General features: G+C 31.9%; 8 protein-coding genes and 2 long non-coding RNA genes across 15 annotated transcripts; 5 read left to right on the top strand and 5 right to left on the bottom strand.

The window, feature by feature from the left end:
• Positions 1-20,777: 20,777 nt before the first annotated feature.
• On the top strand, positions 20,778-22,960 carry LOC143190982 (deoxynucleotidyltransferase terminal-interacting protein 1). The gene is made up of 4 exons (XM_076395610.1): positions 20,778-21,096; positions 21,179-21,385; positions 21,439-21,657; positions 21,718-22,960. The coding sequence occupies exons 1-4, from the start codon at positions 21,040-21,042 to the stop codon at positions 22,498-22,500; spliced, it is 1,266 nt and encodes a 421-aa protein (XP_076251725.1). The 5' UTR covers positions 20,778-21,039; the 3' UTR covers positions 22,501-22,960.
• A 1,182-nt stretch (positions 22,961-24,142) lies between these two features.
• Idh (isocitrate dehydrogenase [NADP] cytoplasmic) lies at positions 24,143-27,848 on the bottom strand. Of its 2 annotated transcripts, XM_076395613.1 has the most exons (8): positions 27,709-27,848; positions 27,411-27,598; positions 26,960-27,104; positions 26,677-26,901; positions 25,879-26,021; positions 25,679-25,825; positions 24,597-24,780; positions 24,143-24,542 (listed from the first exon to the last, which is right to left on the bottom strand). In XM_076395613.1, exons 2-8 carry the CDS (start codon positions 27,570-27,572, stop codon positions 24,307-24,309), a joined length of 1,242 nt encoding a protein of 413 aa, XP_076251728.1. In that variant the 5' UTR covers positions 27,573-27,598; positions 27,709-27,848; the 3' UTR covers positions 24,143-24,306. The 2 variants fall into 2 exon arrangements, with proteins under 2 accessions (XP_076251728.1, XP_076251727.1); XM_076395612.1 differs by lacking the exon at positions 27,709-27,848 and having other exon boundaries at positions 27,411-27,701.
• Positions 27,849-36,788: 8,940 nt separating this feature from the next.
• LOC143190987 (neuferricin) lies at positions 36,789-37,940 on the bottom strand. The gene is made up of 3 exons (XM_076395615.1): positions 37,481-37,940; positions 37,094-37,421; positions 36,789-37,040 (listed from the first exon to the last, which is right to left on the bottom strand). The coding sequence occupies exons 1-3, from the start codon at positions 37,737-37,739 to the stop codon at positions 36,866-36,868; spliced, it is 762 nt and encodes a 253-aa protein (XP_076251730.1). The 5' UTR covers positions 37,740-37,940; the 3' UTR covers positions 36,789-36,865.
• On the top strand, positions 37,935-41,345 carry LOC143190986 (syntenin-1). Its single transcript, XM_076395614.1, has 6 exons — positions 37,935-38,288; positions 38,359-38,547; positions 39,682-39,807; positions 39,868-39,997; positions 40,049-40,388; positions 40,444-41,345. Exons 1-6 carry the CDS (start codon positions 38,226-38,228, stop codon positions 40,496-40,498), a joined length of 903 nt encoding a protein of 300 aa, XP_076251729.1. The 5' UTR covers positions 37,935-38,225; the 3' UTR covers positions 40,499-41,345.
• Positions 41,346-42,538: 1,193 nt separating this feature from the next.
• On the bottom strand, positions 42,539-60,702 carry obe (activating signal cointegrator 1 complex subunit obelus). Of its 3 annotated transcripts, none has more exons than XM_076395602.1 (31): positions 60,640-60,702; positions 60,228-60,361; positions 59,920-60,175; positions 59,415-59,865; positions 59,194-59,356; positions 59,021-59,142; positions 58,443-58,626; positions 58,232-58,391; positions 57,982-58,174; positions 57,098-57,332; positions 56,926-57,043; positions 56,655-56,841; positions 56,479-56,603; positions 55,229-55,453; positions 54,803-55,174; positions 54,435-54,608; positions 54,205-54,374; positions 53,980-54,153; positions 53,678-53,919; positions 53,325-53,614; positions 53,021-53,270; positions 48,439-48,584; positions 48,043-48,385; positions 47,496-47,621; positions 47,290-47,440; positions 47,095-47,238; positions 46,034-46,163; positions 45,788-45,981; positions 45,568-45,733; positions 42,965-43,586; positions 42,539-42,911 (listed from the first exon to the last, which is right to left on the bottom strand). In XM_076395602.1, exons 2-31 carry the CDS (start codon positions 60,311-60,313, stop codon positions 42,826-42,828), a joined length of 6,285 nt encoding a protein of 2,094 aa, XP_076251717.1. In that variant the 5' UTR covers positions 60,314-60,361; positions 60,640-60,702; the 3' UTR covers positions 42,539-42,825. The 3 variants fall into 3 exon arrangements, with proteins under 3 accessions (XP_076251717.1, XP_076251715.1, XP_076251716.1); XM_076395600.1 differs by lacking the exon at positions 60,640-60,702 and adding an exon at positions 60,440-60,637; XM_076395601.1 differs by lacking the exon at positions 60,640-60,702 and having other exon boundaries at positions 60,228-60,408.
• BI-1 (Bax Inhibitor-1) lies at positions 60,664-62,275 on the top strand. 2 transcript variants are annotated; one of them, XM_076395617.1, is made up of 3 exons: positions 60,664-60,967; positions 61,246-61,873; positions 61,979-62,275. In XM_076395617.1, exons 1-3 carry the CDS (start codon positions 60,918-60,920, stop codon positions 62,009-62,011), a joined length of 711 nt encoding a protein of 236 aa, XP_076251732.1. In that variant the 5' UTR covers positions 60,664-60,917; the 3' UTR covers positions 62,012-62,275. The 2 variants fall into 2 exon arrangements, with proteins under 2 accessions (XP_076251732.1, XP_076251731.1); XM_076395616.1 differs by having other exon boundaries at positions 60,683-60,967; positions 61,246-61,887.
• Positions 62,276-63,337: 1,062 nt separating this feature from the next.
• Positions 63,338-69,046, bottom strand: LOC143190983 (uncharacterized). Its single transcript, XM_076395611.1, has 11 exons — positions 68,911-69,046; positions 68,410-68,580; positions 67,996-68,130; positions 67,878-67,944; positions 66,592-66,620; positions 64,899-65,008; positions 64,528-64,686; positions 64,320-64,473; positions 64,097-64,264; positions 63,830-64,040; positions 63,338-63,551 (listed from the first exon to the last, which is right to left on the bottom strand). The coding sequence occupies exons 1-11, from the start codon at positions 68,918-68,920 to the stop codon at positions 63,503-63,505; spliced, it is 1,263 nt and encodes a 420-aa protein (XP_076251726.1). The 5' UTR covers positions 68,921-69,046; the 3' UTR covers positions 63,338-63,502.
• Positions 69,047-69,095: 49 nt separating this feature from the next.
• On the top strand, positions 69,096-72,600 carry LOC143190981 (pre-rRNA 2'-O-ribose RNA methyltransferase FTSJ3). The gene is made up of 10 exons (XM_076395609.1): positions 69,096-69,558; positions 69,611-70,570; positions 70,621-70,776; positions 70,831-70,981; positions 71,031-71,152; positions 71,221-71,481; positions 71,537-71,737; positions 71,793-71,998; positions 72,056-72,243; positions 72,302-72,600. Exons 1-10 carry the CDS (start codon positions 69,492-69,494, stop codon positions 72,537-72,539), a joined length of 2,550 nt encoding a protein of 849 aa, XP_076251724.1. The 5' UTR covers positions 69,096-69,491; the 3' UTR covers positions 72,540-72,600.
• A 22,552-nt stretch (positions 72,601-95,152) lies between these two features.
• LOC143190989 (uncharacterized) lies at positions 95,153-95,824 on the bottom strand. Its single transcript, XR_013004370.1, has 3 exons — positions 95,683-95,824; positions 95,346-95,469; positions 95,153-95,286 (listed from the first exon to the last, which is right to left on the bottom strand). It is a non-coding gene; the product is annotated as an uncharacterized LOC143190989 (long non-coding RNA).
• A 16,123-nt stretch (positions 95,825-111,947) lies between these two features.
• Positions 111,948-119,382, top strand: LOC143191233 (uncharacterized). 2 transcript variants are annotated; one of them, XR_013004448.1, is made up of 3 exons: positions 111,948-112,177; positions 118,779-119,063; positions 119,119-119,382. It is a non-coding gene; the product is annotated as an uncharacterized LOC143191233 (long non-coding RNA). The 2 variants fall into 2 exon arrangements; XR_013004449.1 differs by lacking the exons at positions 118,779-119,063; positions 119,119-119,382 and adding an exon at positions 117,802-118,591.
• The last annotated feature ends 2,514 nt before the right edge of the window (positions 119,383-121,896 follow it).

Below are 121,896 nucleotides of genomic sequence, written 5' to 3'. Positions count from 1 at the left end.
GTTTGTGCTCATCGGCACCTGTAGAAGGATTGCTTTCTTTAGAAGGATTTATACATTCCCCAACAAGACTCTGTGTGCCTGATAGTACATTTAAAAATATAGTGTTCATTAAAGGAATTGCTTCTTCGACTGATCAATAAACTGGGCTGTATTAGTTCTATTCTTTTGATATAATCTAACATTTGTCTGTATTTTCTAATTTGTAATTTAAACAAAAATAGTTAAAATACAGTATTTTGTATTTTGTATTTTATATTTCAAATACACGGCATAAAAATATTTTGTCGCATTTTAAAATACATGCGAAATAGCATTTTGTAATTTGTATTTTAATTAAAATAAAGCATGTATTTTTTGCCCAGCTCTCTTTATAAAATTTGGAACTAATACCCACACAAAATTTATCTTACGCATTTTGGGATGAATGTCACCTTCAATCGGCGATCACCTTATCATTCGACGAAAATTTTTTCCCAATGAGTATTCTTTTGGGACCTGAGAACAGGAAATAGTCGCTGGGGGCCAGATCGGGAGAATACGGTGGATGAGGAAGCAATTCGAAGCCCAATTCATGGATTTTTGGAATAGTTTTCACTGACTTGTGACACAGTGCATTGTCTTGGTAAAGCAGCACTTTCATTTTCTTCAAGTGCGGCCGTCTTTCGTCGATTTTGTCCTTCACACTGTCCAATAATACTACGAAATAGTTGCTGCCGATGGTCCTTCCTTTTTCAAGGTAGTTAATGAAAATTGTTCCATACGCCTACCAAAATACAGACACCAAAATCTTGCCAACCGACTGAAGCGTTTTCCCACCATTTGGAACAGGTTCATCGTGTGCGTCCAGTCGGATGACTGTCAGTTGGGCTTCGGAGTGAAATGATTGAGCCATGTTTCATCCATTGTCACATAACAACGCAAAAACTCGTGTTTATTACGCTTGATCATCTTCAAACATTGCTCCGAATCATCAACTCGTCGTTGCTTTTGGTCAGAGTTCGCGCGACTCCCACTTTGCACAGAGCTTTCTCATACACAAATATTCGTAAATGATATGATGTACACGTTCAGTTGATATCTTCAGAGTGTCTGCTATTTCATTCAATTTCAATTTACGGTCATTCAAAATCATTTTATGGATTTTTTAAATTGTTTTCGTCGGTGACAACCTCTTCCACTGCGTTCACCGTCTTCGGTGTTCATTTCACCACGTCTAAAACTTAGCATACCAATCCTTGATAGTTAATTTTCCTGGGGCAGTGTCCGGAAATTCGGCATCAAGCCAAGTTTTTGCTTCACCTGTATTTTTTTCCTTCAAAAATCAATATTTTATCAACACGCGAAATTCCGTTCTATCCATTTTTTTTCACAATAGCTTCTTCACTCAAAATGCTATAATTTACATACTAATGATCCAACAGCTGTCAAATTTCTACAGGCATCTTTTGAGCCCCCTCTTTCCAATAAAATTCGTTTGAAGTAAACATTTTTACTGTTAAAAATTAATTTGCTGCCATTTTTATTGAAAATATTTTTAGCGTATTTGCAGCTGCACTGTATATTAGTAGAGAAACTGAAAAATATGATCTTGAATTCTCCGAAAAAAAAATCGTCCGTATACGAATCGGGTGACAAATCAAGATCAGCTTGATGTTAGCTCTATCAGAGATTAAATATATGAAATTATTATTAAAAAATTAGTATATAAAAACAGTGAGTAGTTTTTCTGAATAGTATCGAAGAGGTCAAATGGAACTTCCGGATATTACTTTTAAAAGAATAAAAGCATATAATAAAATGAAGGAAAACTTATTATTTCAATTAATGTGTTTAGATGAGACATGGATATTTCAGAATGGGACCAATATATTCAACGATCACTCATGGCAAGATGATAACAAAAATAGTGTTATGACAACAAAAGTTGATAGAAAAAGGTAAATGTTGGAATAACAGTTAATTAGTTAATTAGTTCTATTAGTAATAATATTTATTAATAATTCATTTCAGATATATTGTACTTCAAGCTTCAAACAGGAAGGATTAATAACACCTTCGGTTTAGCTGAAGTCGATAAGGCACGTTGAAAATAAAATTGACAAATGATGGAATTGTGAACAAATGTTAGAAATGTATTGGATATATTGGAAATTAACAGATTACTTATTCGCTTAAGTGAGACTTTCTGAATATGATATGATTCAATGCTGCCAATTTCCAAGACTGGGTGATGAGGATGGAAACAAGTCAAGGTTAATATATAACTAATATAACATAAGCGTAGAAAATCTTATTGTAGAGTGTAAAAGATTTGGCATTTGGCAAGACATGAGCATTTGGTTAAAATGCGCCAGGAGAAAAAGAATAGGAACTGTTTTGCTGACACGGCAAATGCATTAAGGAGAATGCAATGATTAAATATAGTTTTATCAAGAAATATTAATACAGGTATTAACAGAATAAATGAAAGAGAAATACAGTGATATCAAAATAAAATGTTTAGTAAACATTGTACCAAAGGATACAAGAACTAAACGTAAAAGGTAAATATGCTCTCTAATGAAAGTAAAATATATTACTTGGATATACAATTGTTAATTTGGTGGATTAGGCCTCCAGGGGATACAACTACAAACGCACCTAGAACTCTAACACATAGGTGGTATGGAAAGCCAAACTAAACTAAAACTCAAGGTTAATACGGTAACATTGTGACATTTTGACGACACAAATTTAGATGACGTATGTACAAAATAACTTTGGGTAGACTATAGATTTGAATATTTCGCTTCGATATCGATGAGGATAGCTCTTCCGGACTAACCCTTAACTTCTTGCGCTTGAGATTATGGTAATAGATCCATTGTTTATCGCCAATCACAATATGCCACAGAAAACTCTTGTTCCTCGTCTGGAGAGCATTTTCAGCCAACTCGTTTGGTAACCATTATCTCGCTTTATGGATCTCTCCAATCACATGTAAACGTCTGAATACGATTGAGTAAATTGATCATTAACTTCTAAACTATCTGAGTATTCTTTTGGAGTTTAAGCTGGATATTCTCCAATAGCTCTTTCAATTGTCTTCGAACTGTTTTGGTCCCCTAGGTCGTTCTTTGTTACTGACACTAAAATCATCACTTTTGAATCATTCTATTATTAACGTCTGGTACACTGAAGAACTTAATAACATTAACTAGAAATAATAGGTCAGTTTATTTAATAGTTGATTATACTGCATCTAATAAAAGAATAAAACGACGAGACCAGTAATAATCCCTTATCAAAAGAGCTATTCTTATTTATTATTTTAAAACGATATTGAACAATCTATTATATAATTTTAAAACATGTTTCCATAGTAGATATATTTGCAGAAAACTATACTGTTCAAATAAATTGGGTACACCGAGTACCTTCACTTAGTTCACTAACCTGCGGTTAATGAATATAAATGACCATTCTAAAAAATATAATTCTCACAATAGATTCTTAAATATAACAATTCAAAATTAATTGAGCGTAAAACATATATATTTATTCAAAAAATACAATTCCGATCGTTTGCGTAACAAAAAAAACTCATATCGAAACCCGCTATATAATAATACGGCACTGCTATCAATTATGGGAACAACTAAGACCGCAGGTGTTATTTGCTTTGTCGTTTTAGATTTTTGATTGATCAGATATACTATATAAATAAGGAAACCTTATTAAGCCTTAAGTATTATTATCTACAATTTTATATATTCAAAAATAGTAAGTCTTTTACAAACTAGTTATTTATTTTTGCAAAATTAATCGTTCCCTTTGCTTCAATGCCCCTTGAATACGTTGATATTTATGCCATCGTTCTGCCTAGCCTCCCCGACAAAATGGTGATCTTGAAGTGATTTTTTGAGTTTAAGAAATCTCAGTCCCACAGAACTAAATCAGGCAAATGGGACGGTGGTAGAATGACATGAGCTAATTTTTTGCTGGCTTGGTTAACGCAGTGGTCATGGTGACAGGAGGGTCTTCCTACTGCGTTGCGCTAGTCGCGGGTTTAATTCCTGCTGGGGCATGGTCGTAAATGTATGTTTATGATTGTTTACAACTGTGATTGTCCAAAAGGCAAGAGTGTAAATTTCGATAAAGAAACTGATCCTACTTATGCCAGAAAACAAGTTAAACCGGATGTCTTCTGGGATAATCTCCAAGTTAGTCGTCAGTCGATAGACTTAATGCCGGGGATCGTGGTTCAGAGCCCACGTTAAGCATTCGATCTAGTCTAAATAAATCATAGTTCATAAAAAGAAGACTCTAACATATAAAAAGTCAAATTCTTAAGTATAGAAATCGTGAAAAATCTGTACTGTTTAAAAATACGTATAATCGTAATAAAAAAAAAACAAGTTAAATTCAGATCATATTTCTTGTTGACAGTTTTACAAGTACAAGTTTTACGTTTTTTAATCACAGTAGTATTATCAGCCATATTATATTGAGCGGCTAATACAGCACTGGATATTTTAAAGAATCGGTAAGGTATTTGGTAACGTAATCTGCATTGAGTAATAGAGAAACAACTCAATAGGGGACTCTAAAGAAAAGTTTTGCTTTGTCCAACATCCAGATGGGGTTAAATCGCCCATTCAAGTAATTTGATTGGTCAATTTAAGTCTCTATTATAGGCACCTGTCAGGAAAACATTTTGCTGTGAAGACATTTGAATGGCTCTTTGTGACTGCTCTGACGTCACGTTTAATTAACCAATAAAATTTAAGTAAAAAACAATTTAATGTCTGAAATAACTTTATTAAATAAAATTCAATTCATGAAATAAATATAATGTGTAAAACTGTAAATTATGTGTAAAATATAAATGTAGTACAAAAACAAATATATCTATAAAATATAAATATTATCATAAACAAAGAACTTTGGAACAAATGAAAATTATCTCTTCTGTTTTTTCCCTTTTTCATATTTGTTTAGGGCCATCAATTTAATAAGATCTATTAGAGTTCTGGCTTTTTGTTTTCTTATACTGAAAGCAAACTTTGAGTCTTTCTCTGTTAAAATTCTGATTACCAGTTTTATCCAAAAGTATATGGTACATATTATATTAACATTCTATCATTAAATAGTGTAAAATTACAAGGTTTTAAATTCATATTTTTTTAAACATCTTTGACAAAATATATGTTATATTGTGGATATGGCAATATCGTGAGATAAAATAAAAAAGATAGCTCAAGGAACTACTGACAGTATAATAAAACAATTTTCTGGGACATGTGATATTGCCTTGCTTCATTCCTTCATATAAGAACATCTGTAATTGAAGGTATAAAGTGAAGTTATATATTTATTCGGATAATTACACTTTTTTTATTTAATGAAATAAACCCCCTCAAGGTGATTATTACATTTTTAATCCACTTTAACAAATTTGGTCTTATTTGAGCAATAACATTTAAGCACTATTTAATTCCTAAATCGCTTTATACCCAAATTCTTAGTGTATTGAACTTTGGAACTATGAAACCAGATGATGTAAGTGGTATTTGACCGGTTTTGATAACTTTCAGTTGCAGACAATTATTTGTGAGGATCAATTGTACCTTCGTCCGGCAGTTTGCTTTTGATGATCTGAATTGCATTATTTTTACACAAATTCTCTTGGTTATCTTTATCGAATTGACGTTTTGATGCCCTCAAATTCTAAATTCTACGAGCGAGCACTTGAAGTGCAAATTTCATGTTAGATCCAATCCAAGTTGGGTGGAATTACAAACTGAACTGTAGTACTTTTGCCAGGAATATATGGACTGGAGGTGTTTGTTAAAACATAATTGAAAAAGAACAGCCTTGTGATCTCCTCGGAATCCTACTAACTGCTGAAGGGGAATTGTTTCGTGACGTTCAACATGTAGATGTCACTACTTTTAACATATTACTCATTTTAACCGCTATGAGCCGCGACGGGGTCCGATTGGTTCACTTCGTCTCTACAGCAGACGACAGTAAAAGACCTCACCATCCATGACTATACAAGTTTCTATTGGCTAGTTTTCACAGCTCGCGTCCTTTTCTACCACAGTCTCAGTTGTGTTTAGATGTCATTTTTAGGTTAATTTTGTATTTACATTTTGTTGAGGTAATATAATTATTTTATAGGCAAAAGTAGCAGCAGATAATGCGAAAACAAATGTATAAGGTATAAATTATTAATACAATATTATCATTTTATAACGCTAATTTTGTAAATTGTTATGGAATAAAGGATAAATTTTTATGTTAAATAATATGGAAACAGAACTTATTTGAAGATTGTAGTAAAGGTAAGAATGAAATATGGTCATTTTAGTATACGTTTTCTGTCTATTTGTTATTATACTTATATCTTTCTGATTTTACAGATATTTCAAAAGAAGAAAAAAGATATAACGACGCTAAAAGCTAACGAAGTATCATGAATTTTCAGCATAGTGTAAATATAAGGTGTATTTAATAGAAAGTTGTTGGAAAAAATTGATATTCATATGTTGATAGTATTTGAAGCTTTGTGATTTATTATTTATTTCGGCTTAATTACTCCTCGGAGCAGATAAATAATGACGAAATATTACAAAAAGAGAATATATATTAAAGGAACCATAACAAAAAAGACAACAGGTTATTCGTTTGAATACTTCTTTATTATATTTAGATTGAACTTTTCGGCACACCACCTATGAGGTAGAATTCCAGGCGCGTTTTTTTTTTATTTTGTGGTGATGTCCCCTGTAGGCCTAATCCTCCTTTCCTAAGTATTCATTAATATTCTTGACTGATATTTACTGCTAAAAGTAAAAAAAATTACTTTTTTGTTGAAATCTCAGAAGCATAACCTCTATGTTCCTAAGTATTTGGCTGTGTGATTGTTGATCGATTGATTTCAAAGTGTTAATTATACTGAAAACTCTTCTAGTTTCTTCTTTGTCCTGCTATTTAATCACTGATTGCTCTCCTAGAGCACTTACTACATAATCTGCAAAATAATTAGTGCCTATTTTCTCCTCATACATACGTACCAAATGCACATGCTTGCAGAGGGTATACTTTATCGTATGCTCTGGACAGCTACAGACATACTTATGCATTTCAATTTTTCTTCCATTATTCCATTCATAAAACACACAGTAAAATCTTCTTTTTTTAGAATACTATGCATTTCACTTATAACAAAAGCTATACTCACATAAAGCACAATTATAAGACAAACGTATATTAATATTACCTTCTCGTTTATAAAAGAATGTAAAAATTTTCCTATTCGCATTCCATTCTTTTATTTTTAAATCAACAGCGATCATTTCATTCGGACTTTTAACTGAATTGATGTTGTGTTTTTTTATTGAATAGGATAGATCATCTTTATTAATGATATTTATCCTTTACATTTGTGGGGTATCTATTTGTCTTACGCCTGACAAAATTCTATCTGTTGTTACACCATATTTTAATTTTTCAATAATATTTTTCTCAGATTTCAGAAGATACCTAATATACAATAATCTTCAAATAAGTTATATTTCCATATTATTTAACATATCCTTTGTTCCAAAATTATAATATTTTTATTATTAATTAAATTTTTTATTATTGATTAAAACAAGTAATAAGTTAAAAGTAGTGTCATCTACATGTTGGACGTCGCGAAATATTTCCCCTTCACGTTTTATAATAGGAGCAGTTGGTAGAATTCCGAGGAGATCACAAGGCTATTATTTTTTAATTATGTTTTGACATCTCTAGTCCGTGTATTCCTGGCAAAAACACTGCAGTTCGGTTTATAATGCCACCCAACTTGGATTAGATCTAATATGGTCGAAATTTCAGGAATTTATGAAATTTGGACAGAAGTTTGCACTTCAAGTGCTCAGTGTATCATTTCTGCCTTCGTCCGCCAGTTTGCTTTTGATGATCTGAATTGCACTATTGCACTTGTTCGTTTTTTAAGAAGAAAGTGAATAACTAAGCTGTTAATCTCCTATGAAACATTTGTTCACAATTTCTCAATTTGTCAATTTCTCCTTCGATGTATCTGATCGAGTTCATCCAAATCGAAGCTGTTATTCACCATTCCTGTTTCCAGCATGAAGTTCAATATATCTACAATGAGTTATTAATAAATATTATTACTAATAAAACCTAATCAATTGTTATTTCAATTTTACCTATTTCCGTCAACTTTTGTTGTCATAACACTATTTTTATTATCATCTTGCCATGAGTGACCATTAGTCATCTAAATTAGTCATCTAAATACATTAATTGAAATAATATGGAATAAAGTCTTCTTTCGGTTTATTATATGCTTTTAAAAACTGTATTATTTTAAAGGCAATATCCGGAAGGTCCATTAGACCCCTTCGATACTTTTCAGACTAACGGTTTCCTTTGAAATAATTGTATTAAATTATGTTTGTATTAAAAAACTACTCACTGTTTTTATACATTCCATATACACATATATATTAGATATTTAATCTCTGATAGAGCTAACATCAAGATGATCTTGATCCGTCATCCGCTTCGTATGAGCACGATTTTTTTCACTGAATTCAAGATTATATTTTTTATTTTTTGAGATATTTCAGTGACCGAGTCTATATTCAATGCTGCTACAACGAGCTAAAAAATGTTTTCAATACAAATCGCAGTAAATTAATATTTAAAAGTAAAAATGCTTATTTCTCCAATGAATTTTACTGGCAAGAAAGGGCCTCCATTATCTCGTTCCTGTTCAAAGTAACTAATTAGAGACGCAATCTCTTCTGTCAAACAAATCAAAACAAACAAAGCATTAAAATAACCTTTGCCGGTTTAAAACCCCTTATCACTATTGTTTTGATGAATTTTACATACGTTTGACAACCGGGCGACTTTGGCAGGCTAGTTCGGTTACACGTTCGAGCTTATCAGACATCATTGTGTCTCTTTTTAACCACAATAAAATGAGAACGAAAATATTGTTTGATTCTAAATCGAATTTAAAAATTGCGGCAAGCAATACGTTAAACATCTCGATGACGTATGTACAAAACTTCTTTGGATAGACTATATGTTACAATTTTTAATATGCTAACATTAAGTATTAAATAAACCGAGTATTTATTTAGTTAAACAAGTGTGATGAACTATGTAAGTGATATAGGTCATAATTTAAATAACATATTTGAATAGTCTTTGAATAGATATATTAATTATTGAATAGTCTCAGTTATCTATAATTGATGGAACTAGATGATTCCTAATATATCAAATCCGAGATATTTAACTTCAATTACACAAATTTAGAAATCTGGATCAACTTTTGGTCCTGAGCGGATAAGAACGATTCTTAACGTTATTTGATGTCAAGAACTGAGGTCTTTAATAGCTGTATCAAGATTTGTGCTATTTTTCGAGTTCACACATGATGGCAGCACTGCGCTCTTAACGCTTTATTTTTGTGGTGTGATTGTACTTTGGAAATTGTGAAAATTCAAAGACAACGTTGCAATGTCGATTCAAAGTGTATTAGTTACGTTTGTGATATTAAATGTTCGATAAACGTGCAAAAATCATAACAAATGTACTCAAAGATTTGTAGTACTTTGATTTTGCTATAGTAAAAACTGACAGACCATGAGTACGTGCTATGCAAGTGGTCTCAGTGTCGAAGCCAGTTCCACGTATGGACAGTGATCCATTGCTAATTATATATACTCCTATTATTTTACTTTATGAAATAATGTATTTCCAAATGATGTCAAGCAGAAAATATTCTAATCACCAAGTAAATGCGTACCAAAAATGTTATTACTTCAACTCTAACTATTAGTGCCAGTGTTTACCAAACCACCTCATTCCACAATGCACCTACATATTGCATTTATACAGTACGCTGTAAAGGAGGAATGAAAATAATAATAGTGTTAAAAAAATCGATTCGGAAAATATAGTCGGCCCACAATGTTAGTTTCAACATTATTTAATTAGTAACTATGTAATAACGTATCAGACGACATTTTTAAAAGTTTATTGTAGAAAATAATTACATTATATATTTAATTAATTTCCCTGCGGTATAAAGTGATGCGTAGAATAATATTTAATTAACAAAAATAAATTCATAAAGGTAGAAGTTTTAAAAATCTTTTTAAAACCAAGCAAAAACAATTTTAATGTTTAACATTTTTTTAATATTTAATTCAATATATTTTGCTTCTGAACAAATATCCAGATTAGTCTACCAAATTTACAAAAACTTTTAAATGATAAAAAATATTGCTCCGCTGTATTTCGCGACATATCTCAAGCTTTCGACAAGGTGTGGCACACTGGACTCTAGGTTAAATTGAAAAAGTTTTTGCCCCACACGCACTTTCAACTACTGAAATCATACCTCACAGACAGGCATTTTATTGTGAAACAGGACGACGAATACACTGATCTACATCCAACATATTCAGGTGTTCAACTTCATCTAAACAAAGTCGAATTATGGTTGAAAACAAGTTCGAATGATCGGTCCAACCACTTCAAGCGAAATTCAAGAATAGCGGAAATAGCTTGAAGACTACCCTATATAAGATGCTAGTTAGCTAGTTGCTTGACCAACTTCAGGTCTTTCATTCTAAAAAAAAGTTCATGCTTCGAATGCAAAGAAGAGCTTCACAAACATGCCCGGTTTGAGGTTCTCCCTTGGTACCCCACGTCATTCCAATCCGTTGATTAGATCTCTGCTCACTAATTACGCCTGGGTAGTCCAATTACGACAGCCCCAGTCGTAGACCAGGGTCCCTGTCACCCAAAAAACATCTAGCTCCTAACCCAAAACAACATCAGCCAAAGACCATTAGCCTCTAGATAACCATCCTAGACTATGAATAAAAAAATGTCTAACCATTAGTATAGATAATCACTATTGTATCTATAACTAATCTCAAACAATACATATTACAATGTATGTCATTTCAACTATTACTTTTCTACTTATAGTGATTTTAGAGAAACAATTTTGGTTATTTTGGAAAAAACTAATAAAAAATAAGTTCACATATTAATTCAACGTTGTCTGTGTGTTAGGATAATACAACGCTACCATTTAAATTGATTATAACTTTGCTCAAAGAAAAGGTAAGTAAGTTTGGTTTTCATAAAAAGTTTATTTGGACTTTACATTTTTTTTTTCATTATGATTGAAAAATCATATCGGCTAAATAGTAACCGCAATTCGCTATGCAACTTTCGACTCCTTTTAAGACATTTTTCATGACATCCTGCAACATCTGAGGCTGAATTTCTTCAATTTCGTAACGAATATTGTCTTTAAAATGTTGAATCGTTTGGGGCTTATTCACATAAACTTTTGATTTTAAAAAGACCCATAAGAAAAAGTCTGGTGCTTTTAAATCCGGAGATCTGGCTGGCCATGCTAAATCGCCACTTCGCGAAATTAGTCTTCAATAATTGAATTGTTGAATGAGGTGTGTGTGCTGTGATCCCATCTTGCTGAAACTACATGTCCTCTAGTCCTTGCTCTTCCATTTCAGGAACAAGAAAATTTCGAATTCACATTTTGGTCATTTTTAAAAAAATAGAGACCAATGATGTTTCCAGCATGAATACCACACCTTACACTTGATTTAGTGGATGCAATGATGTTCCATGAATTAATTGAGGATTCTGTGTTCACCAAAACCGACTGTTCTGTTTACTGATGTGGCCACTGAAAATAAAATGGGCTTCATCTCTCATTATCAATTTAGACGAAAAATCTTGAATTTCACCAGACAGTCTTAGGATTGCATTACTGTACTCAACTCGTTGATCAGGATCTCTTGGTAGCAAATTTTGAACTAATTGAATTTTGTGCGGGAAAATTTTCAAATCAGTTTTCATAATTCGCCTTAAACTGCGTGCGAAATGTGTAACTGGGAACCGCGTCTCCCTCACGAATTGATGTTTCTGGAGACTCTGCAACACTATCGCGCAACCACATTTTCAGCGTTACGATACGTCCGTTGTCTTCCAGAACGACGCCTGTCTACTGTCGCATCGTACTGTCGAAAATTCGCATGCAAACAATAAATTGGGATTTTGTGAGGCACTGGACGATCAGGATATTTTTGACGCAATTTCCGCTATATTTATCCATAATAAAATTTAACACAACACACATTTAACATATAAAACACAACACAATGGTTAAAGCGAAACTGAGCTAAATGTCATATAACCAAGATGACATGCAATCAAAATAGTAGCGGGACTTTTGCCCCACATGTTATAAAATACTGTTAAAACCAAATGTTGACTTTATAGTAACGCATTTCCAGATTAACCAGAAGATTTAAACAAATGCAAGTGTCATGCCTTCAAAGTGGGTGTGTAACAATTAAGAGCACTACTCGAGCCTGATCAAATATACTAACCTAATTTACATATTGTCACTATATATTTAAGACTATCTTAAAAACAAAATTCAAGATGAGTAATAAAAGTTAAACAGTAAAATGCAGTTCCTAACCGCTGCTAAATGTAAAATTATATTGCAATAATTTGCTTTGGTATTCTGATAAAATATGAACTTATGAAAAGTTCTAGTCACTGAAACACTCCCTCCAAATACTCGATCAGTTATTATTCTATAACCTTTACGTTTCCATTTCCAGTAACCTACAATAACAGAAGCAGGTGTACTGCAACGAATGTTTGGAAGAGATGTTTCTCGAAAATAAAAATAAATAAAATACAAAATGTTTATAACAAAATCATACAAGGTACTGTAAATGTACTCATATACTATAACAACGATTGTTACACGCAGGGTTGGGCAGTATACTTGTTATACCTGACGCTGAGATATTTAGTATTGAATATTTTAAATAATCATGGTCATTCAAAATACATTTACAAATTGCTTATCAATTTCATTCTTAAATGTTTACTTTCACAAATCTTCTATGTATTAATTAAGTTTATCAGTATGAATGTCACGATGGATGATCAAATTCTAATGGTAACTAAAAGAGAGAAATAAAATGTACAAAAATAAAATGTAGTAAATGTACAGAAAAATAAATGGAGACACATTGGCATCCTGCTTCCACCCTAGTTACAAAATGCGTTTATTGTCAGAAAGCATCACAACAGATGAGAGGCAAAGAATAAAAATCTTCAATCTTCAGTACATGCGTAGAAGCAAATTAAAAAAATTAAATAATTAAATAATCTCTGGCACTAACAGAAATAGTAGTACTAGTAAAGAAGGTGATGGTTTTATTGTTTTTGTGAAAAGGGACAGTGATCAACCACATACAGTAAAAATGGAGTTAAAGTCCCAAAACGATAAAAGCAGAAAGCTAATCATCCTTGAACGCTATCCAAATATAAAAAATGTGTTAATACAATACAATATAAGTTTGTATTCATCAGGACCTATAGAAAGATTGTTTTCTTTAACATATTTTATTCACGCCTCAACAAGAGATTGTTTTTCCGATAGTACATTTGAAAATTTAAGTTTATGAAAGGAAATTCTTCTTTTACTGATTAATCGGCTGGTCTGGATAAAACATGTATTTTGCCTAGCTCTGCTTATACCGAGAGCTTCAGGTAACGACCAGATTACATTCGAACAGAACTCAAAAGAATCAAATTATTTTATCTTGTCCAAAGTATATTTAACAGGAAAAGCAATATTTATTAATATACGAATATTACTAATTTAATGACTAACAGGACAATTGAAAATTCCCCGACCTGACACATAGATGGCGCTACTAGAATTAAATCCATATGTATTTTAGTTAGCCCTAACCCTCAAAAGATGCGCGTATAAATTTGATTTGGATCATTAGTTTGCAAAGTATAGCATTTTGAGTGAAGCAACTTTTGTTATTGTGAAAAAAATGTATAAAAAGGAATTTCGCGTGTTGAAAAAATATTGATTTTTGAAGCGAAAAAATACAGTTGAAGCAACAACTTGGCTTGATGCCATATTTCCGGACACTGTCCCATGAAAATCAACCATCAAGGATTGATATACTAAGTTTAGACGTGGTGAAATGAGCACCGAAGACGGTAAACGCAGTGGACGCCCAAAAGAGGCTGTTAGCGACGAAAACATTAAAAAAATCCACAAAATGATTTTGAACGATCGTACATTGAAATTGAATGAAAGAGCAGACACTCTAAAGATATCAACTGAACTGAAGCCAAGTTATTGCTTCAACTGTATTTTTTCACTTCAAAATGCATAATTCACAAACTAATGATCCGACAGCTGTCAAATTTATACACGCATCTTTTGAGGATTAGGGCTATCTAAAAAACATATGAATTCAATCCTAGTAGCGCCATCTATGTGTCAGGCGGGGACTTTTCAAATGACATGTCAAACGCCACCGAAAGTGATTTCTGCTGACTCTTGGTATCAACGTATCTAATATTTGCATTTAACTTTTTCCTTTGAGCCATTACACATTGATCACTGATTGATCACACAGATCTACTGAATCACGAGTGTCATCTTCCCTTAATCTAATTGCACGTCCATTATTTTAGGTGTCAGGGTAGAAGCTGGTACGTCACGTGTTACCGTCCCTACTTACCATGTGCACATGTCATACTTTATCCTAGCGTAGTTTATTATTGCTATCAGTTATCGTTATTGTCCGTTTTATGTTATTTGTTGTCTATTATGATTGTGCGTCATTGTCATTGCCTGTTATTGTTATTATCAATACCATCCATCATCAGTATCCTTACTTGTCGATCCAATTATCGTACACTTATCAGTTCATATTATATATATTTCATTACGTTAGAAGTATCTGTCAAGATAATCACCCATCTCTGTTATATTTCGTGTTTATTTTTAATTTGACCCTTGTAATTATTGAAAATTGGTTGTTCAGATACATTTTCATTTGTTTTCATTCGTTTTTTCAACTGTCGTCAGACCACCTCGACATTAAAATCCCGCACACTTAGCATTTGCTTCATTTATTTTGCCATTTATTGTGTAAGTAGTTGTTATATATTTTAACTTAATCTCTTTTTTATTTGTTTCATATGTTAAATTATTTTATATTGTTTTATTTAAACATACTTTTTTATTTTACGCCGTGGATTTTAAATTAGCCCTACAGTATTAATTAACAAAAACCTAAACTAAATTTTAAAATTATTGCCGCAACTAGTTTAAGTTTATTAATTGTTTCAACTGCAATATATGCTTTATTACTAAATTAGAATGTCCAAATAACGAATAAGTATTACGTTGACAATATATTCAACGATATATTAAATGCTACGAAATATGAACAATACCAAAAAAAGGTAACCGCAAATATAGTTCATTACAAGAACAAGTTGTTATTATGGTGGTTTACCACTGCAAACGTAAATGTCACCGGTAGAACCCAGAACCGGAAAGCTTTTGTTATCTAAAGACGAAACGCTGCAATGCAGGTAGCCGAGAAGAACGTTGCCGATGCGTAACACTGGTCCACATCCTGCTTAAGCACTATTTCCGCGTTGCCTTGTTTTCAATGCGTAATTGATAAGATGTTGCCGATGTTCATAAAAAGAATTTCTATTTAAAAACTTCAATTTTGTTGCAATTATTTATCATATCAAGTTTTTTATAATTTATTTGCTGCATTGTTACTAGTTGTTGCCGACTAACCTACAAGTTGTTTGAACATTAACATAAATTTAGGTGTATATCTAGGAAGACCCATCCGTTCTATCTTAGTCTCTGGTGTAATAATGTTTATTTAATAACACTACTGTGTTTCTATTAAACGCACCTCACTGTACTACACAACATAAGATCAAACGGTTTGATTCTTTTGAATCTGTGTTCTGTTCCCTTGTTATCCAAGACTTGTATTACCTCGATATTGACATGAGAATGGAGTATGTCCTCATGTCTCCTTCTAATTCTCTTGATTTCCTGGCTGACAGCGGGTATTTGAAGGACTCGATGAAAGTAATCAGTCCTGTAGTATCTTGGTGCACCTACAATACTTCTCACGACTTTGCTCCGTATCAGGACTTGTATTGTATTTATATTTATTTTTGCGGAACATTCCCATATATTGGTTTCAATATTTGCTTACATAATAGCGATTTATTATGTATTAATAATTGTGCATTTCATCCACATAACCAATACATTTTCCAATATTTTAACTCCAGCTCTTTCCTTTTATTTTTTACATGTTCCTTAGCGTTGTTGCTATATGGAATGATATCATCTAATTATACGTGAACTGCACATCCAGAGTCGTTAATGTTTATTTTCGAAGTCCAGGTCCAATTATTTATATTGACACTTGCCTATTATAATTTTCGTGTTTCTTCGCTATTATCTCCGACAGCAAAAATGGCAGTGTCATCAGCAAATGTAGACATCGTGATATTTTCCATTTGTGGTATATCACATTTGTAGAGTAGGTAAATAATTGGCCCGAATACACTTCTTATGGTACACCTGTTTTAGATTATTTTACTGTAGAGTAGGGTCCTTGTGTTTAACTCTAAACATTGATTGTAATGTAAGATTTGAATAACTCCGTATATTGTTTCGCAAACATTTTCTGTAGCTTATGAACAAGGCCGTCATGGCATACCTTATCGAAAGTTTGTGCCACATCTAAGAATATAGGTGAACATACCATTTTACATTCATGTGCATCATATCAAATGAAAGCATAATTATTTTTTGAATAAATATCCAAATATGGATGGAAAATGGAATCTATTTTGAATTTTATCTTATTATCTTTATATTTGTTGTTACTTATCATTCTAAAAGCATCTAATATGTTTAGGTATGTATTCTAGGCATGCTTTCTCTTTAAAAAGACATGGTGAAAAATTACTACAATATATATTAATTAAAATATTTTCCAACATTCTTTGCAACTTCTTTCCATTTTCGTACTTTTCAGCATTTCGAAACCCACAAGCAAGCCATGCTTCATTGATCTGATGAGAAATGCTATGGGATCAAGTGCTAATCAGAAGACGCTATGGCTCGTGATACACTGCGTCAGTGACGACTGGTGCATAAGCGCTGCAGTGCTGAAGCTTCCAAAAAATAATTATGTAATCACACTAAAATATTTTCGATTACTTACCAAAAAGCAAATCGCACTTAGGATCCTCGAAATCTTGTTGTAATAAATGATAAAAAAAAACAGCCATGGTGCGAGTTTATAAGTGCGAGCCACGGACGCAATGTGGACCAATGGAATAACCCATCGTCGGTAAGCTACCGACTCAAGCTATCGCCATCGATATTATTTATCTGGGCCACACGATCGTGCTCTGCGAGCTCCTTCAAACACCAGCGTGGCACTCCACTACTCCCGTGTCCATCCAAACGGTTTAAAACAAGGCCGATATTTAAGTGAAGATTTCGCTGCATTTAGTCTGTCATTTAGTCATTTAGTTATCTGTATCGAAATTTTACGCGATTCTCGGCCAGTTAATAATACCAATATTAATAACTGTGATTATGAAGTGGTCTTTAATTTAATTAATGTGAAGAATTTTTTACAATATTCTTACAAAGAAAGACCATTACCAGATATTATTATTTAGAAATCTGGTGTATAATAAGTAGAGGGAAAAGTTACACCCGTAAATTTAATAGAGACATTTATTTAAAAAATGAATGGATATTCACTTTTCTTTTCGGAAACTCACTTCCGTATGTTCCTTTTATCGCATATTTGATAAAGAACGATTACGAACTGAACTGTCTGTTATTTCTCCAAGAAATGATTGCAGGACGTTAAATGGTGTAGTACCTCTTCTAAAATTCTTAATAGCAAACAATCTAGGAGACACGTTGAAGCAGACTAGATAATTATTAGAAATCATGGTAGCAACTCCCATGACAATATCAGAAGCCGAAAAGTATTTCTCAACGCTAAAGCGCATCAAAACGTCGGAAAATCAGCGGCCAAAAATCATTTAACAGCTTATTCTATGCTATCTATTGAAAAACAATTTACCTCCGGAATAAACAATTTTAATGACGAAGTAATTACCAAATTTGCAAACAGAAGAAAACGTAGGATGGACAAAAATTGCAGAACACTTTCATATTTTTATCTTCCCATTTAAGGTACAACAGTATATCCTTTACAACTCTTGCAAATGGATGATACTGCCTCTGTTGCTATTGCTGGCGTTTTTTGTAACAAAAAATAGTTCGATTTGTTTCATTGAGCTGGTGATACATTACAACTTGTTAACCCCAGCATATATGTTACACAGCAAAACTTTATGACTTTGAATAGTTTGCTTCGGTGGCATTTTAACAGTTCAATTGAAAAGTCCCCGGCCTGACACATAGATGGCGCTAGTAGAATAAAATCCATATGTTTTTATTGGCCCTAACCCTCAAAAGATGCGTGTATAAATTTGACAGCTGTAGACTCATTAGTTTGTGAATTATAGCATTTTGAGTGAAGCAAATTTTGTTATTGTGAAAAAAACGGATAAAAAGGAATTTCGCGTGTTGATAAAGTATTGCTTTTTGAAAGGACAAAATACAGTTGAAGCAAAAACTTGGTTTGATGTTGAGTTTCCGGATACTGCCCCACGAAAATCAACCACTAAGGATTGGTATGCTAAGTTTGGACGTGGTAAAATAAGCATCGGTGCAGACGATGAATACAGTGGATGCCCAAAAGTTGTTACCGGCCGAAAACATTAAAAAAGTCCACAAAATGATTTTGAATGACCATAAATTGAAATTGAATGAAATAGCAGACACTCTAAAGATATCAACTGAACGTGTACATCATATCATTCACGAATATTTGGGTATGAGAAAGTTCTGTGCAAAGTGGGTGCCGCGCAAGCTCATTTTTGACCAAAAACAACGACGAGTTGATGATTCGGAGCAGTGTTTGAAGATGATAACAAGCGTAATAAACCCGAGTTTTTGCGTCGATATGTAACAGTGGATGAAAAATGGCTCCATCATTTCAGTCCAAAGTCCAATCGACAGTCATCCAATTAGACTGCACATGAAGAACCCGCTCCAAAGCATGAGAAAACGCAACAGTTGGCTGGCAAGATTACGACGTCTGTATTTTGGGATGCGCATGGAATAATTTTCATTGATTACCTTGAAAAGGGAAGGACCATCAACAGCAACCATTACATAGCGTTATTGGGCCGTTTGAAGGACGAAATCGCCGAAAAACGGCCGCATTTGAAGAAAAAGAAAGTGCTGCTTCACCAAGAAAATGCACCGTGTCAAAAATCTATGAATTGGGCTTCTCGGATCTCAAAAGAATGCTCGCTGGGAAGAAATTTTTGTCGAATGAAGATGTGATTGGCGAAGCTGAGGCCAATTTTGAACCAAAGGACAAATAGTACTACAAAAATGGTATCGAAAAATTGGAGGGTCGCTATAATCAATATATCACCCTTGAAGCAAATTATGTTGAATAAAAAAAACTAATTTTGCCAAAAAATATGTTTTACTATGGTAGGCCAGGGACTTTTCAATTGACCTATTAAATGGATCTCCTAGACTAACCAATGACTTTTTGCGCTTCGCATTGTAGAATATATTGTATGCACTTTTCATAGCCAAACACAATATAACACAGGAAACCTTTTGTTCGTGATCAGGAATGAAACTGCACTGCTGAAACGGTTCGAAATGGTAATTGATTTGTGTGGTAGCCCTTTTTCCTGCTATTGGATATTTCTTACGGTATGTAGATGTCTAGAATCAGTGGATTCGTCAACTGCTAACCTATCCGAAATTTCTCGTGTCTCGAGTTTGAGCTGGAGCTTCATCATCTAATTCTTGCTTTGTTGCTTTGTCATTGTTGACGACAAAGTCTCCAGTTTTAAATCACAGAAAACCAAAGCAATCAATTGGTATATGATGGAGTGGCATCACTATACATTTCTATAGGTTAGAATCTCTTAGAATCTGACATTGAAAGAATCTTAAAACCAAAATGTGAAGTCCTAACTGAGATCATGAGCAAGATAAGAGTACAAGTGATTGCCTCTCAAAAGACTCACGTAAGGATGAGACGATATTGCATGCTTGTCTACAAGGATGTTTGGAAATCATATTGACGCTAGATACAGTAATTCGAACGTTAGTAAACGTATATGAACAGTCATACGGTAATTAGTATTTAGTATGGCAATTATTTTATATATAAATAGCATGTGGATAATTACTTAATACTTAATGCATTAATTAATATTATTAATTGATTAATTATTACTTAATAATAATATTCTAAATGTTACTCTAAAGTCGATATCAATGATAAGATTATGATATGATAGCAATGTCTACAAGGTCTCTAACTGTCACCAAACAAATGTTAGACACTAAATATTTCATTTGTTTAATGTGACCAAATCGTTCGTTATCATCCATATGTTCTCAACCTTAAACAATTTATGGTAATCAAAATACTTATTCGTATAGAAAATCACAACTAAAAAACCTTTTTAGCAATAGGCATTTTTAAAATAGAAAGTTAAATGCATCTTTGGTGATTGTTTTTCATGTTAAAAATCGAAAAGCTTGATTTTGTTCAAAAATATTAATAATTACTATAATTATTATTAAGGTTTCTTAAATAATACATAACATTTATAGGGATGTAATATAAAAATAAATTTTTATCTAAAATTCTATCGGATTTCTAGGTACAATTTTAAAAATTAGGAATACGTAAAATTACCAGTAGAGGCCACTGCTGTGTATTGATTTATTTTAGAACACATTGTTTTGACATATCTTAAGAACATTTTACCTTTTTTTCTAATAAATTTCAATCAAGTTTATTTAACAATTATAACTCATTATAATTTATGTTATATTTAATTTATGTGATCTTGTGATATATCAACTAGGCCAACGGTTTTTATTTCTTGTGAGGTTTTTGGTTATGTGTAAAACTGTATCAAACAGTTTTTGAGATTTTTTTAAAAAAGGATCTTAACAAAATGATCCCTCCACTGGCCCCTGGTCAGTCAGAAGACAAGCAAAATATGGTTAGTTGGGTAAGTTTAATTTTACTATTTACCTTAGTATGTTAGTTTTTTTAAAGAATGGTTCAAAATTATAAGAGGTAATATTTTGCAGAAAAACACTTTTAATATGCGACAAGTAACATTATTCAATATAGCAGCAAGTTCTTTAGGGGTGAAAAATGGAACTAAAATTGCAAACCATAGCCACAGAAGGCAGTACAGCATTACTAGTCCTGGAAAGTCACTGGATTTAGTTCGTAGAAATATACAAGCTGCTGTAAACAAGGATATTGATACTATCATAAAGAAATATATTGATGTAAGCTATGATACTTAAAATATTATATTTATTATTAGCTATCACACTTTCAGAAATTTTTCCAACCTGCAATTGCTAATATACGAAACAATCTAGGACAAGAAAGCATTAATGATGATCACATAAGAGATCTATGTAAACACATCTTAGAGGAAGCTAAGATAATGTATACATCAAAATCAAGAGAAAATTCACCATATGAATGTAGTCAAAGTGAAGCAGATTCAGAAAATAGTTTTGTGGATTTACGGCATCAAAATTTGGAAAGAATGGTAAATACAATGTTTACACTGTATATTAAAAAATCTTTATATAATTTATCAATATTCCAGAGTCCACTCTTTCATCAGCCATTAAAACGCAAAGATATAGAATTAGATCTGGAACATTCAGCATTAACAATAGCTACAAAAAGACCAAAACATAAAACCCTTTCAAGTTATTACAATGATAATTTGGGATGTAAATTTTCTTTGAAAAGAGATGGGCCAAAGTGGAACCCAGATAGAATTAAGCGAGAAACATTATTTATAATGGGGTCCAGAGCTAATAAAGTTTTAGGCTATGGACAAACAAGAGGAAGACTATATGTCAGGCATCCTAATTTATTAAGATATTGTGGAGACCAAGAAGATAAAGAATGGCTGCAGTCACAAAATTTACTTCCAGCTAATGGAGGCAAAATTTATATTATGCTTCTAGAAGATATAAAAGAACTTACTGAAAGTGATGAATATAAGAATAATCCTAATTTGCAACTTCAAGAATTACAAGGGTTTGAAGCCCCAGAATTCTTAACGGTTAAAATTAAAAATTATTTGGAGTATATTAAAAGTGAAAAGAAGTTAATGGCTGTGTTAGATATAGATGATAATAGTTCGGAAACGCCACCACCAAATATTACAATCACTAATGATTCAATATTGCCTAGTCCATCAGATTCTTTAGAGAGTAATGTTGAAAATATATGGAAAACATCACAGTTAAGGCAACAAATTGATTACCCTAATATGTCATCAGATATGAGCAGTCTTTCAAGTTCTGTTATATCCAGCATTTTATCTGGTAATTATACAGGTATCAGTGGTTTTAAAAATGATACTGCTAGCTTTTAAAATTGAATTGATGTACTTTAACTAAAAAAATCAATAGTCGTTAATACACTGAATTACTATTTATTAGTATAGATTTATTTTTGAACCGATGATGTGTTTAGAGTAGTTTGAAGCAGGTAGTGCAATTTAATTAAATAACATATGATGTATATCTTACTTAACTAGTCCATCCTATTAACTTTTTTCTTACAAAATATTTTAATGTACATAACTATATTAACTTATGTATAAAAATAATTTATATAATTAAAATTGTAAATATTATCTATAAATTTAAAAAACTAGTCATTAGTTATAATTTCCCCCCAAGAGCTTTAAAAATCTATGTAATATGAAAGTCCATAATATATATTATATAACACAAATTGATCTCATGTAAAAATGTTACAAATTCCTTAAGTTTAAGTGAGTGATGTTATATATAACTGAGAGTTAATACAGCTTTTAAGTAATAACAAAATTAATATGTATTTTTATTTGGTACCTATCAAATATTTCATCGTTAGCTGCTTGATTCTGTTTAAATTAAATAGCATGTATATTCTTATACACGTGTTGTTTTTTGTTATATTTAGCGTGGGCTCCAAACCACTGTCTTGAACATTGAGCCTACTGACAGGCGAGTTACCAACTTCGATACCATTCCAGAAGACATGTATGTGGTCTTTCCCAGCCTCATTCAAGACTACTACGGAGAAAATCTCATAGATATTCAGTGGTTAAATTAAGTTGATGGTCGACCATGCAATGTAATCGAAATGATGAAACACTTTCGTGTGTTACACACCATATGTTTTATCAACGATTTTAGATTTTGTCTATGATCTTGATCTATTTTTTCTCGGAGCTCTTCGCTATGTCTTTCACACAAAAGTTCGACTTCGCCACACTAGTCTGAGGATTTTTTAATCCTTGTCAAAATAGTTTTGTTTGATTTGTTTCTCAACTGTTCAGGTATTGTTACATCTTAAACTTTTTTGTCTAGTACGATATCGGATAGTTTGTCTTAAGTCTCGGCACCATACACAAAGACTGGCAAGATATGCGTTCGAAAGAGTTTTAGTTTTAATCTTAATAACACTTTTCTTTATATAGCTTCAGTAGACCGATTGAGCTTGGCAAACTGACCAATCTCAACTTTGAAATAATATTAGTTTTTTGACGTTTGACCGCCGTGTTTTAAATTTATGATGTAGTACTATCAACATATAACAAAATTAAATTATATAATTAAATATGAGCAGATTAAAATATGAATACCTTTAACTTAAAAAAACTATAGCTATTGAATTAACAACACTGCTTGCATGAAATCAGAATTCACGTATAAGTATTTATATCACAATCACTTTCCAGTTTCATCATTCCAATCATTATCTTTTTAGACAAGGTCTATCTGAATCACCTTTTGAAAGATTTTACACAACTAATTGTAATAATGATTTAAAATAACATGCCTCTGTGAACAAACAATAATATTTAAGTGTCGTTTTATAAACTTTTCATAGCTATTTTACCATTTTTGCACTAAATTTAATTTGTTTTTTATTCCTTAATTTATTTTTTAAATGAGTTACATAAATGTCGGAAGAAAATACATGCATGTTAATATTACGAAATGGATGGTAATAAAAAAAATTAATAAGAATTTATAAATATATATTATATATTTTGATATACATTATTTTTGCCTTTCACCAAAAATAAAAGATTAAAAACAGTTCTCCCTATAATGGGAATTAAAAGAATAAAAATCAAATGTGAATAATAAATGTCAAGGTACACTTTCACACTTAATACAGCGGATTAAAGATTTGCCTGTACGACAGACCATTTTTTCTTTAAATTCTCGGCGAGTTTATTCATAAACTCAAAAGTTTCCAAATAGTCAGACCTTTGAACTTTACTCATCCCTTTAATGCAAATGGCCAAATCTTTTGTCATAAAACCAGACTCAATAGTTTCAACACAAACTTCTTCCAAGGTATTCGCAAAAGCAGTCAAAGGCTGATTATTATCAAGTTTCGCACGGTGGAGAAGACCTGTAGAGATAATAACAAAATCTTATTTATTAAAAATGTATTTACAAATATTACCTCTTGTCCAAGCAAAGATAGATGCAATTGGATTTGTTGACGTTTCCTTTCCTTGTTGATACATTCTGTAGTGACGAGTTACCGTTCCGTGAGCAGCTTCTGACTCGACAGTTTTGCCATCAGGGCAAATTAGTACTGAAGTCATTAAACCTAGCGATCCATAACCTTGGGCAACTGAATCACTCTACAATAACATTATTATTTTTATTAAATACAATATAATACAAGTAACACATTAAAATGTTTTCTATAAAAAGATAATTTACTAGAAGTATGACTTTAAAATTTTCTCAGTCTTCTTGTTATATTTTCTTTTATTAAAAAGGTTTTATCAGGAAAGTGACCAATTGGAAATACTCACAAAGCAACTGATCTTACTCAACCTGGTGAGAGTGAAATGGTTGTTCCTTATTTAAATTTAACTCTTTTTTCAAATTTGTGGGGAAAATTAGTTTACCCAAAACTATTAATTCACATCTGCTACATACTAGAATATTCATAACCACTATCATTTTTACGACTTACTCCACTAGTTGATATAAAAATTCAAAATTAAGGTACCCACAATTTAAAATTATTTTTTTGATTCATTGCGGACAAATATTGGTACAAAAACGTTACTCTTTCATAATACTTTTTTAAATGGTTTTGACCTTGGTACGCTGTTTATCTTTTAAGGCTGATTAATAAATATCTTCCTCATCTTACGTAATTCGTGATTAATAAAATTCTGAAATATCTGAACCAAATTATGTGATTAATTAACTTGTTTTATAAGTAATTTATATATAATTACTATATTAAATGCCGTTTCTTAAGGCATTAAAATGTATTTATATTTGCATAGTTAAGAAGTGAACACTAAAATATTAACATGGCCAAGCTATAAATATTTAACGAAACTCAACCTTGAAACACCACTTAAAAGTTTATGAAAACACATTTAACAATTTAATGGAATTTCTTGACAAATTCTGTATTATGATTAAAAGATCTTGTAAAACTACTCTCATACTAAATATGCGAAAAAAATTAAGGTAGTACATTATGAAATGTTTAAATTACTTATCCATTATACTAACCTGTACATCGCCATCATAATTTTTACATGCCCATACAAAACCACCTTCGGATTTCATGGCATATGCAACCATATCATCAATTAACCTGTGTTCATACCAAATTCCTTTTGCCTCATACTGAGGTTTGTATTCTCTGTCATAAATATCCTAAAATATTTTTAATTAGTTAAAATAATCTGATATATAATATTTATATTTGCCTGAAAGATATCTTTAAATCTTCCATCATATCGTTTTAAAATAGTATTCTTTGTACTCAAATAAAGGGGATATCCCCTATCAAGGGCAAATTTAAATGAAGAATGGGCAAAGTCTATAATGGACTCATCAGTGTTAAACATACCTAAAAACAAACATGGCATTTAATATATTATGTAAAAAAATATTACAAAAACTTAATTATCATTTGAATTTAAAATCAATTATATCTAAAATATTTTAGTACAGCTGTAATTAATTATATCTTAAGGCAAATGTATTACTTTACTAAAATTGTACATTTCAAAAATATGCAAAACAGAATACACAATGACTAAGGAACTTTAACACATATTAAATGAGAAACATTTTAATTCAAGGTCTGAGTGAATAGCCTGTTATTTCAATATTCTAGCCAATCTATATCAGAACATTTTCTTAATCTTAAAAATGTTAATTTTTTTAGATTTTATAGATGTGTCACTTAAAAAGTTGTTAATATACACAGATATATGTTTTTAAGTAGGTAATTATCTTTAATCATTGTGTAACATAGTAACTGAACTTTGTACTCTGAAATAACAGAATCTAAAAACATTATATCTATTCTAAGAACCACAGGTATTCTGATAAAATAATTAAGTCTACTTAATAAACAAAACTGTTGAAACACATAATAGAAAACAAAACTGAATATTTTAAATAATTATAGTTAAATAATATCATATGATTAAATCGTTAACATAGATAGTACAGAATAAAAAACATCAACAAATTATCAATAAAGCAATTAATCTTACCTAAAGCAACACCTGCTCCTTTATACTCGTGAACAGTGTGTGAGATCTTTTGACCATCAACACCTTCAAAAACCAATTGTAATTTGCCAGCTCCTGGGATGACAAAATCAGTTGCTTTATATTGATCTGCATGTGCATGTCTTCCAATAATTATTGGTTTTTCCCAACCGCTGACCAACCGTGGAATATTTTTACAGATAATAGCTTCCCTAAATACAGTGCCACCTAAAATACAGAAATATTGATAAAACAAAAATATACATCAGTTTCATTAAAGTTTTACCTAATATATTTCTGATAGTTCCATTTGGTGATTTCCACATTTGTTTCAGATTGAATTCTTCCACTCTCTTCTCATCTGGAGTAATAGTGGCACATTTTATTCCTATATTGTATTTCTTTACTGCTTCGGCACAGTCTACTGTTACCTGTATGTGTACATAACAATTTCTTATAATTTTCTTGTGATCAATAATATTGATTAAATTCAAGGTCAGTCCAAAAAAAATGAATAATAAATAAATAATACTGACCCTTAACATGGTCTGAAGGCCTTAATATATACATAAATATTGCATCACTTTAAATACATAAACAGTAAAATTACAGCTGTTAATAAATATTACCAATATACTATTATTTTGTTTAATTGTCTACAGAATTAATTCTTGGATTTTATACAGTTTTTAAGATATAAATAGTGATCTAGTGCAATTTTTTAACAATTAACTTACCTGATCACTAGTTTTGTCCCTATTTTCTATGCCCAAATCGTAAACTTTAAGGTCAATATCCAGATAAGGTAATATAAGCTTTTCCTTTATGGCATCCCATATAATTCGGGTCATTTCATCTCCCAAAATATCAACAACAGTTCCTGCTTTAACTTTAGCCATTTTTTGATTTAGATATGTTCAATGCTCTATTATATCAAAAAAAAATTTTAATAAATAAACTAAATGATTTATGGCACCTAGACGACTTCCACACACACTGACAAAGTTGGCACAAAAAATAAGATGTTTTCCTCACCTTTTAAAAGTGGTTTTCACTTATATTGGAGGGGGAAATAAAAAATAATAAGCGAACGGGTGACATTACACGTCAGCCAAACAGCGTTGCCAATGTAGTCGTATTTTTATTATAATATTTGCAAATCATGTACTGCAAATCTAAAAATGTCCTTTATTTAAATAAAAATAATGTGGGTATTATACTAGATAATAAAAGTTATACCTTAATCAATTTAGTAGCATAGAAAATTATAAAAATTAATAAAGCAATAAAATGTGTCAACATTGCCACTCACAATAACAAACATCAACCGCTATAATTTGAAAAATCATTTAATGTAGATTAATATATTATTGCGGGAATTCTGTTTTGGAAATCCGATGATAGACTATTACCCGCAATGATTATGAAAACCTCTTGACCTGCAGATAAATTTAGGGTATATGTGCAAATATATTTATCATGTCAAAGATATAAAATAAAAAGTCCTTTCTCTCCAAAATATTTAGGAATCATTAAATAATGTTACATAAAGAAATGCTGCCGCAGTTGAACTGGTATATTTTGATTATTTTTTAGATAACCGTCCAAAGATCATTGTATTATAGATTAATATTTTTAGTTTTTACGCATTGAAAGTCCACTATAAACACTTATACAACTTTTTACACAACATTAACTTAACATTAACATTAACATTAACTGATATATATGGCTTACTCGAGAAACCAGCTCAGAAGCTCATTCATTCCCAACTGAGCTTTATTTATTTGGGGTCTCTAGGTGAATCTCTCTCTCTCTAGGTGAATGGGCGGTCAAAAATGACAGCTAAATAAGTGGCCTTATCATGCCAAGGGATTCGTGTTTTGTCCGCCTGGAGCTTGTGTGTTCTGATATCTTTTTGTGGTGAAGGGTTGCGGCTTGAGTTTTTTTGGGGGTTAATTTCTAATATCCAAAATCTTCGCCATTTCATGGCTGGGGAAAATTGACCCTGAAATCTGATGTGCGTCCAGTCTGGGGAACGAGCACTTGAGAAAAGGGCTCTTTTTCATTGGAATGTCGAACATGTAAAGGTTAAGAAGGGCAGGTGTTAGTGGAGAGCCCTGGGGGACTCCGGAACTAATTGTGTTGGTGCTAGAGAGGGATTTTTCCACCCTTACTTGGAAGGATCTTTCCGACAAAAATGACCTCAGGAGTATTATCAGATTTATGGGTAGGCAGGCTTGCTTTTATGGGTTTATATATTAAACCAATGTGCCAAACTTTGTCGAAGGCCTTTGTGATGTTCAGGAAGACAGCACAAAGAATATGTTTTCTGTTTAGTGCGTTTTGGATGTGAGCGGACAAACGAGTAGTCTGATGAGCGCACGAGTATTTGGCCCTGAACCCATATTGGACTTCTAGGATGATGTGGTTCTGCTCAGAGAATCACTTTGGTGCGAATAGGATCATTCGTTCTGCAATCCTGGAGTATTGAACTGAGCAGGCTGATGGACCTGTAATTTGAAGGTGAATTGTTTGCTCCTTTTTTCATAATGACACACACATAATACGATTCTTGTGGCGGATCATTCCCCTGATGTTTGGTGGCAGTTACGATTTGTGACTGCCGAAGGGGGGATCGAAATTGTAGCCAGCTTGTGAGAGTTTTGAATGTCACGAGTGAGCTTCATGATATCGATTTGTTCTGGGGTTTTAATTGTCGGAATGGGTCCTGATTTCACGAGAATATCCAAGAATTTCTTCCAGTCCGTTTTCAGAGTAGTTTTAGACAATGGTGTCTCAATGAGGCGACGGTCTCCTACAGTCAGTATGACTGGACAGTGGTCGGAGTTCAGTTCGCTGAGAAATTCTATGTTTATGGGATTTAGGATGTTTTGGGCGATAAAAAAAGTCTATGCTTGTTGACCAATATTGCTGGTAGTGGAAGTAGATCCGCTCCGAAGGGGTAACCAGACCTAGGCCCGAACTAAGACTCAATTCGAGGATGTGATCGCCGGCGCGATTAAATGAAGGATTTCCCCAAAGGGAATGGCTGGCGTTGAAATCTCCGAAGATTATCTTGGCAGTTTCGTCCTCGAAAAGTAACAACTAGCCTGTCGGAAAAGGATATGATGATAGAAGTTGTTTCTATTGTATTACTCTGCGGTGAAGGTGTTGAGTAGTGCTGAATGCCCTTTTTAATCAGGATTGCGGTGCATTCACCGCTGCTGGAACTGCGAGAGGGTTTCAGGAAAGTTTCCTGAAGAAGCATTATGTCGATCTTATGACTTACCAGTGCGTCGATGAGCTCCTCTTTCTTACTACGTACTGAATGTGCGTTCCGAGACATGAGGGTTAGGGATCTGGGTGGATTAATATCCATTCACGGGCACGAACATGACCGCTAGTTGCAGCGAAAGAGTTTGGAAACCAATCTTTTTGATTTCTTCGAGCTGAGCCTGAGGTATGTAAATTTTGGCTTGTGTAGTTTATGGTTGCGGCGGTTGGTTGGTGCTGACCAGTTTGTTAGCGATTTTCCTTTTTCCGCCGTTTCCGCAGACTGAAATGTTGATTTTTGAGCTCGCCTAGGTGGATTTTAACGTTTTTGCTGTGGGTCTGCAGCTGCAGCCTGAGTAGTTCGAGGTGTGTGACTCTCCACAGTTGCTACATTTGGCCGGTGTAGATCTATCTTTTGTGCAGGTCCTGGTTTCATGGTCGCCTGCGCATTCCATGCATTTTAGCAGTCCATGACAATGTCCGAAGGGTTGGCAGTTGAAGCATTGTGTGGGTTGGCCGGTACTGCGCTAAATTTCAATTTTTACTGCTTGAACCATGAAATATTTGAGGTTGAATATCTGTCTTTCTTCCCTTGGTACGACCACTTCCATGATAGCAATTGGTTTGCCATCCTTATTGCGCCACCTGGTTATATCGTGGGTGGAAGCCCAGCAGTTCTAGCTCTTCTCTGGCCTCTTGTTACATGACACTCTCTACGAACTCTCTTATGATTTAAAGCTGTTTGCTTTACAAATTCTTCTGATTTCTGCAGTGTTCCTTGTTTCGTAATACGATTGGCGGGATTTTGGTTGTTTTTGCTGTCTGTGCGGTGGGCTGGCTGGTTGGACTAGCTGAATTATTAGTTGGCGTAGTCTTGGGTTATTTCGGTTGGGAAGCTGGGTTTAAACTGTTCTGACTTTTCGTTGACTGTGAATTCTTGGCGGGCAGTGCTGTTAGTAGTTTCCCCTGGGTGGAACTTTGAGATATTTCCCTCGCCGTAGTGTGGGAGATGAAGACCTCGTTGGAGATTTACCCTCTGGTGGTGTGGTGAATCACGTCGGTGTCTGAGGTGGTTTTTCTTTCCAGGTGCACTTTTTCTTTTTTACTGTAGGGATTTGAAATCTCTCGTCATCAGTGGAATCTGTTGCAGATTTCATATCGTGATCGTTGATGGTTTTGGCGTTCTTTGTGTCGATAGACTTCCTGGGCTCAGAAAGTACTTTTCTTAACTGTCTTATTTCTTCCCTTAAGAAGGCGGATTCTCCTCTGCGGGATCATTCTCATTGTTGCCGGTTATTACCGGCAAGTCTTTACGCCTTGCCACCATTCGCTGGTAAGCAATAAGAATTGAGCCCGGTTGGTGTAAAGGATGGCAATTAATCAAATACACTCGTAAACACTAGTTGGGCCTGACCTAGGGTGGTGACGTAGGGCCACTCTACAGGTTACTAAGTGGTGGTGGGGGGCTCACACAATATAAATATTTTTTAACCGACTTCAAAAAAAGAGCAAGTTCTATGTTCGACTGTATATTTTTTTATGTATGTTCACCGATTTCTCCGTCAATAATGGACCAATATTCAAAATTATATTTTATTCGAAAGAATGGAAGAACTTCTGAAATGGTCACATTGGAACCAAGTCAGGATCTAATGGTGGAATCCGGAGAAATCGAAGGAAAACCTCAAATTTAAAAGGCACGTACAATGTTTTCACATATTTTTCTATCTGTTCTAAAATAATCAGATATTTGTGTATAATGTTATTGCTGAGCTGATGTGACGGAAGACACAACTCCTTAACGGACGAACAGACAACTAATTGTATACTTTGAAGTTATTTAGGTAAACTGATAATGAAAGTAGAGACCGAACTACTATACGCTTCAGGGGTTTTTGAGGAGCTTTTAGTAAGCGTTTGCTTACCAAAGTCGATCAGTTTGCTTTTAAAGCACTAGCCATATCATATGGGAAGCTGTAGAAATATTGCAGGCAACTGGTGCAGTGGTTAGAGCGTTCAGCTCACTGGCGGAGGTTACAGGTTCGATTCCCGGCGGGGGCGACGGCTTCTTATAGCTATTCTAGTTTGATTCAAACAAAGCTAAGTTGCGGACCCCGATGACTGAACCGTTCTATATTTTCAATCATTGTTTCTTTGTTCATATTTTCTTCATACGGGCTGCACCTTTACTTGACCTACCCATTGTAATACTTAATAAACTAACTGCATAATTTATTGAATAAATATCTAACACTAAAAGAGAAAAATAAAATAATCTGTTTAATTGAACCGACTTCAAAAAATAAATAAAGAACTCACTAAAAAGTAAATAATAATCAAACTTAGATTTTTAACACAAAAAAACCGTTTTAAAATAAAATATGTATATAATAATCGTTATGTAATCGTAATAACTAAATAAAAATAAACAAAAACGTTATTTAACCTATATAGTACACGTATTTTGTATTCTACTATATACACACAATTTAGCTTAATACCTAGCTAAATCTATTTACAATATTATTTTAACTACTACCAACTGATCAGTTTGTCGGGTCGGAGCCCAAACAATACAAAAATAATATAATTTTGTCATATTCATAAAATTAAATTGCGGACAAAACAAATTTAATTATATATAAGTGGCCAAGTTCCTTTTCGATTTGTTTTTATTTTTAAATTTTAGTATATAGTGTATGCTTAATTTGTCATGATTTAGACTAAGTTTTCTTTTTGACCTGATTTATCTTCAGTGTCAATTAATTAATATCTTACGTACGGTAATGATATCTATTTATCAAGTCCCTCAAATTAATCTTTTCAATCCTAGAAAATACATTCAAAAATATACCTTTTCGTAACAAAAACATTAACAACCGTCTGTTATTTTCAATCTCTAAAATAATTTAGGATTGTTAGTTTGACTCAGAATTAGTTTTAAGATATATATTTTATATATTATGGTTCAAATAATTACCCTTTTTGGCAATCAGAAATATTAGTAAGCTTTTGTATATTTTACATTTATCTGTAATAATATATTTTTTTATATTTTAAAGACTTCTTTTTACCAACGAGGACTTATCTGGACTGGGCCTAGAGTTTAACGTGGGCTCTCAACCACGATCCTCAACATTAAGCCTACCGACTGACGATTGACCAACATAGAAATCTTCCCAGAAGACATCCGGTCTTACCCAGCCTGATTACGACGTGACTGGGACCATTTCCCTTGTCGGATTTTACACACTTGTCTAGGACAATCTCAAATATTAAACAAACACAAGTATACACTTACGACCATGCCCCAGCAGGATTCGAACCCGCGACTATCGCAACAGTAGGTGGACCGTCTTGTCGCCTTTGTCACTGTCTGTTATTGAATCTTGTAATGTCTTTTTTAATTTTGTAATATTTTTTCTAATTAAATTTTCTAAATGGCTCAAAAATAAACATACATGGGCTAATTTAAAATAAAACTGAATTCTAGTATTTTCTTAATTGGAATAAGGATTAATGTTCACATGCATACATGGAGTGTGGATGTACCTTTCAGAACGCTCTGTTGTAAAGAAAAACATCTGAGTTACTATTATTGTCATAAAAGTGCCTGTCATAAAAAATTAAAACCTACTCTCAACCATTGTAGGGTGAGAATTTTTAATAACTGTTAAGTGATCTGTACGGTTAATTTCAATACATAATGGCTAATCCACAACGCCTTTCTGTCGATTTATCAATTGAATCACCCGCTATTCGAAATAATGATTAACTGCCACTAACTGAAACCCCTCAAAAAAGCGCTTGAGAAGTCCCGAAGAACAAGTCGTCCGAAGACAGACGAAAATCAGCGACTATTGGCTTCAAAAACCCATCCAAACATACAACAGTTTCAGTGCCCTAACAGAACATACAGAAGAAAACCAGAACAACAAAGAAAACAAAGCAAAAGCAATTCCCAGACCACCCCAATAACAATATATAAGGTAGGTGTTGTTAAACATCTGCATGACTAGCTCAAGACAATATGTAATCATTACACAATAAAAACAATCGGATTTGAAACAATGAAGATTCAAATGTTTAACCCTGAACATTTCAAAGTTTTAATAAGAGAATTGGACAATAGAAACAGGCAATACTATACTTTTTGACCAAAGTTCGAAAAAACTTTAAAATTCGTCATAAAAGAATTACATCACGCCACAGATTCAAACACAATTAAAACACAGCTCTAGCTGAAAAAGGCCACGAAGTTGTAAATATACATAATATTAAACAGCATGCAACAAAGCAGTCACTGCCAATGTTTTATATTGATTTGAAGCCAAAAGAAAATAATAAACATGTTTCCGAGATTAAGTATTTGGAGCACAATGTCATTAAATGTGAGCCTCCATAGACAAAAAAAATCATCCCACTATGCGCCATATGCCAAACATATGGGTATACCAAAACTTACTGTCGCAAGTTGTATAGATGTGTGAAATGCGGAGGAGAGCATGCGACCAATGATTGCACGCTCAAAATACGTGACGATAAAGTAAAATGCGTTAACTGCGACGGTGACCATCCTGCAAATTATAGAGGATGCCTAGTCCATAAAACGTTGCAACAAAAATTTTATCTAGCACTAAGAGAAACTTACAGCCACCAAAACAGCCAATACCATTCAACTCGCCTAAAGCACCAATACTATTAGTAAATTAGAGGAAATGGTGGGTAAACTTATGGAGCAAATGAGTCCACTGATGAATTTACTCACCGTCGTCGTTACGAAGCTAGCCTAATAGCCGTCTGGAATGCTAATGGACTCCAGCAACATGCCAGAGAGCTTAAAATGTTCTTATATGAACAAAATATTGATATCATGATGGTATCCAAAACATATTTCACTGATAGAAATTATTTACAGATTCCGAAATACAAGCTGTATCACACAACATACCAAGATGATAAAGCACATGGAGGAACGTCTATAATTATCCGTGAAAACATAAAATACTGTGAAAGAGAGAAATTCAGCGAGGAATATTTACAAGCCACCAGTGTAACCATTGAAGAAGTGCACGGGCCATTAACAACAAGTGCTATCTATTGTCCACCTAAACACAACAACAAGGCAGAATAATACCACGGTTTAACACGCTGGATAATAGATTCATTGCCAGAGGAGACTACAATGCAAAACAGGTAATATGGAGTTCTAGATTAATAACAGCAAAACGCAGAGAATTGGTCAAAGGTGAAAGTTTAATTATATTTCATCTATAACTAAACAAAAAATTGCCGAAAAGAGAAAACTGCGAAAAACTTGGCAACAAATCAGAACAGAAGAAAACAGAAAATTTCACAAGGCCACAAAAGAGCTGAAAGAGCTAATAAATAAGGAACAAAATCAAGGAATTCAAAACTATTTAGAAAACCTAACGCCAACTGATGCAATGGAATATTCTCTCTGGAAAGTAACAAAAAAATTAAAAACGTCAATTGACTGTTGATACCTGGGCTAGGAATGATAAAGATAAAGCGGAAGTTTTCTCTAAATATTTAAATGCAGTATTTACTGTTAAGGATGTAAAACATATAATACATAAAGAAATCAATTCTAAAAAGCTCCTGGTTTTGACCTAATAACTGGAAGTATCTTAAAAGAGTCAGGAAAGCGCATCAAATTAATAACATTCGTATTTAATGCCATGCTAAGACTTGATTACCTTCCTAACACTTGGAAAGTGGCTCAAATCATTATTATTATTAAACCTGGGAAAAAATCAGAAGACGTCTCCTTTTATCGTCCTATAAGCCTGTTACCTATGATCTCTAAACTATTCGAAAAATTATACATTATACTCAAAATCATCACAGAGGGGAGAATTATTATTATTCCAGACCATCAATTTGGCTTCCGTAATAAACACAGAACAATAGAACAAATACATAGATTAGTCAACCAAATTAACAAGAACTTAAACGATCAAATATATTGCTCCGCTGCATTTCTCAGGCCTTTGACAAGGTGTGACACACTGGATTGCATGTTAAATTGAAAAAGTTTTTGCTCCATACGCACTTTCAACTGCTGAAATCGTACCTCATAGACAGACATTTTATTGTCAAATAGGGTGACGAATACATTGACCTACACCCAATATATTCGGGTGTTCCGCAAGGCAGTGTTCTTGGCCCATTGTTATATCTATTGTATACAGCTGACCTACCGACCTCAAGAAACACTACTGTTGCAATATATGATGACGATACAGCGGCTTTATCATCACACATCCAATATCAGCCACAAGAGACCTTCAACTTCATCTTAACAAAGTCGAATTGTGGTTGAAAACGTAGCGTATCAAAGTAAATGAGACAAAATCTACCCATGTGACTTTCACCTTTTGTAAAAGAACATGTCCCTCAGTAAAATTGAATAATCATGAATTTCCGGAAGCAGACAACGTTAAATATCTGGGAATGCATTTCGATCGACGTTTGACATGGAAAAAACATACAGTTACAAAACGCAAACAGCTTGGTATTGAACTGTGGGGTACTACTAGCAAGTCTAGTATAGATATCCTCTAGAACTTCCAGAATAAAGTATTGCGAGTCATCGTCGATGCCCCATATTATGTATCCAACAAACTAATTCAGCGCGACCTACTGAAGTGATCTACTACAAGTCAGGATAGTTATATTATATAACTGAAATCATATAATAATACTTATTGCTCATGGGTAGATTGTTGACGTTCTATTACGATTATATATATATATATATATATATATATATATATATATATATATATATATATATATACATATATATAATTTACTTTACATAATAAAATATTTATTATTTTTAAATTATATTAAGAATAATGAGCAAATAATGTCTATTACAATATTAATATTATAAATCTGTCAGATCCACATAACAACTTTCAGAATGTTTATCACAGCCTGGATATTCTTTAATTACACCAAGATCATTGTTTTCTGAATTTATACATGCACACCTATATGATTTGGATCCTGGTTCATAATACTGTCTTGGTTTTCCAATCCAACCTCTTTGTATCCCTCCACTAAAAATAACAATATACAATTGTAACTCAGAAGTAAATATCAAATATAATACCTTTTGTTTGTACACCACACTCTACTACCTTTCTCTGCATCCCATTCTACATTACAAGGAGGAAATTTATGTTTTTCTTTTTGCACTTGCTTTTCTACATTTTGAGCTTTTACAATAAGTTTTTTAATTTGTCTAGCATAAGGAGTTAGTTCACCAAGTTCATTATAATATCGTCCCACAAGCAATCCAACTTTATTATATTCTTTTTTATAAAATTTCAGCCAATTATTAAGAGAAATAAGTTCATCTGGTGATAGTCCATTTACATCATCAGATATATCATTTTCATCAAAATTTCCAGTTATGAAACTTCTTGAGGAATCTTTACCTACAAATTTGTAATAAAAGTTAAAAAGTAATTAATATTAGGAAAACAGAAACTCTCACCAACAAAGAAGTGGTATTGTTGCCCTTTTCCATAGTGTTTGTATCCTTTAGTAACATTAAAAACATTTCCGAGTATTGATAAGTAAAGGTATGGTTTTTGAACTCCGTCATAAAAAGCCAACTCCTCATGAGAAAACAATATAAATTTGTGTTTATTAACTAACTTATTTAAAGAATCATTTATATCATAAAAGTATAAAGCTATCAGAATAACTAGGGTCCCAAAAATACCAAGTGTTTTGAACATATGTCCAATCATTAGTCGTAAACATAGAAAAACCACAAAACACAAATAACCTCTATATCTTGTGAAAAAGATTTAATTACAACTTTAGGATTATGTGAGAACACTACACTTAACGGAGTTTCGGCAGAATATTAAAAACTCACATTATTTGAAATAATTAGTGTTTTCATATATACTTTATATTAATACACTTGAGTCCTGATACTCATAATCATAAAGTGTCACTCTGTCATCTGCAAATCATGTGATTACTGTCATATTATTGTCAATATATGTTAAAATTCAACAATATTTGTTATTCCTGTAGTATATATACGAATATTATAAAGGTATTTTTATCAGTTTGTGGTTTAAATTACGTTGAGTGATTCATAATCATAACGCAAGAGAACAATCTATTTGACAGCTGAATCGATTATACTAGATATCGTTCTTCCTGTGCTATTAATAAAAACAATATCATCCCGTCTTTAACCATTGTTTGATAAATTAACAAAAATGTCTCTTTACCCAAGTTTAGAAGATATGAAAGTGGATCAAATGGGCAGAGCTCAAATTCAGGTAAAATTATCATTGGGGATAATATAAAATAATATTAAATTATCTTATTATCTACAAAATTATATTATAGGCTAATGCAGTTTTTGCCCATGCACCATCCATTAATCCGGTATCATACAGTACAGAATCTGGACCCCCTGTTGTTGGTAATGCATATCCATCACTTGGCAATTATATGGGTTTAGAGTTAAGTGAAGCTGTTATTAAAGAAAATATGCCTGAATACAGCCATCATGAGCAAATTGCAATTTACCAACAGGTATAGTATATACTAAACTACAATTGTATATTCAATGTGTGACTAATGTTATAGATATGCTCTTACATGTTATGTTTAATTGTTTTATTTCAAGTATTAATCACTTTTATTGCTATTAATATTATGAATAATACAGTTAACATGAATTATTTTTATGAGAAAGTAATGTTCATAGTTTCTTGTGACCTAAGACATATTGTTCTTATATATAATTGTCTGATCATAGGTTAAACCAAAACCGTTGTTGCCATGAAGATAATACATTAAAAGAAACTATAGGTCATCCAGAATGGTATTCATTTGGATTTTAATTATCATTTTCTTCTTTAATTGATGTACCATTCTGTGTATTATTTAAAAAAATTAATAGTTTTTTTCTTATAGTTGAATCACAAATGAATTCAAGCTGAAATTTGATTTAAATGTACTATTAGGTATCCAACATGTGACTCATCTAAAAGGTTTCTCATTAAACTTTTAGATTAACAAAATCCAAAATCTAGCTGCGTCGTCAATACAGCTAAATTCAGTTTGAGGAAGTGGGGTTTTAATATGTTATTGTGCTAAGTTGCAGATGCAGTTTGTTCAATGTTGGTTTTATATGTCGGTTTCTTGCCTCTTTTTTGTGTTTTAATGTTTCCATTTTACCAAATGAGAGGATTATCCGGACTGGACGTATTGTTTAACGTGGCTCTAAATCGCAGTTATCGGTAGTCTATAGACAGGCGAGCGATCAACTTTGCGAGATGTGCAGAAGATATCAGGTTTTACACGGCCTGCTTACTGGTTCGTTTCCTCATTGGCTTTTACACTTTGCCCTATGAACAATCACAAAACTTAAATTTACATCCATCCCCGTAGCAGTAGGATAACCGTCCTATCGCCTGAATCACTATGGTTACCAAATCAGCCTTCTTGCTTCAGTTATCGAATTATACTCGGAAATTGGCCTAGGATTTTTGGATAGTCATTTTGGTTTAACTAAATTCAACCTCATACAGACAAGACAGAATACACATAAAGAATAATTTCATAAACAATTTTTTATAAATCTCCATGTATTGAATGATGAATTCAAAGTGATTTTGAAGTAATTTTTAAACTTTTAATGGCATTAATTATATTTATGTTTAGAATACCATACCTGTTGGTGCTACTACTATGATTGCTCCAATATCAGGACAATCTCTAGGACTTCAAAAAGCTCAAGTAACTAATGGTATAAGAGAATTAACTCTGTGTAAAGACAAAGATAATAAGGTAATAAAATTTATAAGGATTTGTACTAATTGTAAATTAATTTTAAAAAATTGCTATTAGATTGGCCTACGTGTTAAGGAAATAAATAAGGGAATTTTTGTGGCTCTTGTGGTCGAAAAATCTCCAGCAGCTTTGGCTGGTTTACGGTTTGGAGATCAAATCTTACAAATCAATGGTGTTAATGTAGCTGGTATAAAATGTTATTGTTTTCTTTGCAATTTTTTTCACTCTGCCATTTTAGGATTTTCAATGGATAAGGTACATGATATATTTAAAAAATGTTCTGTTAATGGCATTAAAGTGGTAGTACGTGATCGCCCATTCGAAAGAAATATTACTTTACATAAGGATAGTGCTGGTGAACTTGGATTTCAATTTAAAAATGGCAAAATAGTAACCATTATTAAAGATTCATCGGCTGCTAGAAATGGAGTTCTTATTGAACATCAATTACTGGAAATAGAAGGTCAAAATGTTGTAGGATTAAAAGACAAACAAATCAAGGAAATTATAGCCAAAGCTGGAAATGTGGTTACTATCACAATTATCCCAAGTTTCATGTATGATCATATGATTAAAAAGTAGGTATCCATATATTCATTGGAAACATTTTATTGATTCATATATGTTCTTTAGAATGGCGGGATCATTAATCAAGGGCCTCATGGATCATTCTAATCCAGCTTGGTAAAATCTACTATGCAAAAATGTGGCATATTTTCATGTAATCTACAAATAATGAATGTTTGTTGTCTCTTTTTGGAACTATTAACATGTACACTACATATTTTTTTCTAGTATATCAAATTAAATTTTACTGAAATAATATACCGAAAGTGGTCACGAAGACGGTGTACCATCTGACATGTCATATTTACATTATTCCATATATTATATTAAGATCTATATACATAAATACCATATAACTATAGATATATCCAATACCGTTTTATATAATATCACTTTTGACATACTTCAAATAAGCATATCTTTTAATATAAATTTCAAGATTTATAGACACTTGTTATAGCTTTCCTTAAAACATTTATTTAAGCTCCTGCATTTGAATCAGTTTTATTTCTAATTTACAAATATTTATGAATGCTTTAAAATAAGCGCAATTTGACATACATTTATTTTGTAATATACATATTTCCACAGTTTTTTATGCAAATTTTATATATAATATGTATCCCCTATAGCATTTATATTATTTTGTATGTATACACAATCTTTATAACGGCAATATTTATAGTCTTACTGGTACTGAAAAAAGGTGTGTCACCTTGAGATACAGTATTGATACTTCTTTGTCATTTGTTTTGTAGGAACTGTAGGTATTAATTCTAAACTCTAGCCAAAAATTTTAAATTCACCGAGTAACCTATTATATTTGACTACCAATTTTATTTGAATGTTGTGGCATACCAAAGAAAAGATGTGATTGTTAGTGCCAGTGTAATATAATAGAAATTAGTTTTAGTTTTATATATCATAGATACAAAAATGTACTTTAAATAAAATTGTAACTATATGCATTTTTGACTTTTTTGTATTAATTCCCTGTAACTATTCTCTATCAAATTTTGGTGGGAACAATTAGAGCTTACTGTACATGTTGATTGTGTTAGCAACAAATTTAGAGCCGTTTTATTTAAATCTGATTGAGATATTTGGCAAACGCCACTATAGTTTAGGGCTTAGAACCGATTTATTTCCAGGTATTGTATTGTGTTCACTTTAAGGCAATCAAGGATTTTAGATTAATTTTAAAGCCGCTTTATAGGTATTACAAGGATTGGTTTCATAACGACTCGGAGTCATAATCCACATATGATGTTTCTGTTCTTACAGACGAAGACAAGAATTATGATCGTCATTCATATTACTGAAGAAAACGGTAATATGTTGATTTGGCATACAAGAGGTATTGTTATATACAAATTCCTGTGGTTTCGTTCGCTTCAATTTTCTGATTTCCTGTATGTTGTCCAGTAGTTGCATTGCTTCCACATTGCTGTGATTTAGTAATCTTATTTCATGTTTCAAAGCGAGGTCATAGTGCAGTTCTTCGTTGGTTACGTTGTTGTTCGTTGGTTACTTCGTAGGTCATAGTGACAATAATTCCACTGTAGCAATTTGCTCATCTTATAAATTAGTCCCAAATGATTAGACCATACCAAACATGCTTCAGTCTCAAATAGGTACTGGACGTGTGTATCAACATGATTGCTTTTCGTAATATTTTTTTCAATAATCCAGGTGAAATATCAATTCCAGAAGCCTTTAAAGAATTGAGATTATTATCAATTTCCATGGCAACTTCCACTGGAGAAATCAAATTTACAATTATATCAGGCTGATAAACAGGAGTTGTATCCATTGTCAATTTTATATCATCCGGTTGGAATATGGTATACGAATCTTCTGCTTAGTTCACTGCACTTTGTAATACTGGTTTCCAAGATGTCAGTTTCAATAGCTTTTCTTACAGTCCTTTTTGATGTATGTATCACATTAGATATTGCTTTTGTATTGTCAAAATGAATCCTATGTGAAGTCATTCTTGCGTGTTTTTTTTTTGTGTTTATTGACTGCATTTCGATGTTCCATCTTTCGAAAGTATAGTGAAGATCTTCACTACTATCGCTAATCATCAAACTAAAAAAAAACGTTTTCCTATCTCCTGCTGTTCACACCTGAAAAGGTGTCAAAGATTGAATCATCTAAGTTTCTTTGTAAATACTCTTTATTGACACAAAACTCAACATGTTTAACAGTGTAAATAATACACTTGTGATAGTAATTAATATAGCCCTAGTAACATTGTTTGTTGGGAAACTGTTAAAACTTATTTACACAGCAGCATTCAGCCGTTATTGGAATTAATTATTAGTAACGCGGTTATTATGTTAGTTTTTTGATTTTTTTTTTGTTTTTAAATAAAAATTATTTAAATGGATAAATATATTTATACAAGTAAATAGGTAGTAACAATAGAATAAAATTTAAAGATAATCATTTTATTTTTATAGAATATTTGATGCTTTGATCAAATCCTATGTAGCAATCGCTCATTATATATAAGGTACATTCATAAAAACCTAAAATAGTATTGCATTGTTTAACAACTCATAATACTATTGTAAATACTTACCACGTCGCAAGTTTATGGGCAACTCCAATATTTTGTTCTTTTTATTAAATGAAAATTTCCTAAAGATTAGGTGTCCTTCAAGTGCCAAAATCAAGAACCAAAATTCCTCTTTTTGTTTGTTGAATTTCTTACTATGAACATTCATTTGATTTGAACCTTCCCGATATATATCTATACTAAACATATGGTCCCCTGCTTCAGTTCCCAATATTTCAGTAAAATCATTTTTATGGTTTTCTGTCACTTCTAAAGAACTATTATCGTGACAATTGACAACTTTCGTTCGTGCAGTTAATATTGGGTAATCATTTATAGTTTTTATTATTTCAGAAGAGGCTGTATTTCCAAGAATATCCGCAAATATATTAGAAACCTGGCTTACTCCATCTTTACTAGCATACAAGTAGGCTCGAATCGTTGATATACTTAAATCGCTGTCGTTTGAATGTAATACTTTGCTAAGTTTATTTTGAATTTGTTTTAAATTATTTCGATTAATATATGGAAGCATTATGAGATTTGATTCAGATATCATGTAACCTTGTATTAGCATTTGACAAACGTAAACTAACTTGAGTGTGCAATCTAACCAGTATCTTCCGGCAGCCAAACTCATCATTGCCTGAAACAAAAATATATATTTACACTCAAAATAAATATAAACAATAAATTTTATCTAAATCGCTATAGGGCTGATAAAAAGTAATTTCTGTTTTATAATGTAAATTTAAATATTTGATATTAAGTTGCTGCTTATCTTATTGCTGCATTATCACTTCCCGAGCTTAGGCGAAAGGATTATGATAGAGAAATATTGTACAGAATTTACACAATTTTTTTTTTGGTTGATTTTGAGATTGATCTGCTCTGCTTTTTGTCTAATGGATGTCTTTTTGCCCAGATGGATGCTGAGGTATTCTGTTTAAGGAATCGGGCATCCGTCAAGTGATTTAATTAGGTTTTTATCATTTCGCTGCAAAGCAAAATTAACATTTCGAAGGACAGATTTTGGGCTATTAAGCTGTATTTTCCAGAATCTAGTACACTTGTAGATCTTGTTGACTACCAGTTGTATTTTTTTACAGCCTTAGGCAGAGATATATGTTTTGCCGTGATAACTGTGTCGTCGGCAAATGTTCAAATTACTGTTTCTTTTGTTATTGGGCATGCCGAGCAGATGCATGAGTGGTCCCAAGACACTACCCTGTGGAATTCCAGCCGAAAAAAAGTCCAGCCCGGTTAAAAGCTTGTGAGATGTCCAGGAATACTATTGCAGGGGTAATTTACCTTTGAAATATATTTCGGGTTTGGGTTTGGTTCGAGGTCGTTTATACTTTTGAGACTTACATTTAAACTGATTTGTTCCTGCATTATAGTCCAAACTTGTCCCAATTAGTAAATTTGTTAGTAAGTTTAGGCTCTTTTTGTTCGCCCTGTAAATGATAATTACAATTTGTAATACTAATTGCTGTGAGTAGCTCATTTCCTTTTCCCGGGGGTATTAATCGTAAACCTCAAGCTGTGTGTTTATTATTAAAAACCTAATTTTCAAAATAAGAGTCTGCATTGTTGTGTCACTTTGTGTCTTGGTGGAGAATATTTATTTCTGCATCGTTCTTTTCTAGGCTAACTAGCACAGCTTGTATTTTTTCTTTTATAATCTCATTTTGTTGGAAAAGCTGTATATTTTGTTTCATAATAAGATGAGTAGATTTCAAAACTCCGTGTTTTAATGTATTTTTTAAAATGATTCTCCGATATGAGATTAGAAATAGTTCTAGTTCCCGAACTCGCTAATTTAGCCGATTTGTGTTCCGTGTTATACACAAAATATTTCTGTATTTTGTGATGTTATATTTCTTAAGAGCGAATTATTTATCTTTGGCTTGTTTTGGCAAGTTCTGGATTTTTCCAATTTTTCCAGTCTGTTTGCTAACTGACTGAAATTGTGTGGCATTTCAGTATGTAATTCACTGAGCAATTTCATCACGTCGACGACAGATGCTCGTTGGTTAGTTTTTTTGCGTTTTTATTTCGATTTGATTATATCTAGGTTTTTTGGTGTCTTTTATATTTTTGGTCGATCACATTTCGGTTTCTTCTGGTTTTTTAATTTTCAACGGCAGATGGCTTGGCAGAGTTTTGACCTTTATCAAGTTATCTTAAATGTTGTTTATCAGCAACTGTTTTATGTCATAATGACGCCTATGTACTACCTATTACTTTTTAACTGATATTCAAATTTATTAAATTTATTTTCGTCTACCTCTTGTTCTAATTAATTCTTCCTGGTGAAATATGCTTTTATATAGTTTTTACGTTTTCTTGGCGTCTTCACTATGTTTTGTAAGTAACCTTGCAGCTATAATCTCATGGCTGCAAACTCATTAGTTACTTCCAACAGTTTTTGGTTTAACTGCTGATTAGTTGCTTTTAATTTGTTGTTTTGTTCCATAAGAATTGTTACAACTTACTTTTTCGAATGTATTCTCCAAATATAAATTTGTAATTTTAACATTCACCTTTTAATAAAACCATGTAATTTAAAACAAAATTGTAAATATCATATATTTATAACCAAATAATATATAATGAATACTTACATGAATGATTCTAATAATTTGATCCAGGACAGATTTCAAATCAAGCACATATTCTTGATTGGGTAAGTTTGCATCCAAAAGGTAACATTTAATCATTAGGAGGACTTTTAAACTTGGTGAATCAAATGGAAAATTTGACCTTACATCGAGTTCTCTTGCTAAATCCCTAAAATAAACATAATTTTAGTAATGACAACAAATAATTCTAGTAAGTAATTACTTATTTATATTGTCCTCATTGTGCCTGACAGGAAATAGTTTATATTCTTCTACTTGACATATTAACAACAATAAGTCATCTATAGAATTATCTGGTAACATATTTTCGCTCAAAAAATGTACAGTTTTATATGATAAGTAATACTGACAACCAAGCATACCCAAAAATGTTGTTTCATAAAAATTTTTGATGTTCTAAAATCAAGGCACGTTACTGATAAATATATATCTTTAAAAAATAATTTACCTCAGTTTCTGACCGTGCAACACAATTGTGTTGTTGTAATGTGTCAGTTACCGAGTCGGCTAAATCACTTACAAATTCTAAGGGATCAGAATTTGCATCCAACTGGTAATAATTAGGATTTGCTAATAATCTAAAAATATCGTAACATTGTATCTAATTTGCAGTGATATAATATTTATATTATCAAATTAAAACCGCTTTCATTCCAAAATCCTAAATAGAAATATATCGTATTTCTGTTGATTAATTTTTAAATATCTTATTTCAACATGATAATACATGTATAAGCAAATACATAACATTATCAGGGCAAGAGAAGAACGTGGAATTCGTGAATAAAGTAATAAATCAAGTAGAGAAGACTGTAGAAACTTCCGTTTCGCTAAAATGACGCGTGTGGAAGACATTTGTTAGTTTGACATCTGTAGCTTAAAGTATTTCGACGATATTTGGACGATGCTTAAGGCAAATTCTAGATATTTCTACCCGAAAACGTGTTTAAAAATGAAAATTTTTCAATTAAAATACGACTATCAGTGATTATGATGGTTTGGACATGTTTGTCGTTTGACGGTGACCTTTTAAATAAAAGCTGCGACGAGCGACTTCAAAAAGTCAGCAGCGTATTGGTTGAGAAGTAGACACTCTTCCGAGTGCCGGTTAAGGATTGATTATAATCATTTTGTATCGCTGTTGGATAATTTAAAATCTTTGACACAAGTTGAGTCGTTTTAAAGTCGTACATTGGTTAGCATACTATTGTATTTTTTATAGAAAATGTTAAAGACTGTAGTACTGCTAATAATGAACGTCCAACAATTGACGTAATTAAGAGAATTAGGACTAGTAATGGAATAAAGTCTAAGCAATTGATAATGTGTTGGAAAATTAGATTAAGAGAATGGCATATGGCAATATCTGTACCGTAACAGTTATTTAATGAAATTATAATCTCCCGAATGAAGTAATAATAATTTTAAAATATTTATAAGTATAATTTGAATAAAAACAAAAAGAAATCAGCAGATATACCATCTATATAATTAATATTAAATTTGTACCTTCTAAAGAAAAATGTTGATTCTATAAATTCTACTAATTGAGATTTGCTCACTATGTTACCGTTAGCAATTTCGGCATTTACATGATCTGGCAATGTTTCAAGTAGATTTGATTCAACTGGGAAAGGCTCATAAAGAAATTTCCTGAAATAAATATTTTAATTTGATGCAACGGGTAGATGAACAATACAATACCTATAAAAATTCCGTTTACTTTCTTGTACCATAACGCAGGCTATTCCTTTATCATCAAACTGGGGCCTCCCAGCCCTACCAGCCATCTGAATAACGTCTGTTATAGGCATATCAACATATCGTTTTGTTGCTGCGTCGAAATATTCGGTACCTGATTTTTAAATATATTTTTAGTATACTTTTTATGTTTATAACATTACAATTACCTTTAACAACAACTAATCTAGCTGGAAAATTAACACCCCATGCCAATGTAGCCGTAGCAACAAGAACAAGTATTTTTTGAGCAACATACAATTCTTCAATCAAGTTCCTGTCTGAATCGGTCAAACCTATAGAATATTAAAGTTTTGATTTTGAAACATTGAGACACCCATTTTGTACGATATATTGGTTTTTTAATAAGAGCGGTTCAATGTTTTTGATGACCACATGGTTTTGGCGGCATCTATTTAACCTTTTATTATTCAATCACTATGACTAGTTACACGATTACGCGTACGTCCAAATGATAAAACTTTATTATCAACATGTTCACAGACATATCAACAAGACCACATTTTTGGTTGGAAAATCATCTTCATCGATAAAGCGAATATTTTATGAACGGAATTCATTCAATTTAAACATCAATCCGCCGTTATTGAAAAACCTCATAATTGGAAGTAAATTATTATCGAATTGCAACAAATTACGTAAATTAAACTTAACGGTAAACCCCTTGAAAATGGGATCTTAAGAAATAAAAATTACCTGCATGATGCATTCCTATTCCGAACGTTATTAACTGAGCTAAATCTTGATCGATAAGTTTTGCTTTTACATTTTCGAGTTCATAGGGATTGCAATGCATCCATTTCTGTGGATTATTTTCAGACATCAAAAATTTCATCATTTCATAACCGGTTATACGAGTTTGTTTACGAGATGATACAAATATTAAGGAAGAACTGTCAGGAGCATATTGACATATTGCTTGATACACAGACTTGTTCATGGCGGCCATCCGAGGGCAGTAGTGTTTAACATCAAATCCTTGAATATGTATTTCCAGAGGTACTGGTCTTACTGATGGGTTAAAGTTAAATAATCCTCTCTAAAACATCTATATAAATATACACGGGCATATGATAAATATATTTTTTTTACCTTATCACAATTTAACCAATTAGCTAAATCCCCTGGATTAGCCATAGCAGTTGAAAGGCCTATAATTCGGACGTTTGTATTTTTTTTATGATTAATGCAATTCATTCTTGATACAATTACTTCAAGGACTGGTCCTCTATCCTCACCTAAAAAACGTATAATATGTTTATGAGAGATCTTAAACTAGATACAGCTGGATACATGGCTTTTCAAAAAGGGCGAGTTAATGTTATTTTGACTGTTGTTTGTTACTCTGTTGATTTTTCCAAATAATTATAGTACACTTTTTATTATAACATCTTTATTAGATACGCTTAATACAATCTTAATTATAAATTCATTTATTACTACATTTCATTTGTACTTGGATTAATTCACAAGCAAGAGGAGTGCGAGAAAATACATCAATATGTATTCCTCAATTATAAAAACTTATAGCTATAGTTTACACTAACGGTATACACTTATATAAGTTCGTATGGTTTGATTCGCTTCAATCTCCTGACATCCTACCCGCTGTCTAGCAGTTTTTTTGCTTCCACGTTAGTATGATTTAGTAATTCTTTCGTGTTTCAAGGCGAAATCTTGCATAACTTCGCAAATTCATTTGATTTCCAGGTGATCGTGCAGTTCTTCATTGGTTACATAGCGATAGGCATTGGTAATCAATCAAAGAACCTTGTTTTGACAGCGTTGAAGAGCGACAGATAAGCGTCTTATAAATCAACCTCTTTGATTTTAGATCAAGTTGAGAGTATCTTCCGACTAACCAGTATAGTTGTTTTATTTTGGTTCTAATGTGTTTTGTTTTTTGTCTAACATGATGTTTCCAATTAAATTTACCGTCAAGATGGATTCCAAGGTATTTAGCTGATTCTGCTTGAGGAATCGGGCATCCATTGAGTGATATAATTAAGTTTTTATTATTTCGCCGCAATGCAAAATTAACGTGGACAGATTTGGAGTTGTTAAGTTGAATTTTCCACTCTTTCTATTTTATTGACTGCCACTTGTACATTTTCTACTACCCTAGGCAGAGATATGTCGTTTGCAAAATAATTGTTTCGTCAGCAAAGGTTTCAAGAAGTATTTCTTTTGGTGTTCGGATGTCAGCATTGTAGAGCAGATATTGGTGAGGTCCTAAGACGCCACCTTGTGGAATTCCAGCCGAAATAGTTTTAAATGTCGAGAACGCCATTTCGTGCGATACTTTAAATTTTCTTCTGAAAAGATATGAATTCAGCAATTGACAATAGTTATGTGATAACAATTTGCTCATCTTAGAGATTAATCCCAAATGCCAAACCCGATCAAAAGCTTGCGAGAGATCCAGGAATTGCAAGGCAGTATTTCTTTTCCTCAAACGCTTTTTCAATAGCCGCAGTTAACTCTGTGCACTTGGTCGATTGTTGAATGATGATTTCTAAAACCAAACTGAAAATCTGGTATTACAAAATTTTTAACACGTTTAAATATTAGTTTCTCAAATAGCTTTGATATTGCAGGTAGCAGCGAAAAAAGATATTTGCAGTTGATTCGATAGTAAGATTCGACTTGTTCTGCAGGTTTGTCAGGTTTTTTGAGCATAATTATTTGTGCCACCTTAAAGCATTCCGGAACATGCATTAAATATATATATATCCACATGATAATTGCTTTTCGTGGCAGTTCTTTCAATAATCCAGGTAAAGTGTCATCTATACCAGGTGCCTTTTTAGGATTGAGGTTATCAATTTCAGTGGCAACTTCCAATGGAGAAATTAGATTTAGGTCTACATCGGGTTGATAAATAGGAGATGTATCCATGGTAGATTCTATATCATTAGGTTGAAATATGTCAGCTAAGTATTGTGCGAACAACTTAGCTCTTTCATCGTTGTGTCGAACCCATTCATTTCGAACATTTTAGTAGAAATCCAGCAGGTCTGGGACTTTATTACTGTCTGTGGGACAGTAAGTGGGTTCGCGCCCTGAATTATAGTTACAATTTGTAAGGTTAATGGCTTTGAGTAATTCATTTCCTTTTCCAGGTGTTATTATTCGTAAACCCCAAGCTGTATGTTTAAAATTAAAGTATCCACCAATAATAAACCTTGGGCCCAATATTGAAAAGATATCTTTATATTGATGTGTCATTTTATGTCTTGGTAGACAATATATAGCGCCAATATTTATTTCAGCCCCGTTTTTTTCGATACTAATTATCGTAACTTGTATTTCTTCAATTTTAATCTCTTCTTGTTCAAAATGTGTTTCCGATACGAGAGCTATATTTATGTTATTTGTTTTCAAGAATAATTCTAGTTCCCGGGCTCTTTGATTTAGTCCGTTTGCGTTCCATGTTATAATTCTTAAAAACGAATTACTCATTTTTGTTTCCTTTTAGCATAATTTGGATAGCTTTCTCCAATCCGGATTTCTCCAATTTTTCCACCCTGTCTGCTAACTGACCGAATTTCTGTTTCATTTCAGTCTGGAATTCTTTGAGCAATTTCATCATGTCGAGGATAGTTGGCTCGTTGGCCGCAGCTTCCTGCTGTTTCGTATTTATTTGTTTATCATTTGATATTTTGGTGGCGTTTATATTTTTGACCGATGATCTTGGTTTTTTTTTATTTTCAACGATAGATGTTTCAGTGTTTTGGACTTTGTAATTTGTCTTAAGCGCTGTTCTGCTATAATTTTCTTTGGCTGGAATTCTTTTATTATTTTTTTTTATATACTGCACATTCTTTATAATTGACAGGATGACCTTTTCTTTGCATAGTTGCGTGATGTTTACCGGCACATTTCACACATCTTGGTTCCCTACTGCAAACATTTTCAGTGTGTCCAAGATGTTGAGAGTTTATGCATTGTGGTATATTATTACTTTTCTTCGGATGTTCCACTTTTATCCTACAGTCTACAAAATAATTTATGTCATATATATCTTTATTATTTTCGTTTTGTATCATGTCTACGTAGAACAATGGAAAACTTTTAATTTGTTTTTCACCATTTACATTAGTTGTCTTTTTTGCTATAGGCTTGACGGTCGCCACTTCGTGTCCGTAATTCCGATTTAATATCGTCTTGATTTGTAGTGGACGGTAATCCTCTAATGACGACTCTATACCACATATCACTTTTTAACTGATAAGTGTGGTATTCGAGTTTATTAAATGAATTGCTTTTCTTCACCTCAATGAGATGCTTTCTTACATTCCTGTAATCCGTTTCATTATTAAGGGTTACGTTAATATCATCGTTAGACAAAGCTTTAAACTGCACTCGGTCAGTGGCTACTCCCTTTATTTGTGATCTAAATAAATTAAAACTGGCAACATTGCTTACCTTAATCGGAGGGATTTTGACTTCTTGTTTCTTTTTTCATAATGTGTATAACACTTTTTGCGATTGGTGAAGGCGTCATCTCTGACTTTTTTCTCTTTTTATCCTTCTTGTTTCTTACTTCGGTTCAATCAGACTGTTCTCCTACCTCTAATGCTAGTTCGTCTTCATCATAGTAGTCTTCTGCATAATTAGTATGCCTTTTTGATGTATCTTGCGTGTGACCTTGCAGTTGCAAACGGATAGCAAATCCTTAGTTCCTTAGTCAATTGCAACAGTTGTTGGTTCAGACGCTCGTTATTCGTTCTTAATTCTTCGTTTTCTTTCAGTAATTAAATCCATTATGTTGTATTGTTATAATTAAATATTTTTTCAGTATCTTTAACTTTTTTCCCTTTTTGGAAAACGTGGGACGTTTTTTGTTTGAGAGCACGTATTTACTTCTATTTGGGTTGGCCGTTTCACCGTACCCCGTACCTGGGAGTTCTTTGAAACCGTTAACCGAAGTTGACCGTAAAAAAATACAGATGTATTTTTATTTGATATTTACAGAGACAGGAAAAAACACATAAGGAAAAATCACGTCTTGACTCTATGAAGGTCGAGACCGAACATTGTAGTAATGACGAGACTTATCAAAATTAGTGTTCGTTAGGACTCTAATTTGACCAAAAAATAATCTTTAAGGAACAAGCGGATTTATGAATGAATGTTATGTTAACAAACATAATTGGCATATATGGCATAAGCAACATTATAAAATACAAATACTCAACAATACACTCACAATAAAATTGGTTCCATGTGGTTTCAACACCAGTTACGTATCATAAATAGACATTCTACATAAACAATCTGAGGCCATGGTTACCTCTTACAGAAATTACATAATTCCCCACCAAGATTTTTTTACAGGAGGGTGAGGTCTAGATAAGATAGAGTATAGTATACCATAGATATACCAATAAGCCGAAATACACTAACGAGGCATACATTTATCAAAAATTGAACCACTGGGATATGTAATACTGTAAGGACCTCAAGCAGATATTTGATGTTAATTCAAATTCATATGTTATATTCCTTATATAATGGCACTTTCATGTACAAGTAAAAGAAATTTCTTTAATACCCCATGTACTTATTTAATTCCTTTTTAACATCACCCTCCTCTTCTACACCTTATTATATATTGAATTAAAACATCTCCATATTTGAAAAAAAAAACATAAATGAAACCAAATAGTACCTAAAAGATGAATTTCATCTATAATCATTAAACCAACTTGTTTAACAAAATCTTTTTCAGTCCAATTTCTGCTCATAGCATCCCATTTCTCTGGTGTTGTAATAATAATGTGAGCTGTCCTAATAAATTCTGAACGAGGCGTTATATCGCCTGTCACTTCAATTACCCTCTTGTTGATTTTTGAAAACTTTCTTTGCCAATCCAACAATCTTTCTCGAACTAAAGCTTTCATAGGAGCTATATAAACAACCTAAAATAATAAAAATTAAACTAAGATTAAAATATATAACATTAAAATATTTGCCTTTTGATCTGGATTAAGTGAAAATAATCTTAGCATACATAATTCAGCGACAATAGTCTTCCCAGAACCTGTGGGGGCGCCTAATAAAATAGGAGTATCTGTATAATAACATGAATGGAACACCTGACTTTGAACAGTGTTAAAATGAGTAAATGGATACAGATCTTCAAAAGCCTTATTCCTTAACACTTTCTTGGCTAATGGTTGCAAATCTAATATTTTTGTTTGAATGGATACTGATGTAAATAAACTCAGATCATCTAGATTTATCACTTTAATTTGTTCTGAATCTGGAATGTTTTGTAACAATAAAATAAAATCAATAAAAAGTTTTTTATATTTTAAAAACTTACTCAAAAATTGACTGTTGACTATATGCACAAAATATTCTAAAGAGAGAGGCTTAGTTAAAGGGACAGTGAAAACAAGTTCAATTGGATCTGATCCTGGCTGACACAATCGTTTTGATATAACAAATGATTCTAAATGGTAAATGCTATCATGGCTCGGATCTTCCACATAAGCATAGTAATGTTGAACTGTTCCATGAGTTTGATTATCCCATTTAAAAGTAGGGGTAATTAATAACTTTACTCTAAAAAATATGTAATAGTGTTACATAAAGACTTAACACTTTGAAAGACAAGAAACGTACCTAATAACTCCGTCAGTAATTGGTCTAACAACTATGTCTACATCTACCATAGGAAATATATTACAGTAATGACGGACTCTATGAGCAACGTGTTTTGCCCTAAACAAATTTTCCAGTTCTCGTTCTGTCATTTCCTTAAGCTCTTCAATAGACAAATTGTGTATTTCCATAGCTCTAGAGGCAAGTTCATAGTCACAAGAATTAAAAACTAAAAATAAATTATACCTATGTGTGCGCAAATGTGGAATAAGTTCTTTGAATTGCCAAAGTGGATTATCATTATCCCACATTTGTTGTTCCATCATTTGTGCTAATTTAAGTGTTCTTGAAACTTGAAGAGCATAATTTTTATCTTTTGCGATTTCAAAAAGTGCCCTCGCCAATCTAACTACGGTCTAAAGGAAACACAAATTCATAAAATGGGAATACACCAATGATGTAAAAATACATCTTACTTGCATTATATATTGACAATCAGAAGCTAATGACGACACCCTTATTATTGCATTACTAATGTTAGCTTGTATTAAACATATAACTTTTGATGTTACATTAGCAAAATCTAAATCGATATTATATAAATTATACTCTCGTAATCTATCCAACTCATGAATTTCATCCATTCTCACCTGGAATATAATAATATTAGGAAATTCTCGTGTTTAAAAACAAATGAAAAATTAACAAAATCGACTTTTAAAAATTATTGAAGGATAATTATTAAGATATTTTAATTCTACTGATATAAAATGTTGGATATAAAGAAATATTTTACTCAAAATTGTCTTGTTTAACAAGAAACAATATGTAAAAATAATAATACTTGAATTTGTTGAAATTCTGATGCTTCACTAAGTAATTTCAGTAAATCAGCTTCTGAAATATATCTGTGAAACTTCTCCTGAAATAATTCCATTGACTGATAAGAAATATAATAAAAACTGGCTATTCTTCCAAAATTTGTTGGTCGCAATTCGCCTAAATTACTATCAAGCCGAATCATCTGTGATCTCTCCAATATCTTAGCTGCTTCATCTAACTTCATCTGCAGAAATTGATTAAATTGAAATGTATCAAACACCTCTTTAAAAGTTAACCCATAAACTAAAGGATTCTTTTTTATTCTGCAGAATAAAAATGTATTTGCTAACCACTCCATTGCCTCTTTCACATTTGATACTGTTCCTAAGATAATCTAAAATATATTAAAATAAATTCATTAGTTATCAAATCATATAAGAGTATTTACTTCAGCGTTAAGGTTATCAGGAATACAGTTTAAGAATTGACTTTCTATTGGAACTTGAGATAACATTAATCCCATATATTTGGACATATTTGCCATGGTAGTAATGATTATACCATAACCTGATGAATCATATTGAGGTCTACCAGCACGACCAAATATTTGTTGTACATCTAACATATCCATATCCACAAAAGATGATTTAGTTGCATCATAATGAAGTGTACCCTAAAATATATTTAAGTGTATATATAAAACATATATAATGATTTTATGCTGTTAAAAATAAATACATGTAAAGTTGTAATACTTAATAACCATTATTCACAAATAAACCAGGAAATTAATTAACTATTTGCTTTAGGATATGTTACCATAACAATGACATTTACTTTATCATTGATTATTTTCAATAACAATACATTCTTACATGTTTTTTGATGGTTAGAATAAAGTAAAAGCTCCTTTAAACAAAGTCAATTAATCAAAAATATTTAACGTCTTTTAATTGCTATTGATCAGTTTAAACAACGGTTTAAAGAAGTTATGAAAGTTTGTCATGTCATTTGATTCTACCTGTTCCTGTCCTTCTCATCCTATTCCATTTGCAAATTGAATTTTTTTGCAGTTATTTTTAATCTGGATGTATTTTTCATTATTTCCAATAGTCAGAATCAGTTTTCACAGTTTTACAAAACAGCCTCAGTTTTTTTCCAGTATGACCTCAATGTATCTTCAGTTCTTCAAACGATTCTTTTATGTTAATAATATATTTAGCAATCTCAACATTTTTTTATTACTGTATAGCTCATATATTAGAATTACATTCTATTTTTTTCAGCATAATTTTCATTTTTCTATGTAAAGAATAGAGTAAAAACCTAAATTATTCTTTGATTCAACCTTGAATTTATTGAACAACTCGGTTCGTTGAATATATGTGAAGACATTTTGTTTTCTCACAGATCTTAAGACCATTTAAGTGAACTGTTTTTTCTGAAGCTATCGAATTTTTTGAGTAGTACCGCTAATCCATTAATATTGGATTATCATGATTTAAATGTAAATAACAATGACACACTAAGACTTTTGTATTTTCACCTCAAATAATGTAAGCCTCCTTGGTGTTAATAAAGGATAGGGATTCCTTTCATATATGTATTCGGTTCCGAAAATAGTGAAAACGGAAACGTAATAAAAATATACTGTTATACTGTAATCAGGGGTTGTATTATTAAATTCACATTACTTACTCTTATAATTACCGCATGTGCTGGTAAATTTACGCCCCAAGCTAATGTCGTTGTGCAGACTATTACTTTAATTTCACCTTTTCTAAATAACTGCTCAACTTCCAGTCTATCATTCCTCACCATTCCTATGAAAATAATAAAAATGAAATGAAATTATAAGTTATTCACATAATTACCCGCATGATGAATACCAAAACCCTGTGGTATCAAATATCCCAAATCACTATTTTTGTAGCCTGTTCTATTGATTTTAATGCCCTTCTCAGGTTCAAACAGATGTAAAGTACCTTTTTCTTGGGCTATTTCAATTAATCGTTTTGCTACTGTTGCAGTAGCATTTCTAGATGTTACAAAAACCATGGCCTGCAATAAATCATAAAGCAATAAACAAAAAGTAAAGGTAAACTAAACTCAACACTTTATATTATTTAAAATTATTTTACTTGCCTGATGTCCATCTCTAATGAAGCCAATCACTTTTTCATAACAAACCATATCCATTGTGTCAGCTTCGTTTTTCTTTTTTACCCCAATAAAACTTGTTGTTAAAGGAACTGATCTAAATCTAAATTGTATGATAATTAGAAAATAGTACTTTATTTTAGATAATGCAGAGTACCTATTATCAAAGAAGAACAGCCCTCTTTTTGAATCCACTTTTAAAAATTGCGCTACATCTAAGTATCCAGGTAACGTAGCTGAAAGTGCTACAATTCTAATCATACTCTGGCTACTTACAACTTGTCTTAAAGTTCTCGCCACTAGTGCTTCAATAACGGGACCTCTAGACCCATTTAGTAAATGAACTTCATCAATTATTAACAATTTTACAAGGCCAACTACTTCTGTATCAACTAAAAATTTTGATATAAAATTAAATATGTATTTAGTGTAGTGATATAAAATTAAATATGTATTTAGTGTAGTGAAAAAAGAAAAAATAGTAACATTGTGTAATGAATTGAAAATCAAACTAGAGCAACCGAACATAATTATAGTATTATAGGCTTCAAAATTTAAGTTTCTAGTATTTGAACACATTGATTTTAAGTGAGTGAGACTACTGATTATTTTTTTGTTGCGAACCACGGATCTCTGCCATAAAATTATACCAATTATTTAAATCAACACCCTACGGATATTATGATTGGTAAGTGACCAACATGAATATTATTTTAGAATGCTTACCCAACTTGCATCTATTTATACAGGAGCAAATTGGCAAAAAAGACCATTGTTTTGTCCGTTTTTACAAACTTGCATATAAACAATCAGAAACATCCAATAGCGGTACGACCTCTAGAGGCTCTGCATACCATTAAAGATGAGGTGTCTAGTTACCGACTAGAACGACCCGCTTTGAGATATCGTACCAGATATCGATGAAACGGAATTCGAATCCGTGACATTTTAGACGCGAAGTGAACAGTTCAATCACTTACTCGCGTTACAAATACAGCCGGCTTTTTATTAAACTATTATGCATACAAAGAAGTAACGTACCGGCGCCCTTTCTGGTTATGACATCCCATTTTTCAGGAGTTGTAACTAGCATCTGCGTTTCTGCAATTTCCTTCTTCGTTAGTTGCATATCGCCTGTGCATTCTTTTACTGATATTCCAATTGGTGCTAACTTTTTACTAAAATTAGCAACCATCTCTGTTGCCAAAGCTTTCATTGGACAAACATAAATGATCTACAAAACAATGTAAACAAATATGTTATTTGAATCACATATATAATTGAATTTTACTTTGAATTCATTTTTTTTAATTAAATTTCCTTCAATATGACAACGAATTTGATGTACTATAGTTAATAATGCAATATTAGTTTTTCCCGCTCCCGTTGGAGCACAAACTAAAATATTTTCATTTGAATTATAGGCGACTGGGAATACTTCAGATTGAATACTAAAAATAATAATTATATTAATTTAAAATCAGAATAAAATATGTATGTACCGGTTGAATTCCTTGATATCCTTAAACACCAATTGTCCAACTGTATCTAAAGATTTTACTTGAACCAATTCTATATCTTTAATATCACCTTTTCTTCCTCCAGGTATAGTAAATTCGGCATAATCATTTGTAATTTTTCGTATAGCATTATCAGGTTGCATAATAGAATTTCCATCATATTTAGCTAAGAAAATGAAGAGAATTATTTTAATTTAAATCCTTTATGTAAACATATTTGAAATGAATTTTGAATCATCAAAATCAACTAGCTCTCCAATTTAAAATAATTGTGCAAACTATTGTAAAATTACAGTTGATAAATTATGTTAAATTTCTATGTTAGGTTAAGAAAAATACAGAATATTAGAAAAAGGAGCATCAGTTATACAGAAACAATGTATCTCTGATACAAGTCTATCAATCAAAGTATTATTTGGCTGTTTATATTATACAAAAAATATTAGTACTCAGAAAAAAGCTCTTCAGATCAAACTTTTAGCAAAATGAAAGAAGCAAATATTATTTATGGGGATTAGCTGACTTTAAAAGCAATGGATTGTCAACAAATAAGACCTTACTAGTTATCATATGATTTCTCATTTGGTCATGAACATGAGGATATTCATCTGGATCTATCTTGGCAATAGCCTGCCGTTTAAAAATTGGTGTATTCCTGGCTACTTCATATTCAGCTTCTGTTCTGCATTATAAAAAAAATTAATATTGAATATCAAAAGTTGAGTAAACTTACTGTTCAATTTCAGTTGTTGATATTTTATTTCTCTCTTTTTTCTCGATTTTCCTCAATTTTTTTAACAGGTTACTTTCTTTTTCAGACTGCACTGTAACAGTGCCTGCTATTACAGCACTAGAGGTATTTTTGCATGTTTTAGCAGCAATACCACTCTCGACATCTGCATTATAAAATACGAAAACAACATTATAAGTTATTATTTTAATTAATAACCTTACACAATCTATCTCCATAATCTATTTTCTTATAACGATTTTTTATAATTTCTGATATAAAATCAAAAATTGTATAACCAAATGTATCCAATAAATAAGCTACAACATCATCATCACTTCTATCTGATATTAGTTGATCTTGAACAATTGATTTAAATTCATTATAGTTATAGTTTGGGATAGATTCCTTGTAAATTTCAAACATAGTTTCAAGAGGGTAAGCTTCAATTTCTTTTTGGTTAGATTGATTCTTAGGTTCCACATAAAGTAAAGAAAATGCATTTTTTCTTTGATCATTGTTCTCAATATCTGGTAAATTATCAAGTAATGGCAAAGAAAAGATAGGATTTTCATTTTTCATGCATTTAGATAAATCTGTGTTATTCAAAATAAATGTATGGTGCTTCTTTTCAAAATGATCAACTGGAAGCCGATCTGCAATATTCTCAACTTGCTACAAATAAAAATTATTAATACATCTTATTATTTTGATTTAATATATATGTACTTGATAAATACATTCAAGCATACTTGGTGGCACTCTTGAAAAAAATGATTTATCAAAATATTTCTTTTCCTTATAATCTCTAACAATTTTAACTAAATGCTCACATATCATTTCCTCTAATGATATATCATCTTCCTGTTTTAATATAATTTGCTTTTGAATTGAATCACGAAGAAACTTTAAATATAATAGACCTTTAACAATATGAAATGTTTTACCATATTTAAAGGTACTTTCAATTCGATCATATTCGCATCTAAAATAACAATTTCTTAAAATTATATTCAGATAAATTAGTGTTTACTTACTCCGCTGGAGAGTATTGCTGAATATTTGTATCCTGTAAACATTGTAAACTATGAAAATCTTTAAGGAAACTTGAATTGTCGCCCATAGTTTTTTATGTATGGTAGTACAAATTTTGATTTATATAGTAATAACCCTAAAATATACTCCAATAATTTAAAAAATATATAATATATTAATGCATTTTTAGACTATACTGTAACTTGAAACATACATTTAATATTTAATCAAACTTGACAATTAACTAATAGGTTAATTCAAAATTCCTCTTTACTTTTTTATAATCAAAATTGCTACAATTGCAAATTTTCAATAAATTACAATATATTTTCTAAATTCTTATTAAAAATATAGATGAATTAGATGTATGGAAAAAGGATATAAATTAGTATTTTCACATATTTTTTATCTTACTTATGTTATGAGTTAAACAAGGATGGCTATTTTTCGGAAAATTAATCAGGTTATTTCTAGAAAATATATCCTGACGTGTTCCTATCGAGCAGTGACGATATATACTATATCTATATTGACTAAAGTTTACTTCCATTTTGTTATTTCACAGTCGAAGTTTGGATACTAGATAAACGTTTACATTATCCTTACCTATTATATTTAATCTAATATTACGTGCAACATTTGAACTAGTGAACTGTTGTGTGACATTTGGAAAAAAATTGAAGAGCTAAATTATGGAGCGTCCAGGCCTAAATACTTTCCTAAATTCATTTAGTACTACATTGTAAGTATATAGCGCTTCGTTAACAAATATTGTAATGTCTATCTCTATATATAAATAACTAATTTCTAAAGTCGGGCGTATTTAGATATATTTTGACATTTCACCTCCATTAATGTTATAGTGAATTTTTTTAACTGCTTACATTAATAGTATATTGTTTTTTTTTGCTTACATACATTGTTGATAAAAACTGCTTAACTATATTTTTCATTATACGTAATTTGTATATTGTATATCGTATTTTAATGCAATAATTTTTGATGTTTACTCTTTTACAGGGAAGCTCCAGTTAAACAACATATTAAAAATGTTTATGCTTGTTTGTCAATGTCTACTCTGGCCGCTGGATTGGGTGCTTCAATTCATCTATTTACAAATATACAAGCAGGATTTTTATCAGCTATAGGAGCTCTAGTGTTTCTCTTTCTTTTAATGTCAACACCTGATGATAATGGAAAAGGGATGACTAAACGAGTTGGCTACTTACTAGGATTCTCAACTTTAACTGGAGTAGGATTGGGTCCTATTTTAGAAACTGCTATTTTAATAAATCCAAGTGTCATTATAACAGCTTTCATAGGCACTTCTGTAATATTTGTATCCTTTACATTATGTGCATTATTGTCTAAAAGAGGTCAATGGATATATTTGGGAGGTATTTTAACGACTTTGTTAAATAGTTTGTTGCTGATGAGCCTGGCCAACATATTTTTTGGATCAACACTATTATTTAATGCTCAAGTATATCTTGGATTAATAGCCATGTGTGGTTTTGTTTTATATGATACCCAAGCAATAATAGAAAAGAGAAGACAAGGAAATAAGGATTTTGTTGCCCATTCTTTGGATTTATTCATAGATTTCCTTGGAATTTTCAAAAGATTGCTTATTATTTTGATGCAGAAGGTAAATCAAACTAGGTTATTATTATTCCATCATTATATTTTCATTTTGTTTTGAAATATAATTTATAATAAATTTTCCCAACAAGTAATATACTTATTTTTTCAGGAGGAGGAATCGAATAAGAAGAGAAGGCGATAATTAGAATGGCAGGTTGTCATATCTTCTATTTTATTGGTGTTTTATATATATAACACATTTAATAATCAGCATTTTTTTTTAATTAATATCTAATTGTTTGATTGTTTCTAAAATATATGTTACCTAGAAGTTTTGTTTAGTTGTTAGCAAATAAGGTATTTATTTTACAGAAAAGGTGTTTTGGCAAAAATATAGGATATAGATAGTTAATCCAATAATTACTAATGTAAACAATATTGGAATTTTATTAAATTATATTTTATATGAGTTTTTTTTATTTATATTAAAGCCATCAAATTTAATATAGTTCTATATAATTAAACATTTATGGGATCTACTCCAAAATATCTTGTTCAAAAACAGAACCTGTTAATTAGTGTTATAAATTTAGAAATAAACGTAACTTGATAACTACAAAATCATTGTCATTAAATATACTTCAAACAGATCTTATATTGTTTCAGCAAATACCGCCACCTGAACGTCATACGTTTACTTACTCATAAACTCTGCCTACAACGCCATAAAATTTAAAGACCTATGTTAAATAATAAATAAAAGTTAAAGATATAACGGCTTTTATCGATTCATATGCAATTTTAACAATTTTTATTTTATGTTCTTTAATATTCTCCTGTACTAAGAATGTGATGACTGTGATTACTTGAAAACTAGATATATAAAGAAAATACGAATACATTGTAATGAGCTCATTATTCATTATTTTATAAGTCATCTTATATATTTTTTCTTTATATATCATCTTCCCATATAACTTTCAAATTTAAAAGCTTTTTCTTGAATACTCCAAAATCAAAGCATTGTTCTTCTATATGATTCTAATGACTTATGTATATCATGCCATAATTATTACGATATACAATAGTATACTTCCAAACAAAAGAATTTAAGCGTGTGGTATTTTTGTTTTAAAAGGATATCCATATATATAATAGTACTATAAAGATGCTCCCATATATCAGGAGAATCTAATGGGCATGTCGAGGCAAATCACATGTAATGGTTTTAAAATAACTCGGAATCAACTGAATTTCTCACATTCTAGAATAGAAATAAGTGAAATATAACGTATCTATTGCTTGTAGGCATTTAAAGTGTTGACAATACCAGTACTGATAAAATATTTAAATAAAGATCCTCATATTTAAAACACGAATATTTTAAAATTTGCCTTTAAAAATATGTTTAGTGGTATTTCCTTTAATGGATTAGTACCGGGAAAAGTATATATCCATATATTTAAGTTATAAATAAGAGGTATTCTGAACAGGGTTTACGTGACGTATATTCATGAAATTACTACAATTTTTATTTCTATGTATTTAATTTTTTTACTTGTCATATAACGACAATATAACTTAATTGATACATATAATATTGTTACAAAAAAATTTACATAATGGATCAGACGTTTTAAAAACTTAAAATAAAAATAAATGCCATTTTTAATATTACACTACAATGAAGTTTTCAATATGGTCTTGGACGGCCACCTCCTCCACTATTCCTACCACGGTCCCTATAAACAAAATGAAAATTGTAATTCAAAACACATGATTATATATATATATATATATATTATATAGATATATATATACACGAATGTTTCTCCAGACAGGATACACTCTCAAGTCATTTAATAACTTAGGTGGGTTTTAATAGAGATCTTACTTTATCCTCAATATTAAAATCAGACAAAAATATAGGAATTATTTTTGCCGAGAGCGAAAGAGGAAATTTATATAGCGGTCTCGGAAGAAATTTTATATCTTACAGTTTACTATATATTATACTCACTTTCCTCCACCTCCACCGCCGCCACCACGGCTGCCACCAAAACCACCAGGGCCGCCACTTCCGCGACTACCACCAGGGCCGCCTCTACCTCCACCACCGCGACCGCCACCTGGGCCACGATCACGGAATCCGCCCCCGCTTCCACCTCTACCTCCTCCTCTGCTTGGTCTATCGCGATCACTCCTTCCACGCCTGTCATCACTACCACTGCCTGTTAAAAAAACATATATAAAACCCTAATAAATTGAAGCAGTATTGTGACATTACCTGAGCCGGCTCCTTCAGGTTTGTCATTACCACATCTATTACATTGATTCCTCCAGGCAAAGTTGGTATTAGAACATTCGGGATTTGGACATCTCCAGTCTCCTTCCCGCGCTTCTCTATCGCGGCCGCCTCCACCTCCGCCGCCACCGCGGCTTGAGAAGTGATCATCTAAAATCGTTATGTCATATGCTCTTATAATTTTATGTATGACAGAAAGACTTACCTCTATCTGATCCTCGTGGACCACCTCCAAAACCACCACCACCTCCGCGACTTCCGCCGAAACCTCGGCCACCACCCCCACCTCTGCCACCGCCGCCGCCGCCACGGCCACCACCTCTACCGCTCCAATTATCTTTTTTTGTTGCCATTTGTACCTAGACAATTTTGTTATTACATGAGCTTTTACGTTTATAACATATTCAACTTACTTTAATTACAGAACCTTTAAAATCTTTTCCATCAAACCATGATATAGCACTTTGAGCAGCATTAGCATCATCATAGGTAACTGTGGCTTCTCCTTTTGAAAGTCCTGTATTTTTGTCCTTATATAACCAAATTTTCTTTTTTTGAGTTCTCTTATCCAACTGAAATATTCAATCATATTTAAACTTTTGTATATGCATAAGACAAATGCTGTAACGGATAGAATAAGTCAATTACACATAAAGTATGTAATTGCTGAATATAACCCGTAAATTACTATTGCGAGACATAAAAATTGAACTTGAATATAGCATAAATCCAAGCACAGAGTGCAGTTCGCGTGATTAGAAAAATCAAATAAAATTATACTTACTTTTATAATACCAATAGACCCAAAATGATCTGCAATGTCATCTTCAGTCAAATCCGGATTCATGCCAGATACAAATATTGTATCAATTTGTACTACCAGGTTTCCGTCATCTGTAAATTATTATCCGATTTAGATATTTGTCTACTTAAAAAAAATGTGTATATATAAGAAGCAGTCACTTTAAGAATTAACCCTAGGATCATTAAAATTTATTTTACGTAAAGAAAAAACGTGTTTAACAATAAACAACGGAAGTTAATGATATTTAAAATGATCTTATTTCAAAACATCAAGAACACCTTCATACACTATAATTATCTTTGTAGAAATTCCAAGTGATAGTGAAATATATTGACACCTTTGCAACAAGTGCATTATATCAGTAATTTCCAAACCCAAATTTAACGCAGACCTCTGTTCTGCTATATATTTTAATTGTAGTATATAACCAATTAAACTTGCCCGGGAAGACATCAAATCATGGTAATTACTATATACTAACGTCCTGACTTAATTGGTACAAAATTTTGCAATAAAAACCTTTATAATTATATTTTCCAGTCAATATATAGAAACAAATACAACTTATATTTGCATTTCTAACCAATTCAATTAACAAGCACCAACCTTAATATTAACCTGACCTAAACTGTAAGTTACTCTGTTTACCCATTAAACCACTTCTTGTAATGGGATGAAGCGTTGAAGTGAATCACAATATTCTTTAAGTTGCTCATTATTGTTCTCTCCACTAAAGATTAACCAAAATGCATTTATGGGGATAAAACCAATTTAACGAACTAACCAATAGTTGTGTTACACATAATTATTTTAAAGTACTTTTAATATAATAAAGCCAAATAAGGATTACCCTGTTAAGTGTCTATTACGTCATTAAGTATAACATTAAAACTTAAGGTTTTCAAAAAGGGCCGGTCGATGTGGCAACGCCTGTTTAATTTGTTTATTATTAAAGTCTCCAATGCCAAGTTAAACGTCCTAGTAAGACCCAAATTTTGGTCAAAATATCACTTCAAATTATACATAATGTTCGTAGAGTCGCAATAAAAGTTAACCCTTGGCGTGGATTTTGGGCTGGCGGTATCATTGGTCCGCACTTTTCCATCTCGTCAACAGCAAACCGATATCATTTCAATAATCATAGACGAAGTATTGAATCAACCACAAAAGTTGTCAGCGGTTGAACACGTTTTGTGAACAGTTGTAACGTCAATGCTATTAATTAGGTTTAAAACACAATATATATAGGGTAACACGAGTCCGTCCGAGTAAATTATATGGCTTAATTTTGACATTTACTTAACTTATTAGGCATACCATGGAATATATTGAAAATTGACATTTTAAATAAAATTAGAATTTCACTAATACTTCTTACACAGCTTGTTTCATTCCATTTAACATCGACCCGTCCTCATCGAAAAAACCTGTTAAGATGATGATTATACATAGAAAGCTTGAAACAAAAAATATGTATCACTAATATTGTGATATACAAGTGTTCATGAATCTTGAATTTCAAATAAGTTTAAACATTTGAATTAAAATTCATTAAAATATTCATTACTAATAATGTTCTATGTCATCAATAACGCACTAAATCAAAACCAACAATACAATAAGTAATAAAATAATCAAAATGCAACCAAGTGCATAGACTTAGTGCTTTTACCTTTGCCATAACCACCGCGGTTGCCGCCTCTAAAACAGAAGATAATCTCATCAGTAAATGCTTCAACACCTGACCTGTAGCCTTTCAAGGCCTGAACAAGGGAAACCCACCAGTCGACCCTTATAATGGCCAACTCTGGTACGCGCAACCTTTGTGATATTTTGTTTACACACTCTGATTATCTTCTTCTCGTCTGATGAAATACCTAGTTTAAAGTCAAGTCAGGTTATTGTCAAGTCAGTGTAGTTGGTCTGAGAAGTCTGCGTGTTACATAATTGAAAACAATTATGTATACCTTAGGCAACAACCTCAAAACCATTACCTCTTTATTAACACATAAAGGAGCCACTTTATACCTTTTGCATACCCATAAAAATCATCGATTAATGAATACAAAAATGGAAGTTATATAAATTGTGCATCCAAATATTAAAATTTTAACTTTGTGTGCTACAATATAGCTGCACAATGTTAGTATCACCCCTAACATTTTTTTACATTCACCCCTTTTACATGTATATAGTCAAGTCAGAAAAAAAAATGTAATCTGAAAACTATTCTGAAAAATTGAACCATTAAATATATTAACACATGTATACAACTATACAACAATACCTAAATTATTTTAAATATTGGAATCAGTAATTTCACCGGAACCATCTAATATATAAGGTAATAATATCTATTTAGATTGTTTATGAAAAACATTATATATTTCTCAACCAAATATTGAAAGAACAAGTTGAATTTTAATTTAGATATAAACTTATAAGTTCTTGCAAGTATTAAAGAGGCTTAATTAAAGACAAAAATGTATAAATCTTAGTATAATCAATACTATTAAAACATTATATGACAAAATTATTTATTGTTTATATTAGTTGAGAAGCAATTAAAAGAATCCCTTGTATAGTAAAAAAACTGATTCTGTTTATTTTTTATTGAAGTAATCAACACAACATATCTTGTCATATAGTAGTAGAAATAGTTTAAAACCTGTAGTTGTGTTGTTTATTTCACAATTGTGATTTGATGCTATTAATTCTAGATGTATACTCAACATATTTTCCAATTATTACCATCATGGGTAACTTTATCAGGAGATAAACTAATGAGCTCCCAATTGATTTAACCATTTTGATAGTAATGAAGGACTACAACCACATTTTGTACAAATAACCAATAAAGTAAAGTTGATATAAACAACAATCTTTGGATAATTTCCACTTTATGCACGTGGAATATTATGCATTCACATAAAAAAATAAATAAATAAAAATACTCACCCATAACTATCTCTTCTGTCCAAATCTCTCCCTCCACGGTCATTGCTGCGATCTTTCATACCACCACCTATCAAAAAAATCTTAATATAATGAGTAAAAATAACTTTCTATAACTGACCTCCATAACCACCACCAAACCCTCCTCCACCTCCTCCAGAGTTTCCTCCATAACCACCTTGGCCTCCATAACTTTGGGAGCCATATCCGCCACCTTGGCTTCCATAACCTCCACTGCCACTGCTTTGGTAACCCCCTATAAAGATTAATTCTAAAATTAACATTAAGTAGAAATATGATTCTAATAAACTAAGAGTTTATTTAGTAGATGTACTATAGATTTTCTACCCTTACCATTATTAACTAAAAATAAGGACTATCATTCTTAGCATAATATTTTCTGACATAGAAGGTGGAAATATAAGCCATATAATAAGCTTACCTCCATGCCTATGTCAATTTAACATTAAAACAAAGTGAACTTTGAAATGCTTAGAGTATTTTTCAATAAGGATATTAATATGAATTAAATTACCTTGGTTACCACCATATCCGCCGCTACTACTCCTACCTCCGCCTTGTTGGCCCCATCCTCCACCGCCTCCAGAATTATCTTGTTGGCCATAACCACTTTGGCTACCGTACGATGGGTACGATGTAGCTGAAGGAGGAGGTTGGGAATAATCATACGAAGCACCTCCGTAATCTATATAAGAAACGTATAAACATCAAATAACGCCGGCCGCCATTTTGCCTACCAATTCAATGTAGCTGAACATTTTCTAATATTAAAAGATCAAACAATTGAATAACCATTAAAAATAAAGTATATGTAATAATTAATACTGCAGTAATAAAATATATAATATATATGTTCTATGTTAAATTGAAAAATTAAACTATAAAAACCGCAGAAAGAAAAATAGATTTAAAAAAAATATTTTCTGAATTATAGAGTTATCTTAGAATTAATTACATTTAATACAAAACAAAATAAATCTACAAAAAGATGATAAAAAAAATTAATGATTCTTACTATCTCCCATCTTGCGAGCTTCTACACTATAACACCTAAGCTTAAAATGGCGGCAAAATATTACCAACACCGACTAACGTAAAATAGACAGGAAATCACATTGACAGCTATCATTCCATGGAGGGGTGGTATAATGGGTTAACTACAGATTAGGAAATTATATATATATTACTTCAAACAATCGAATAGTTTTTTCGATTATTGCGCTTGTTACGGAATTAACATCCATAGAATAATTAGCGAAGGTGAAAAATCCAATTAATAAAACAAATTTGTAGTGTCTTATCCTTACTTACCGTAAGATGATATTCTAATTTAAAATATCTCAACCGTTGTAATCCTGTGTTTTTGGCCTTAATCGATAAAATTCATAATCTTATAATATTAGAATATAATATTAGCTATTTTTGACATTAGAATGCTATCCTTCAAAAAAGCTACTGTAATTTAACCTCACTTTTTGCACGTTTTTAAACAGTTTTGTATACAAAATAGGTACTATAAGTTAATGGGTAGAATAGTATAAGTAGTTTCAGTATTTTGTGGTTTTGTACTCAATCAGTAGTTAACGCTGAACCAAGATGGGAAAGAAAACAAAAATTGGAAAACAGCGAAAAGATAAATTCTACCACCTAGCAAAGGAGACTGGTATTATTTTATTACTATCAGTTAATATAAAAAACACAATGATTTCTTTTAGGTTTTCGATCTCGTGCTGCTTTTAAGTTAATACAATTAAATCGAAAATTTGAATTTTTACAAAAATCTAGAGTATGTCTGGATTTATGTGCAGCCCCTGGAGGATGGATGCAAGTTGCAAAACAAAATATGCCTGTTTCAAGTATAATAGTAGGTGTGGATTTATTTCCGATCAAGCCCATACCAGGCACTATTTCATTAACAGAAGACATTACTACTGATAAGTGTAAAGTAGCAATAACTAAGGAATTAAAAACTTGGAAAGTTGATGTAGTTCTTCATGATGGTGCCCCAAATGTTGGTAAAAATTGGTTACATGATGCCTATTCACAAGCCTGTCTAACATTAAGTTCATTAAAATTGGCAACACAATTTTTACGCAAAGGTGGATGGTTTGTTACAAAAGTTTTCAGATCCAAGGATTACAATTCACTTGTGTGGGTTCTTAAACAACTATTCAAAAAAGTGCATGCAACAAAGCCTCAAGCTTCTCGTAATGAATCTGCTGAAATATTTGTTGTTTGTCAAAATTATATTGCTCCTGATAAAATTGATCCCAAATTTATGGATCCTAAATATGTATTTGAAGAACTAGAAATTGAGCCAAAAAATAAATTAAATATTTTTCATCCAGAAAATAAGAAAGGAAAGGCAGAGGGTTATCCAGAGAATGATTATACACTTTTTCATACTGTTAATGTATCAGATTTTATTAAGCATGAAAATGGTGTTGATATTCTTCAACATGCATCAGAAATTATTTTTGATGATGCATATATATTAAATCATGAAAAAACAACTAAGGAAATTCAAGAATGTTTTAAAGATATTAAGGTTTTGGGACGTAAGGATCTTCGAAATATAATGAATTGGTGGAAGATTTTACATGAAGAATATATTAAAAAAAATGAAGATATTAAAGCACAAGGGGAGATTAGTGATGAAGAGGATAAAAATGAAAGTAAGTAAATATATATTTATAAATATCTTAGCTTATCATTTATAATTTAGAAAGTGAAGATGAAGATCAAGATTTAAAAGCAATCGATCAACAGATTCTTGATATTGAAAGTGAAGAACTGAAAGAACAGAAACGAAAACGTAAGAAAGTCCAAAAGGAAAGGCAGAAACTTAATGAAAAGTTGAATCTTAAAATGATTCTGAAAGGTACTAAATATTTCAACACTGAAGAGGTTGGTTTTAATGAATTGTTTTTTATAGGTGATGATGGTCCAACAGTTGAAGGTGATGATATGTTTTCATTAAAACAAGTTAATGATAAGGGAAAGTTAAATAAAGTAATGGATCAGGAACCTGATTATGTAGCTTCATCTGAAGATGAAGAAGAAAGCCCTAAGCGAAAATATTTAAGGTGTGTTTAAACCATAAGGTATAATATTTTTAACAATATAATTTTGTAGATACGATAAAGACGAACAGCACTTAGACAGTTCTGGGTTATATTACAAAGATTCTGATTCCGAGTTAGAAATGGAAAGTGATAATGAATCTGATAGTAGTAGAAATAACAATGATGGATTAGGTAGAATTGTTTCATTATATAAAATTATATTTATAAATGAATTAAATAACCAATTTTTAATTTTTTAGGATTTGATTCTGATGAATCTGATGTAGAGGAAAATAGGAATAAAACAAAGGGAAGTGTGAAGAATGTTAAAGGAAAAAACAAAAGTGAACACCCTTTAATAACTGATTTAGATTATAGAGATAAAGAACAGAAAAAAGCTCATAAAGCAGAATTATGGTTTGAAAGAGATATATTTAAGGATTTAATTGATGATAAAGTTGAGGATGCCGATTTAGATAAAATGGTTGAAGAATATAAAAAAAAGGGTGCTAAAGTAATAGGTAAAATTTTTAGTTAATGTAGTTAATGTATTATTTATATTTACATTTGATATAGGTGAAGGTGATAAAATTAAAAAACTGGAGAAAACAAAAATAACAAAATCAAGTATAATGTCAGAAGGAGACAATGGGGATAGTGATTACAGTTCTGATAACAGTGATACTGACAGTGATTCAGATTATGACGTGGAAAAAGAGATTAGGGTCCCAATTAATAATAGTAAAAAAGATGGTTTTGAAGTAGTTAAAACTAATGGTAAGAGATTGTGAAGTTAAATCTGTACTGTTATTGTTTGCTTATAATTTTTTAGCTGCAGTAGGAGGAAGAAAAGGCAAAAAACATAAATTAACTGAAGAAGAATTGGCATTAGGCACTTTAATGATTAACAGTAAAAAATCCAAACGAGATTTAATAGACGCAGCATGGAATCGATACGCATTTAATGATGAACATTTACCTGATTGGTTTGTACAAGATGAACAGAAACATATGAAAAAAGAAGCTCCAGTTCCAAAGGTTAGTTTGAATATTAATCGATAATATCTTTTTAAAATATTCTTGTCAAATAATTAGGAATTAGTTAACGATTATAAAAAGAAATTGGAGGAAATAAATGTTAGACCAATAAAGAAAGTAATAGAAGCAAAAGCTAGAAAGAAGAGGCGCGCTTTAAGAAAGTTGGAAAAGGCTAAAAAGAAGGCTGAAGCAGTATTGGATAATGCTGATGTCTCTGAAAGAGAGAAGGCACAACAAATTAAACAGTATGTTTTTTCGTTTATTACATTATCGTATTTATATATTTTTATTTTTTAATTATAGGATCTATAAGAAAGCACATCAAGAACCAAAGAAAGAAGTTACTTATGTAGTTGCTAAGAAACACATGGCAGCTAAACGTGTTAAACGTCCAGCGGGAGTAAAGGGTCGATATAAGGTTGTTGATCCAAGAATGAAAAAGGATATTAGGGCGCAAAAGAATAAATTAAAAACCATGGGAAGAGGAAAAAAACATAGCAAAAGCGCTAAAAAACAGACTAAAAGGAAGTCTAAAACTTAATTTTTTGTTTGAAAAGACTTGTATATACTATATAGGAAATACATTATTTTGTATTTATGGTGGAATTATTTAATTAAATTAAAACCTCTCTGAATGATTATGTATGTAAGGATTATTAAAGTAAATTGCTTATGATTGATATACAGCATATTTTGCCATATATGCGTGAATGAATTCGCTATACATGCGGTATAGTGAAATCTTGGAATCATGATTTACTATGATTTTGTCTTTTGATGCTTTTCTGGATAACAGAACGTGTTAGAATTTGCAGATAAACTTGAGATATTAACTATGCATTATTGCAGATTTGGTGGATGGCGTCCATAAAGTAATATGCATATGTGTAGACTGATTTTGGATAGTTGGTGATAATCGCTGAAACAGGGCTATTATTGAAAGCTGTATGTAACCAATATATCAATTAAATCATTACAAGCGATGAAACATATAGTTTTTCATGTTGATCAAGGAAATCAATATTAGTCTATCATGAACAATGAAGAAAGCTATGTATATGTAGAAATACTGGTTTAGTACATCTATACCTGCTCTCTTCAGTAAAGCGCTGAGAAAGGAAACCATTATCAACAGCACTAACAGCTTCAGTTCTTGACAGATCATAAAATCAAACAGTAATTTACGATTAAATAGAGTTTACGATCACAACTGATGTCGAGCTACAGGAATTTCATCAACATAAAATATTTCTAAGCCATTTGTATCATTATAGCATTCTTGGTAATAATGTTGTGTCTACGATTATTTTTTATGTAAGATACGAAAAAAGGGAGAGTAACGTTTCATGGACAAGGTTTGGAAGATTTATTGTAACTGGGCAGCTTGGTAGTTGCATTTGACTCCGGGATAGGGAACAGTTGTGATTGTTGATAAATATGATTGCCCATAAAGAAAATAAATTCAATAAGAAAAAATCACACCAATAAGCAACTGGGTAAGACTAGATGGTCTCTAAATTAGACATTCATCAGTTTTTAGACTTATTATACATTATTAGCAAAATAGGCCGTCACAAAAAAAATAAGTTGACAAGATGAAAATCCGCACATACAACATAACATTAGTATAAGCTCAACTTTTCATATTTTTAACAATAATATTTTTAATTTCTTTTACAATTTTCACAATTCATCATTGTTATTTGCTATTAATCAAATGCTATTAATCATCATCATGCTATTAATCAAATAAAATATTGCTTCCATGCCCGTTAGGTATGGAGAAGTCACATTTTGTTTTTGTGGGTTATTTGGTTTGGCAAGCGTTTAACGTTATTATTATTACTAATAGGTAGATCAATCATTATGAAAACATTAATGTTTTGGACGAGGATTTTAGAGTTAGTAGTGGACTCCTGAGAGATCTTACAACTTATACATATACCTTATATTCCGGATATATTTTACCTTTAACTGTATAAATTGTGTTTACATTCGCTTATAAATGCACCGCACTTAAACTGAACAAATCCATTCGACCACTCGGTTATTGTTTGATGCAAAAATCCCCTTAATATATGTAAAACGAGTTTTGTTAAATAGAAGCTATTATATGCTTACATATTCGTAATAAATTATATGTAGTATATAGCCGTTCATACACCAGCGGTTCGTAGTACGCATCGATTGGTACCATGGATCCCGAGGGTATAAAAGACCAGAACTTCCATTTGCTATTTCCTCTAAACTCGAAGAAAAAGCGATAATCCACGCTTTAAATAACTTTACAGATGCAATAATATAATTAATTCCTGGCGAACAATTCGGATTCTACCCCATACATAAAATCCTTCATCAAGCTGCTCGCGTAGGCTTTTTGTAAAAGTAAAAGTCTTTTTAAACGTCACTAAAGCTTTCGATCAAATTTGGATTGACAGTCTAATATTCAAAGCTAAACAACTCGGTTTACCGGATAACTTATCAATGATACAATCCTATTTGGAAGATAGGTATTTCCAAGTATTAATTCCAACATTGATGGTGCAATTTTCGTCTCGGAAACAAATCTCAGTGGAAGTTCCACAAGGTTCTTTCCTAGCCCCGATCCTGTTCAATCTGTACATGGCCGATTTTCCTCTCCCAAGTTCAGCTTAACCAGACGATCGTGTGGTATAAGTTCTGCTTACTACATATTAAGCCGAGTAAAACGGTTGAACATGTTTCGCGCGTACCATCTTCAATAAATAAATAATTAAACAAAAATACTGTTATCAAATATAATTTATTTTAACATTCTAGTACATCTAATGCATATATTATTGAAGGGCTTTTTACGTTTGGTTGTTGTTTTCTTCGGTATCCTGTTTCCTTGTAAAGTAATTTTGATATCACTTTCGAAAACTCGTATTTGTCCTGAGTTTGTTCTGTTACTACCTGTATATATAAATATATTAGGTCAATTGAAAAATCATTTAAATAAACATTCAAGTAAAACACATTTTTTGGCAAATTAATTTTTTTTATTCAACGCAATTCCCTTCAAGGGTGACACACTTATTATAGCGACCCTCCAATTTTTCGATACCATTTTTGTAGTACGATTTGTCCTTTATTTCGAAATTTCTAGCGAGCATTCTTTTGAGATCTGAGAACAGGAAATAATCGCTGGGGACCAGATCTGGAGAATACGGTGGATGAGAAAGCAATTCTAAACCCAATTCATGGATTTTTGACACGGTGCATTGTCTTGGTGAAGCAGCACTTTCTTTTCCTTCAAATGCGACCGTTTTTCGGCGATTTCGTCCTTCAAACACTCCAATAACGCTATGTAATAGTCGCTGTTGATGGTACTTTCTTTTTCAAGGTAGTCAATGAAATTTATTCCATACGCATCCCAAAATACAGACGCCATAAACGTGCGAGCCGACTGTTGCTTTTTCCCACGGTTTGGAGCGGGTTCATCGTGTGCAGTCCACTCGGATGATTGTCGATCGGACTTCTTGATCATCTTCAAGCACTGCTCCGAATCATCAACTGGTCGTTGTTTTTGGTCAAAAGTGAAGTCGCGCGGCACCCACTTTGCACAGAGCTTTCTCATACCCAAATATTCGTGAATGATATGATGTACACTTTCAGTTGATATCTTTATAGTGTCTGCTATTTCATTCAGTTTCTATTTACGGTCATTCAAAATTATTTTGTGGATTTTTTTTGTTTTCGTCGGTAACAACCTCTTTTGGGCCTCCACTGCGTTCACCGTCTTCGGTGCTTATTTCACCACGTCTAAACTTAGCACACCAATACTTGATTGTTAATTTTCCTGGGGCAGTGTCTAGAAACTCGGCATCAAGCCAAGTTTTAGCTTCAACTGAATTTTTTCCCTTCAAAAAGCAATATTTTATTAATTTTATTATTTTATCCATTTTTTTCACAATAACAAAAGTTGCTTCACTCAAAATTCTATAATTCACAAACTAATGATCCGACAGCTGTCAAATTTGTAGACGCATCTTTTTAGGGTTAGGGCTAGCGTCATCTATGTGTCAGACCTAGGACTTTTCAATTGACCTGTTATATGATAAAACTAGATTTAATCTCTACTCACACATTTTAACCAAATGCTCATGTATATTCTGAACAATTACACACATAGCGGTGCACATATATCTTTCACATTCTACAATAAGATTTTCTGCAGTTATCATATATTAACTATATACTCACCTTTAGTTGTTTCCACTCCCATCACCCTGTCTTGCAAATTGTCAGCATTGAATCATGATCAAGTGATTAACTAAGGTGCTAATTTTTAATCAATATAACATTTGTTCACGATTCCATCATTTGTCAATTTGTTCTTCAATGTGTCTGATCGAATTCCTTCAGACCGAAGATGTTATTAACCACTCATGTTTCCAGCATGAAGTACAATATATCTGCAATAGATTATTAATAAATGTTATTCCTAATAAAACCTAATAAATTGTTATTCCAACGTTTACCTTTTCCCATCCACTTTTGTTGTCTCAAAACTATTTTTATTATCATCTTGCCCTGAGAATTGGTATATTGGTTCATTTCTGAAATATCCGTGTCTCATCTAAATACACAAATTTAAATAATAAGTCTTCCTTGATTTTATTATATGCTTTTAAAAGTTGTATTCTTCAAAAGCAATGTCTGGAAGTTCTAATAAACTTCTTGGATACTTTTCAGATTAACATTTTCCTCTGAATTAATTGTACATTTTCGGTGAGTCCAAGGTTATATTTTAATTTTTTGAGATATTTCAGGGACTAATATTCAGTGCAATTGCAACACGCTCTAAAATATTTTCAATAAAAGCCGTAGCAACTTAATATTCAACAGTAAAAATTTTTACTCTTTTAACGAATTTTACTGGCAAGTGGGAGCCCGTGGTTATCTCGTTTGTGCTCGAAGTAACTGATTAGAGACGCAATCTGTTTTGTCTGATTTCGACATTTTTAATCATTAAGCAGCAATTTGTAATTTATCAAAACAAGCAAAGCGTTAAAATAACGTTTGCCAGTTTATAACATGTAATTTTTATAATTATTATTCTGAAGGATCTTGCAGACGTTTGACAACCGGACGACTTTTGCAGGCTGGTTTGGTTACATGTTCGAATTTATCTGACAGCATTGTGTCTGTTTTTAACTAGAATAAAAGGAGAAGGAAAATATTGTCTTACTCTAAAACGAATTTACAATTTGCGGTAGGCAATACATTAAATATATTGATTACATGAGTTCACTGTTATTTTGAATAGACTATACTTCGGTGTCCATCTCGATCGAAGAGTCAAGTGGTCATCCTAAATCCATCATACCAACTACAAGGGCAATGATTTCTGCTCTGCAATAATAGAAAAATTTTCATTCCTCAGAAAGCGACCCTGTATAAATTCATAGTTCGATCAGTCTGTCTCTGTGGAGCACAGCTTTGGTACTAGTATGTCTCTCTGTATACAACTGCACAACTCCAGGTGTTTCTATCCAAAAAATTTAAAACTAAGTACCAATTTAAAAGGTTTATTAAAAATAATTAAATGGTTTTGTTTTATAACGTTTAAGGAACATATTTGATTTTTTTGAAAAGGTATCGAAAAATATCGATATATTGGTCACAAAAATATCGGTCAAAAATATCGATATTTTTTCGGCATCCCTACCTCATGGTTTATGAGAAACGTGAATATCCATCTAGAATCATACATCTCATTTGTGACATTTTAACCGGCTGATTAAAACTCTATCGTATTCTCATCGTTCGCGGTAGGTAACTAAATACGGAGATTCCTGTCGAAACTCAATAACATTAGCAAAAGACTATTTGGTACTTGTTGGACAACCTGGTTGAACCAAAAAAATGGGTTCATTTCATTCTATGGCTTATTTATTTTGTACGCCATTTTAAATGTGCCTTATATAGAGAACAGTGTAGTTAGCTTTTTATAACGTTTATACATTAAATTATTATTTGATTTTATTAGTATATATCAGTCGGTAGTTGAAATGCATTCTCGTTCAAGGAAGTGTTGTATGCGCGGATGCACAGATAGTGACGAAATGCATCATGGTTTTCCGCTAAAAAAGTACCCGACGATCTTTAAGAAATTAGTAGAAAACATTAAAAATCCTAAACTGATTGGGTTAAAGATGAAACAAGTTTATGATCGTTACCGTGTCATAGACATTTTTGTGATATATTTAAACTTTCCTTTAAGTACTTATGAACAATTTAGTGATGGTGAAAATATTATAACGAGAGAAAAAATGGAGGTGGATCAAAATCAAAATGATATAGAAGGTAAATTGAAGGAATCAGTCACATTTCTGTTCAAAATTGTTACCATTAATTTCTAAACTATCTTACTATATTTATAGTGCCTATTTCCAACGTTCCAGGTCCACAACCAGGATGTTCGAAGCAAGTGTCATCAACATTTGAACAAACTTCAGAAGGTAATGGTAAAGTTTGTATTAATTCAGCCAGCAGTATTCTTACTGTTAATTACTTGACTCTATAACTTCAGTTCCAGATGTTCCTATAAGAGCAAACAAAGTTTTACGTTTTACCGTAGTGTACAACTCAGGTTATTTAGTAAATCTTTTAAAAAAGAATTTAAGTGTGATTTTTGTTTACATACAATTATGAATAAACCAGTAGACCCACAAATTGAGACTGAATCCATAGAGGCAAGACAATATCTCGTGCCCCAGACTTAAATAAAATTGTTTTATTATACTGTCAGTAGGTTTTTGAGCTATGTCTTTTATTTTATTCAGCGATTTTGCAACGTCGATAATATAACAAAATGTTTGTCAAATGTTTTAAAAAAAGTAAATTTAAAACCCTTCAATTGTACATTCCATAATGATCTTTCAGATAAAATATTAAAAGTACTAAAAAGGTGTACTAAAAAAGAAATTTTTGTGGCGTACAGTGACTGCTGATCAAAGTGTATCAATACGACAGTCTCAAGCATGGAAAGTCCAGGTGTTGGAGTCCAGGATCTACAACGACGTCGAAGCGGAATCATGGCGATAATGTCTTCGTGTGCATATAGTGGGATCAGCGTATAGTGTATTTCGAGCTGCTAAAACCGAATGAAACTCTTAATGAAGTTATTTAACGTGGATCGAAGATTGGATTGCTGTCAAACCAACATCGTTCTTTCTATACAGTTGTCAGAAAATATGAAAAACATTTTCATTGGTATATATTGTGCCACTTTTTCTCAATTAATGCCATTTTAAAGTAAAAAAAATTAACAGATTTTGCACGTGCATATGATATTTTCCTTTATGAATATTTAATATAAAACTAAGGTTTATTTTCGTGCTTTTGGTAGCATTTTTTAAATAAATGTCTGTTTTAAATTTACGGGTGTAACTTTTCCTTCTACTTGCACCAGATTTCTCTATAACATCTAGTTTTTTGTTTAAATTCCAAACTTTCTTCTTAAGAATATTTAAAAAAATTCTTCACATTAATTAAAAACCACTTCCATACTCACAGTTATTACTATGGTTATTATAAATTCGACGAAAGTCGCGTAAAATTCCGATACATATAACCGATATTACATAAGCGCCATACGGCGCTGGACTAACTAAATGCGAAATCTCAACTCTAATACTTTATAACTTTAATATCGGCCATTTTGTAGATCGTTTTGACTGATAGGTGAGTAGCGGAGTGCCGTGCGGATGTTTGAGTGAGCTCGCAAAGCACCATCGTGAGGCACAGATAAATAATAGCGATAGTGATAGCGTGAGTCGGTAGCCTACCGACGGTAGCTTGTGGAATACGTTACTTCCCTGGCTCGCACTTTCAGTGCAGTCGTAGAGAAATAAATATTTAACTTTATAGGAAATTTTGGGAAATGTTTCGCGACGTCCAACATGTAGATATCGCTATTTTTAACTGGTTCACTTCATCTCTATAGCGCCTTTATTGTTTATTGGTTTCGGGTGCCATTTTCACCTTGTGCCCACCCTAAGTGGTCTCTAGTATTTATAAGTCAGTAGTACAATAAGTAAAGTGAATGATCTAGAAAGTGTTGTGGACCCGGATGCACAGATAGTAAAGAAAAGCAATATCATTGTACTTCGAAGAAATATTTGGCTGTCTTTAAAAAATGGTTAATAATGTAAAAAATCCCTAACTCACTAGATTAGCCATTAAAGAAATTTGTAATCGTTACAGCGTGTTTTGTTGTTGTAAGTTGAGGTACGTTTATTCATATTAATAGTCATATACAATATGAAATATTAATTTTTTAATTTTAGAAATTAATCCCGTTCCGAAAGAAGCTACACAAACGGTCATATACTTTTATTCTTGAATCAATTATTTGATAGTTGAAACTAAAATAATAGCTCCTCAATGGAAAACTTTTCAGAGAGGTTCCTGAACTAAAGTTCATCTCATTTGTCTTTAGGAAATTATGAAGAGACTTAATTCGATACCAACATGGGATGTATTACCAGGAGTTGAGAAATAGTAACTTCATTTTATACCTTCAATTGCAGATGTTCCTATATGAACAAACGAGGAAAGGCAATATCACATGCCCTAGAAAATTATTTTATCATATTATACTGTCAGATGTTGTTTCCTTTAGCTATTTTTTTAATTTTATCTCACGATATTGCCACGTCGATAATATAACATTTTTTTTGTCAAAAATGTTGGAGAAAATGTAAATTTAAAACTTTTTAATTCTACACTATTTAACGATCTTCCAGATAGCATGTTAAAAAAATAATGTGCACCATATACTTTACGATAAAACAGGTAAACATAATTTTAACAGACAAGACTCAAAGTCTGCCTTCAGTATAAGAAAACAAAAAGGTAGAACTCTAATATATTCTATTAAATCGATGGCATTAAACAAATATGAAAAAGAGAGAAAACAGAAGAGATAATTTTCATTTGTTCCAAAGTTCTTTGTTTATGATAATATTTATATTTTATGGATATATTTATCTTTATACTATATTTTTAAGTTGCAGCTTTACATATTATTTTTATTTCATTCATTGAATTTTATTTAATATTGAGTTTCCTCTCTAGTACTTTATGATTGCAGTTTTTAATTATTTATTACAACGATAATTCGTGAAGTGGGATTGTTTTTTGGTAAGCAATAGAAAATATTTTAGTGAGATTACATAATTACTTTTTTGGGAGCTTCTTAGTACCTTTTTGGGGAGCTCTGCAACACTGGAGCGTTTATGCACCAGCCGGTACTGGGAAATACGTACTGCTTATTTGTCCTGTACTCGCCTTGCTTGAGTATTAATGCAAGTATATATATTATACAACAGTACAGTAGTAATAAATTAATTTACAAATTGAGATTGTACTAAGCTTGTCTAATGTAAGATTTAATTAATTAAAAAAAAAACATTAAAAAATCCCGATCTTATATTAATATTAGAAATCATCATAACTTATTGTTCTGAATGATTCAATAAAAAAATTTAAATTGTTTCCAGTAATTATTATATATTATAGTGAATGATATAGTGTTATTTTTTAATCAGATAAAATAATTTTATATGTGTGCCCTTGAAATGCATTGTCGTAATTTAAATTCCCAGAATAGATTGATTAGTCGAATTGTGAAAATAACGTGCACCTGGTTAGAAAAATATCCTGAAGTCACCGACAACGATTTATTTTTATCCCTGATGCGACAGGTTGAATAGTTCAAGGGGGCTTGGGGGACAGTCGATGATGGGCGCCTACCCATGGCCTCGACGCGACCGTCGTAGATGACCTTGTCATTCTTGACCTTGGTTATTTTTGTTTGCGCACCGGCACGTAGCTATGATTATGTCGATGAAATTTTATGTAGAGCAAACGGTACAACTACGCCATATTATTTTAATTTCGCGTAACTTTTTAACATGTGTTTGACTTTATGACGTACAAATATAATTATTATTTAACCGTATGTTAAAATACTGGATTATATATTATATATACATATATATATATATATATATATATATATATATATATATATATATATATATATATATATATATATATATATATATATATATATATATGCTTTATATATTTATATATATTTAAATGCTTTATACTAATCTCTAATTTTTCAACTAATTATTATAGAGTTATAAACTGGGACTTGCTTGATGATAAAAAGAACCTTAATTCATGATATATTTATAATTAGTAGATATTTGGATGCATCATCCCATTAAATGCACGCATTTTGTTATTCTTCTTACCTACTAGTAAATGAAATGAGAAACCGTTATTAACAGTCAATATACAACTTTTATCAAGTTGACATTGGAATGACGTAGATGCTCACGAATAACAAAGCCTGTCGACGACGGTTAGGTTCAAGGGCGAAACGTAAATTCTCCTGGCAATCATTTTCATGGTCAAACTGATAAAAATGAATAATTAGTTAATAATCCGCTTTATTTAAATGGTACGTACGAGGTAAACCGAAACTAATCAAGACAATTAAATTACATACAAACAGGCGAATAATATTATAAAATGTGAATATAGTTTTGCATTTTTATTAGTTATTGAAGCTTTAAAAACAAAAATCTGTTTGAAATAATAACGTCATGGTTAATTTGTGTGTTAATATGGTTATATAACTTCCTACGCGATTTAGTGTAATGCTAATTTCATTATTTCAATAAAGTTTTATCAAAATATATGTTATTAAACTTCCCGCTAAGATATCGAATAGATTTATTTAGAAGTTTTTGAATGAATCTGGTAAAATTAGATTCAGCGCAATAATCAATTACCTAAACTTATAAAAATAACCGAAAAATGTTCCCGCCATCAAGGTCATTGCGTAACAAAGGTCAGTTTAAGGTTAATAAATACATCGTTTCCCATGATCGCGCACCTGTGTACGTGTGTACCTTCTGAAGCTTCAATTTTTTTCGCCAATTTTAAATATAATTCTTACCAAATATTCCGATAGAATAGTTCGTTGTTTGATGTGGTGTTGCCATGTTGTTGAAACGCAATTTCTGGAGGTTTCAAGAGACATCAAGAATATTTTTGCTTGGTTGTATAGTGTTCTTGTACCTCTTGGTATGCTTTTTTTGTGGTTCTATTACTTTATTCCTTTTAACTACCCACAACAGTTAACTTTAATACAACCAACTAACCTTTTTTGTCTGAAAGAAAAATTACCAGCCGTATAAACCAGTCTTTCCATTAAAACCTGCCTCAGCTGATCCAAAGCTAGGCAAAACACGTGCTTTGTGTTAATGAAAATACAAATTACAAAATGCACAAGAGTATAGTTCTACAGAATAGTTTCATGGGCACAAGGATCTGAATTTGCAAATATGCCAGTTCTTGCAAGTTATACGTACATTTGAGGAATATAATATAGTAATAGATTACATTACCTTGAATTCACAAGTAAATTTAATATTTCAGTTAAAACGAAATTTCTTCCTCGATATAAGCTTAACCGAGTTTCCTCAAAACATTTTTTATGCTATCTAAAGTAGCCATCTTCAACACTGTATATTGACAAGGATGGTGCTTTTGCACATTTTTTCGGCTAAATCGAATTATTTCAACTTAATTCAACCATGATTCTTATTTACTTTAAATTCTAGTTCAATACTAGTTTCCCAAAACAGGTCAATTGAAAAGTCCCCGGCCTGACACATAGATGGCGCTACTAGAATTACATCCATATGTTTTTTAGTTAGCCCTAACCCTCAAAAGATGCGTGTATAAATTTGACAGCTGGCGGATTGTTTAGTTTATGAATTATAGCATTTTGAGTGAAGCAACTTTTGTTGTTTGTTGTTTTTGTGAAAAAAAATGGATAAAAAGGAATTTTGCGTGTTGATAAAATATTGCTTTTTGAAGGGAAATAATACAGTTGAAGCAAAAACTTGGCTTGATGCCGAGTTTGCGAATAATGCCCCAGGAAAATCAACCATCAAGGTTGGTACGCTAGAAGTTTAAACATGGTGAAAAGAGCACCGAAGACGGTGAACGCAGTGGACGCCCAGAATAGGTTTTTTCCGATGAAAACATAAAACAAAAACGACCAAATGATTTTGAATGACCGTAAACTGAAATTGAATGAAATAGCAGACCCTCTAACGATATCAACTGAACATGTATATCATATCATTCACGAATATTTGGGTATGAGAAAGCTCCGGGCAAAGTGAGTGCCGCGCGAGCTCACTTTTGATCAAAAACAACGACGAGTTGATGATTCGGAGCAGTGTTTGAGTATGATCAAGCGTAATAAACTCGAGTTTTTGCGTCGATATGTGACAATGGATGAAACATGGCTCCATTTCACTCCGAAGTCCAATAGACAGTCATCCGAGTGGACGGCACACGATGAACCCACTCCAAAGCGTAGGAAAAGGCAACAATCGGGTGGCAAGGTTATAGCGTCTGTATTTTGGGATGCGCATGGAATAATTTTCATTGACAACATTGAAAAAGGAAGGACCATCAACAGCGACTATTACATAGCGTTATTGGATCGTTTGAAGGACGTGATCGCCGAAAAACGACCGAATTTGAAGAAAAAAAAAGTGCTGCTTCACCAAGAAAATGCAGCGTGTCAAAAATCCATTAATTGGGCTTCGTATTGCTTCCTTATCCACCGTATTCTCCAGATCTGGCCCCCAGTGACTATTTCCTCCTCTTAGATCTCAAAAGAATGCTCGCTGGGAAGAAATTTTCGTCGAATGAAGAGGTGACCGCCGAAACTGGGGCCTATTTTGAAGCAAAGGCCAAATCGTACTGCAAAAATGGTATCGAAAAGTTGGAAGGCCGCTATAATCAAAGTATCACCCTTGAAGGGAATTATGTTGAATAAAAAAAAATTTAGCAAAAAATATGTTTTACTATGGTCGGCATTTCATTGAATCATCAATTGAACTGTTAAAGCGGTACAAGAAATTTTCAGATAATTTAATGGTTTATAGCTTTTAATTAGCTATTTTAAATACTGTAAAATCAAATGCCATCTTTAAGATGAAGGTGTTTTTATTACCTTGTCAGATAAACTGAAGGGGTTTTCGTGTATGGGTAAAGTTTAAATTTTATTTCGGCATGACTAGCGAAAATATTATAACATGTATTTATTTCCTTCAGATGTTTGATTGCCTTGGTAATGCTCTTTCTCTGTAAACAAATTAGCAATATAAATGTTAATATTGCTTAATTAAGTAATTAATCATTATTATTAAGATTACTAACATTTAATTTGGCCAATTATCATTATCATCGTTATGCATCTATAGCCGGCGCTCCGGGAAGTGTCTACTTCACAACTAATATGCTGTTATTGATGTCGCAGGACTTCCGAATTTGTTTCTTAGCTGTTCACTGATTGTTGTGCCTTGTGAATGACTTCATTGCTGATACGAACCTAGAGCCTCCTGTTGCTCTTGCACTTATTCGAACTGGATCTCGTTGAGATTGCTTACAATAGCAGGCGATCCGTCAGTTTTCAAAGTTTTCATTTTTTCACCAAACCATACGGTTTTGCAGTGTGAACTATTATGAATAACGCTAGAAGCCTTAACATCCGTATCGATTAGATATATATGTGATATACATAAAACATTTTTCCTCCTAGTTTCAGATCAAATTAAAAAAGGGTTTCAAGAAATCAAATGGTTTATGACGCTGCCTTTGAAAGAGTTAACGTTCGTTATTTCCTGATTTATTCTCAGGTGAAAACCTAGTTCAAAGTCAAAAATAATTTTCAGATAGCTTAGCAGTTGATGCATAAGAAGGAATAAGTAGGATTAAGACTAAGAACTAAAAAAAAACTCGACAATCGACCGAATCCTCAGAACAACGGGCAGCACTGAATGCTCTTTGGAAAAAAAATTTTCTGCAATTTTTTTAAACGCAGCATAGTCTTTGATAAAGCTTGACATAAAGGCTTGATATATAAATTAAACGAAATGCTTCCAAAGCATTATGTTGAAATATTACATACTATATCTCCAACAGATTCTTCACCATCTAATAACATGATGAATATTCATAAATGAAGGATATATATGTAGGAGTACTCCAGGATAGGGTCCAGGCCCGTAGATTCTTTATCTGCTCCAACGATATTACAGAAATGGAAGCAATGATGATGTAGTACTATTAGCAGTGGGCAAAAACCAAGAAGCATCTATAAAGTTTAGGTAGCTAGAGATAAAATTATAGACTGGAGCAAACAATAATGAAATAAAAGATATTAAAAATGTTTCTATTTCAACTTTATAACAACATACTAGTCTTGAAATTTAAATACCACTATACTACTAAGAGGAAATCAAAAGAGCGGAACATGAATCGAAGAATATGTTTCAGGCTACACCTTCAACAAAACCTGGAGGCGCTTCAGCATATCAATGTATCGTTTACAGACTTAATAGGACCAAACCCTGAGAACTTGTATATAGAGCGTTAAATGCTTCTAAGATGAGAGAATAAAACTATAGCTTACCGTTTAACTATACTGTTTGAAAACTCATAAAAGTTGCTTTTAAAATGTCTCAGTAGTTTGAAATTTATTAAAAGTCGGTTACAAAGGCGGAGAGAATGCTGTATAGGCCAGGATATTGGACGAAATGGTTGATCACAATCTTTATAAAGCATATCTATTATTATTTCATCATTGGGGTTTACTACATTATAGATATTTTAAAGATAAGTATGCAAAAATGTATGGTTTATGTCGCTGTAACATGAGGAAAGGAAATGGCTTGTCCGACTAAGCACTACTTCATTTTTATGAAAATAATCCGTTGAAGGATTCAATGAATAGAAGGTTAATCACAGTTAGACTTACGTGGTCGCTTATATTTGAATTATAGGATTGGAGCCTCGTATATTGACCAAAACTAGTTGACGTTTTATAATTTTTACAGCTGTCTTCAAGATGATAGCTCTGATACAGAAGGTTTTCTATATATCTTTTGATTTGATTTTATGGTTTTCTGGTCTATCAGTTTTAATTGTTAAGAAACTGGGAGGATGGTATGTTAGATAAAGTGAGGCTGTCGAGAGGCTAAAGTTCGGCTTGAATTATTGAATTGAACGTTGTGCCAAAACTGACTAAGCCGTGAGTCTACACATCATGGGTTTTTTGTTTTCGTCAGCGTACATATTTATAAGGAACCTTGTACACAATTGTTAACGTTAACGGATTCTTTTAACTCTAAGATTGACTGAGACTTTCTGATGTGATTCTTTAATACTTTTCCTAAGCAACCTGTTTATTGTAAACGTTAAATTTTTGTGATGATTGATGGCGTAATATAGTTTTTTTCTTGAACTTATTAACATCATCGATCCATAGCCGGTTTTCTTGGTTTTTGTATCTTCCACCTAAAAAATCAATTCCATACGCAGAAGTCTGCTGGATTTGTTCACTTTTATTTCGACGGATATGTTCAAACCATTATAAAGTGTGACTTGAATTTGTTTCTCAACTGTTCATTGATTGTCACATCTAAAACGAATGATTTCATGTCTAACACAATCTTGGAGAGAAAAATGTAGAATTTGACTTAGGCATCCACATTAAAAGACATCAAGTTTACAGATGTCAGACTGCAGCAGTGTCCAATCTCGGAGCCATACAAAAGGATTGGCTAGCTTCGAAAGAGGAAAAAAGAAAGATTTTGGTATTGATTAAAATATTTCCTCTTTTCCATACGCATCATCTTAGAGAAGTAAATACTTCAGGAGAATATTAGCTTCTTTATTCTTCACTTCAGCCACTTTATTCTCCTGTAACTATTTTTCTTTTTTTCCATATACTTGAACTGCTGCATATCGGAATCATTTTCAGTCTTCTTGGTGATTTAAAAAAAAATTTCAAGTCCCCTTTTTACCAACGAGGGTTTATCTGAACTTGACCTACAATTTAATGTAAGCTCCCAATCACGGTCCTCGGCATTAAGCCTATCGACTGGCTAGTGACCAACTTTGAGACTATTCTAGAAGATATCCGGACTTACCCAGCGCGGTTACTGGCGTGTCTAGGATTGGTATTCCTTGTCGGATTTTACACTGTTGCCTTAAGACGTTTACAATTGCAATCACAAACATACTGTACATCCATGCCCATCGTGATTCGAACTCACGACTATCGCAACAGTAGGAGGACGATCCTGTCGCCTTGACCACTGCGCCAATAAATAAAGTCGGCGTTAAAATAAACGAAGTCGGCCCATGGTAAATTGGACGTTAAGATGTTGAGAATTTAGGTGAATCAGAAAATTGTTAAGTTTTTCCATTTAATGATACACAATTCACACAATTTAGGATTTAGATATAGTGTTTCGATACATATTTTCTTTTTAATTCTTGTGTTTCTGGTAAATTATTCAACGTATTATATATAGATATATAATTTTAAATCGACATATCACTTGTTATGAATTTTGTTTGACTTGAGAGCTTATATTTTAATGATTAATTGAAATTTTAAAAACAGAAAAGGAATAAATGAAGAACATGCATCATTTTATACAGAATCCGATTAATCTGTATTGGACGTACCGCCGCTGGCATGACGAAAATAAAACATTAACCTTCAACGTTATTACTCTATCGATTTTTCCAAGTGTGCATATCAGATATCAGCACCACTATGTATAGATGTTTTTATTTTAATTGTTCGGCCTGTTGTTACGTTGGGCGAATACCAACGCGAATTACCGGAGAACCTTCGACGGATACGCGACAATATTGAGACGACAATGCGCATAGTTTTGGTTTTGGAGGCGGCATGGGCGGAATTCGGTTTGTCGAATTGAAGCGTATTATGATGATGTTGCTATTTGGCGGGAGTTGTAGAAGATTGCAGGATCTTGAGTAATATAGTAGTATATATTTAGGTGATGTTATAAGGGATGTCAGAGCGACTTTTTCTATTGATATTTCCTATTTGGGAATTATATGATTCGGTGAATAGAGGTAAAACGAAATAAAACGGTAGTGACTACATTATGTGACCGTTATTTATTGACATTGTAAAACATTAAGAAAATTTAAATAGATAAAAGGGAGCGGCGCAGGGAGACGCTTGGGTAGTCGGTGGTGGCACGTCTGAACTAAACGATGGTCAGTGACTGTTTAATACAAAGTTCCCTTCAATAATACCCGAGATCAACGTTTCGGGGTTGCCAGATCTTCATTATCGTTTACTGGACGTCGCTTCTGGCCTGTGTTCAACATCTGGGATAATATTTTCTGGGTATTTTGTAGGCCCCTATTTTAAGATGTAAAATTCAACATGCGTCAAGGTCGCTACAATACTCCCCTGCTAGAATTTCACATACAATTATTAACAAAAAATACATAAAAGAGTATTTAAAAAAACTAAATACAAATACTGATATGTCAAATAAACTACATACAAAGAGCTTTAATATACGGTTATGAGAAAACAAAATTCGTTGAACCAAACCAAACCGTTGACAAAACGGAATATGTTGATGTTTGTGAATATTCGATTGCTGGTTCAGTTGTCGATATCTTTCAATTCTAAAGATACTGTTACACATAGAGTAAATATAGGGGTTTTACTTAAATAGGCGAAACCGAGGAAATGTTTTGCGTGGTCCATTCAACGCTGGCTCTGGGACCACATTTTTTATTGGTTCATTTGTCCTACAAAGGCATTTGATTGGCTCATTTCTATAACGCCATTGTTTGTTCTAGTTTGTTTACGTCGTCATTTTTGTGCGACTGACATAAAATACAATTAGCATTTCTGTGTCTTAAATATTATCACTATTACTTGATTATAATGTATCTTCATCCTCAAAAGTGTTGTGTATCCAGTGTATGTGCGGAAACACAAAAGCCAGATGTAGTTTTCCTTGCAAGAAACAACCCAAGTTAGCTATATTAAGGATGTGAGAGTGACTTAGCATTGCCTATATCTGGTGCATATACAATTATTTATATAAAGCATTTGTGTTCATATATATATATTATTAATTACAGGAATACAACAGAAGAAATCATGAAAATATTACATACAGTATAAACACAAAATGTGCTCAAATGGGGCGATGACAAAATGACATTTAAGGTAAATATAATTATACTATATGAAAAGATATTGTTACCGTTTAAAAAGCTGTTTGTAAAGTGCCATCAATTAAAAACCTAATTATTTTGAAAGGTTGTTACTTGACACAAATGTATATTGGTCAAGATACTTATAATTAATATTTTGGCTTAAAGCTTCTTAACCGAGATAACCTTTTCAACAAGGATATTACTAATATACATTAATACGAAATAATCTAATACAATTTGTAGGCCAACAGGATGAGCTTGATTTTATAGACAAGAAATTATCATTTCTGTTTTATTATAGTGTTAATAATAGATGCTTAAGCTGTCTATTTAATGATTTTACCATAATAAAAGCACAACTTTTATATATATATATATATATATATATATATATATATATATATATATATATATATATATAGGAAGCAATTCTCTTCATCCACCGTATTCTCCAGATCTGGCAACCAGCGACTATTTCTAGTTCTCAGGTCTCAAAATAATGTTCGCTGGGAAGAAATTTTTATCGGATGAAGAATCACCCGTGAAGGGAATTATGTTGACTAAAAAAAACTAATTTTTCCAAAAAAATCTGTTTTACTGTGGTAGGTCGGGGACTTCAATTGACCTATTATAATGAATAAGTATGGTTTCTTGTGGATATATACCTATATTTGAAGTTATTGCCAAAACGCATTGCAGGTTGGTTGGTAACGACTAGTAACAATGAATGTACTAATAAAAAAACTTAGTATCAGATAATTATCATGTTGTATAGTGTTGTTCTATTACGTATGATGTATTTATGATGCTCCAATATATTGACAACATTTATGCATTTTGGAAAATTTAATATAAACTAAAGCATATTCGTTGCATCATCGGCGAGACCACACTGTGTGAAACAATAAGAAAATAATCCGCTTAACCGAATGAAATATTAGCTCTTAAAAATAACAGGTGCAATGTGCATATTACCGGTGTGTAACACGCGATGGTTATCTAAAATGGTGCAGTATTTTCTGTAATAAATAATTATTAAAGCATACCAACTGTTACGCACACGACTGACTTACATTGTTAAAATACATTGCGAGATTGAAATATCGTGTCAGTTATATTTATTGCACTCGGATTTTTGTCTATTTAAAAATATTATGATTTCTTGACATTGGAACCATTATTAGTAATTGGTCTTTTAATCGTCATCTTTGAAACTTTATGGAATTTCTAACTTTATTGAAACCATATTTATAAATATTTTGTTATAGTATTATAATATAATCATTATTATCTCCATTTATTAATAGAAACTATTTTTGTCACTTTTTAGGCCACATGAATGGCTTCAAATTACAGCTGCTTTCTAGTCCATGGTTGAGAACATTTTAAACTTATTCAATAATTTTTACTGATAAGAATAGAATAAATAATAAGAGAATAAATAGTTTTAATATGATTTGGAGATTTTTGTAAAGGTTGATATAATTAAATTATAGTGATACAGATAAAGCTATTCCACATATGATATATCTGACCTTTTAAACATGACATGAATATTCAAACCTCATATCGCTCTTATAAAAACATATATGCTTCATTTCTATGCATTTAGTCGATTTGTAAATTACCACTTAATTTTTATTTTAGTATTAATATTATAGTAGGTACTATAGTACTATTAAAATTCAAAATTGAAAATTGTAGAACTCAACGGTAGAGACGATCTAGTCAATTTACTAATGGATGAAGGGATTGGTTATACCAACCATAATAATGGTTGATTAGAAGAATTATTTAGTTGTTACTATTATGTTAGGAGATATGAAGTACAAGATTCAAGGTAAATTGGTTTAGATATCGTGGTATTCAACATTGTAATTGACGTAATAAGGCAAAATTATTATTAAGTCTTAGACTTATTAGAAGTATACTGAAGAATGATATGAAATAAATAAAGAATGAACTTTTGAATATTCTGATGAAACAAATAACTAAAGTATAAATTCTGAAAAGCTCCTGGTCATCAGTTGTTGAATCCTGACAAAATGTCAGAAGAAATGGAGCCTTACAGGTCCAACTGTCATACCGGAATTGTTTCAGAAACTACTGTTGATTTGTTAAATCACTTATAAACTCACATCAGATTCCAGTTTTCTAGTTGGTTCACTAATCAACAATCGATCAAATGCGTAGAAGAGCAGCAAATGCTGAAAAGGTTATTGAAGAAAATAATTACTGTCCTGGATATTTCACTGGCGTTTCATTGGATGTGTAATTTGGGAGTGATTCACAAAATCAGCAAATTGTTGCTGCGTATTTATTGTCAATTCCTGGTGTCGTATATTTTTGAAAGAAAATTTAATGGGTCGCAGGAAGGGATCTTTTCAGCATTCAAGTATATTTTGCCTTCTTGGTGTAGCACAGACTAGTCCTATATTAGCCATACAATGTCGAAATCTTAACAAAAAAGCAACAATACTTTGATAATTTGCTCACGACACTGTAGATATGACAAAACCTATATATTTGCTAAGAGCTGTAAAAACAACATTCAGTAGGATACGCAAATAGACTAGACTGAAAAATATAACATAATAGACCGAAATTGGTCCAAGTCAATTTTGCGTTGTAGCGAAAATACATACTACAAAATACATACATTAATAAAATTAAATAAATTGATTTATCAATCCATAATAAAACCTATTTGAACTTGTGCAAATATGGAGTTACAGTTAAGTCATCAAGACGAATGGTTACTAAAACAAAGTTTTTCTTTTAATGATCAATCCTTATCGTTTTATAATGAACGAAGGTACTGATGACTGCTCGATGATTTCTATATTAAATGGATCCACAAAATAATAAGATTTAGCTGTTGAAGCACCAATGTGGAATTGAGTTCGTAAAACTTGACATTTTTTAATGTTGCTGTTAATTTTTAAATACCTTGATCTATAATCAAAATAGAAATTAAAATTCTAGTCTGCAAAAACTGTAGTATGTCTGAACATGAATTTTGGGCTGGTGAACTTCCAAAAAATCCAAAGAACACTAGGACCGATAGGGTCCAACAACTCATATTTTTTTCTATTTTTGTGAATAATGTTAATGAAATTTGTTATTATGATGTTATTCTTGTAGCATTTAAATTAAACGTGATGTTTTTCAGGATGTGAAGGTTTAAAAACAATTAATTATTTTCAAAATGATTCTGCTATAACACAGAAACGGTTTATAAAATTAAAAAAAATCTGCAAAAAAGGTTTCTTCTTTGTATTTCAGACCGACTAGATGATTATGGATTAAATTGTGGAATATAATTTCTTAACCAAAATGCAATTCTTATTTGTAATTTTAATAGTAAGTTTTTCATCACAAATATCGTCCGATAATTGAATTGAAATACATAATATATGTATATTCACAGTTCATTTTCCTTAACGTATTGAAAATAAAAAAAGGCTACAAGGTGATATATTGGTCTCAGCAGTTACTAAGCTTTTATTTGAGTCCTCAAAAAGAACTAGAAGTTAGTAGAAAATGATATTTTATATCAAAGGAAGTAAGTTGAAATGTAATTCGATAATACTTTTGAAACAGACGAATCTGCGAATTCATCTTCATGCTGATAAAAACTAAATGTATGTGTGGTAATATTGAAACAAATAATTATATATTTTTATGATTCTGTTATTATGTTATATTTTTCAAATGTTATATTTTTTATGTATGGTTAAAATAATGTACGAAACCAAATTTAACGAAAATTCTCATTCAGATATTATGTGAGTAAATGGTGTATACATTCAATAAATTCAAATATTGAATTTTTAAGTATGTTTTGAACAAATGATTTTTTAATTTATAGTTTTTTACTTTATAATATTTAACGCAGATAAGGTAATGATTTTGACGTAATTTTTGCAGTAACTAGCATTTAAATAAATTATTTTTATTAAAATTACATTTTTTAATTTTCGCCTGTAGTAAATAAACCCGCTGGGTACGCCTTCTGTCGGTTTAGATGAACAAAACTTGTCTACAACTTTATAAATGGGAGATCGCATTCTATACCCGTCTATTGTACGAATTAAATCATTTTAAAAATTATTTATTTGTTATTGAAATTTCTAATATTTTAGGTTGTAGTTATCAGCTCATTATACATTTAAGGTTATGTTGACATTATATATAATCGCAGATTACAAAATATAATTTTATAGCCATCTGTGTACATTTATTCACTATTAAGAAGAATGTATACATCGCTAACCAGTATCATATTACAGAATGAATTCAAAGAAAATATCATGACACGAGATACTAGACTAGATGACTCCAAGCAACGACTGAAATAATGAATAATTAATTCGGCGAATCAATCTATCGCCGACACTGGTTCCGATTCAGGAAACAATCCGTTCATACATCGAGACTGTGGTGTCATGTACGGCGTTATTATCGCGACGCGAATGTTAATGCCAAGGTCATCATCGCGGCCAATTATAATTTTATCAATAAACAAGGGAATTTATTGCTTTACGGGAGGCGAAAGGATGAATAGCGGACGGCGGGTGCAATAAGGTCAAATTCCGACGGAGATAGGTGTTTTCTGACACAATAACTTACTAACGATAGTTTGCGTTTTACTAGGAGAATGTTCGTCGTAAAATTTACTTTGATATTATCCTTTTTTATGGACGTAGTTGGTACATCATATTTCTGTCAGTTCATGTTATCGCTTAATAATCTCAGTTTATTACCCAGCCAATACAAAATGTTTGTAAAAACTGTATATAGTCTATTCAAAGTTTTTTTAGTAATGCCTTATGGATATTTATCGAAATATTGCAATGTTGCCGCATCAACTCTGAGTGTTAGTTCAGTTTGACTTTGGCATACAATAAAATTCTAATCTAAATAAAATAATTGAACAAAAACGTTATCAAATATAATTTATTTTAACATTATAGTACATCTAATACATATATTATCGAAGGACTTAAAACTACAATTAAGATCACAGTTATCCTAGTTTGTAAGTTATATTTGTTTTGTTTACACTGAAATCTTTTCCACACCACCCATGAGGTAGAGTTTCTAGGCGCATTTTTTATGTATATTATCGCCCTGGAGGCCTAATCCACCTAATTAACAATTGTATATCTGAGCAACGTATTTTACTTTCATTCGAGAGCGCATTTACCTTTTTACGTTTAGTTCTTGTTTCCTTCGCTGGTGTGTTTACTTGCCAAATCATCTTGGTATCACTGTATATTTTATTTCTTCTGATACTATATCACTGTATAATTTATTTCTTCTGATACTATCTGTGTAAACCATTCTTCATTAAATTAATCAATGAATTCTGTCTAATTCATTTACCATATCTACACAACAATTATTATTCATTCTCTCCTCATACGTTCTAACCAAATGCTCATGTTTAATTTTGAATAATTACAATCATATCTGTGCACACAAATCTTTCACGCCCTACAATGCCACTTTCTACAGTTATATTCTATTAATTATGTGCATACCTTTAGTTGTTTCCACTCTCATCACTCTGTCTCAGGAATATCCAGCATTGTACAACATTATTAGTAAAATATTCAATTGTGAGTTTTAACCATATCGGAGACCACTCGTAAAATATACGTCAAACAAATATCATACATCAATTTCATTAAAGCAGGTCCAGAAGTTCAGGACTTGAAACATGGACAGTAATGTATACCTGTATGGAGGAATATATAAGAATTACTGGGCAATTTACAATAAAACACTAAAATATATATTATCGTCGTGTGAATCGTGAAAAATTAAAGACTTTCTCAAAGACTTGTATTACAAAAACAAAATTAAAATCAATCAACGAACTCGCAATCCAAGTAACATAAATGAACATTGCGTTCTAAACATTTGAAAGTTTCCTTCAGTCACTTCAGTCACTTTCACTTTCCAACTCACTGTCCAATTCAATCACTAAACTGTTAATTTCTAATTTGTCTAGAACATGTTTACGATTCCACCATTTATCAATTACTTCCTCTGTTTGTCTTATCGAGTTCATCCTAACCGAAGATCCTATGGTTGACAATGCTTCCTATCAAATATTCAAACAGTTTTTGATGGAATATCCCTCTCGACCAGCAATATATCTGCAATTAATTATTAATGAATATAATGACCAACAAATCAATTTTTGTTGTCTTTACACTTTTTTGTTCTTTCTTGCCAAGAGTACCACAATGAACCATTTTGAAATATTCAAGCTTCATCAAGATATACAAATTCAAATAGTTTATCTTCCTTGGTCTTATTTTAAGTTCCATTAAACCTCTCCGAGGGTTATCTTTACACCATTTAAATCCTATGCCTTGTAATAGTGTATGAAAGGATTTCTTACATCCCTCAAAAAGCTGCATGTCCCAGGTACATGTTACATGTCCCAGTAACCTGCATTTTAGGTATACTTTCCAGACAGACAATTTTCTCTAAAATAATTTTATTAAATTATGTTTATATTGATAAAATAGTTTGTGTACTTATTGTTCTTATACATTTCGTATATTTGGTCTCGAATAGAGCCAATATCAAGATGGTCAAGATTCGTCACCCACTTTGTATGTAGACGGATTTTCTTAGATGAATTTAACGTATTATTCTTCATTTTGTGAGCGATGTTATTCCCAGTACCCACATTAATATTCAGCGCGGTAGCAACCCGCTAAAAAACATTTTTAATAATATTGTAGGCACTTATATTATTTAATATCATCAATAATTATCTCTCTAACGGAATTTACTGGCAAAATGGGGCCTCCATTATCTCGTTCCTTTTCGAAATAACCTCAAAGCCGTAATCAATTTGTGATTCGAATATCTATTGTTTTCGGCATTTTCAAACAAACTGATATGATATATTACGGAGCTAAAATTTATCAAATGCTTGCCGGTTTATAACCTGTAGTAATTATTACTAATATTTTAAATAATTTAGCGTACATCTGACAACCGGATGGCGAGCAGCTGTCATTTGTATGCAAAATTCTTGAAAGCAATGGTGATAAGAGCTTTTAACTCTTACCTATAAATTCTTGTGGCTGTATAATTAATTGTAGTTTTTAGATATACTATAATATAAAAATAAATTATGTTTGATAACATTTTTGTTCAATTATTTTATTTATATTAAAATTTTTTTGTATGGCAAAGCCAAACTGACCTAAAACACACGATTGAAGCGGCAACATTGTAATGTTTCGACGTCACAAATACCCATGACGCATTACTAAAAAAACTTTGAATAGACTATAAATCAATTTATTTAAATCTTATGGGTGTTGCTTACCTACAAATTTCTCACAAATAGCGAAAATCTCATATGTTATGTGCTTGCATGTGTAGGGAGGTGTAGTTGTGTGTATTAGCTTTGTTTGTTTGTTCGAACACTTACTACTATTTTGTGGAAGGAATTTGCACGGGAATAGAAGACCCTGATTGACATAAACTTCTTTATTTAAGTTGCTAAAGTTTACATGTGTGTGCGGTGTTGATATGTCGAGCACGTAAATCTTGTTGACACATCATGAGGCATCTTAATCAAGTCAAGGTTTTCAGTTCAGTATGACACTGTTCATCCGCAGGTTTCAAAAGTCTAAAATCATAAATATATAAATAGAAAGTTCTACTTCACTAGCAGTATTTTCTAGATATTGCTACGTCCGATTAGCTCTTGTTTCGATCAATGGAGTTCCATACTCCATTGATCGAAACAAGAGGTCAGAACAGGATATCACTTTGTATTAAAAATGCGAAATGTAACTTGGGTTAAAATAAATAAACTACTTTTAAATATAAAATATGTTGTGAATGGATTGCTCTTGATATATGTTGTATGGTAAAGTACTTTCCACCATTGCTTATATTTGATAGTTTAATGATTTTGAGAATAATTTAGAACAAATATCTTATACATTAAAATAAATTTGTAATATAAAAATTAATTTATGATCACAGTAATTATGTAAAGAATTTCAACGATCATGTAAACATAATATTAATTGTTGTTTAATATGATGCAATGCTACATATTGTTGATAGTATATCAAGGTATTGTTTGTGACATGACATTGTGTAATGAACAATAAAATATATATAATAATTCACAGGTTATTATAATAGTCATCTCACTATAGATATTAATTTTTAGATTACGATACTAAACAATGAACATAACATAATATGTTATAAAATTATTATTATAAAAATTTACAAATAACATCTGCATTTATTTATTAATAAGATGTTGATCTACCATTTGCTTTTAAAACAGCTGGAATTCTTTGAGGAATAGATTCGGAGAGTTCGTTTTTGAATAGTTTCCAATGAAATGTTGTACCTTTCTTATTCCAAAACATCTGCCAATTGTTTCAATGATTTTATCTAGGAGATATAAATCCACTTCTCACTTTCCGCCTTACGATTTGCCGCCTGGCGATTGTCCTGGCCAGGGAAGATATTTGATGATATTTCTAACGCTCCTCAAACCAAGACTGAACATTTTTGGCTGTGTGTACGGGTGAATTATCATCTTGGAATATGACAGTGTTTGTCGATGTATTCATCCGCAGTAATCCGGCCAGTTATATCAATGAGAAAACCAGCTATCAGACCAGAATACCACTATATCGCCTCCCAAATCATAACAGAACTTCCTCCATGCTTGACTGTGGGAATTACAGTTCGGATCGTAGGCCTTTTTTGGGGTTCCCTCTACATAAATCCAGCCGTTTGTTGGAAACAATGTAAATGATGATTGATCGGACCATATTACATTTTCCGATCATCAGGTGTTCAGGGTTTATGATCGTTGCACCACTTCATTTCGCAACGTTGGCTTTTGTTATAAAGGGTGTCGCCATCGAGACCCTTCCATGAATGTTAGTTTTGTGGAGCTTGTGAAATGTTAAACATTTGCGCGATCACATATTTCTTTGGTCACTTATTTTAACTGTTGCAAAACAAGGCGTATAATACACTGAAATATAACTTAGAAGGCCAGGCATGTAAACTGAGCAATACATACGCGTCGCATTATTTACACAGTGTTGCCAATATACAATAAGATATAATACCCAAAAAAACTGCATGAAAGTTTAATTTAGCCTGTTACTAAGGTATTTTACCATAATAAACTAATTTTTGTTTAATTGGATTCTCCATGTGTTTAGGTACCATTTTGTTGTATTTTTAGAATGTCAAACAAACGTAGTACAATTTTAGTGATGTTTATCCAAGAAAAACGCCAATGTGAAATTGTTCGTTTGCTCAATGTTACTCAATCTACTGTTTCTCGCGCCATCGATCGTTTCAAAGATATTTGCCATGATGGTCGGCGCCCAGGAAGTGGAAGAAAGTCCACTGCCAACACTGTTAACCGCAAGGTCATCAAAAAGTGAGTGCAGCGAAAATCGAGTACCTCTATAAGAAAAATCGCCTGTGAGACTGGTATAAGCAAGTCGTCGATTCATCGAATAGCAAATAAGGTTTCAACCTCAAGGTGTACAAGCTCCGAAATGTTCAGCTCGTCACTGATGAGAATAAGCGCGTACGGATTGAAATATGTCGTCAACTCAAGCGTTGGGCCTCTGCTCAGCGATGAGAGATCTTTACAGATGAAATATATATTATGTTATAATAATATATGTTAAAAAATATATATTTTTTAAATATTTTCAAAGTCTCCTTTTTACCAACGAAGGTTTATTTGAACTGTACCTATTATTTAACGTTGGCTCCGAACCACGGCCCTCGGCATTAAGCCTACCGACTGGCGAGTAACCAATTTCGAAATTATCTCAGAAGATATCTGGTCTTATCCAGCCTGGTTACTGGCGTGACTGGGATAATTTTCCTTGTTGTTTTTGCACTCTTGCCAAGGACAATCGCAAATATTAAACAACTACAAACGTAAATTTACGACCATGTCCCAGCAGGATTCGAACCCGCGACTATCGCAACAGTAGGGGGACTTGGTAGGAATTGAAGTTCTTAATATTGGGAAAACAGGTGTAAATATATATTTTTGCAAACATTGCACGACATTAAGCTCTGAATACAAATAATCCAAAATTGATCTCTGTCCTCATGTCTGTCATAATATTTATGTAGCAACAGCGGCCAAAGTAATTATTAGTTTACATGTGAAATAACAAACAAATACAACATAAACAAGATTGCGATTATAGCGCGAAATTCCATATAATTGCCAGCGGTTAATGTAATTTATCTTCATGTGTAGTTGATGTTGACGTGCGTACGTCTGTATAGGTTAATTTTAGTTTCGGACACATGAGATTAACCATTGGATAAGCTATGAATATGATACGAGATATACCAGGTTATTCAATAAGTTATCGCTTGATAAGAAAAACAGGATGAGATGTATTTTATTATTCAATATAATCAATATCAACTTCAAAATATATTTGTTTTAGTGATTTTCTAATTTATGGAACCTATTTCTGAATTGAAAATCCCGAAAATTGGTAAAATACGTTTCTGTGGCTTACGAAAAAAAAAAAAAAAACAAAGAACGGAATAGGAAGTAAGGGGTATAATATTTTCTCTATAGTTTTTTGAATTGATCTATTTTATATTTTTCTTTAGCCGATTGATTGTCTTAATTCTAGATCATCATGGTGGAAGCAAATCTCAACTCTAGTGAGAAAATTGTTAAAATGATTTTTTCTATATTTTGAAGTATCTTTTTTACCAACCAGGGTTTATTTGGATTTGATCTACTGTTTAACGTGGACTCCGATCCACGGTCCTCGGCATTAAGCCTACTGACTGGCGAGTGACTTAAAAATCATCCCAGAAGACAAAAACGGGCCTGGTTACTGGCGTGACTGGGATCATTTTCCTTGTTATATTTTACATTGCCTAAGGCAATATTAAATAATCATAAACGTACATTTACGACCATGCTCCAGCAGGATTCGAACTCGCGATTATCGCAACAGTAGGTGGACTTTCCTGTCGCCTTTACCACTGCGCCAACCAAGCCGGCTAAAATGATTTTGATAAATGTAGTTTCTAGGCCGTTCTCTGGTTCTTGTCCTTTCTCTTTCAATTGTATTTTTTTCCATGCGCTGTAAGTATATGTATTCTTTTATAGGTTCTATGTTGAATTTTTTCAACACAGAATATGTTTCGTATTTTTCTCACCTTGTTATTCTTCTCACCCTTCTGAAATATTTCACTTGCTTCTTTATGCTACTTGAAAACATGAATAATTAAGGCATTAACAAAAGCGAGCGAACAACAAAACTGTTGAATAACTTAAAAAAATAGAGGATATAACAATATTATTGGAAACTATTGCTGTTATTACTGGTTAATTATTCTAATTTTAACTAGTTTCGTAACGTAATGTGTAAACTAAGAAAGCCTATTAGTAATAAATAATAACATTATGTTTAGATTTATTGCAGATATTAATAGACTTTTGGAATTTAATGTGAACGCTTATAGCGAATACGTGACATAATAAATAAGACCTTATAACAGTGGTTGAAATTATTACATATTAACGGTGGGTTTGGAACGTTCATGCAACTTGCGCCTAGTGACTTCGTGCAAGTAAATTGTTTGAGTATTGGTGTTGGTTATTAAGTCTCAGTAAGAAGGCGAATCACCACCACTAATGTGATTGAGGTAATTGTTATTTGTAGGATTTTTCGGCCTACATTGTTGTTATATCGATATAGATAATCAAATATAAACAAACATACTCATGCTTTAAGTGAAATTGGAACCCACACTATCATATCAGTAGTACTGTCCGGCTACCTTGACCATTATGCGCTACCAAGCTGACAGCGTTAAAGTTTCCATGAGCTAATCAGTTTGGATGTAGAAAAAAGAACTTGTCAGAAGGGTCTTATTATTATGTTATTTAGGGTCTGGTCTAAGCAGTTGCTGCAGGGTCTAAGAAGGAACTTCTCAGCATAAAAATCTGCCTCGTCTATAAGGCATATTGACAAATAAATTCTTAGTTAATATTTGAATAATTTTTATATATTATGCTGTAATTTGTGCTATATCGCATGGGATGCATATGGTTTTACGTTTTAGAAGCGGTTATAGGTGGTATAATTGATAAATAACAGGTTTATGTTATGTAGTGAATGAAGCTCTGATCAAGCCGAGGAACTGAAACTTCAGAAATAACTCAAGATATTAGTCATCAAAACAATCACAAAAACACATGACATTCACATCGTTACATGAAACTACACTAGCCAAAATCCATAGAAATTAGTTGAATATTGTGGTCAAACCAACACAATACATTTTCATTTTCATTTTCCGGTTCACAGGTCATTTTCCGCTGACATCGAGATCACCACATTGATTGTAATCAAATCCGACAATTGTTATACAAAGAAGCAGCATCACCATAAGTTCCTGAAAGTGTTTGATGGCTTCAACAGCAGATTGTCTTAAAACAAACAACAAACGTAATTAATGTGAAAAATGAGTTTCATGATTAGTCTGTTACACTAAATAACAATACTAAACAGAAAACTGTTATTTTAGGCACAGACATGTTAAAACCATCGAAGTAAATCGTTTGTTTAAATTGTTTAATAGTGTTAACTATATGCAAGCACCTAACATTATACAGAAATGCGTGCAATTATGAAACAAATATTGGAACATGAAAATGTTTAGCATTTAGTTACCAGATCTCTGGATAGGAAATCCGACGTATTCACCACACATTATTATTATCTTATGATGAACATCATTGTTTATCATAGTAAGAACATTCACATTATTGATATGTTTGTTTATTGTGATGTAAAGCCTATGGGTAAATTGTATTAACGTGTACATTCAAGTTCTGAATTTATAAAAATAAATTTGTAAAATTAATTCAAGTAATGTTAATACGAAGACCTTTAAAACATTTTCAGACGCTTTAGAAAATTGGCTGATTTCTAAAAATTAATAATTCTCATTGTAGCAATCTTCAGACATGTCGAATTTTATATGTTAAATATTATCCCAGACGTTGAACAAGTGCGGGGTACCAGCAGCACCGACTAGTAAACGATAATGCATATCTGGCAACCCCGAGATATTTATCTGGGATGTTATTGAAGGGTATTTTCGATCAGCCACTGACCATCGTTCAGTTCAGACGTGCCAACCTTGACTGCCCAAGCGTCGTCTACAGGTAGCACCGCTGCCATCCCTTTTATCTACTGTATTTTCCATATTTTTATTTGCCAATAAATAACGGTCACATAATGTAATCACCACAGTTTCATTTCGTCCTACCTTCATTCACAGAGCCATATAATTAACCCCAAGTCATAAATATTTGCAACTAAAGTTAAGACTAAAGTTGAACTAAAGTTTAAAGCATGAGCTAAAATTAATTTTTTTTGAACTAGAATAATGAATTCCAGAATCCTGAAAGGATGAATCTTTTTATCTTTTGTCTTTAATATTTGGTCTTATGATAGCTTATAATAACTAAATATATCACTAATGATCATTAATAAACTATTATGAATAACTGGGATGAAAATATATTTATTGATATTAGTTAATAAAGTGTCGTGTTACACCAGTACTTTGTTTGCCTAGATCAAAACAATGTTTGTCAGTCTTAATTTTATACGGTGTGTTATTTGAAATTTAAACGAGCACCGATGGTCAGTGGTTCGGGTCATGCTATGGCCGTGATGCTTTGACGTCATTCGACTATTTAAACTGTGGCTGACGGTACAATCTAAACCAGACCTACTATAGGTCAATTGTGACGGAATGAGGAATGCTTGATGTGTTTTTTTGAAGTACAATACATTCTTCACGAGGCCAAGATAGTTCTAGTGGGGTATTGTTGTCGACTGCCTTTGTTTGAAAACTAATATTAGTTTTTTTTCCTGAGTCGACCAAAAATAGCTATAAAATGAATTATGCATTCGTTCAGGGCCAATCCACTTAGCTAATTAAAAAAGATTTGTTTGTTATTTTTTAGAATTTCCTATAGAAATGGATTATATGGAATCTTATCCATTGGTGATTGAAAAAGTTTAAAACTATTCACATAAGTATCACATACATACATTTATTATCCAGGGCTTTAATGTAAGGTTGTAAATTCATACTATATATGACTATTGTGATTACCAAGCAGGCAAAAAATTATGCTTTAAAAGAAAATGGCCTCTAAAGCCCGAGAGCGATATTGTTAATTCAATCATATATCAATACCTCTTAATATATTTTAAAAATAATTTCTATTTGTCTCGTGGGTACTAACATTGAAAGAAGTAAGTTGTTGATATAGGGCGGGTAAGATATCGATAATAAATGTAGTGTGTTAATTAATCGAAGAAATATAAAAGGTATATTTGAAACTATATGATAATTTCTTCGAAGGAGCTTTTAATCAGCTTGGTTATCTATGAAATACAACTAAACAAGCAAAATAAAAAAAAACAAGCACTCTGAGCAGAATTTTTGATTCAATGTTTTAAAACTTAGCTAAATAATGTCATGGCTAAAGTGATTACAATAATTATCATCAACAATTCACTACGTGTGATCACTTTTTAATCAACCAAAGGAGGTCTCATGGATACCGAATATTCTTCACCAAGTCTCACAACCAATAGCCGTGATCGTTGTGTTTTTTTTATTCTTAATGTTCTTCTCTACGGTTCCATCTATGTCTTTTTTGGTATTGATCGTTGTCTTTCCATCCAAAGGTTTGAGTTTTTTACACAACTTTATATGGAATTCATTTTATCTTTATTTTTCTTAGAACATGTTCAGATAATTAAAATTGCCGGCTTGGTGGCGCAGTGGTAAAGGCGATGGGACAGTCCTCCTACTGTTGCGATAGCCGCGGGTACAAATCCTGCTGGGGCATGGTCGTAAATTTATGTTTGTGATTGTTTAAAATTTGTGAATGTTCTGGGCAAGAGTGTAAAATCCGACAAGGATAATGATCCCATAAATATAAAAGATAATTAAAATTCGCATATTATATATCAGTAATTAAATAATTTATTTTTAATACTTGAATGCAAAATTTGTTCTTATTGGTTTAAATTACGCTAAAACATCTCTATGTCTGTTAACTATAACTTTCGCTATGTATAGTATGCACTAACATAACATATGGAAAAAATTCTTGCAAGACGAGGGAAACCGAGTTGTAAGATCATTGACGAACAATTTTACGGGTTTATCATTGGAAGAAACACTGTATCTGTTGAAAAAATCTGGAATAATATTTGGGAGATCTTCATGAAATTTAATTGATAAAATAATACAATAAGTGTTTAATTGGAGTTGACGGTCTTTAGTCTGTTGGTCTACTTTTAACATAAATCCTCTATGTCTGAAGATATTTTCTAAGCAATTAAGCCCGTTTCTAAAGAACTCGGCGCTATATCCAATATTCAATCGAATCAATTAATGTAGCCCATATTGGCCATTGCAGTGATATCTTGTTATTGGAGCTATTTGAGACAATAGCGAAGAAGCAACCAGTAAACTGCAATAGGCAAGTGATACTAAAATGAAGGACCCAATCAAATTGTTCATATACCAATAAATATAAATACTACTATTATCACATACAGTAACATGCTAAGTCCTTTGGGATGAATCTTTATGCAAATTTTGTTGGAAGGAGAATATCAAAAAAAAGAAAACAAAATAACTCGACTTAAAATACGAAAATATTCATTATTCGTACATAAGTTCCTGCTGTACAATCAGGTACCAAAATATATTTGGACCTATTGATCATTCAGTTATGGTATATATCAACATAAACACAAGTATTTCAGAATAATGTCCTAAGAAGTATTGTGGATGCATCTAGTTACTATTGAAATGGTTACTTACACCGAAAAATTCGGATTCCAACTGTGATAGATAAAATCAAGAGATTCGCAATAACATATGAGGGCAGGCTACATTCTCATGTTAACAAAGAAGTTCTGAAACTCTAGGGCAACACTGAAGTAAGGAAACTCAAGAGAACCAAACCGTATGGTCTTATTTAGTTGTGTAGAAAAGTGTTAATAATTTGTATTTTAAGTAAGGACCAATAGGTCTTCCAATAGGAAAGCAGTTGTAAGTTAGTTTAGTTAGTTAGTCGCCAATGACTAATTATATTATATTAATAAATTTAAAAAAATAGAAAAATATCCTGAAGAGCTGTTTAAATCTGTTACAGATACTAGTTGTATAATATATTAGTTAATGCATAGTTAATACATTAGTTAATACATTATTAGTTAATTTAAAAGTATATTCACAGATAATATTAAAAAAAACCTTTTTGGTCATCCTCATAAGTAACGCATTTAGAATATTTCGATCTCAAAGCGTATCTAACAGTGTCCAAGTCTCCAATCTAAACCAATAATCCATTCCAGGGTCCAGTCTAATAAAACCTTGTAGATAAAAAGCAAACTAAAATATAACAAAAAAAAATTATATAAAAAAACGTATTCATTATTTAAAGCAAAAATGTATAAAGGCCGAATGGATAGTATAGTAGGCCCGCTCGTTGGCCGTTATTCACGGTCGCCGATGGCGGCCTTGACCTTGCAGGCGGCTTGCCGGAGCTGCATCGATTTGCACCGAAAGAGGTGACCCCTGCTTACGGCCCAGTTTCATCACGTTGGTACACACTTGTTACTGACGCGTTTTATCCCAAATTGCATTAGTCGCTCGATTTTCGCGAAATCTGTTTGTTTACGCCTTGTCTGATTTCAGTTGCTTTGAATTATCGCTAAAAATTGAACTATTGCAGGGTCAAACTTTCGATTTGGATTGTTAATTCCGCGTTAATATAATAAATATTAAAGTTTCGTTTTCATATGGAGTTCCCACTTTTTCTGGTAGTTATGAATATATATATATATATATATATATATATATATATATATATATATATATATATTATTACATATATATATAGGTTTACAATATGGCTGTATTTAATATGTGTCATGTGTAGAATAATTATATCACGTTGTTTAATATTTACTAGTAAACTCGCACTCCCAATAATATGAATGAATGAAAGATTTACCACACCATAAGGTGTATTGGTTGATGAAGGTGTTCTTAAGAAGATTTCTAGACCTTTTGGAAAAAATGCCCTGTTCGCTCCTGTCCTTCCTTTCTTTCCTATTTCACAATTCTTCATTTTCATTTTTTTATGTTTATATCCTTTGTCGTTCATTGCTTCTTTGCTCTTTTCGGTTTTTCGGTTTTGGAGTTTGTTCTTGTATATTTTAAATTAAAATCATTGCTATTGTGGTGTTTGCATATAATTTTAAACTGTTAAGCAACATAATATAACTGTAGCGACCTTGAGGCATGTCGAATTTTACGTAGTGGAATAATGGTCTACAAAATACCCAGAAATATAATCTCAGATGTCGAACACGGGCGGGGTGCCAGCAGCGCCAACTAGAACCCGATAACGAATAGCTGGCAACCCCGAGACGTTTATCTGGGATGTTATTGAAGGGTATTTCCAATCATTCAGTACTCGACCATCGTTTGGTTTAGACGTGCCACCATCGACTGCCCAAGCCTCGTCTCCAGGTAACACCGCTGCCATCCGTTTTATATATTTTGTATTTTCTACATTTTTTATATTGCCAATAAATAACGGTCACATAATGTAAACACCACTGTTTCATTTCGTTTTACCTCCATTCACTGAGCCATATCAGTTTACCCTAAATAACTATAAAATTCGACTACAAAAATATGCTACCAAAAGGTATTATCGACATCCGTTACTTCTGTTGTTTGATAATAAGAAATCTGCTTCCGAAGTCCAGAAAACACTTTTAGAATCATATGGCCATACTGCTCCATTAGTTATTTAATAAAAACGCAGCTTAGACTTTCAAAGAAAGTTTAAACTGCTTGCTGCAGAAAGAACTTGCAGCTAATGAATTAATTGATTCTCTACGTTTCTATGCGGTGAGAAAAATCCAAAAGAGGGGAATATGACTGTCACTGAAAATGACATTTCGACCAGTTTCAACATCGGGGTTTCATTGCTTACCAGGAAAAAAAGAAATGTGGATCTACTACATGAAGCACAGGCACATGAAGTCATTATTTCAATTAGTTGGTTAGTTTAGGAGTTTTACAGTCCTTACAGTTTTCTTGTGCATATATTGGGATGAAGAAGGTCTAGTGATTACGAGCTGCCAAAACAGAATGAACCTGTTATAGAAGATATTTACCGATATCAATTGAATATATTGAACCACGTGTTGCAACTAACTGTAGCTGTAATTGTAAGTAACATATACATTATATCATTTTTTTGTATGATAACACTCGGACACATGAGTTGTTGTAGTTTTAAAGAGTTGTGAAGGATATATTATTTCAGTTTGAACAAGAAGTTTTGCCACATTCAGCATACATACTAGACATAATGCCTTTTGATTACTACTAGTTCAAATTGATGCAGCATGACTAGCAGACAGTGTCGAAATTTTGAAGAAGTGCGAAAATGGATCGATGATTGGATCGCTGTGAAATCAATATCGTTCTTTCGATCTGATATGGATATGTTAGCAGAAAGACGGGTAAAAGTTGTAAACCACTATATTTATTTCATATTTTTATCTTTCCTTTATTTTGTTGTTTGTGCTTCTTTCTTTTATGGTATATTCTATTTTTTTATTGGCGTGGGTGTTATTCTATCTTTTCTTTTCTTTTCTCTTTAACGCTGTTTTTTTATTTTTCTGTCTCTTTTTCGAATTTGGTTCCCTTTTACCTTTTCTCTACTCATTGTTCATTTGTAGTTCAATTGTAGCATCCGTATTTATAGTAACATTACCACTTGATATTAGCTCCATTACCTGTAAGTCTATAGAAAGATAAAAATATCCCAACATCAACGAAATATTAAGTTACAGAGCACATGGATAATTTTATACTGGACAACTTTATAGTTGTGACAATTCGACCAAAAGTTAATGGACGAACATATAAAACAGATTAGTGGACTGTATAATATAAAGCTGGTGCAATTTGTAAAAATGTATACTTTATGCATAATGTGGGCTAAAATATTCTCGCAGATAATGGTTTTTGTTCATGATGATGTTAATAGTTAGATATGCACTGATTATAGTAAGTTTGACATAGTTTTCAAATCACCATCAAACCAAGTAGAATATCTTGGTTGAACGCACTTCGAACTTAATCTAATTTAATTATATTACTGGTCAGTCAGGGATTCACTAATTTATCATCATGGTTGTCGTTCGTTTTATTTCTGACTCAAAAGTCTAGTAATAACAAGTCTCATATAGTTCCCGATAATGCCATAAATTGGGTTTTTTACCAGTTTCCATATTGCCACATAGAAAAATTACCATTGTCAATTGATAAACAATTATTTTTCAGAAGAATATTTATGAATCACAGTATTATCTGTAACTATGACATATGGTAAAGACTGTCTCATCTACAATTGTTCCATTAATTGATAATTTCGACGACCAAAATATTGAATTCATAGAAATCCAAGTGTTTTATATTCATCTGGCGTTTTAGTTGCTATTTTAATGCGTTCGGTTTTATTGTATTGTAATCCCAATTGTTATATCTTTCTTGGTATAATATATAGGTACTACGATATTACCAGAATGAGTCAATCATTAAAAATAATTTGTCAATATGACTAAATGTTTGTTTCTTTGTGTGTATTTTTTTTATTTGCCAAAATCCTATCATATTATTTGTTGAGTTAATTTTTGTTTCTAAAATGTAGTAAACTTTCTATAACTATTTCTGATCGAAAAAACTGAAACATTTGAAGTTCACAAGCTACTTTCAAGGTTAACTTTGTACCATTAAAATAGTTTTTAGTAAGACCTGAAGAAATGGCAGTCGGGCGGGAGAAGATCCCGACTATACTGTAAAATATGAATAAAAATTTCCTAACCAATTTTTGCCGAATGGAAGAGATCCATAAATGGAAAATCGGTCTATTCAATTTTTTACTGTTAATTCATGTTTTACGTGAATAATTCTGTTTTCAGAGATACATTTAAAATTTCATCGATTTTCTTCTCCAGTGGTTGTTCATTTTTAACATCGAAATTTCATAATCAATTTTTGTCGAATCACTAACGAAACATGTGTTTCCCGTCGAGCATTGTGATAGACGATAATGGCTTTCATACTGATCAATTCTGGTCCTTTCTCTAATCTCCTGTTTCAATCGCAGTACTATACTTCATAGTTTCACGAAAGATGTACAAATAGAAACTTTTTCCATTCAATTTTTCACTGTTAATTCGTCTGTTATGTAAATAATTATGTTTTATAGTTGATGGTTAATTGCGTAGTCATTGAATTAAATATGTTCAGTAGTCGCATTCGTATTTTTAAATTTTCGGCAGTAAAAAAGTAAAATATGACAAAACGACTTTCTGGAAAGTCAATTTTCAAGACGTCAAGTTTTGACAGAGTAATCAAATGAGGTTATCTTAATATCTAGATATGCTCTTTGATAAGACCGAATGGTGTAATCAGTGAGACATAATCTAGATACAGGGGTTTAATTTATTGGGAATAGATTTATAGGGCCCTCAATATCGTCTTGTATCGCCATTAATTAACCGGGTTCAAATTAATTATCAAGAAAGGAAGACAGGTTGATTTTGGATTACTCGAAGCATTCTTAAGTGGAACTCGGGTACAAATATCGTAACTAAAGGTGTATGGTTACAAACGGTGGATTGAAGGCGCTCTAGCTATAAACTATTTCTATTAGGAGATATTCAAATATTGAAACTTTGAAAATCCATTAGTTCGTGGATACCCGGCATAAGCATTACAATTCGAAGTGTAAGGACACTAGATGCAAGGCGGACTGAAGTTGTTGTAAACAAGCATAGTTTACTAGAATTTTGACAGGATCTTGTTTAGTTTTTCATATATAGACCATTGGAGCTTGGAATCGCCAAAATTGGACTGGAGGATGGACTTGACTTGACATAGAGTACAATTTGGAAGATTATTAAAGACAAACTAGGGGACGAAGCTACAGATGAAACTCATGGATAATTTTACAACTATAAGCTGAGAAGAACAGTCATGTAGATCACATTGGTCGCTTGTCTAGGAGGGAAGTGTTATATCACGTGAGTGATACGATCCTAGCTATGAGCTGTGCCGAAGGAACAATGACATGTATTTTATATTAAAACCAAATGGTGTAATGAGTGAGACTTCTAGAGGTAGGAGGACTATAATAGGACTATTTAAATCATAAGTATTGTTTTGTATTGCCCCTTCTAAAAATAAAATACTATTTTAAAGTTAGTTAACAGTTTTTTGTATTTTATATACTTTTATATTTGACTATAGTATGTCAGAAAAACGCTTTTAAATTTTCTCGGCATTAAGTTACATACGAAGTAATTCATCTTGATCTATATTGTAAATTAGAAATTGACTGTAATTTTAAATTGTCATTTTATATTCCCCTTTCTGTGGATACCATGAAATAGGCCATAACATTAAAAATTTTTTTTGATTCTACTATATAGTATAATAGTAGAACATATATTATTTTTGCATTTTGTTTGAGTGTTTTATAATCAATGATTCATATCAATTAACTTGCAGTATTTCTACTACCGTTCATTTTTACCAAATTTCTATGATAATATGCAGAATTAAAAATTGCGATAATAATCGTGTACACGGTCAAACTGCAATATGAATTGGAAATTTTCCAATTGCTATTTCCGTTTTCTTGTTTTATTATGCTGATATAACATTCGTTTTTCAATATCGTATACTTAATTTCAGGAAAATGACCGTTATAAAAGGTATGTCATGGTCACTGTAGCGTTAAAAAAAGCGGCCAAGGAAAAGGTCATTGAAAAGGGAAGAAATAGATGGAGTATTTAGTCTGGTTGATGTTTCATGGTAAGTTTTGGATATTAACTTTTTTTAAAAGTTTTTTTTCTCGCTTCCGCCTTTTACATGTGGTTACTGGAATTTTTAGATAGACATACAAGTAGTTAATTGCTTTTTAATGTCTAATAATTTACTAGTTTGTTCAAGAGACATTATTTAACAGATGATAATTCTAGTTTCAAAGATACATGTTAGGTAATATGCATTTAAAAGATGTAATTTAAATAAAATAATTTTGACGTTTTTTTTCTTCAAGTATATATGTGCGATTAATCTAAGCAGCCTGAAAATTAAATTATTTGAATATATTTTAAAAATACAACAGGTGGTTGTTTGTTTTTAGCAAAAAATTATTTACAATTGTTTTTATAGGACTTATAGATATATATTTTTATCTTCATGAATTCTTGAAATATTCTTTCATAACTAAATTCATTGTCACCATTAACTGGGTTGTTAACTGTAACTGCAATAAAAATATTTAACATCGTTTACCAAATGTACATTATTTTGTATAAGCTGTGTTGTATAATCGTAATCGTAATATAGTTTTAAATCATATTTTGTCCTACCTTCTAAGTAGTACATGATCGAGTTTTTAGTACTGAGATTTTAAATTCAGAAATATACCCAAAAACTATTTCTTGCGTATCTTCAGTAAATCGTGGGTTGCAGTTTAGGAATTAACACAACCATTCACTAGTTCACAATCGAATTGATAACGGGAAAAAGCTGATTTAATGAGGATGGTATAGTACAAGCCATAATGTAGCTGTGATTTAAGATATCGAATTTCAGAGGCCAGTGGAGATACTAAAATTTGAATATCTTACTGATGGTAAATGAATAAATACGCCACTAGCCATAACTTGCAAGAATTGTGAAGGATTCACTATTACAGCTCTAATAGAATATTTTGACGATTAATTAAGTCTCTTAATGTGTCACCTGAAATTAAAAATAACGAATTCGAAAATATATATGAAATCGTGTTTGTTCATTCGTTTTATGAATAGTTTTATGTAAAGTACCATCTGCAATGCTTATATTCAATATGGAAAACTAACCACAGGACGACTAATTCCTCTACAGTACTTTTTAGAATTAGCTGTATAAGTTTAGCAATTAATTTCTTGTCTATTGTCTTAGACCAGTAATTTCAAACTTTTTTTGTAATACATCTTGTAAAATTTTACATGGCGTGAAAAATTCACCTACAATGTTAATATTAATATACATACACATCACATTTTACATGAATATTTGGATATAAAAGAGCTATCTGCATGATGGGTGGCAGCATTTAGTCCCCCTATGACTGACTGTTTCTTGTCTTAAAATTTAAATGAATGACTGGTTGGTTATGTTGGGAAATAAAACGATTTTTGTTGGAAAAATATGTTTCATTCACTGACTTATCAAATTTCCTTCGTAAAATGAATTTATGTCTGTTTTTTTTTTATGGTTTTTGTGAAAGTAAGTCGCATGCAAAAACTAAAAGTCTTTAAACTCGAATAGCATATCTGTCAGAATTATTGAGATTGCATCAGCGATTTAGTTATGCAATGCAGACGTATGTCAAGGGCAACATTCATTTTTATATATTAGATTAACATAAGTTACCAACTAAAAATAACTAAAAAGGGAACAACCCAAAAGTTAGTGATTTATGGGTGAAACCCTGTTACTCTTCCAGCGGCATGACAAACTTTAAAAACATATGTCAGATTGGAAGCTATCAAAAACTTCTGAATCAATTTGAATACAAAACAAGCCTCATTCAAATGCAGGAATATTTAACAAAAGATGATAATTCAATAAATTTGAGGAGGCCTTGTTTCCACATGGAAACTAATGATTTATGGCGCTCGGAAATATGGTAATTGTAAAAGTGGGGAGAGCTCCGTTGTGTTTCGACGCCTTGATTAATTCAAGCCGAAATTGTCAAATTTTCAAGGCGCTGTTGCTATTCGAATGTGTACATTTAATTGTCAAATTGTTATTTGATAAAAATGTTATAATCGTTGGGTAGAAATAGTTTTTGGATTTGCATATATTTTAACTAAATGTTCCAGTTTTAAAAAAGGAAAATAAGAATGTAGTTGAAATTATAGAATTTACCATTTTCTCTTATTTAAACAATTAAGAAACCTTTATTCAGCTGGTTTTTATCTGGACAACTTTTATTTACATTTTTTGAATTTCTTCCTTGTAATTTTCTAAAAATTTTATGATTGGGTCAATATTTTATTTTTATATTAAAATAGTGGAATAAAATTTCTCATATTTCTAACTTATGTCCATAGGAATACAATAATGATAGGCTGTTTTAGGGAAGAGTAATTATCATATTATAATTATTTAAAATAATTAATTAATTAATTTAAAAGGATTTACAATAGATGTTGTAACTGTATATTAAATCGCATCGGGTACATTTGTAACCAAATTCATGTTGAAGCCTCACTGGCAGGCTTTGGTTTTCAGTATATGCCATTTCGTCAAAGTGTAAACAAACATTTTTTTCAGTGCGTTGAAAATAAATTTGTACCGGGTAAATCGCATTTACAAGAAGTTCAATTTGAAGAAAAGTTTGACGAATAATTTGGAGAAAAATTAATAAAGACGAAGATTTGAAGTCATTACTTGATGAAACCATCAATGGGGATCACTATCGACTACAATTGATGAGTTTGAGCCGAGCACTGCGCGATGGAATGATTGGAATACGAGCATATACATAACAACGTCATCGTTTAGCATGACAGCGCTCGACCACATCTTGCAAAACAGGTGAAAACATACTTGGTAACATTAAAATGGAAAGTGCTACGCCACCCCAGAGCCTTGCTCCTTCTGATAATTACTTGTTTCGACGTATGAGTTGTAACATGTCTAAGCATCGCTTCATTTCTTAGGAAGATGTCAAAAAATTGGTCAATTTCTGGATAGTCCCAAAAGATATATCGTTTTTTCGAGATGGAAGGTGTATATTCCTAAAAGATGGTAAAAGTAGGTGCTATCGATGGACAATACTTTAAATAAAATTAATTGTACATATTTTTCGCCATAAAGCTTTAAGTAAAAATATCCTTTAAAACTAATTTATAATTAATATATTAAATAATTTTCAGATTATATGGACACGAAATACGAATTGCAAATTTTATCTACCCCTTTACCTGCGTGGAAAAGGTTTCCGTCTGAGATATTCTATCATATTTTCTCTCAGCAATGCTTTTATTTTGAATATTAAAGAAGTTTTAGGTTTGATTCTCGCAGCTATATTTGCAGTAAACATGGTCTATGGGATCGCTCCTTAATCAACATCAACATTATTCTGTATTATGATCTCATTTCTAATATTTGACACATTACTTATTATATTACTTATTACTTATTATAGTTATACGGACACATTTATTAAAAAAATAGTTTTTAGCAATTTTGTTTTAGTTTTGTTTCCCAAGATCAAAAAATTCATATAATTTTTCTTCAGCATAGTAAATCAATTCAGTTAGTCTTGTTTTTAGTTCGTCTGTAAACTATGTCTGAAAACACAGTACTGAAAAGCAATCATGTTTTCTATTTTTAAAATTACGTATGCACGATCACTACTCTACTACACTACTGCTATACTACGAGAGAAAAAGTCTTTTATAGTTGGCAATTTATTTTCAATTTCCAGCAGGTCCCACTCGAGTTGAATTACACCATCAACTTTTTGCCGATTCTAATTTTTTATTTTTACCTTATAGTATATAGTAAAATAATAGTAATAACAATAAAATAGGTCTAAAATATTGAATTTATGACTGGATGGGATCTACAAGGAATATGAATATATATTATAAACATTATAAAATATTTATAGTTCATTCAAAATAACAGTGAATTAAAATTTCGTACATAACAATGTTGTCGCATTGACATTGGAATGGAATTGGAATAATGGAATAAATACGTAATTTAACTAACTCTTTTCCTAACTCTGACTATTTATTAGTTTTGGCATTTTTAATCAGAGTAATCACAAATATTAGGCAGCGGTTTGAAATACATTAAAACAAACGAAGCGTCAAAACAATGATTCCCGGTTTATATCCTCTAATTATTATCACTAATCTTTTGAAGAATATGGTAGACATTTGACAAACGGGCGAATTCTATAGGCGGATTGGGTTACATGTTTGGACTCATTAAACAGCACTGTATCTATTTTTAACATTAATAAAATAAGAAGAAAAATACGGTCGGATTTTGAAATGAATTTACAAACTGAATTTGCTATAAATTTGACATCGCAATGACGTAAGTCACCGATAGCTATTGGCGAAAATAACAAGTATAAATGTATAACTGTTATACAACCAACTTAATCGTTCACATTTCCAAATAAAAACACAGGTTCGGACAATTGTAGATTTTGAGAAAAAAACACCTTGCTTACTTTTTTTACCAATAATGGTATTATGTAAATGTTATAAAAACTGTAATCCATGATAAAATTTCAAATAACCAAAAATATAAATTTAATTCATTACCATATCATTAAATCTATTAGTTTATTGGAGATATATTAATTTAGAAGAAAATAAAATATGAAGTCTTCTCGAGAATTAGACCCATCCGAATACCCGATAAATGACGTTTTGTTAGTAGTTTATTTTGAAAAGTAAATTCGGATGTTACACACGCTGAAGTAAATTTATGCTATATATGGCGTCTTTGATGTAGTGTACTGATAACACATCTGCTGAAAAGTCCCGGGCGTAACAAAGAAAGCGTTCTTTTTTTGTTCAAAATTGGCTTTACTCATCAACATAATCTCAATCAAGAGCCACACAATCATTCCAGCGTCGCTCTAATATTTCAATCCCACTTTTGTAGAACGATTTATCTTTTGCCTTAAAATAGGCCATGTCATCAGCTTCTGTCCACTCAGATGACAATGGTTTTGATTCCGGAGTTCATTAGATTCTGCTAAATTAAAATAGAATCTAGTGAAAGTGAGATAACTTTTTCTGCATAATCCCTTCAATTTTGTATTTTGAAAGAGTCGCCAGTCTGGTCGGGTTAGATACAGCCTCTCCCATGTTGGTAGTTATACTATGTCTCACCCCCTTTACAAGGGCAGGTACGGGATAGTATAAATAGTTGTTCTGGTCACGGCGATTATATCAGCTTACACTGTTAGTTCTCTTGGTCCTCCGGTCTCCTAACTGAAATCTAACAACTTAGTCGGTGAAGACACTTATAGTGTATGGATGATACAAGACATTTAAGGAGAATATAGAAGCCAAGGACGAAAAGAAAAAACATGAGAGGGCGACCTAAGTGAACCTGTGACAAACGGCCGAAGCTAAGACTGAGCAGAGATAAAAAAAAAGACCTTAAAACTTTATTATAAACTAATTATGATTAATTATTTGGTGTTATAAATTTGCTTATTTATAATACATTTCATTATTATCATGATATTGTTTATATGTGTGTCATTATATATGTTCTTATTGGGTTTCCAGATTCACATTTTCAGATTTACATATCACACATATCAATAATAATGAATAACACAACTGATAGAATCAACATATAAGGTTTACCAACAGTTAATTCGAAAACTATTCCAGTCGGATAACAAGCAAACGACCTTTCCATGACCCGTGGGCCTTGGCAATGACGTGAGCTGCTCGGATACGCCCACCAATCAATACCCCGGCCTTCCGGAGGTCGCCGAGGGCTGGGGACAACGGCCTTGACCTCAGCTGCACCCGATCCAGCTGCAGCTGCACTGCCGGGCTTGATCAAATCTCGCAGTGTGCTCGTGCGGAGACAGATTATGTGAGGGGATGGAGATGCAACCGGATAATTTATGATCGAACTTATGAGTGGCCGTAATAGTAAAATTTCGAGCTGGATTTATGGATAACCGGGTAGAAAATTTTGCGGGAAAAATGAGGATATACCGTTAAACTTGATTGATGGTACGATTTCATTTTTAATATATCATTTCGATGGGGCAGCGATATTTCATTCATTTTGTTATTGCATTCGGTGTATGATTCGTAAATAAATGATTTAGTAGGTTTATATAGCTTTTTGGATTCCGAGTTTTTTATGTTGAGTATAAATAATAAGTGTTTATTGTAACTACAAATTGATTTTTCTATAAAAGCGGGTTGATAATGAACTGTAATGTGTGTGAGGTACGCTATTTCGAATGTTATAAGAAATTATTTTATTCTCTGACAGATGCATGCATGATATTATGTATGAAATACAAAATTTTTAAAATTTTCACCGCTATACATATTATCGATATATCAATAACGATATATATCGAATAAAGTCAATATATATACTGATATATCAGTCTAGAAAACTAATATATCCATATTTATCTTCTTAAGCGTAAATACATCCAAAAATTCAAATTAGTTGTACCAAACTTTTATCGATTATATAATTTTTTATGTGTAAAAGATCAATAAATAGTTTTATAAAATGGAAAATGTATTTTTTATATTTCAATCATAAATTTACAAAAAAAAAACTTTAACGCCAGTATTTTTTGCCAGCCAAAATAATAAGTGGTTTCTGTTTTAAGTTATAGAGGCTCCTATCTTTTGAAAAAGGCGCTCGGAAGGCACACTCGTATCGATAATTGGTAAGAGAGTCATTGCCACTTTAAAGAGTGTATGGTTCTCGTTTTTTTTGACATACTTGGTATCTTGAAAAGTTTACAAAATCTCAAGATTCAAAAAGGTACTTTGGGAAGCATTTGGTTCCTGCGGAGACGCGGCCTGGAATGGGCATCTGCCGATTGGTGACATTACCACTGTTCGCGAAGGAAGGAAGAAGGTTCCTTGAAGTCGTCAAAGCCTCAATGGAGGTAAGCCTTTTCTATTCTTTTTGATGTGTGGACTAAAAATACCATTTGTCCACAGGCTTTCAAGACGGATATATTTTCGGAATCAGATGTATTTCATGGTTGGATATTTCAAGATAGGATATATTTTCTGGAGAGGATATATTTTCAAGTTAAGATATTATTTCATGAAAGCACATTTCGTGATAGCTGAGCTTTGACTCTTGGCCAGTGTGATGGAGATTGGTTGGATTATTATAGTGAATATTATATATTGTAGTAGTATGTTAGTATTAAAGATTAGCTAGATTAGTATTAAGCATTAGTTTAGGATTTTATATATTTTACCCTATAAGTTAATTTATAAATAGGTATATTTTATCTCATCTTTCTTTGTACAATCCCATCAATTCCCTTCATTTAATGCATCGAGTATCCCCTTCATGGCATCGGAGAGAGCCAAGAATCATCTGGCGACCATTGAGCAATACTTCCCGAAAGAAACATGGAATATATATTTTAGTTTGAAGAATAGTAGATACAACAGATTGGGAATATACCTTGCATCTTTTGCAGCGTTTTGAGGACGTTTACTTACTTTGTTGGACATTAGCAAGATAGAAAGTAAGCTCATCTTTGTGTGTGAGTTAGAGATTGGTGACGTTTTCAGAAGATTCACTTATATCTTTATTCTCTGAAATATAGATGAAATTAGTGTGGATGTATATTTATATTCTAGAATACATCTTGCACATGTATCGAGTTTCTTAAAATGCCAGTTTTGTGAAAAGAGCCAGCGATATAAAAACTGTTATACTGTTAAACTTATTATACTCAAGCTGGCCAATACGCTTTTCTATTTAAGTGTAACATTTATCTTCGATCAATCGTATAACTTACCATAGACACAATTTTTCAAATAGGGACTCTGCTCATGGATCTGTAGGAATGTTCGTCGTCGTGTATGGTAGTCAAGTGCGGTCAGCATAGTAGTTGCATCAATTTTTGAAAAAAACTTAATTTATTATTTTATAATTAACTGCTTTAATTCAACATTCAGTTTGCTTATTTTTAAATTCTAATAACATTCTTGTTTTTTTCTAATATATTTCACAATCTTCTTGATGTTCTATAATATCACCCAACCCTGAGATTTCCTTATGGACTCTTCGACTTTTGTTTTAAATCGACATTCTTTATTTTCGGCATATTTTACGAATGCTAGGGATAGGGGTCGTAGTTTTGGTGGGGTAATTAACAGGTCAGTTGAAAAGGATGACTGTCGATTGGATTTCGGAGTGAAATGATCGAGCCATGTTTAATCCATTTTCACATATCGATACAAAAACTCGGATTTATTACTCTTGATCGTCTTCAAACACTGCTCCGAATCATCAACTTGTCGTTGTTTTTGGCCAAAAGTGAGCTCGGCTCGAGCTCGTGCGGCACCCACTTTGTTCAGAGCTTCTTCATACTCAAATATTCATAAATGATATGATGTACACGTTCAATTAATATTTTTAGAGTATCTGCTATTTAATTCAATTTCAATTTACGGTCATTCAAAATAATTTTGTGGATATTTTAAATGTTTTCGTCGGTAACAACCTCTTTTGGGCGTCCACTGAATTCGCCTTCGTCTTCGGTGCTCATTTCACAACGTTTAAACTTAGCATACCAATCCTTGATGGATGATCTTCCTGGGGCAGTGTCTGGAAACTCGGCATCAAGCCAAGTTTTTACTTCAACTGTATTTTTTCCCTTCAAAAGGCAATATTTTATCAACACGCGAAAACTGATAAAAAAAAATTCACAATAACAAAAGTTCTTCACTCAAAATGTTATAATTCACAAACTAATTATCTGACAGCTGTCAAAATTATACACGCATCTTTTGAGGGCTAGGACTAACTAAAAAACATATGAATTTAATTCTGGTAGCGCCATCTATGTGTCAGGCCTTTTCAACGGACCTGTTATAGGGATAATAGCGGACAAATCAGAGGAGGTGTTAAAGGTTTTAACAAATTCATCAGATGTTACAGGAATAAAAAGTTGTATATAATATATCGGATATCCGATATATCATTACTTTCGATATTTTGAGTGTTTTCGATATTCGAACTCTGCCTCGGGGGTTTACGCCTAAATTTAATTTTAATTTTTGATTTTAAAACCGTCAGTTGATTGCAGATTATTGGAAAAAATATTTAAAAAAATATTATTTTCAATAAAATATAAAAATTAACAAAAAAAGTCTAAACTTCATGTTATTTCTGGCCCAAAACAGGACTAAGCAGTAAATTTTTAGGGATGCATTGTTATTTGCTGTTTTAGCTGATGTCTGTACGGTCATTATGGTTCTTATAGGCAATTGTGTAATTATACATGTGTTCTATTGCTATAGTTAGGTTATAACGGTAGATTACGATGTTAACAAGTATTAACAAAAATTTTCTGGATATTTCAGACAAAGTTAGGGTTCTAATGAATACTCATTTCGGAAAAAAAAATTATGATGAATTCTCATGGTGATTTGGCATCATTCAGTGAATGATAAAGAATAGGTTAAACAGAAACAGTCTAAGCAACTTGGCTGCCATAGACTGATAATTTCGGACCTTTGAAAAATCCTATAAAATAGCATGTATTAAGGACTTTCTTTCAATTTCAACTCAGCATAGTCTAGCACCATTTTTGCTTTTGTTTCTTGAAAAGTCACTATCTGTTTATCTTTGTATATTTGTGTAATAAACAATAGGAGAACAATTATTACGATTTTGGAATTGTTCGATACATAGAGCTACGAAGAAACAACACAACAGAAACAAACATAATATGTCGTATAACTGGTATG

Source organism: Rhynchophorus ferrugineus, unplaced genomic scaffold, assembly GCF_030347505.1.
Source record: "Rhynchophorus ferrugineus isolate W39M unplaced genomic scaffold, kcgeb_rfMv2 rfM2, whole genome shotgun sequence".
NCBI lineage: Eukaryota > Metazoa > Arthropoda > Insecta > Coleoptera > Curculionidae > Rhynchophorus > Rhynchophorus ferrugineus.
This window is presented reverse-complemented; position numbering and strand designations above follow the sequence as displayed.

What these genes read in the sequence shown, in the direction of transcription:
- LOC143190982 (XM_076395610.1), top strand. Translation starts at nt 21,040, where the DNA reads ATGATCCCTCCACTGGCCCCTGGTCAGTCAGAAGACAAGCAAAATATG. An exon ending in AGCAAAATATGGTTAGTTGG is followed by an intron (nt 21,097 to 21,178) that starts GTAAGTTTAATT and finishes AATATTTTGCAG; the next exon opens with AAAAACACTTTTAATATGCG. An exon ending in TCATAAAGAAATATATTGAT is followed by an intron (nt 21,386 to 21,438) that starts GTAAGCTATGAT and finishes TCACACTTTCAG; the next exon opens with AAATTTTTCCAACCTGCAAT.
- Idh (XM_076395613.1), bottom strand. Translation starts at nt 27,572, where the DNA reads ATGGCTAAAGTTAAAGCAGGAACTGTTGTTGATATTTTGGGAGATGAA. An exon ending in AGGAGCAGGTGTTGCTTTAG is followed by an intron (nt 26,022 to 26,676) that starts GTAAGATTAATT and finishes GTTTGTTTTTAG; the next exon opens with GTATGTTTAACACTGATGAG. An exon ending in TATCTTTGCTTGGACAAGAG is followed by an intron (nt 24,543 to 24,596) that starts GTAATATTTGTA and finishes TTATCTCTACAG; the next exon opens with GTCTTCTCCACCGTGCGAAA.
- LOC143190987 (XM_076395615.1), bottom strand. Translation starts at nt 37,739, where the DNA reads ATGATTGGACATATGTTCAAAACACTTGGTATTTTTGGGACCCTAGTT. An exon ending in ACAATACCACTTCTTTGTTG is followed by an intron (nt 37,422 to 37,480) that starts GTGAGAGTTTCT and finishes ACAAATTTGTAG; the next exon opens with GTAAAGATTCCTCAAGAAGT. An exon ending in GTGTGGTGTACAAACAAAAG is followed by an intron (nt 37,041 to 37,093) that starts GTATTATATTTG and finishes TGTTATTTTTAG; the next exon opens with TGGAGGGATACAAAGAGGTT.
- LOC143190986 (XM_076395614.1), top strand. Translation starts at nt 38,226, where the DNA reads ATGTCTCTTTACCCAAGTTTAGAAGATATGAAAGTGGATCAAATGGGC. An exon ending in CAATGGTGTTAATGTAGCTG is followed by an intron (nt 39,998 to 40,048) that starts GTATAAAATGTT and finishes CTGCCATTTTAG; the next exon opens with GATTTTCAATGGATAAGGTA. An exon ending in TATGATCATATGATTAAAAA is followed by an intron (nt 40,389 to 40,443) that starts GTAGGTATCCAT and finishes TATGTTCTTTAG; the next exon opens with AATGGCGGGATCATTAATCA.
- obe (XM_076395602.1), bottom strand. Translation starts at nt 60,313, where the DNA reads ATGGGCGACAATTCAAGTTTCCTTAAAGATTTTCATAGTTTACAATGT. An exon ending in CAGAATTTCAACAAATTCAA is followed by an intron (nt 54,609 to 54,802) that starts GTATTATTATTT and finishes ATTATATTCCAG; the next exon opens with GTGAGAATGGATGAAATTCA. An exon ending in TTGCACGGTCAGAAACTGAG is followed by an intron (nt 45,982 to 46,033) that starts GTAAATTATTTT and finishes CCTTGATTTTAG; the next exon opens with AACATCAAAAATTTTTATGA.
- BI-1 (XM_076395616.1), top strand. Translation starts at nt 60,918, where the DNA reads ATGGAGCGTCCAGGCCTAAATACTTTCCTAAATTCATTTAGTACTACA. An exon ending in AATTCATTTAGTACTACATT is followed by an intron (nt 60,968 to 61,245) that starts GTAAGTATATAG and finishes ACTCTTTTACAG; the next exon opens with GGAAGCTCCAGTTAAACAAC. An exon ending in CAGAAGGTAAATCAAACTAG is followed by an intron (nt 61,888 to 61,978) that starts GTTATTATTATT and finishes TTATTTTTTCAG; the next exon opens with GAGGAGGAATCGAATAAGAA.
- LOC143190983 (XM_076395611.1), bottom strand. An exon ending in GACAGAAGAGATAGTTATGG is followed by an intron (nt 66,621 to 67,877) that starts GTGAGTATTTTT and finishes CTTCTGTTTTAG; the next exon opens with AGGCGGCAACCGCGGTGGTT. An exon ending in CCGCGGTGGTTATGGCAAAG is followed by an intron (nt 65,009 to 66,591) that starts GTAAAAGCACTA and finishes AATAATTTACAG; the next exon opens with ATGACGGAAACCTGGTAGTA.
- LOC143190981 (XM_076395609.1), top strand. Translation starts at nt 69,492, where the DNA reads ATGGGAAAGAAAACAAAAATTGGAAAACAGCGAAAAGATAAATTCTAC. An exon ending in CCACCTAGCAAAGGAGACTG is followed by an intron (nt 69,559 to 69,610) that starts GTATTATTTTAT and finishes GATTTCTTTTAG; the next exon opens with GTTTTCGATCTCGTGCTGCT. An exon ending in TGAAGAGGATAAAAATGAAA is followed by an intron (nt 70,571 to 70,620) that starts GTAAGTAAATAT and finishes TTTATAATTTAG; the next exon opens with AAAGTGAAGATGAAGATCAA.